The sequence below is a fragment of the Colossoma macropomum genome, unplaced genomic scaffold (assembly GCF_904425465.1).
Source record: "Colossoma macropomum unplaced genomic scaffold, Colossoma_macropomum, whole genome shotgun sequence".
Classification (NCBI taxonomy): Eukaryota; Metazoa; Chordata; class Actinopteri; order Characiformes; family Serrasalmidae; genus Colossoma; species Colossoma macropomum.
In genome coordinates, this window is record NW_023494795.1 from 33,309,179 (window position 1) to 33,453,357 (window position 144,179).

General features: G+C 38.2%; 1 protein-coding gene across 19 annotated transcripts; it reads right to left on the minus strand.

Annotated features, from left to right (window-relative positions):
* Window positions 1-16,730: 16,730 nt before the first annotated feature.
* LOC118815848 (alpha-1,6-mannosyl-glycoprotein 2-beta-N-acetylglucosaminyltransferase) lies at window positions 16,731-96,010 on the minus strand. Of its 19 annotated transcripts, XR_005007820.1 has the most exons (12): window positions 93,541-96,010; window positions 89,932-89,962; window positions 82,473-82,587; window positions 80,308-80,415; window positions 78,378-79,771; window positions 78,016-78,054; window positions 72,789-72,905; window positions 72,508-72,637; window positions 34,304-34,398; window positions 24,805-24,962; window positions 19,169-20,758; window positions 16,731-18,396 (listed from the first exon to the last, which is right to left on the minus strand). XR_005007820.1 is itself a non-coding variant. In XM_036582238.1 (4 exons), exons 2-4 carry the CDS (start codon window positions 24,847-24,849, stop codon window positions 18,318-18,320), a joined length of 546 nt encoding a protein of 181 aa, XP_036438131.1. In that variant the 5' UTR covers window positions 24,850-24,962; window positions 25,937-27,251; the 3' UTR covers window positions 16,731-18,317. The 19 variants fall into 19 exon arrangements, 2 of the variants coding, with proteins under 2 accessions (XP_036438131.1, XP_036438130.1); XR_005007822.1 differs by lacking the exons at window positions 82,473-82,587; window positions 89,932-89,962; window positions 93,541-96,010 and adding an exon at window positions 82,008-82,420 and having other exon boundaries at window positions 72,855-72,905; XR_005007819.1 differs by lacking the exons at window positions 82,473-82,587; window positions 89,932-89,962; window positions 93,541-96,010 and adding an exon at window positions 82,008-82,419.
* Window positions 96,011-144,179: the final 48,169 nt, after the last annotated feature.

Genomic DNA, 144,179 nt, shown 5'->3' on the forward strand with positions numbered 1-144,179 from the left:
AATTATTACTCATGATAATTGTAAGATGCCAGCAAAAGGACAATTTTTGCAGTTTTGGGACTTTGGGATGTCACAATATTATTTTATATAGCTTTAGTTCATTTATAAGGGGAAATTTCGACTTCATATTTCTAAATTTACTTTTGTGCACATATTTGCTAGAACAAAATGCATAATACATGGTCAACCTTTTCCATTTGATAATCAAGAAATCCAAACAATACATGTTTCAAAGTAAATGTAAAATCTGCACAAATGCTAGTTTTAATTGAGTATAGAAGATCAGAACAAAATTTCTTTTTGGCTGCAGTCCTAAAATAAATAAAGGGCCATTTCTGATGGACTTTCACAAAAAGTACAAAAATCTATGTAAAATCTATGAATTAACCTATAGAATTAATGTTGTCTCACTTCATTGGTCAAAAAATTATTTAAGGGCAAAGCCCAAACTTTTCTTCAAGATATATTTTATACAAACCTATTCCAATACCAAACACCTATCGCATTGTAACGGTATTCCTTTGAAGCAAGTTCCACAGCAACTGGACAAAGTTGTCCTCACAGAAATGCAACGACACCTGAATATATGGCGTCAAAGACTATGGCAGACTTTTTTGGAGCCATAGGTATTTTGTATTTTTCCAAAAATTCACTATAATTTATATATTATATAAAGCCATTTGTATTGAAAAGTTGACATATCAAGAGGATCTGTTTTTCTTTATCAAACATTTAGAAAATATTGATTTGTCTGTGTACAGAATGTCGTTATTCCAAACGACATTTCTGTGGAGAGAGGTTGTGCTTATAAAGCATACACCATTCTTTAAGCATCTGTTTATGAAGGCTTGATAACACAAAGATTTTATTAATGTCATAATTACACATCAAGAGAAAACCAATATCACTTTATTTGGTGAAAATAAGACGAGGGATGAAATTCCAAGTAGAATAGGACTTTTAAGAAATTGTTTTGAGCCAGTTTACTTTGAAAGTGCAGTTCAGTGTTGAGAAATCAGAAAATTTACGCCTTGTAACCTGTGTGTGTGTGTTCACCAAAACAATTTGTTAACATAATTTACTTTATTTTTTCAAATGAAAGTAAATAACAGTGCCACGGCTTCCTCCGGCTCCGCCTCCAGACTCCATTTCCCAGAACGCCCCGCCAAATCACATGACCCTAGACCTCCCTCACGTGACTCCCACCGCTCTGATTATTGATTCAGGTAACCTGTTTAACACACTACTTCAACTCCCTCAGTTTGTCAGTTCCTCGCTAAGTATTAGGTTTGTTGTGGGAGGAGGGTAGAAAAGAACCGGTAAGTCGGACAGTCGCCACCTGAAACCCACGGATGTGGCGGATCTCGCAGCGTTTGCATTCTTCGTAGCTGATGGCAATGCAGCATGGTCTCCCGTCAAGTCACTGACCAGGACCACCCTACCTCCCCAAGCCTAAGGGTTCCCAGCCCCACAGAGCCACCGTGTAATCATGTACTGGAGTTTAAGTAGAGATACCCAAGGTAAAATATTACTCCAGTGACAGTAGAAGTCCTCCCTTTAGACCTCCACTTGAGTAAAAGTACAGAAGTATGTGCCTTCAATTGTACTTAAGTATCGAAAGTAAAAGTACTAAAAGATTAATTATGACTCTAATGTCCTATTACCATTTTTGAAGACTCTTGCTTCATTAACTCATTTTAGGTGAAAACACTCTAGTGTCACTCTTGGTAAACCAATCTTTTAATAGAATGTTATTAATTAGTCTGTCACTGGTGTCTATTAAAATTATCATAAGAACAAAACACTGAAGGCAAACAATTTCCATTAGGTGGAACCAAGTGGCCATGAAATAACTTTTTGCAAACAAGCAAAGTTTCAGTTTAAGGTTTATTTGCAACTTAGTTAGGTTAAGTAACTTACTTAACTAAGTAACTCAGTTAAGTTTAAGTTTAATAAAAATGTGCTTTAAACACAGGTTCACAAATGAGTTTTCCTTTACTATACTGCATCTGTAGGTCTCTGTTCTTAAACATAAACTAGCAAAAACAAATTTACTATAAAATGAAAGTGTTTGTATAAATTCAGAAAAAAGAACTGCATATGTGTATATATTTCTATATTGTGGTCTATTTACACAAAGTTAGGTTAGTTCCATCATTTATGTAGGAATAGGCACTCCCAAAATTTTACACTGTTGCACTGTCCTTGAACTATATGCTTGCACTGGGTCGGTATGTCCAACAGGTCAAAACAAGGTCAAAACGAAGTGCGCGCTGTAACCTGATTGGTGTCCTTGCTTCGCGCTTCTTTCGTTTTGACATTATGTTTTTATACATACATAAGCCATAAGGAACGACAGATTTCGCATAATGTAGTGGAATAAACAGCAAGATATTTGACTTTGAAATGTAGTGGAGTGAAAGTAAAAAGTCGCCCAAAATGCGAATCCTTCAGTAAAGTACAGATACATGAAAAAAACTACTTAAGTATAGTAACGAATTACATTTACTTCGTTACTGTCCACCACTGCTGCTAAACTAATCTATCACACTATTAGAACACAACAAAGTTATTTTAATTTCAAAGCAAAGGCTAAGTCCAGAACCTGATTTCAAGTTTGATTGTGAGTTAGTTTTCAAAATAAGCCCTGACCAAGCCCCACACTGCTTAGTTTCTGACATGACACCAGACCAAGGGTTCTCATCCAAACTGGATTTCAACTTCTCCTGTGAGTTTATTTTCAATACAAGCCCTGACCAAGCTCCATCCTGCTTAGTTTCTGATATGAGACCAGACCAAGGGTTTTCATAGGTTTGTATACACTGGCTGAAGATGGTGGCCAATACAGTCCTTTTAAAGTAATTCAGTAGAATATATAACCAAGTACATGCAGAATTCCTATGTTCGGTCTTAAGTCTTCTGCTTAGCCCCACAATATAAACCTGCTGGCAATGCAGCATGGTCTCCCATCCAGTCACTGACCTGGACCTCCCTCCCTTAGATTCATAGCTCAGCCAACCCTAAGAGTACCCAGCCCCATAGAGCCACTGACTGTGGCTGGTTTCCAGTATTGGCCAATTAAAGTATTCCGTCACACTGTTAGAATTCAATGGAGGCTGACTTTTTAAAAATGATTCCGTTTGAATCAAAGTTAGTTTCTGACAAGAGACCAGACCAAGGGTTCTCACAGATTTGCATACGCTGGCTGAAGCTGGTAGTCAATATAGGCCTTCTAAAGTAATTGCATAGAATATATAACTGAGTACATGCAGAGTTCCTATGTTCTGTCATAAGTCTTCTGTTTAGCCCCACAATATAAACTACTATCGACCATGTCCAAAGGTCAGTTTAAAACTAAAAGTTTTGGTTGAAAAGCTTCAATCTGCTGGCAATACAGCATGGCTCCAGTCACTGACCAGAACTACCCTCCCTTCGCTTCATAGCTCAGCCAAGCCTAAGGGTTCCCAGCCCCACAGAGCCACAGGTTGTGGCTCTAAGTTTCGAACTAAGTTTCTGTAACATCTGTAAACACAAATGGTTTTATTCATCATCCATTTGTCTTGTAGATTGGTGAAAAAAAAGGTTTAACAAACTGTTATCCATGTTAATAAATAGCCTTAATATTTGTCAATAAGAATAAATTAATAGACTTAAACTAAGCAATCTGTTTTTCAAAACAGCCTATTCAATCATTTCACATGAAAAAGTGTGAATAAATAATTCCAAATGATTCAGTTTGTTCAAAGTAGAATGAGTGAATATAATAAACAGTGTTTTCAAAAATTTCTAGAAATAATTAAATGGAAATGATCAAGTGCACTCAGACCTTAATCATTAAGGTTGCATATATGGTAAATGGACTCCAATTATATTGTGTCGCAGTGGCTTTAAGCCCAAACTAAGTATTTTTTCTAAGGACTTGATGACATTTCCCCTTCTTTATGCTTGTTCAAAAAATACATTTTATTGAGGATATTGTCCCTCTCTATAGTCTCTCAGAATTTAGAGGTCATTTCAGACTCTCCAAAGGACAAGTAGAGGTGTATAGAGTATGTGGAAGCCACATAACTATCCAAATGGTTTTAATGTTGTTATAACCTTTTTTTTCTTTAGCTTACTATTTAGGATCTGATAAACACTCTTGGCCCTGTTTATATGAATCCACTGCAGACAAAATTGCCACTGACAAAGAGTGTCCCAGTCTGTCTATGGACACTGTCAAACCAGGAGTCATATGAGGTGGTTCAATGTCACAAAATCCACTCTTGCCAAACATCTCCATCAATTTTGTACTCTGGTAAATACACACGTCACACAACATTTCCTGGTCAGTAAGACAAACCCTGCATTATTCTGTGTTAGGTTTTCAAGCAGCTGGATTTCCAAACACTCTGTGCAGTAGATGGATGCCAGAGATGTAAGTAACAAATTACATTTACTCTTGTTACTGTAATTGAGCACAGTTTTCCCTGTAACTGTATTTTTGGAGTAAAATTAAACCATAATACTTTTACTTGAGTTAATTTTTAATGAAATACTTCTACTTCACTACTTTAACTTTCATAACGTTACAGAGTAAAAATAAATTATGAGCGTATCAGCTCAGAAACCAATAAGAACAATGCATGGTTAAATTTAAAAGATTCACCAATCAAAAAACAGCAGCTCCGGTGGAGAGGGAAAGAGGAGAACTGAACCAGCGCACACAAGGAACAGACCGCATACAAACGGTCATCCGTATTCATTTTCACATGAACTAAAGAAAACGGCATTATTATCAGGGTCCAAACACAAAACCTGCTGAGATCTCCGCTCTCACAACTTGACTCCAGCCTGAGGCAGCATTAGCCGAGCTAACTAATCCGAGCTAAACAGGTACCGTGTTTACAGTTTTTGTCTTTCTTTTTAAATGCTTCTGTTAATTAAACTTGAAATTTGTTGCATATATTACCAGTGCCTGTCAGCTGCTTTAGTTAACAGGTGTCGCCCACAGCCTACAGTTTACCCGTTTAAAATACAGCCTAGTTTAGTTGCTGTTTTGGAGATAAACAGTTGTAAACGGCTACAAGAAATCTAATACAGGTTCTTCAGCAACTCTGCACATATGGTGACATGTTATACAGATATGCACCTGTAACTACTTTGAAATCTCTAGACTCTGTATATCACGCTGCCTTAAGATTAATTACTGGTGACCCCTACAACACCCATTATTGTATACTATATAAAAAGTTTGGCTGGTCATCTCTGTCTGTACGTCGGGAGACACATTGGCTTTTTTTTATCTATAAAGTGCTTACTGGCCATATGCCATCGTACATCACAGAAATGCTCAGTGTAAATAATGCAGTTTATCAGACCCGTTCCAGTGACTGGATCACCATTCAGGTGCCGAGAGCTTTTACAGAGCTGGAAAAATCTGATTTTAGCTACAGTGCATCAGCGAGCTTGAATTCATTACAGGAAACTCTAAAACTTTGCTCTCTGGTGTCACATGAACATTTTAAACTTTTAGTCTCTAACCACCTCCGCACAGCCTGCAACTGCTTTATTTGATTTTACTTAACTTTTAACATGATTTTTGGTATGTTTTAGCTATGTCTTAGCTATTGTTTTTTGACAATTACAATAGGGTTCAAGCATGCAATGCATTGAACCCTATTGTAATTGTCAAGATTTTTCTTCATATTCTTTTTCTTCCCTGAAACAGAAGGCACAGCCCAAACCGTAAGTCCTAGAGACTTGAAACTTGGTCAATAGGTAGTAGTCCCTCCCGCTACTCAAGTGCAAGGAATCAGCCCAGTCGGCCACAAGGGGGCGCTACAGCGCTGGTCAACGCGTTTGGGTCTATAACTGCTAAACCAGATTTTTGCCAGACAAGCCATATTTTTTTCCTAGTTCCTTGGGTCCAACCAAACAACTTTGTCATTTGGACCATTTAGCTCCGCCCACTTAGATTTTGAGCTAATTTGCATAATATGCGAAACCTACTTTTGCAAACTAATCCTACAATTTTTGCCCGATCCTCATGTTTTTGGTGTCAAAAAATTCAGAAGAGCCTACAACTCAATAATTATCAAAAACATTTTGACTTTTCTAAACAACATGGCTGCCATATGCAAATGAACCCTTCTGGATAAATTCAAAATAATTCAGAATTAATTTAAAATTCTGTAATTCGACAACCCTTCAGCCAAAAAATTTCAAACTTGAAAGACACATTTGGGAGAAGATTGTGAGGTAGCTGTTCAATTTTTGTGTGCATATGTCATTAGGGGGCGGAGTTAATGTTACATGGCTGTTTCTCAGCAACCGTACATTCGATCAGGCTGAAACTTTGCAGATACCATCAGTTGGCCAGACTATAAGTGAATCCTTAAGGACAATTTGATTCACTGAAGTATATGGTCGCCATCGGCCAATCAGCATTTAGCAGGCTTTTGACAGGCTTACCATTGACCAATCATCATGAAACTTAAATGATCTCTACATATAGCCACTTTCTAACAAACAATCAAGTTTGAAAAAAATTGACCACTGGGGGGCGCTATTCATAAAAATTAACATATTATTACATATTATTACTATTTTATTGCAAGTTTGCTTAAGCATCCTTCTGTATTATATGTAGTATGTTATTCCAAACAATTTTGCAAATGCATATTTATTACAAAACTGCATAGTTTTTTTTGTAATCAGTAACTGTTTAAAAGGCCTAATTTTCGAACTAGTCCCTGGATTTTGATCCAATCTTTTCGAACTTGGTCTGGAAAAAGTCTTTGGCATGTGTAGGTAAATAATTATCAAAAACATGTTGACTTTTCTACTCAGGGTCGTGTGGATAAATCAATTAATTACTGCGACCACGGCATTGTTAGCTTGGTTAGCTATAACTCAACAGTCATTGGTCAGATCATGTCCAACCTTTAAGGAATTTTGCAAATTTAGACTGTAATGGTGTATGCCAATTTTGGTCCAGATTGGCCTTTAGGGTGCGCTTTAGCACTCAAAAACACTTAAAAATCAATTAAAATGCTATTACAGTGTTATTACAAGGTCGACAGATAAACAAATGGTGCCATACGACTCAGGTCACTCACATGAACAACTTTCTTAGTACATGTTCTGTCACAAATTGTACTGTTTGTCTGGTATTTTGGCTTATTCATTCGAACACTACATTATACGAAGGCTTATTATACAAAGGTCAAAAGGTCAATCTGACCAAAACTTGGTAAACATCTTTGGATGTGGTTCCTGATCAAGAATCGTACCATATTGTGGCCTTTTCACTAATTCTGACCCACTTTCACTGAGCTTATACTTTACTTTAGTCCTATGTTTCTATTTTTCATCTTTATTCATATTTTTGCCTGTAACTTTTGATCAGAGTGAGATAGAGACAAAATTCATTTTTCTGCTGATTCCTTGGGACTTGCTGAATAAGTGCATCTAGTCAATTTTTGTCCCACCCACTTAGTTTTTGAGCTAATTTGCATAATGTGAAAAACCTATTTTTGCGAACTAGTCTCTGGATTTTTTGCCAATTTTCATCAAATTAGTACCATACGATTCAGAAGACACTGATCCTCAATAATTATCAAAAACATATTTACTTTTCCACTCAGTGTATTGAGGATCAATCAATTAATTACTGCAAACATGGCATTGCTAGCTTGATTTGCTATAACTCAACAGTCATTGGTCAGATCATCTCCAAGCTTTAAGGATATTTACATATTTAGACTTCAATGGTGTATGCCAAGTTTGGTCCAGATTGGCCTTTGGGGGGTGCTTTAGCACTCCAAAACACTTAAAAATCAATAAAAATGCTATTACAATGTTATTACAAGGTCCACATATAAACAGTTGGGGCCAGGTGACTCAGTTCACTGACCTGAACAACTTTCTAATTACATATTATGTCAAAAATTGCACTGCTTGTCTTTTATTTTGGCTTATTCATTCAAAGATTTCACTGTACAAAGGCTTATTATACAAAGGTCAAAAGGTCATTCTGACCAAAACTTAATGAACGTCTTTGGATATGGTCCCTGATCAAGAATGATACCATAATGTGGCCTTTTCACTAATTTGACTCACTGAGCTCCTCACACCAATAGCGCCTCTTATGAGTGCATTGGGCCTCATTATGGCCTACATGAAATCAATGGCTTGAATATAGAACCAATCCACTGTGCAAGTGCAACTTCTTGGATGTTCTACAAAGCAGTGTAGATCAGTCCATATGAATGCAAACCTATAATGTATTTAAAACACCACTGCTTCTTGTTTATGGCGACTGAAGACCTTTTGATGAACTGACTTCCTATCAGTTCTATTCACTCTGCCTATGAATAAGACCCACAGCTTGAGGCCTTTTTAGGTCTAATGGGCTAAACGAAAAGCTTGAGGCCTTTTTAGGCCTAATGGGCTAAACCTGCAGGAGGGCCCATCCTGCTGTTGCATGCTTGAACCCGCTCATTGCCGCTTGCGGCTATATTTATTTTTATTTTTTTACTTTTATCTTTTTACTTTTTATCATTCTTTTTATTCTTTTTTCTTTTATTAGTATTCTTTTTATTTATTTTATTGTTGCCTCTATTTCTTTTATTTCATTAATCCATGTTTTTATTTATTTTATCCTTATCTGCTTTATTACTTGATAAGTTGTTATATTGTAATTTTAATCACTTATTGATTTAACAGTTTATTCGTTATTATGGTTTATTATTAAATTTTAATTTAATGATTTTTATTATTTAATTACAGCATTTGATTTATTTTTTTTACTGTACAACTTCTCAATCCCTGATTCCTGTATTACTTGGCTAAACTGTAAATGAGGGTCTCCCTCAATGTATTCCGAGTGTAAATAAAGGTTGATTGATTGATTGATTGATTGATTGATTAATTGATTGAAGTGATCAGCGTCACTAGTGATATATTATATAAAAATCACTGTAATATATTACAGTAAAAATCAAAGCTGGGTAAATTGCTGATGTTGCTGCTAATTTTATTGGTAGAAATGTTCTGAACATTTGAAGGCCTGTTAACGTAGAGTCCAGGGAGCTGATGGGCAGCAGGACTCTCACTAAAATCACATTATTAATTAAGCAATTTACTCATAATTTTGACTCAAATCTTTCAGGGATTCCAAAATACTTAATTGAAAACAGATAAACTAGGACATCTTATATAATCATCTAACCATGCAATGCATGCAGTTTAATGTAAACCTTGTTCCTTATGCAGTTCACAGAAAGTTGTGTAAATGTGCACTAGCAAAGCGTACTGTGATCAGTCTCAGCTCTCAGAACTTTTGCTTTCATGTTTTTCTGTACAGATTATTTCCAATGATGTAGCCGAGTCAGCTCAGAAATATGTTCAGGTTGTGACAGCGGAAATATGAAAAAGTAATTAAGTAACTCGGTACTTAAGTAGTAACTACTTACTCTTACTTGAGTTATTTTATTTACTAATACTTTTACTTGCCCTCTGGAACCCACTGGAAACTTTTTTGTTATAATGATTATAATCAGATATTGTACCTTATTGTGATTGTCACTCACTCACACAGACACACACACACACACACAAACTTTAAGCTGCTTATCCTTCCGGGTAGCAGGGGGAGCTGTAGACTATCCCAGCAGTCAGTGGGCGGAAGGCAGAATACACCCTGGACAGGTTGCCAGTCCATCACAGGGTATAACATGAAACAGTGGCCTTATATACCAAAAGGTATAATAGAGAAATAGTGCACACCTGTTCCAAATGTGTTATTCTTAATTTGTTACAGTATGCCAAATTGCCACTCAAAACACATCTTTCCATTGAGCAGTGATTGCCTTTTAGATTTTATGAGTTTGAACCCAGTTCAATTAGCAGTGAATGCCATTGTGTGTGCCTTTTAGGTTAATCATCCTACTTCTAAGTGGTGTGTATAAAACTGCAGCCTGTAAGTGTATATATTCAAAAATTATCAGCATCAGTGATGACATTAGTGTGATTAAATTGCTGGGAGAAAAAACTAACCTATCACAACTAATCACATAAAATGCAATACTGGATGTTATTTTATGGATATATTGTGTTACCGTATACTTTAGTACGCACACCAATGAATATGAGTCACTAATGAAAAATAGGGTTAATTGGTACATTATACGGTTGTGTAGAAGTCTGTGCTTCATCAGGCACAGAAAAAGCAATAATTCAGGCAATGAAGATGAGTCTCTTAACACAGTCATCTTCTGAACAACACATTAATTCGTTCTTATATTCCAGAACCGCTTACCTTCTGGCGTGGGTTCAACATAACGCCATGCTCATTCACACAGCTTTATTTGATCATAATCTTTTAAAACATTAACAAAGTGTAGAAAGAAAAATAAACCAAAGTGCAATAGTAATGTTGTGCTTTTAAAGAACAGTTAAGTAAATAAATCATAAAAGGAATTCAGAGTAATAAAATAAATATTCAAATAAAATAAGAAGACAAAGACCATTAGAAGTTCTAGAAAAATATCAAGATAAAAAGTTAATAAAAATGTTATATTAAGGAAATAAAGAAATATCAGGCACTCGAGTATGTTCATGACATGAAATGATAATTATGACATGAAATATGTTGAATATTGCACGAAAATAAACTGTTATACTACTAGGGATCATGATAGTATTAGCGTAAATATGGGGTCTTTAAGAGCTATAGCGGAGATTTACATTTTAGAATGAAAAGAAACAAACGTCATAGGTGTGAGCGGAGCTTCTAGCCAATGAGGATTACGCTCTGTCATCGTCAAGCCATTTCTCAGCTTGCGCAGCTCGTGGGAATCAACTGCAGCGACTGGCTCTGAAGCCTGCAGCTGCCTCGCGCTTATCTAAAGCCAATAGTGCCAAAACGTCTCAAGACTTTTCACCTACAGACGTCAATATCATCACTGTACAGACGTAAAAGAAATAACGAAAATAACGTGTGTACGCGCAACGTGTGTACGCGCAAAAAAAATCTGTGTGCATACGGCCTAGCATGAACGTATACAGACAAAAAATTTTGACACCTGTACATGTGATTTTTTATCATGTGCAGGAGAAATTTATTTACTTGTAATAGTGGCAGGATTTTATGTGTAACGTTTGTTACAGCTAACGCTGCAAATCAAAAAATTATCTACGCTATTTCCCAAAGTGTGCTGTGCCTAGTGGGCTACCAATGTATTACAACGCCACATAGACGATATAAGACCTCTTACACCGACATGCTCGCCGTCTTCTGAGATGGACTCTGGCAGATACGTGGAGCTTTCTCTCTTTTTAAGAATATTTTAATAGACTCTAAATAAAACTATGCTTTTGAAATTTAAGATACAAGATGTTCATTTTTCTGCATCTGTCTTTTCATTGATGAAAAGAAACCATTAAAGCGTTAGGATTAAAACCTGATGGTTTTGCTTTCCAATGGAAATTAACTTAAGGGTTACCATTAGAGACCACTAGTTTTCTGTAGGACACCTTTAGATCCCATTAGGAAACCATCAAATGCATCTGGAGTCAGTCCCTGAACACCTGTTAAACCAGTAGAGTCCTTGACACTGTGATGTCAACCCATCAGAAAAACACTAAATGAGATTATGTTATAACTGAAGTTTGGGGGGAGGAACATGGCTGAAACCCCTTGTGCTTGAAATCTAACACCCTATAAATTCAGATCCTCACCCTCCGCTCCTGTGACGAAGGGTTTGCAGTCCCCACCACCAACCGATCTCCTTCCTGTTCCTCAGTCCAACATCAGTCTTACTACAGCTATGAGGGGGCATCTGGCCTTGTAGCTACAGGCAGAAGCCTCACAGAACTCCAGCCCAAGTTCTCAGAGTTCTCCCCCTCCCTCAAACAATCTTCCCTCATACTACCACCACATGTTAAAGTCATGGTCTGAACTCAGAAAATACCATTAAAGACTATTGGACACCACCAGGTTGTTTTTCATGTATCTCATAGAAAACAGAAATAACACTTAAGCCAGAGTTCTCTTCTCTCCTTCATCTCTTCAAAACCAACACATGGTTGATTATTTTGATTGTTGAATGTGGGCAGCTGAAGTGGACTAAGCAGGACGCACTTTGTGGATAAAATGCGCAGTCAGGTACAGTACAGTATAGCCTAAAATCATGAGACAAAACCAAATGAGGTCAAATAAAGTACTACTATGACTGACAGGACCACTGTCAAAACAAAGCGTGATTCAAACTAAAATCTAAGAGTAGCCTACTACACAAGTCTCATTCCAAAACAAAATATATTTTATTGTAATGATTATGGATTTTATAATTATTAAATAAGTATTTCATGTTTATTTGTAGGCCTAAGTACATACGCAATAACTATTGTTTACACATTTTCTTGCATATTTAGGTGTACATTTAAACACAAAAATAAATAATAATAATGGATAGAATAATATCAGTACTCATAGTAATGGATTAACTAAAATTGTGGTATCAAAGAGTTTTGAAATTATGTGTGATTACAATATTTCATATGTTAATTATACCTATTATGAACAGAGGCAATGGCCACTTATTTTATTCACCCTCTTTACACTTTAGGAATCCATTATGCTGCTTAGACACTTACTATTTTAGTATGCTGCTGCATGTGAAAGACTCTCTGTATTACACACCAGCACATTTGTGCCTTGTTACGCACTGTTTGTTTATTGTGCTGTTACATGTTGCCCCAAGGCCTTGGAGAAAGCTATTTCATCCAACTGCACACCTGTATATGGCTGGAATGAGAAAGATTCATTTACCTGACCTGATATCCTAGAAACTCAATTCCAAAAAAGCTGGGAATTATATGAAATGTCATTAAAAACAGCAGTGATTGGTAAATTGTTTGGCCTGTATTAAAAATTGAAAACCAAAACATTATATTTGATGTTTTATCTCGCACTGTTTTTTATTTGTGTTTTTCGTCGTTATTTGCTCCTGTTCCAACATCTTTGGAACATGCTGCAGGCATTAATTCAGAAGGAACATATATTTACAAAAATAACGAAGTTGATAACATAAAATATTACATAGCTTGTCTTTTACTGTTTTTATTCAAATAAATCAAAGTAGATTTATAAATTGCTTTTTGTTTTATTTGCATTTCACATACTATCCCAACCCAATTTTTGGAATTAACAGATATAAATATGTATATAACGTATATATAAATACGATCATCCCAGGACAGCTACACAACAAACTACTCCAACTCAGCATGCCAACCCCCACCTGCCAGTGGATCACCAACTTCCTCACTGTCAGAGAGCAGCAGGTGAGGTTGGGAGAGTTCACCTCAAACACCCAGATCATCAGTACAGGCACTCCACAGGGTTGTGTACTCTCACCATTGCTCTTCTCACTGTACACAAATGACTGTACCTCCACGGACCCCTCAGTCAAAATCCTGAAGTACGCGAATGACACCACAGTCATTGGTCTCGTCCGAGACGGTGACGAGTCTGCTTACAGACGGGTGGTTGGAGCAGCCACAATAACCTGGTGCTGAACACAGCGAAAACAGTGGAGATGACAGTGGACTTCAGGAGGAGCCCTCCAGCCCTGTCAGCACTCACCATCCTGGACAGAACTGTGATGGCAGTGGAGTCCTGCAAGTTCCTAGGCACAACAATCACCAGGGACCTGAAGTGGGACAGCAACATCGGCTCCATCATCAAGAGAGCCCAGCAGACGATGTACTTCCTGCGTCAGCTGAGGAAGTTCAACCTGCCCCAGAAGCTGATGGTGCAGTTCTACACAGCCATCATAGAGCCTGTCATCACCACGTCCATCACAGTGTGGGGCAGTTCAGCCACCAAGCATGACCTCCACAGACTGCAGCGCATCATCAGGTCTGCAGAGAGGACTATTGGAGTTAAGCTGCCCACACTGCTGGAACTGCATGCCTCCAGAACCAGGAAGTGTGCAGAGAAGATCTCCACAGACCCCTCTCACCCCGGACACCACCTGTTCCAACTCCTTCCCTCAGGCCGGTGCTTCAGCCAGATGAAGATCAGGACATCCAGGCTACAAAAGAGCTTCTTCCCACAAGCCATCACTCTCTTGAACAGTTAAAATATTACACAAAAACAATATTCCAGCTTCTAAACTGCACTTCATAAATACTGGTATATAGTATCTGATTCAACTCTATCCTCTGGAACTGCCGCCTCAAACCAGTGTTTATTCTAGCATCTTACTTACCTGCCTTATTACCCCACTTATCGGACTGTTACCTCACTGATTCCTTTCTCTGCCACTATACACCCTTTTAACTGCTGCTGCACTCAGCACTTTAACTTTAGACCCATACTTTGCACAATGTAAGGTTTACAGGTATGATTGTGTGTTTGAGTGATGGTAGGAATGCATGTTTTATTTATTTTTTGTTATATTTTATATTTATTCTATTTTATTCATTACATATAAATGTCGGTCTGGTACTGTGCACGGTGAGCTCCTGTAACCAAAACCAAATTCCTTGTATGCGTAAGCATACCTGGCCAATAAAGCTTGATTCTGATATAAGATATAACAGATGTAACAGTAAACAGTATAACACTAAAACATTAAATTATATTTGTAAAAAACTACATAGCATTTTCTTCTTATTCTGAGCTTTTAAACATGAAATGCTGAGTGTGAGCTCATTGTGCTTTCTGCTTATTTAAGGCCCAGTGTAGTATTTCCCAATCCTTCTCCTGCAGTATCCAGGTCTGCACAGTTTAGTGTTTTCCCTGCTCTAACATATCCACATAAGGACGGGCTTGTTAATTAGTATATTTGAATCAGGTGTGTTGAGAGCACAAGAACCACAGCTCCATCTATCTTCTAAGCTGCTTATCCTCCTGGGTCATGGGGGGTGCTGGAGCCTATCCCAGGGGTCAATGGGTGGAAGGCAGGAAACACCCTGGACAGGTCACCAGGCCAGGTCACTAGGCCATCGCAGGGCAGACACACAGACAGACAGACACACATATAGGGGCAATTTAGCATGTCCATTTGGCCTGACTGCATGTCTTTGGACTGCAGGAGGAAACCGACGCACACAGGGAGAACATACAAACTCCACACAGAAAGGACCCTGGTCACCTAGCCAGGGAATTGAACCCAGGCCCTTTTTTGCTGTGAGGCGGCACTACCCACTGCACCATGTGCCGCCCAGAACCACAGCTCAATGTTATGAAACGTATTCATAAGTGTTTATATACACTGACCAGCCACTTCATTAAGTCCACCCACTTGTTTTTATTACACTCATTGTCTATTTTATCAGCTCCACTGACCACATAGGAGCACTACAATTAGAGTAGTTCTACACTTAGAGTGTAGTCCATCTGATTCTCTGCATACGTTGTTACCCTTTTCTTCAATGGTCAGGACCCCCACAGGGGGGTCTTGACCATTGACCACTCCAGTTGTGAGTATGGGCATTAGTCAGTCAGAAATCCGCTGTTTTTTCCATTCTGATATAAAATACGGTTTCAGTGCTCCAGACCTACATTTTCAAAATATTACTTTTCTTAAGGCTGAAAACTGTTCTTCCTAAGCACAACAGTTTAAGTAAAATCCTTTCTTCCAAAACATCAGAAACCCTTCGTTTTTTTGGTCTAATATAAACTAAAATTGCATCCATGCAGCATTGCTAAAATGCTTTTTTGGCTTAAGGCTCGAATCAAACAGATCAAGTCTGTAGTAAGCAATTGTATTTGTTAATTTGTAAATGTAGCAATTGATTAGCACGCTAATCAATAATGTAGCTTACAAGAATAGTGACAGTAACAGTACAGTCACACTTGTAGAAATGTACTGCTATGTGTTTAGTGTTGTGTTATATGTCATTATGTTCTGTGTTATGCGTGCCTGTACTCTGACCGTATTTTGAACATTCTGTTCCGCCTATTTTTGTTCATCCCTACATGGTCATGTCTGTCACACCTGTCACTTGTCATGTATAGGCTGGGCCTAATCTTGGCATCAGTCCAGCTATAAACTGCATCAGCCCATTTTCTTACGGGCTGGCTAGGTGTCTGGTACCTGCGCGCAAACAAATAAACTTCACTTCTCCAGACATACGGCTGGTCCCCCGGTACAGTTTGGATTCTTCAAGTGGTTCTGTTATCCAGACTGGACATCTCATCTCTATGCTGTAGGTGAGTGGCCATTTCAAAGCAAACCCTAAAGCCAGTAGTTTATCCTCCTCTTGTTGAAGGAACGGAGGAGAAGACCACGGTAGTGTGTTTAGGTATTGTGGCCTGTTGCCTTAAGCCCATGGCTAGAAAAAAGTCTACTGCACAGAGGTGTAGTAGGGATGCACCTGACTGGTCTGATAATGTTTTCATTGTCAGAATGGATGAACAGTTATGTAAACATATAGACTCATCTAGTTTGGACAAATACTATGAAAAAAAAATTGCCTGTTCCTTCAGATAAAATATGGTCCCTAGAAGAGAGACTACACCCGTCATTCTGGCAAACAAGTAGTGAGCAAACTCGCAGAGCATGCTATAATGCATGCTGCCTCCAAGGCAAAATAGGCCTGTGGAAGTATAAATGTAAGTGTGATAAAGCGTTTCCCTCGACCCAGCAGTATGCTGTAGTAGGGGGCACACTCTATGGGTAATGTCCGGCGATTGGTCTGAGGACCTGGAAAAAGTTAGGCTTTCACAAGAGTTCTTCTACTCCCCGTCACCTTTATTTACACACCAACATTAACAGCTATTTACATATTTACAAGCGCACACACTAAAAGCAAAAAACAAAACGAAAATAAGTCTCTACAACTAGAAGACATAGATCAATGACTGCAAAGTCATACAGATCACCAACATTCACTAACATTCAGTCAACTACTAAGCTGAAAGAATCCCCTTGTACCCCCAGTAATGCTGCTTATACATGGGTCGCTTCTCCCCTAGAATAAACCATTACTGGCCTGAGGTAATACAAGAGCTCTGAATATTTAAATATATTTACATGCAACAGTAATTATAATTCATATTCTCTACTTACTGTTCACATTCATGACATCATTAACATTCATTTGCAATTACAGTGTACACTTGTTAACAATTTCCTCTTATCAGGCTCTGTTCTTTCCTCATCTTCTACAGAGGATGGACTCACTCAGGTAAGTAAAACTCAGGTGAACCCACTCAGTTCTCTTTTTAGGCCTTAAAGGCAAGGGTGATCAGTCCACAGGTAAGTACAGGTAAGTATATAAAATCAGTCTTTACTTTGTGATGTGTACATCATCACAGTAAGGAAAAGTGTCATGCAAAGTTTAAAAACAAGTCTAGATCAACCCTGTCTGACACAGTGACTGGGACTATCTCCCTGGTAAACTGAGGGTTGAGTTTCAAATACAACTAAAGCTGTGTTTAAAAGCCCAAAGTAGCGCTGACCTCTGCCCTGTACTGGGGTCTGTGCAAGCTTTTATGGTTGTCCTGTGTTGTCATGGTGGCATTAGGTGTCATCAATCAGCTCATGGGGCAAGTTCGCATTGTTTTATTTTAAACACGTAATATTTAAAGATGGCTCCTTAGGCGTTTTGGCACTATTGGCTTTCTATATGCACTGGCGAGATTATAAAGCCATGTGTCATTGTGGCACGTCGATGGCGCCAACACAAGTCAGACAAAAAGAACTAACCATCATGCACCGTAGCAAAAGCCAGGTGGCGATCGGTCTGCACAGTATGGCATGATATTGGTGCCAAAATGCCTAATGACCAATCGAACCAGCCTGTACGCATCAAAATATCACGTGTCCAAACACAAAAAATTGCAAGTGTGCATGCAGCAGAACATTACATGTTTTCTTGAAAAACATTTTTCTCATTAAGTTTTATTACATATTGTACTTTTGTGTGGTCTTTTCTTTTTAGTTTTGGATAATGCCTCACAGAAATTATGAATCGGTGTTTTTCATACATTTCTAAATGCTTCTCTCAAACACTCAATAGTAAATTAACCAACAAAAGATATCTGGGTCAGACAGTAAGTCAAGTGGAAACTCTGTGCCTTGTTTAATGAGAGAGGAATGGGAAAGAGGCAGCTGTGGGGACAGGATGGGGGGGGCTTGCTCTTCTCAGTTACTGAACAAAATGGAAACAGTTCTGTGCTTTTTTTACTGGGAATGCGGCATTGAGAGACATACACTTGCAACTCGTCACTTTGTCTGTGAAGCCATCGATGAGAAGTGCAGCATGATTCTCACACCTTGCTGAAGTCCACAATCATCTCTTAAGTCTTTTCTACATTAAAAAACAGATTCTCTAGCACTGTCACTGTGGGAACACAGCATTGTATCTCCATTTTCGTAATTTTTGATGTCCCTGCTGGAAAAAAACATAGAACATAGAAGTGTTTCTGTTGGTTAGTGATAGCTTTGTCACAAACACACAAAATGCAAACACTGCTTGCCAGCATATTTGGCTATGGAACTGATTCCACCACAAGTAAAAGTCCAATTTTTAATTTCCATGAGTATGAAAAAAGAATGTTTCTTTTCTTCAAAAATAGAGAAAACATTTATATTGCAGAACCTTTGATAATAAGCATAATTCCATGTATTATCCACTTAGAATCACGTAAAGTTCAATCACACTTTCCCAGTTTGAGCATGAAGGCTCGCAAGACTTGCTCCTATCAGAAAATATCGCCATCTAGAGGAGACACATTGCCACTTCAGTTTTTTGAGGAGGACTCAAGTAAGAAACGTCAAATTTTGCAGTACTTCTGCACAAGTAAAAAGATTCCTTCTGTACACATGTAAACATAGAAATTACGTCTTTATTTGTCAGCACTTGCATATTTTACATGTGGACACGTGACATTTTTACGTGTGCAGACGATAATCTTCTTACGTGTACAGAAGTAGTGCCGTGAGGCATGCATTTGGTGCCAAAATGCCCAATGACCAAGCCAATAGTGTCAAAACTCCTATTGAGCAGTCGCTTGCACGAGTAAAAATATCACACATCCACACATAAAAAATGCAAGTGTGCAGGCGGTAAAAAATTACGTGTTTATACATTTTGACATCTTACATCCAATCAGTAAACTTATATATGAATATATCTGCATTATAATAAGGGAGCGTGACAAAACCTGAGGAGATGCAATGTATGGTATTCCATATTCATGAGGCGCTTATCTGTGTTATAACGTAGCGTCCATGGAGCATGACATATCCGTCTACGTGGTGATACATAATCTGCATGAAATATGTAGGAGTTTCGTAACCGAAATGTTATAGTCACGTGACTATGATTGTGCACCGCCTCTTTCACACTTGGTCAACGCATCATTGTCACATGACCAGAGGTCCGTGAAATGAGCAACAATAGGTGGAAAGTCATTTGACTTTTCCTTCAAAATAAAAGCCAACATAACAAAGATCACTGATTGTGGCAGCATAATACATACTCAAGGTTGAAAACGTTAGGTAAGATGCTGTAAAGTGGTACTGTACTGTTAGTCACTGTTCTTGTAAGCTACATTATTATTTTTTTGTTTTGCATGGTTTATATTAGACCAAAAAAAAAATTACTTAAACTGTTGTGCACTGTTGTGTAATGATCTTATTCAGACACACAGTTCTTTAGGAAAAGTAATATTTTGAAAAAGTAGGCCTTGGAGCACTGGCACCATATTTTATATCAGAATAGAATAAAAACATCGGATTTCTGACTGTTTGACTAATGCCCATACAACCCGTATGGCTGAAAAATACAGTTTTGCTGTTACTTTATTAATATAATCTTACTCAGGAAACATTAATCTATAAGAAAATTGGCATTATGAAGGAAAATAGGTCTTTGAACCACTAGCACTACATTTTGAACCAAGTAAATAGACAAAATCAGCACTAATATTGCTGAGTAAAACAGTTTTGCACTGGCACTTTATTGATATAATCATTCTATGGACACATGAAAAATTGTGGCATTATGAGGAAAAATTGTGGCATTATGAGAAAAAAGTGGCATTATGAGGAAAAATAGTCCAAAAGTCATAAAAAATAAGCCAAAAGTCATAAAAATTTTGTCAGTGCACAGTACAATTAACACATTTAGGCGTGACATTAAATTACATTTCGAAATACAGATCAATAGCCCACAAATGCAACTAAACATGACAAAACAAAAGCAGCATGTATGAATGAGCACATTATTTTCATTTTTCCCATAGCTTCATTTTCAAAGTAAGGTCATTCACTTTCTATGAGTACAGTCTGCTAGAGTAGCCAAAACTTTTACGTAAACAGAAAACTCACCAGTCCGTTAGGTATTTGAAGATAAAGTCCAACCTCCGCTCCTTTGCCAGAAAATTGTTGATGACTTTGTCAGAAAATGTCCCATTCCTTTTCAGTTCAATCAGCAAATGCTTCTCGATCGCGAGGAGTACCAGGGACGACAGTCTTACTGGTCCTGTTGTGTTTCTTGCGTAGCTTTTTATTCTCTTCAGAGCCGAGAAGCTCCGATCAACGGAGGCCGTTGACGCTGGGATTGTGACAACTAAGCATGCAAGAGAGTATAGTCTAGGGAGGCTGTCAGTAAGTCTGTTCGTTTGAAGAAAATGGAGGATGTCACTGGGATTCATTCCAGCAAAATCTTCCATGGAGTACAATACAGTCTTCTGCTGGGTCAGGTCTGCGGGCCTGGGAGGGACATAGGGACAGGGGGTGCACAGGTCGACCTGGAAAAAGAAAAACAAAACTGTTAATGATCTAATTGCTAATATTGAACATTGGCCATGAATGACATCTGTAGAAATACATACTTGAAGTAAATGCTGAATATGTCTGTATTGTGAACGGGAATGTGACTATTTTGTCTTATGAATACCTGAATGTAATTTTAGGGGACTGTCTAACTGCTGCAAGTAAGACAGCTTATCTCGCTGCTGACATGCACCCTGAGATAGAGAGGGAAAACAAGTGAGAATAGGAAGAGTAACAAAATGCCTGTCATGTATTTGAGTTTTATTGATTGATTTTTTTTTTTTGTAAATAGTTGTCTGCAAGTGCCAATGGTGAAGGTTCTTTTATGGTACTGTTTGTATTTTTATAATGTGTGTGGAATAAAGAAACGAGGAAAGAGAACCATTTAACCAGCCTTCTGCTCAGACTTCTTCTAAACATGCCAACAAGGTCCAGGCCACTTCGAGTCCACTCTACCACAACCATTAAAACTTTCCGTTGGTTCCTGGTGGTGTCCAATAGTGTCTAATGGTATTTTGTGAGTTCAGACAAGGAGTAACATGTGGTGGTAGTATGAGGGAAGATTGGTTGAAGGAGGGGGGAACTTGGGCTGGAATTCTGGGCATCTTCTGCCTGTGGCTAGATGGCCAGATCCCAGATCCCAGATAGCTTTAGTAAGACTGATGTTGGACTGAGGAACAGGAAGGAGATAGGTTGGCGGTGGGGACTGCAAACAGTCACAAGATTGGATGGAGAGGATGTGAATTTATAGGGTGTTAGATTGGAAGAAGGAGGGGTTTCAGTCTTGCTCCTCCCCCAACCTTCAGTTATAACATAACTACTTTTAGTGTTTTCCTGATGGATTGATACAGTGTCAAGGACTCTACTGGTTTAACAGGTGTTCAGGGACTGCATTTGATGGTTTCCTAATGGGATCTAAAGGTGTCCTACAGAAAACTAGTGGTCTCTAATGGTAACCTTTAAGATAATTCCCATTAGAAAGCAAAACCATCAGGTTTTATTCCTAATGGTTCTAATGGTCTCTTTTCATCAGTGAAGAGACAGATGCAGAAAAAAAGAACATCTGGTGTCTTAAATTTCAAAAGCATAGCTTTGTTTAGAGTCTATTAAAATAATAATAAAAAAATCACATGCACAGGTGTCAAAATTTTTTATCTGTGTACGATCATGCTTGATCGTACATGGAACTATTTTGCACATGGAAATATTTTGCGCGTGCACACGTTACAAGTATTTCTTTTATCGAAAGCCAATAGTGCCAAAACATCTCAAGACTTTTCACCTACAGACAGTGTACAGTGTATCGTCACTGTACAGACGGCAATATCATCACTGTACAGACGTAAAACAAATACTTGTAGTTCAATAAAATGTACAGTTCATATGTTATCTTAAAATCATCCATTTTATTAATTGCTCATTTTGTATAAGCACAAATACAAAACAACTAAGGTTCGTCTGCACAAAGCTTGTTACTTTGCCAACTCATCAGTGGAGTGATAACGTTACAGTTTTGGTGTAAAAAAAAGCCACGCTGTTATCACAAATATAAGAACAGTTAGAACGCTTCTCAACCAGACTGTAAGGTTGGGACAAACTGTTGTACAAGACATAATAAAGAATATGCATCAAAATAGTAATAAAACTTTCTTTTGATATTTATCACTTCTGTGTTGTCATCAAAGTCTTGGTCAATGCTGGACAGCTGCTGTTTTTTATTGGAATCCTTAGAAATTCATGTTAGTATTGATCATGTTCATAGAACAGCAATATTTATGACTTTAGAATACAGTAAAGTTAGCTAGCCAGATCCAGTATTCTTGTAATGACATCTAAGTTCACTACATCTACTTACTTTTTTTCCTCTAGCATGTTGCTGGTTTGTTTCTGTTGATCTTTGCTACCAGTGTAATCGTAATCACTCAAAGTAAATACGTCTGTCTTTGATTGATGTTTAAACTTTACCTAAATGTCACTACGAGTATGTCTTTGTTTTCCTCTCTTATGATTGATTATTCACTGGCTGTAAAAGCCATTGAGAAAGAACAGTTTTGTAACTTTTTAAAATGGGGGTGCATGCTTATATATGAAAACTCATTGACTTTTCGCGACATTCACCATTTTAAATAGTAAAATAGGCCATTCACATGAGTCGTGTGGATTGGATGAGGTTTTGTTAAGGGGTACTCAACAGAGCACACAGTGCATTTGGAAAAGTATTTCTGTTTCTTACCATTGAAAAATAAACATATTTGTTTGTTTATGAAGCTGAAGTTGGCTTTTATTCATAGGTCCTCAAATTGTGGAATGAAACATTGAGATTTAAGGTGATTTAAACTATGGAGAGCTGAGGTGAGCTTTAAGAACTGTTATATTTACAAGACATAACACAGTACATATGTATGACATTATTTTCTTAGAACTGTGCCAGATTATTGATTGCTCAGCTGTGTTCCCCTGTGCCGTCGGCTGCCAGCAGAGGGCGATGGCAGTGAGGCGCCACAAGTTCAGGGAACTCCAATTCCTAGAAGCCCTCAGGCTGATTAGGCCCAACCTGGCACAGCTGTGGACTCCTCTACTTAAGGCCGTGGCAAACGGCAGCCCTGTGTCACACCTTTGTAGAGGGGTGACCTGTACAGTACCTAGCCCTAGCAACTGCGATGTTGGAGACAGGAGCTTCTGGCCATGAAGCTCGCCCTTGAGGAATGGAGGCACTGGCTTGAGGGGTCTAAACATCCCTTTGTGGTCTGGACAGACCATGAGAACCTGGCTCCAACAGGCAAAGCGGCTCAACGCTTGCCAAACCCGATGGGCGCTGTCCTTTAGCCACTTTGACTTCCAGCTGTCTTATAGGCCAGGCTCCAAGAACACCAAACCAGATGCCCTGTCCAGACAGTGGGCGGCTCCGGGGCCTGACCACTCCTCTGAACCCGTAATTCCCGGTCCTTGGATCCTGGCTCCACTCCGTTGGGAGCTGGAGACCGCCATCAGGGAAGCCCTGCAGCAGGAGCCCGATCCCGGAGGTGGTCCCCCTGGAAAGCTGTACGTGTCTGCAGCTGTCCGGCAACGGATCCTGCTATGGGGGCACACCTCCCTATTTTCAGGTCACCCAGGGGTGACTAGGACCCTGGACTTTTTGCGCAAGGCGGTTTTGGTGGCCTGGTATGGAGAGAGACCTCCGTGCCTTTATTGCATCTTGTGAGACATGTGCACGCTGCAAGGCGCACAGGTCACAGCCCCAAGGTCTCCTCTACCCGCTGCCCATCCCTGTGCGTCCATGGTCTCATGTCTCCCTGGACTTTTTCACAGGCCTACCCCCTCCAAGGGCAAAATGGTCAACCCAGTCCTTGTAGACCGCTTCTCTAAGGCATGCAAGTTTGTGGCACTGCCCAAGTGTTTGTCTGCCAAGGAGACAGTGGAGCATCTATTACAGCACCTGGTCAGGATTCACGGGATACCTGGTGATCTGGTGTCTGACCAGTTAGCTAGCCGTTTTTGGAAGGCCTTCTGCCAGCTCATGGGAGCCTCTGTGAGTCTCTCCTCTGGCTTCCACCCGGAGTCCAATGGCCAGACTGAAGGAGTCAATCAAGACCTTGCCCAGACCTTGCGGTACTTGACCTCCACCAACCCCTCCTCTTGGGCAGAGTATCTACCCTGGGCAGAATATGCCAATAACACTCTCCAGCATTCATCCCTGGGAATGTCGCCCTTTGAATGCCAGTTTGGGTTTCCTCCGCCCATGTTTGCTGAAGAGGAGTACAAGGTTGGGGACACTGCTGCAGAGCAATTTGCGCAGCATTTCTAGAGGGCTTGGCGAAAGGCCCATGCTTCCCTCCTGACCACCACCGAGCCCAGGAAGCAGGTGGCAGACCGTAAGAGGCGCCCAGCACCCACCTTCCGGCTGGGCCAGCGGGTCTGGCTCTCGGCCAAGGATCTCCCACTCCATGTGGGGTCGAAGAAGCTGGCACCTAGATACATGGGGCCATTTAAGGTCGACCAATGAATTAACCCGGTCACCTACCAGTTGTGCCTTCCGCCCTCCATGTGGGTCCACCCCACATTTCATGTGTCGCGCCTCAGGCCGTTCCTCTGTGGAACACTGCGTCTCATTGCTGGCTCCCCGGGATACACAGTGCGTCGCCTCCTGGACTCCCGCTGTTTGTGGGGTAGCAAAGAGGGCTGGAAAAAACAAAAGAGAAAAACTGCCTCAAAACTACTTAAAAGGCCAAAAAGAAGGCTTAAACAAGGAACGGCTCCAAGCCATACACAAGTGTTTGCTCCACAAAGAGGCGAAACATAAAGCTGACCTTCTTCTCATAATCACAGAGGAAGTGTCTTTTTGATTATCTTTTATTTCACTTTTTCTAGCTCAGCCTTTGTTTGAGCACACTGCTTGATGTAGGCCCAGTACCCATACTTGGTATCAGATAGGTGGCTTTTGTAGTTTAACATCAATGGGAATAAGCAGAAATAATTCCACCTATATTTATATATACTATAAACATGGTGGTCTTAATTTCATCTTACTTTGTGATAGTAAGATTTTAAAAACCCTCTTAAAAGTTGTCCAACTTTTTACTTCACACATTTATATTTGGAATAATAAATTTATATGAAAAGAAATCCTTACTGTTTAGTCAGAGAGTTGATACTGAAAGTGGACTCTTGCATATCTACATACAAATACAGTATACTTCAAAAAGAAAACTCCAAAAGAATTTACTGTGCATGTGGAAGCAGTTACTTCTGGAATTAAAATACCCTTTCAAAAAGCAGTTCATGAAGGGGCATGTAGGATGGTTCTTCTTTATGCCGGAGGACACCATCTGAGCTAAGTAACACAAACTTTATTCGGTCAATATACAGTTTTTTTTTTAGATAACAGAACTGTTGCTCTTCTTTACATGACATATTCTGCAGGAAGTCTCTCTCACCTTGGCTATATTTTTAGTAATATTATCTGGGGCGCATGGACATGTAAGGTAAGTAGTGCTCACTATGCACAGCATTATAGTTTATTATGTTACATCCCCCTCTCTGTTGAGTTTTATATGTATTCATTAGCAAATATATGAAAACAAGAATTTAGGAGAGTAAATAAGGATTGCTAGATTCTACAACACAGACACAAAGTTCACAAATGCAAACCTAACCTGAGGATTTTCCTGGTAGACAGCTGGCTCACCTCCATAGCAGGTGAGGATTATTGTGCCTCATGTAGCAAGCTATGTGTTAACTACAAAGTCCTTAAACTTTTCAGGGAAACCAGTGACTCTGCCTCTGGAACTGATAAGCATCGCAAGATGGGTGTTGCTCAGTTTTCTTTTTTCTTTCTTATTTTGTTTCTGCTTCTCCTGATTCCAACACTTGAACAGGCTGGAAATCTGGGGAAGGTAGTGAACGAAGATAACACTTGTTCTGTCTGAGGATCCCCTTTTCCATCTCAAGCAGGTATGATCACAGACTTGGATGCTGTTGAACTACAGTTGCTGTCTTAGTCCAGCCTGTCTCTCCATCCAGTTTTACTGCAACCTCTTCCCCAGGTCTAAGAGCTGGAAGCAAGTGTACATTGTGTCATCTGTCAAACGCACGTTTATTGCGCCATTTTGATAACTCATCTGTTCTTCTGACCAGCGTGAAATCTGGCCATTTTGGGGTTAAAATTCTCTCCAACATAGGCACAGTGGTCTTGAACTGGCATCCAAGCAGAAGTTGTGCAGGGCTTGAACCTGTTGTCTGAAGGGGTGTTGCCCTGTAGCTCAGGGCATCAAAGCAAAAAATGGATCCTTCTATCTCAGGATTTTCTTGGCTGTCTGAACAGCACGCTCAGCCTTTCCGTTTGTCTGAGGGTAGTGTGGGCTACTAGCGATGTGGCAAAAATCATAATCCACAGCAAATTGTCTAAACTGACTCCCACTGAATTGAGGTCCGTTGTCTGTAACAGGCTCATCTGGACATCCCCATCTTGCAAGTTTTTTCAGACAACTAGTGCTCACTATGAACAGCATTATAGTTCAGTATGTTTGCAGGGCATATACTAGCTGGTTTTAAATCCAAAAGAAACTTCTGTTTGGAGAGATATGCTTCTCCCCCACTTTCAACAGGGATATTAACATATTGTTTCAGACGGATGCTGTCACCCTTGATGTCAGGGGTGTCCAAACTTTTTCTTAAAGAGGGGCAAATCAGACAACCGGAGGGCCAAAATATTATTCGTAATTGATTTAAAATACCAAGTTTTCAAATTACAACCATGTAGAGGAATTAATCTAATCAAGCATCTTACTTGTGATCCATTCTGAGAATTTGGAGATCACCCCTTAAACATGTATAAATCTGCATGTATGAGTTCTGCCAAAAACTTGTCCAGGACACTCACAGAGGAGTGTTGAGATGTTGAAAAACAGCATGTGTCCATATACATGAAGGATAATCCACGATGGAATGAATAAATATCATAAAAAAATTAGCCACTTGCCCTGGTTGATCAAGAATAATGAGTCACTGAATCCAGACTTGACCGAAGAGGCTGCTCAACATGGGATAGAGTCTCACACGGACATGATGTTGGATAATGACTGGAACTTAAAATGTGTACTGTCACTAGTTGTGACTAAGGACTTGCATGTTGACCATCAGGTGTTCACTGTGGACTGGCATGACCCTCCCTCAGGCAGAAAACAGAAACAAAGCAAAGGTTCAGATTGACGCAGTGCTTGAGCATGAAGCCTGCACAAAGATAAACACAGGGCTTAGAGTTCCAATGAAGTATTTATTGGAGAAACCAGCATTCTGGAATACAGTTTCACCAGTCACTTTTATAATTGATAGAGTATGGTTGTGAAAGGTAGAACAAAAACACATTTCAACGCTAAGCCATCATCAGCATTTGTTTCACTCTGTCAAATTGTAGCCTAAATGCACAGATGCCTCCAGTCAATCAGACATCCTAACTAGTACACCCTAATGATCACAAGGCACTATCTGGCAACAAACTAGTTTTACCTTAGCAACAACCTAGAAAAACCCCAGCAACCAAGTATACATAGTATACATCCTGAAACAGCCTAGCAGCCATCAAGTGCACCTTTGCAACCACATCTCTCTAAATCTAAGAGCAAGAGGAAGAAACTTTTGGAGGAACCAAGACTCAAAAGGGGAGCCCATCCTCTTCTGGTCAACACCGGATAGCAAATAGCGTTAGTATAAAATACAGAAACGGGGAAAAACAGGTGAAGCAATGATTATAATTAGATAGTTTGAGTCTGTGCAGCTGCAGCTGCAGTATTATCAGAAGGGTCAGTTCATGCAGGTGAGGTCTGCACAGTGTTATACAGCGAGAAGCTCCATGGTGATCAAACCGGTCCAGAAGGCTGACGAGCAGTGGGCACCAGTTTAAGGAAGAAGAAGCAACAGTGTCAGACTGCACAGGATGGGCAGCTGTTCAACTCGGCAAAGAAACAGAAAACACACAGAGTGATAGTGTAACAACTTGAACGATGGGTGGAGGAAAGACGCCGGGGGCAGGTGTGAAGACAGAGAGCTTTTTTTTACTATTATTTATACACAACGCAAAACACTCAGCTTTTCAGCCAACAAAGTAAGACAAGACGCTCGCTGGGACTTTTCAGTACTTTCTTTTCTTTCTTTCTGGTTTAGCTCAGCTCAGTTCAGCTCAGCTCTCACGCCTTCATACGTTTCCTTCTCTCTCTGGACTCTGCCACCTACTGAACGAAAAGATGGCTATAAGTAGGCTGGCAGAAACAAGGCCCAGATGAACATAATCAGCTACTTAGCCCGCTGGTTCAGCCAGACCAGCTTCTCCATCCCGCATTTGACGCTCGGCCACGCCCCCTTCTCCACAGATAGTTCTGTAAAGAGTGACTGATTACAGTTTGATTAAGTCAAGTCAAGAGGCTTTATTGTCATTCCACCTATGTACAAGTACACAGTGGAGTGAAATTATGTTTCTCCAAGGAACACGGTGCAACATGGAACAAAACAGACAGTACAAAGTAAGTGTACAAAAAAATTTAACTAGATACAATACAATAAATACGATAATAAAACAGACATTAGACACAGTAAACAGACAGGGCAGTGCAACACCGACACAGCACTCACTTCTGGGCATGAGGTAGTGAGAATAAGGTTCAAAGATATTTAACATGCTGTGATCTGTGAGTATACACAGTCAGATAACATACATAAGCACAGCAGTTCCTGAGGTAGGATGTACACAGTACTTAAGTAAACAAAGTGTAAACACAGTATTAGCAGCAATGATCCAGATGCAAATAGAGCATCAAAAGAGGAGCGCGCACGTGTGTGTGTGTATATATGAGTGTAGAGTATGTGTGTGAGGGGGGGTTTCAGTTCAGTCCTTGAAGCTATAGTCCGCTTAACATGATAGCATGTTGATGAACGTATATTACGACTAAAGCAAATTTCTTATGAGATCAAGTAATGATCTGATATTGCTGTGCTCTGGGGAGAAATGACCTATGTTTACACCAAAGGTCAAAATTAAGTCTAAAGTGTGGCTGCAATAATGAGTGGGCCCCTTATATTTTGAGTGAAACCTACAGAGTCTAAGATAGATATAAATGGCTTATGTAGTGGATCTTGTGGTTTATCAAAGTGGATATTAAATTCTCTGACAATTATTACTTTATTCAAAAACATTATTAAACTTCATAGAAAGCCTGAAAATTTCTGTAAGAACTAAGAATACATCCATGGTGACCTATAGATTGTAATTAGTTAAAAGGAATTCTTATTTGTTCCCCGATCACTTATGTTAAGAAAAAGAATTTCAAAAGAAGAGAATTTGTAGCCTACTTTCTGACTCATGGCTAAAGCTTTTGTATAGATGGTTGCTATACCTCCACCCTGGCCGCTTAAACGAGGGCTATGCACATAACTGTAGCCCGTGGGGGTGGCTTCATTTAGACCAAAGTATTGATCAGGTCTAATCCATGTTTCTGTGAGGCACAGAGCAACAGAATCATGATCAGTTATAATTTCATATACAACAACAGCCTTAGATGTAGGAGATCTTATGTTAAACAATCCTAGTTTCAGACCAAAGGTGCTGTCACTGCAAACTAGTATAAATGGTCTGATATTAATCAAATTACTAGAACAAAGGTTTTTTTTTGATGCTTTGTTTTATTCGGGGAACAGACACGGTCTCAATTGGGTGGAATCTATGTGGCGTCTCAAGGCAGTTAGCAGATGGTCGGTTTAGCGTGTTTGTCTGCTGCCTGGCCTTGGGCCCTGGTTTGTCAGCAAATGACTGTTCTACACTGACGGCTATCTGAGAGACTACGAGCTATGTTAAGTTAGTTAGTTAAGTGACTAACTTAACATTTTACACTGTAAAAAAAATCTTAATACCAGTTTCCCCTAGATTTATCTTGTTCGCTCAACTTCTGTAAATTACTAGTTATATTGACTTATATCACAAAAATAGTTAGTTTAGCTAACATAAGAATATTTATTGTACTAAGTACAACTAGTCTTAAGCAAAGAGGAGAACAAGTGCAACACAGGTGAACACAGCTGATCAATCAATAATCTGCCACCGTAATATATGCATTGTCATATATTAAGCCACTATATACAGCATCATGTCTTGAAAAGTTAACACTTCCTAAAGCTTACCTGCTCAGGTAAGCATACATTAATTGATTACACCAGAAATTCTTTAGAAACAATTGCATTAACTGTCTAAACAAAATATATATAACTTGAACACAATTCAAACAAATCGAGTGGAATAGCAGGTACTTAAATAAATAAAGTAAATAAACATATATATATATTACGGCAAGCCAAACAGGAAATATTTCATAAACATTGATATATATATATACACAATGAACTTTGATATATATGGAATGAACATTGATATATATTGAATGAAAGTCGCTGTTGAAGGGTTGAGGGTGGCCAACAAAAACTGCATCAATAAATGGGCATTAACAAACTCCAGGTGGAGCTTAAAGGAAGAGAATTCTGATAAAGTGACCAGTATGTGTACACAGTGATCCCTTGGACAGAGTGATCTGAGAGTGGCTGATATATGATGTGAAGCTACAGATGGGTGGATCTTCAATATGTACATAATTTGACATGGTGCAGAAGAAGAGTCAGATAAGGCCATGATTTCTGTTTGAAAAATGCTCTTTTATTGAGAGCAAGGGAAAACAATGCCACTTGAAAAGCAACTGAAAATTGAGATAGGTCACTCCTAGCCCTGCTCTTTCTTCAGCTGGACACAAAATAACACAAACACATACATTCGCTGTAACTGAAGAACAACAACACAACAGCATTAAATAACAACGTCTGTTTAGCAGGAGGGGGAGGGCCAAGGCTACAACAAACACAACCCCAAAAGTCCCTCTCTGTCTGAACAAAACATTTTATGAATTATATTATTCATTCATCTCAATGTTCGATCCATGTATATCAAGGTTCATTATATATATACCACAGTTCATTCAATATATATCAATGTTAATTCCATATATATTAAAGTTCATATATATATATATATATATATATATATATATATATATATATATTTTGAATGAACTGTGATATACAAATATACAATGAACATATACATACATATATATACATACATATATATATATATATATATATATATATATATATATATATATGGGATGCAACGATTATTCGACTTAGTCGACTAAAATCGACGACCAAATTAGTTGCCAACTAATTTAGTAGTCGATTAGTAGGTGGCGTCACTACGCGTCTTTCTCGCGCTCTCTAGAAACATTGACATTACCGCTTACTGGAGACTTAACAACAGCGCGATGGCAGCCTCAAGAACAAAATCCTAAAAAGTTCGGGAGCTAAACTTAGAAAAAATGTTGTCAGTTGTTCTATTTGTAAAGCCGACCTTAGCTGGCACGGGAGCACACCCTCCATGCTGGAGCATCTGAAGAGGAAACTTGTCGGCTCACTGGACGAAGAAGATTCATCTCGGTAAGATACGCCCCGTCCCAAACCGCATAATAGCACACTAAATAGTGTGTAAAAATAGCGCATATACCATTAAAAGTGCACTCATTGGTGTAGTGTGTGGTTTGGGACGCGGCGATAGTTGTGATAGCGAGCTAGTTAGCTAATGTTAAATTCCGTCCTACTTCATGTTTTGAGCTGAGCTGTAACATTTGTATTTCGAAATGCGTGTTCTCTGGAATCGTTAACGGAGTTGGAACAGAGAAGCAAGTAAGTGTTATTCACAGCGACCCTGTTCACTTTCCAGATAATGTTTACCCTTTTCACAGCTGGGATAGGCTCCAGCACCCCCTGCGACCCATAAGAAGAAGCGGCTTAGATGATGTGTGTGTGTGTGTGTGTGTGTGTGTGTGTGTTTACACTTTTAAACACTGCATCGTCGTCTTAACGTCGAGGCCACCGGTGCGTTTAAATTCGGCGAACACAGGAGAGCGTTTCCTAACAGTTTTCTGTTCTCCGCGAACCTTTAGCTCCACTCGCCAAGTTTAAGGAGTTAGTTCTCCGTGAACACACAGGGTAGCTGGACAAGGGGTTACCGTTGAAATGAAGCGTTTACAGAAAATCGTTCACATTTAACTATTTATAGAGAAGTTTGCCACAAACGTTCGACACTTTCCCATCCGCTCCATTAGAGCGCGTCTTCTCTGCAGCGGGGAGTATCTGCTCTCAGAGGAGAGCGAGAATCTCACAGGAGCACAGAGAGATGCTGACTTTCCTCTGTTTCAATAAAGACCTGTGAATGTAAAATTTAGTTGCAGCAAAGTGTAGACAGACAGCAGAACGCACCGAGCACAGACTGCACTGTTTAAATTTAACATTTAAATTTAGATTTTTTTTTTTATTTACTTGATTAAAGAAAAAATGATTTAGTTTTGTTTTATTGCTGCTACTTTGCACATCCTTGGTTATAAATTTTGACAGGAAAAATACATTGGAGTTTTATTTTTTTATCTTTTGTATTAGCAGGAAAGTTCATCTACATTGTCTGCATTGTTAGTTAGCAAATGCATAAAACAACCTCAAGCTAAATTTAAAAGCTACATAAAAGTTATTTGGTAATGTAGTGATTCATAATCCGAATAATCGATTATTCGTTTCAGTATTTGATAGATTATTCGACTATCAAATTAGTCGTTTGTTGCAGCCCTAAATATATATATATATATATATATATATATATATATATATACATATATATATATATATGAACAATATAATTCATAAAATGTTTTGTTCAGACAGAGAGGGACAACTGTGTTGTAGCCTTGGCCCTCCCCCACCTGCTAAACAGACTGATGTTGTTATTTAATGTTGTTGTGTTGTTGTTCTTCAGTTACAGTGTGTGTATGTGTTTACTGTGTTATTTTGTGTCCAGCTCAGAGTTGGTGAGAGTGCGTTTGTGTTTGGTGACCACCAGAAGAAAGAGTAGGGCTAGGAGTTATCTATCTCAATTTTCAGTTGCTTTTCAAGTGGCATTGTTTTCCCTTGCTCTCAATAAAAGAGCATTTTTCAAACAGAAATCATGGCCTCATCTGACTCTTCTTCTGCACCATGTCAAATTATGTACATACTGAAGATCCACCCATCTGTAGCTTCACATCATATATCAGCCACTCTCAGATCACTCTGTCCAAGGGATCACTGTGTACACATACTGGTCACCTTATCAGAATTCCCTTCCTTTAAGCTCCACCTGGAGTTTGTTAATGCCAATTATTGATGCAGTTTTTGTTGGCCATCCTTAACCCTTCAACAGTGACTTTCATTCAATATATATCAATGTTCATTCCATATATATCAAAGTTCATTAAATATTATAGCTGATCTTTTTCTCTGCATACTTTGTTAGCCCCCTTTCACCTCATTCATCAAAGATCAAGACTCGCCAAGACCACTACAAAGTAGGTATTATTAGTTATTATTGTCTCAGCACTGCAGTGACATTAACATAGTGTCAGGGTGCTAGTACTAGTGTATCAGACACAGCAATGTTTTAATCACCTCAGTGTCACTGCTGGACTGAGAATAGTCCACCAACTACTGCTGAAGGACTAGAGGATGGCCAAAACAAACTGTGCAGCAGCAGATGTGCTATCATCTCTGACCTTACATCTACAAGGTGGACCAACAAGGTAGGAGTGTTTAATAGAATGGATAGTGGGTGGACACAATGTTTGAAAAGCTCCAGCAGCACTGCTGTGTCTGATCCACTCGTACCAGCACAACAAACATTAACCCACCACCACCACCACCACATAAGTGTCACTGCATTGTTGCGAATGATCCATTAATAATATCTGCTCTGTGGTGGTCCCTGTGGTAAAAATGGAAAAAGGGGTGGGGGTAACAATGTATACAGAGAAACAGATGGACTATAGTCTGTAAGTTAGGAATGCCAGAAAAATGGCCAGTGAGCTTATATGGGAGAGACAGCAAGTGAATAAACATCTGAATCCTACCTCCTAAATATACTCAGCTCTTAACAGATGTGGAGGTCACTGGTCGATTTTTTTGTCATTTGCAGTTTGTGAAGATGGATTCCTCATGACTGCATCTAAAATGAAGAAAAAAGTAAGCAAAATTAGTAACAAACACTTACCATACAAAACATAAGGATAAAGAATCCTGAACAAATAGCAGACAGTATCAAAAATAATTCTACAAAGTAACAAGAAAAAGCAAAGGTATAGGCAAAACAATACAAGAAAGAGAATGTTATTGTGAATAACAGTGTACTGTGTCTTTCACAATAGCACACAAGCTTCAAAGTCCTACTGCTTTCATGAAACAGTTTTGCAAAGGAAGGAAAAAAGCAAAGCAGGTGAGCCAAATACATGTTAAAATACATCATATTAGCAATGTCTTTAGCACAATATCTTGTGCTGAAATATTGGCAATGTCTTGTGCTAAAAGTTGTAGTGTAATACGTACTAATATTACAAAGAGCAATACCATAAAGATACTATAAATGAAAGGACCTGGGACAATTTCTGGTCTGTTGAGAACCAGAGGCAGCAGATGGATGGCTGTAACAAGATGAAACATTTGGTAGAGGTTTAAAAGACTAGCTTCAACAACTGAAACAGATAAAGGCACATTTAAGATAAGAAAACTTTATTGTCCATTAAATTTGCATGAAATGGAAATTTGTCTTTGGCAATCTGCCACATAAATACATAGACACATACTTAAAACACTTAAAAACACTTACAGCAACAATGCACATGAACTATGTAGGTGGGTTATTTATTTTGTCCTTATTCAGAATGCTCACAGCAGAGGGCACAAATAATTTTTTGTACCCATTCGTTCTGTGTGTAGTGGGATCTTAAATCTCCTGCCTGATGGCAGCAACTGGAATGATGAATGAAAGAGGTGCGTAGGGTCCTTGTAGACCTGGGTTGCCTTTTTGGTTATGGATCGGATGTGTAAGTTCTGGAGTGACAGTTGTTTATCTCCAGTGATCTTACTGGCCTGGTTGACCACACAGGCCAGCTTGTTTCTATGCTTAATTGAGAGTTCCTGTACCAGGACACAATGTTGAAACTGAGAACACTCAATGAGTGACCTGGAGACCAGGATCAGAGTATGTTTGCTGGTGTTAAAACTCCTCAGCTTCCGGAGAAGAGAGAGCCTCTGCCTTGCCTTTTTGTAGACATAATCTACATTGGTCTGAAAAGTAAGTCTATTGTCAATAATTGTTTCCAGGTATTTAAAGTGATTGACTTGTTCCACTTCCTGCCATTTCATGGTGACTGGTTTAAAGACAGACCCTACACTGCTTGCTGACACCCTCCCTCCGAAACATAGCTCCTTGGTCTCGTTAACATTAACATCAAGGAAGCTACCATCAAACCAAGTGGCTAGATGGTTGATGCACTGAGAGTGCGAGGGGCTGGTAACATCTTGCAAGCAGGTAACAAGGTCTATATCATCAGCATTTTTATAAGAGAAATGTCTTCACTGTTATATTTTACCTCATTTGTGTATATGGAAAATAAAATGGGAGATAAAACACACCCCTGTGGAACACCACTGTTCAAGGCAATGCAGTTGGAAAAAGTGTGGTTAATACAGACACGTTGGGGCCTCTCTTTTAGAATCTCACTGATCCACAAGACAAGAATACTACTGACATTCAGATCACATAAGCGTTGAAGTAGGAGATTGTGTTGAGCTGTATTAAAAGCAGAAGAAAAATCCATAAAAAGTACCTGGACATATTTATTGGTCCAAGTGACCAAAAAACTTTATCATAAAAAAAATAAATAAAACAGTGTGGCATCTTCCACTCCTCAACCAGCTTGATAGGCAAACTGCATGGGGTCCATGAGCTTAGCTGTTTGTGATATAGGCTTCCTGCTCATTAGGAGCTCCATGCATTTGCCTAGTAATGATGTAAGGTCATAGAGCAATAAGCGATCTTATGTGGGCTGTTTTTGGCACGGGGATGATTGTTGCCATTTTCCAGGCCTGGGGGACAAAACTGGTATTAAGGAACATCTAGAATAGCTGGGTAAGGACAGTTGGATGGCACATTCCTTCAAGACCCTTCCCTTGAGCCCATCTGGCACATTAGCTTTATGGGGGTTGACTCGTTTGCGGACTGAGATGACTTCTTCTGCTTTAAGTGTCATGGGAGCAGGTGTCATTCCTGCACAGTCAGAATCACATTCATCACTAAAATCGTGTCTATCAAGTCTAGAATAGAACATATTCAGGTTGTTTGAGAGGTGAATAGGATCCTCACACTGAGGGGCTACTCTGTGTTTCCTTCCCATCATTGTGTTTAATACTCTCCTAGCATCTTTTGCATTTCCATTCCTCAGTTTATGCTCAACCTTGTCTTTATAGTCCATTTTTGCTTTTTAGACCATGCTTCTTATTTCTTTCTTCAAATCTCTCACTTTTTGCTGGTCTTCAAAAAAGCTATATCCTTCTGATTTAAATGATATTTTGCTTTATTGATTCATGGCTTATTGTTTGGGTAGATTCTGACATTTGTTGTTTTAATGACAGCATCAACAAAGAAGTTTACATAACTGCTAATAGCGTAATTTATCAACTCTGGATTGTTCCCGGAGACCTGGTCATTGAAGAAATAAGTCCCATTGAGTGGCATCAAAGCAACATTTCAGCTCTTCAGCTGAGTCATTTGTCCAGGCCTGGATATTTTTTACAATTGGTTTTTCTCTTTTTAGCTTCTGGCAATAATTTGGCAAAAGATAAATGACATTATGATCAGACAAACCTAGTGGTATACTGCACCTAGACACATAGGCACCCCCCACAAAGCACTGATCTAGAGTTTTATTAATTCTTGTTGGACACAATACATATTGGTCCAAGTTTGCCAGGTGGGTGGAGATAATACATCTGTTAAAATCACCCAATAACAAGATTGGACCATCAACAGAATTACATTGCACTTTATTATAGCTATCAGCTATGCGCTCAGCTGCTAGTGCATAATCTGGGCCAGGCACGTATACCAGAATGACTGTGATTTGCCTAAATTTGCAGGGAAGGTAATGTGGTCTAAAAGAAACAGTCATGATCTCAAGTGGGTAGAACAGTCAGTTTCACATACTGTGAAGTTAGTTGCCCAGCTAGTATTGATGAACTTGTATAATCCACCTCCGATACTCTTCACTGTTTGTCTGGGGTCTCCAATTCGATGTTGGTTACGTCTTCTGACAGCCAGTCAACATTTTGGACAAACAGATCTGAACTGTAGTTGACGGAACGCTATGGAGTTTATTTGCTTAGTTAATTATGATACTGTGCGCCAGCCAGTAGTAGCAGGTCGCTACAATAGCTTATTTTTCCAGTTTGTCAAATTTATCAGCTGATGCTAGCTGTGTACACTGCTAAATTAGCTGAAACTCGAAATAAGCATGCTAGATGCTGTTTTGCAAGTTTCAGCTAGGTAGCCATATATATTTCATAATTTTATTTTTAACCAAATTTGGGTAGGTAGGTTTGACTTGGCATGGGTTAACTTAGCTAGCTAGCTAACCAGCTAACATTGATTGCACTTGGCTTGCTGTTTGGTTAAGTAGTGTGTTTTATCTCAAGAAAGATTTACTTTTAACAGTTGATTAATATTAAACATTGGCTTCAAGACAAAGCTATCCAGCATACAATACAAACTTTTTATTTTTATGTATGTATGCATGCATGCATGTATGTATGCATCTGTCTACCTATCTATTGTTATAATTATACATACATATGCTGTCCATGGCAGATCACTATTACTGTATTTCCAGAATTTGTATTAATGCATTTATTACTGTATGCCTATTTCTTTCTTTTTGCACTGATGCGCTCTTCAATCTGGCTTTGAATATCGAATTCACAGATGTCATCAAAACTGCAGACCAGAAGGACACTATCGCTACCCTCTATGCTCAAAAACTATGTTGAGGAGGGATAATATGGAAAGCCATTTACAGGTGTGTCAAGAAACGTCATGTGTGGCTCACATCCTGACGCCTGCAAAAGTACCTTGCACATCTGCTACGTCCACATCACATTCCTTAAAGGAAGCTCCAACTCATTTAGAGTCTACCTTGCCCCTAGCACCTTCTTTAACAGTTGGCCCATCTCATGTTTCATCATCTGCGCCTGCACTTTCCTCTACGTTCTCCAGTCTTCTGCCAAGTTCTTCACTTGATTCTCACACAGACGTTCAAACGACATCACCTAAAAGAGTAAAGTTTCATCACTGCACCACAATTGTATGTGAAAAGAATTTGCCTGGTCACATTTCCAGAAAACATTCAGAAGCAAAAGCTACCAATGAGATATGTGCTGTTCAGAGAAGCTGATTTTCTGTACCTGTTCACGTACAGAGAAAGACATGGGCAAAAAACACTTCACTGGCTGTGAATTAGACGACTGTCACCAATACCAGCTTCTATCATTACAGAGTGGATGTGTTTTCAGCCACCGTGAACACATTCCTTCACTTGACTATTGTTCTCACACTGCAAGTGAAGAGTTCCTTAAAGAAGGAGTTCTTGATGAAATGGTACATCATAAGATATTTGATGACCAAAGAAGAGTCTGTGCTTAAAAAGACAGAAAGCAGCCATGTCAGCTCATGTACCTCTGTCTGTAGACGTAATACTCAGTGGCTCCTCCCAAACAAAATGCCTATCCATTTATGAGCCAGTGAAGAAGCTTCATCTTTCATCTTGGAAGAATTATGGTGACCTACAAGCCAAAGACTAACTCATGCCATTGTCCTTGTGCTAAGCCTAGAATGTCTTGTGTGCATAGAAGCATTGCAAAATGGCACTTATTTCAAACTCAGACACACTTATTCGAGACAAAAGCAGATCACCTGCTGCAGTGACAGATCAACCCACTATACAGCCCAGGTATCCAGTAACAGACCACTCAGAGTAAAAAAGTTCCATCCAAACATCCAGCAGAAGTGACAGATCCCACAGGACCATTTAATTACCCAACAAAGCTACTTCCAACAGAGATCACATGCACTTTCTGTTCAGGACATTCTGCCTTGGAAAACCCAGTGATGATAACAAACAAAGCCTGGATTGTGGGTATAGGTGCATTATTGACAGTAAGTTTAAGTCTTTGTTTAATAAGTTTGGCAACTTTTCATTTAATCACACTGTTACTTTGTATTCTGTCTTTAGATGTGTCAACTTACTTCAGGCAATGCACACTGTGCCAGATGCTGTACCATTATCAAGAGTGGAAAGCAGGACTCCATAACTTTGATGATCATATTGTGCTTACGTTCGAACTGTGCATGTTTCTGAGACAGAAACTACAGGTAAAATAAAATACTTCATGGCATACTTCATATTGTTGTTAAATATTTAAATGTTATAATTTGTTAACAAAAATGCCATGTTGCCTACAGAACCATACTGCTGTGTCCAGGACCATAAATTCACTAGAGGGACTATAATTACTCATGCATTAATTGTGGCTACTATCCTGCAGTTGTCATTATGGATCTCAACAAAAAAGGACTCTTCAGCATGGCTTGTAAGTTCCTCCTTTTATAGTATCTCATCCCATACCTCTTCTCTGAGTCCTCTTAGCTAGCCCACCTCTTCCCTGTGTCGTCTTTGCCTCTTTGCTAGCCCACCTCATCCCTGAGTCCTCAGTTATTGTACAAATAACTGTAATTATTTTACAGTGAAAGTGATCAGGTGTCTGTGTTACAAATTTATTGCTTTAAGGGTTAGTTTCCCAGACAGGGATTGAGTTCTGTACTATGTTTTTCTTTTAATGGGGACTCTCCTTTTGGAATGCGGTATAGTCAAAGACTATGCTTAATCCTAAATGTGCTTGTTGTTTGACAGAGATTGACATAAAAGTGCCTCCTAAAAACTTCAATGGACAGGTCAACAGTGAAGAGTTTTGAAACTCTATCAGTGTTGAAATGATTGCTCGCGGCTTTGTCCCCAGTAAGTTTATGATTTGATACTTTGACATTTGGTTATAATACTTATGTGCAGCGTCTTATGTCATTATTATTTTTGTTATGGGTGTTTATTTTTTTAAGGTTGTGCAAAACAATCCCTGGGCTTTTAATCCATCTAACGAGTATTAGGCACCGTGGATTGGCAGACACACTAGGAAAGGAGACTGCGTGCCTAATACTGAGTATGAAAAAGTCTTGGCTGCTCAAACAAGTCCAGAGGCATAACTGTTTATGAAGACAGAGGAATGTCTTATGGATGAACTGAAAAAACAAAAGGTAAAACCAAAACATTGTGTCAATGTAAGATGAAGTGTGATGAATGCATGAATACACACACATATGTATAAATATATACAACTATATATCTTGTTGCTTTTAATAACAAAAGCATTGAAGCATATACATGTGCGAGTGTATACGTGCTTGCATGTGTGTGTTTCTCTAGGTAGGCACAGTGCACAAACTATGCAAGGCATGTCACATAGATCCAAGGGAATCCGGGATGACCTAACTGTAAGACTGCAACAGGAAATGAAAAACAGGCACACCTATGTCAAGGTCTTTCAGAAAATCTGGGGTGCTTCTGGTAAGCATATATTTCAGAAATTTTATTTTGTCTGTCGACCTTCTCCTTTGCTTTATCATTTCTGTTCTCCACTTCTTTTTCTTCTTCATTTTTTAACAGGTGGATGGTGCATCATTGCATGTCCACGTGGTAGGGTGTATAGTTTGAAATGCAACCTACGGGCACAAAGTTGTGGAGACTTTACATTTTACATATAATATACAAAAAATGTGTGCACATATCAATTAAAAGATTTAACGAATATCTTAATGCACTGATCTCTGCTTTCTGTTCAAACTATATAAGCTTCTACACATGCACAACAGTCAGGTGGAATTTCAATGAAGCAAGAATCCCCAGAACCCTAGCAGCCCCACACAGTTGTGTCATCATGCTATGCTGTTAGAATATTTTTGCCTTTAATAATAAAAGCATTCAAGCATTGTCCATAATGTTTTACGTTTTGTTTTCACGTTGCTTTTTATGTCACTTTTATGTCATATGAAACCTGTGGGACTCAGTGTGAAGTTCACGCAAAGTTGCAGAATGTCAAAGCTTGTTGGGCTTTTTGGTCTTTGAATTTTCATTCTGACCAGGAGAAGCTGATATGTGGAAACTTGTACTCCAAAAGAGAACATGCATTTAAGGAAAAAAATGTGCCATGCAAATTGTTTGTGGCATACAATGTATGATTAATATGACACGTATTTTTCAGCTTACCTATGTTCTAGATGAAGAAAGGCCAGGACAAAAGCCCATTGTCAAAACAGGAAAAATTTGCCTTGTATGGGAGGATTTTTGGACTTTGGGCTTGCCCCAAAAATGGAGGCAACAACGAGTAAACATTTTGTAAACAATAAAACATATTGTATAATTGAACATATAGGTTTAATGTATCTGAATCAGGCTATAGGCTATGTGTCGGCATATATACACCGACCAGCCACTGTAACAAGGACACCTCCTTGCAAGGAGGTGAACTTAATGAAGTGGCTGGTCGGTGTATAGTTATTATATACCTGTTGTTTGGTGTTTGTTTGTTTGTTTATATGTGGGAAATGCCTGCCTTAATATCATTGAAGGAATTGCCAGAGCAAGGGTAATAATTAAACAAGTAATAACTTGCTTAGTGATTTTGCTGATTGTGTCAGTTTGTATGTATTCATTAAAATACTTTATAGGGAAGGAACATTGTCATTGCCAATCTCTATGTTGTGCTGAAGTGGCTACCCCCTTGTAATGCTGATCCACTTCACCACCTCCCAGTAAGTGTTTACACCCTAACCATACTCTACCAATATTCAGTGTCTTCACTTAATAATTCTGTGCATAATATATCTTTCTTAGTATGATGCTCAACTGAAAGAAGCCCTTGTCATCCCACTGTGGACATCAGGACGCTACATATTATCTGTAAGTTTTAGCACGCGTTTAAATTATATAGTGAACAAGATTTCATCGTTTGGACTGTATTGTTCTGTGGTATTGTTCTGTATTGGACTGTGGTATTGAAATGTTATAGGGGGTTTTACTTTGCTAACTGTATCTGTGATATGGAATGTAGTGAGCATTGTTGTGCTAATATATGTAACATGTTTACTGAGATTACATATCCACTCTTAGGTTTTGAGACCAGCCAAGAGGGAAATTCTTTTTTATCTCTTTTAGACTTTATCATCTTAGTTGTTCTACACTCAGAGTGAAATACAGTTAGACCTTACAATTTAGCACTGGGGAAATGACTATGGCATCTTCATGCTAATGGTGAGACTAATTTTGTAACCTAACTGTGTAATATTGGAATTGTCAAGATTTTTCTTATTAGGGTCCAAGCACGCAGTGCGTAGGACCCTATTGTTTTTGTTAAGAGTTTTTCTTCTTCTTCCTCTTATTAGGGTCCAAGCACGCAGTGCGTACGACCCTACTGTTTTTGCTCAGATTTTTAGGTTCCAAGCACACAGTGCATAGGACCCTATTGTTTTTGCTCGGATTTTTCTACTTCTTCTTGTTCTTCTTATTAGGGTCCAAGCACGCAAGTGCGTAGGACCCTATTGTTTTTGCTCGGATTTTTCTTCTTCTTGTTCTTCTTCTTCTTCCTTATTGTTTTTCTGTAAATCATCAGAGTTTGAAAACTGATGTTTTCATACTGCTTGCTGAAATGTTTTTGCAACATCTCAAACTTGGTCTCTAAACAACCGTCAAAGTCTCAAGATCAATAATTATTTTAAAAATCTTGCCTTTTATGCACAATATTATTGCAAATTATGGATCAGTCAGTTCGGTCCAGCCTGTTCGGAAACAAGGGACCACAAATCTGTCACTCATGCTCTGACTCTGACCAAAAATGATATATACTTTGACAGTAATCAGCTGAGGAAACGTATGACATTAGGCTTGAATTGGCTTAAGTTGGCTCTTACAATGCTCAATGTACTGCCAACAATCTAAAATATAATTATTCCTGTCTAAGATTAAAATAAAGACATGACAGTTGTTTCAAATTATGCATCTTAATGAGAATTAGCACTTTGCAAATATGTGTAGGTTGCTTAACTGTATAAGAAATCATATAATTTGATTTCAACAAATTTTAATCAGCGTGGAAGGTTTTTTATATTTCTCTGGCCACCAGAGGGAGTCAAATCAGTAACTGCACGTCAATGTTAAACTAATTAACAAAAAATATACAATTAGTGGAAAGCTTTACTGTATGTCTTTAGGTCAAGACAATTTCTGTATTTTATGCTTTCCACTGTGCCTGACAATTTTGCAAATACAAGTCTTTTAAAAAACTCTTGTTTTTCTGTTTTTCTTGCATTGTCTCAAACTTGGTTTCAAAACAACCGGTGAAGTCTCAAGATCAATAATTGTTTAAAAAATCTTGCCTATTAAGCAAAATGTTATTGCAAGTTATGGAATAATCAGTTCGGTCCAGCCTATTCGGAAACAAGGGACCACAAATCTGTCACTTATGCTCTGATTGTGACCAAAATTGATTTGTATATTTATAATAATCAGTTGAGGAAATGTATCACATTTGGCTTGATTCTGCATGCGTTAGCTGTTACAATGTTCAATTTACTGCCAACAATCTAAAATGTAATTATTCCTGTCTATAAAAACAATAAAAACATGACAATTGTTTCAAATTATGCATCTTAATGAGAATTGTCACTTTGCAAATATGTGTACGTTGTACTGTACAGGAAATCCTATTATTTGATTTCAGCAAATTTTTGTTCAGAGCGACAGTTTTTCTCTGGCCACCAGATGGAGCCAAATCAGTAACTGCACATCATTGTTGACATATACATGGAAAGCTTTACTGTATGTCTTTAAGCGAAGAACATTTCTGAATGTTATATTTTCCACTAAGCCTAACAATTTTGCAAATACAAGTTTTAAAAAACTTTCAGTAATATCTCGGTTGAAAAAAGATGGAGAATAGACATTTCTTACTAATTCTTGAGTTTAAATCAAATTTAAAATAATCATATTGAAAATATCATGACTTAAGCACAGTGTGGCTGCAGATTTGAATAAATTGGTGTGAATTGGCTTATTCTGCTAAAAATACACCAATAATTGTCTGAATATAACCAAATTTGACATAAATATAAAAAATGACAAATTAAGAGTATTAAGTGTATTACGATGATTTCATTTGGAATTGTATTTCTCAGTAGTCACAGTAATTGCAAGGTGTGAACCAATTCCCAAAATGGTGCTTGGTTCCTTATTGCTCCGTACCAATAAATTCTCTCAAAAAAAAAAAAAAAACAGGTCTGCTGTGCGTGTCTTGTACCTCACTATGAAAACATCTGCTTTGAAGATTACGGTCGTGGGTTTGATTCCCTGTCACATGTTGGATGGTGCTGTAGCAGTTGTTGTGAACACATGCTTAAATGATCTTAATCTTAATGAAGGGTCTTTCTTAAAAATCCAAAGATTTGCTGCCTTCTATGTCCAGAGACATAAAATTTATTTATGCTGCTACTTTGTCCTAAAATGGTGCGTTGTTCCTTGTTGCTTCCAGGAAGCACCAGGAAGACATTTCAGTTCTATTCACTCTGCTTATAAATAAGACCCACAGCTTGAGGCCTTTTTATGCCCAGTGGGCTAAACGAGAAGCTTAAGGCCTTTATAGGCCTAATGGGCTAAACCAAAAGCTTGAGGCCTTTTTAGGCCTAATGGTCCAAACCTGCAGAAGGGCCCATACTGCTATTGCATGCTTGAACCCGCTCGTTGCCGCTTGCGGGGTTCAAGCACGCAGTGCGTAGAACCCTATTGGAATTGTCAAGATTTTTCTTATTCTTTTTTCGCCCTGAAACGGAACGCACAGCCCAAACCGTAAGTCCTAGAGACACCAAACTTGGTCAATAGGTAGTAGTCCCTCTCGATACTCAGGCGCAAGGAATCAGCCCAGTCGACCACAAGGGGGCGCTACAGCGCAGGAAAATCAGTTTTGCCTCATAACTCCTAAACCAGATTTTTGCCAGACAAGGCATATTTTTTTCCTGGTTCCTTGGGTCCAAACAAACAACTTTGCCATTTGGACCATTTAGTTCCGCCCACTTAGATTTTTCGCAATATTGCCAAATATGCGAAACCTACTTTTGCGAACTACTTCTACAATTTTCGCCCAATCAAAAACATTTTGTGTTTTCCATACAGCATACCCAAAACTTGGTATACTGCCTTGTATATGGTCCCTAATCGAGACTGATACCATATTGTGGCCTTTTCACTAATTCTGACCCACTTTCACTGAGCTCCTCACACCATTACTGCCCCTTATGAGTGCATTGGGCCTCACTGTGGCCTACATCAAATCAAAGGGTAAATATAGAACCAATCCACTGTGCAAGTGCTACTATGTGACAAATGCTGCCATTAGTCATGTAGTTTTGACATCTATGTTGACAACCTCTTGGATGTTCTACAAACCAGTGTAGATCAGTACAAATGAATTTAAACCTATAATCTGTTTAAAGACCTCTGCTCACTGTTTATGGCAGGTGACGGCCTTTTGATGAACTGACCTTCCTTTCAGTTCTATTCAATCTGCCCACAGTTTGAGGCCTTTTTATGCCTAATGGGCTAAACGAGAAGCTTGAGGCCTTTATAGGCCTAATGGGCTAAACCAAAAGCTTGAGGCCTTTTTAGGCCTAACGGGCCAAACCTGCAGAAGGGCCCATACTGCTATTGCATGCTCGAACCCGCTCATTGCCGCTTGCGGCTATATTTCTTCTTCTTATTATTATTTTTCCTCCCTGAAACGGAACGCACAGCCCAAACCGTAAGTCCTAGAGACACCAAACTTGGTCAATAGGTAGTAGTCTCTCCCACTACTCAGGCGCAAGGAATCAGCCCAGTCGGTCACAAGGGGGCTCTACAGCACAGGAAAATCAGTTTTGCCTCATAACTCCTAAACCAGATTTTTGCCAGACAAGGCATATTTTTTTCCTGGTTCCTTGGGTCCAAACAAACAACTTTGCCATTTAAACCATTTAGTTCCGCCCACTCAGATTTTACGCAATATTGCGAAATATGCGAAACCTACTTTTAGTCTCTGGATTTTGATCCATTTTTTCGAAACTGGTCTAGAACAATTCTTTGGCCTCTGTAAGTAAATAATTATTAAGAACATTTTGAGTTTTTTACTCAGGTTTGTGTGGATCCATCAATTAATTGCTGTGGCCACTGCATTGCAAAATTGACTTCCTATAACTCAACATTCATTGGTCAGATCATCTCCATTCTTTGAGGATTTATGCAATTTAAGATTAAAATGGAGCATGCCAATTTTGGTCCAGGTTGGCCTTTAAGGGGCGCTTCAGCACTCAAAAACACTTAAAAATCAATCAAATTGCTATTACAATGTTATTACAAGGTCGGCAGATAAATAATTGGTGCCATGTGACTCAGTTCACTGACCTGAACAACTGAGTTCAGGTCAGAAGAGCCTGAAGGTCAATAATTATCAAAAACATTTTAGGTTTTCCATACAACATGGCTGCCATATGCAAATGAACCCTTCTGGATAAATTCAAAATAATTCAGAACTAACTGAAAAATCTGTAACTCAAGAATCCTTAAGCCAAAAAATTTCAAACTTCACATGACTAGTCAGTAGCCCATTCTGAGGTAGCCATTCGATGTTTGTGCTCATACGTAATTAGGGGGCGGAGCAACAGAAACATGGCATTTTCTCTGCATCTGTTCATCCGATCAAGCTGAAGCTTTGCACACAGCATCCTCTGACGAGTCTACAAGTGCCACTATAAGGACAATTGGATATGTTGAAATTTGTGGTCGGCCAATAAGCATTCAGCAGGCCTTTTGACAGGCTTATCATTGACCAATCATGATGAAACTTTAATTGTGTCTACAAGTACCAACTTCCTAACAACCAGTCAAGTTTCAAAAGATTTGACCACTGGGGAGCGCTATTCATAAAAACTAACCTATTATTACATGTCATTACTATATTATTAGAGCTTGGATGAAACATCCATATGAATCCATTGTAGTACATTATGCCAAACAATTTTGCAAATACATGTTTATCACAAAACTGTACAGTTTTTTGTGATCATTAACTGTTTGAAAACCCTCCTTTTCAAACTAGTCTCTGGATTTTGTAGCAAACTTTTCGAAATTGGTCTAGAACAGAGTTTTTTTACTCAGCATGGTGTGCAACAATCAATTAATTGCTGTGGCCATTGCATTGCTAGCTTGATTTGCTATAACTCAACAATCATTGGTCAGATCATCTCCATTCTTTGTTGACTTATGCAACTTAAGATTAAAATGGAGCATGCCAAGTTTGGTCCAGATTGGCCTTTAGGGGGCGCTTTAGCACTCCAAAACACTTAAAAATCAATAAAAATGCTATTACAATGTTATTACAAGGTCTACAAACAAATAATTGGGGCCATTTGACTCAGTTCACCGACCTGAACAACTTTGTAATTACATGTTATTTGAAAAATTATACTGCTTGTCTTTTGTTTAGGTTTATTCATTCATACTGGGCCCATACTGCTGTTGCATGCTTGAACCCGCTCACTGCTGCTTGCGGCTATATTTATTATTTTTCTTCCCTGAAACGGAATGCACAGCCCAAACCGTAAGTCCCAGAGACACCAAACTTGGTCAATAGGTAGTAGTCCCTCCAGCTACTCAGGCGCAAGAAATCAGCCCAGTCAGCCACAAGGGGGCGCTATAGCGCAGGCCAACGCGTTTGGGTCTATATCTCCTAAACCAGATTTTGCCAGACAAGCCATATTTTTTTCCTAGTTCCTTGGGTCCAAATAAACCATTTGGCTATTTTGATTATTTAGCTTGGCCCACTTAGATTTTTCGCAATACTGCAAAATATGCGAAACCTACTTTTTTTGCGAACTAATCCTACAATTTTTGACTGATCCTCATCAATTTGGTGTCAAAAAATTCAGAAGAGTCTGAAGGTCAATAATCATTAAAAACATTTTAAGTTTTCCATACAGCATGGCTGCCATATGCAAATGAACCCTTCTGGATAAATTCAAATTAATTCAGAATTAATTTAAAATCTATAACTCAAGAGTCCTTAAGCCAAAAAATTTCAAACTTCACCGGTCATGTCAGTAGCACATTCTGAGGTAGCCATTAGGGGGCGGAGCAACAAAAACAGGGCATTTTCTCTGTATCTGTACATCCGATCAAGCTCAAATTTTGCATGCAGCATCATTTGGCCAGTCTACAAGTGGGGATTTAAGGACATTTGGATACATCCAAATTTGTGGTTGCCATCGGCCAATAAGCATTCAGCAGGCCTTTTGACAGGCTTAACATTGACCATCATGACGAAACTTGAATGGTGTCTATAAGTAGCCACTTTCTAACAACCAGTTGAGTTTCAAAAGATTTGACCACTGGGTGGCGATTTCAAAAATGTACATTATTACATGTTATTACAATATTATTACAATTTTCACAAAGAGTCTATTGCATTACAGTGTGACAAACAATTTTGCAAATACATGTTTATTACAAAAGTGCATAGTTTTTTTGTAATCGATAACTGTTTGAAAACCCTCCTTTTCAAACTAGTCTCTGGATTTTGATCCAATCTTTTTGAAATTGGTCTAGAACAATTCTTTGGTATCTGTAGGTAAATAATTATCAAAAACATTTTGAGTTTTCTACTCAGGGTCGTGTGGATCAATCAATAAATTGCTGCAAACATGGCACTGCTAGCTTGATTTGCTATAACTCATCAGTCATTGGTCAGATCATCTCCAAACTTTCAATATTTATACAAATTGAGACTCTAATGGTATATGCCAATTTTGGTCCAGATTGGCCTTTGGGGGCGCTTCAGCATTCAAAAAAACTTAAAAATCAATAAAAATGCTATTACAATGTTATTACAAGGTCCACATATAAACAATTGGTGCCATGTGACTCAGTCCACTAAGATGAACAACTTTCTAATTACATATGTCAAAAATTGCACTGCTTGTCTTTTATTTTGGCTTATTCATTCAAAGATTTCACTGTACAAAGGCTTGTTATACAAAGGCTTGAGGCCTTTTTAGGCCTAATATAATAAAAGGCTTGAGGCCTTTTTAGGCCTAATGGGCTAAACAAAAAGCTTGAGGCCTTTTTAGGCCTAATGGGCTAAACGAGAAGCTTAAGCCTTTTTAAACCTAATGGGCTAAACCAAAAGCTTGAGGCCTTTTTAGGCCTAAAGGGCTAAACCTGCAGAAGGGCCCTACTGCTGTTGCATGCTTGAACCCGCTCATTGCCGCTTGTATATTTTTTATATTTTTATTTTATTTATGTATTTAGCTTTTTGCTGTTTCCTGATCTGTCTCCCGATCTCTTTTTTTAGTATGGTATGCTCTTAATGTTTTACTGGATGCCCTATTTGCCTCATTGTTATGAGTGGACATTGATGAAAAATATTTTTTGAATTGCTTATAAAAATATATTACTAATTTTTATATATATTATTATTTAAGTTAAATATGACTTTTGACTGATTTGCGCACTGGACAGATGATACAAGAGCCCTTTTGAATGGATATAGACAACCTGTCTTCAGGCTTGGAGAACACGTTTGCAGCCAGGTTAGGTTTCAAGAGGAGACTGATATTAAACAGCGACGCAAATTTACCAATTCATTCAAATTTCTGAACCTCTAGTATCTGCTCATTTCAGTTCCTGACTGGATATATTTATTTATTGGTTGAGATCATCCGCATGTGTGTTATAGGTCTCATTTCTTAAAATGTTTACAAAAATAAAAACATTGCTAGGAATTCATAGAATGCTACCCATACTTTTCACTCCATTGACAAAAATGAAAAAAAATATCAATAGGAACTTGCACCATCAGTATAGAGGTAACGAGAAAAAATCTACACACCACCATTGTGAATTGTTAACACCACAGGACATATACGCATGTGTTTACCAAAGGATATGAAACAAGTAATAAAAAAATTCATTTGCATAAACAATTGACCAATTCAGGCATGAAATGTATGTAAGTAAAATGTGGTGTTATTGTATTTATAGATTAATGTATCCAGAAGTGCAGTCAGTCAAGTGGGTCTAGTGTCAGTATTGCGGCAGTAAGCAACACTGTGACTGTGCTTGAGTGGAAACATCGAAAGAAGACTTGCCATTTAGCTGTGGCTGTCACCACCCAGAGCCCTATCCATACAAAAGGTTTAATATATTACGTGAACACACATTAAATACAGACTTTCTTAGATTACTTATTAAATATATTAAATATATGTATTAAATAAATAAATAAGATTTCTGGAAGGCAAGGCTCAAGTGTTTTAAATGTTCCACTGAATTAATCATATTTTTGTTCCTTTTTTATTTACCATGTTTTATGTATATGCATATTTTCTTAGAGAAAGCTAATTTTCCTTGTGTGCTTTCAAAATAATTATTAATGTCTTCTGTTTGTAGACTCTACTAAGACAGCTACATTGAGGTCCAACAGAATGTTTCTACGTGAGAACCCCACGTTTGACCCAAAGATAAAACAGCTCTGAGATGGAAGAATTTCCGTTTTTGATGAAGAACAGGTAAATATATTTGTATCAAAACAAGAGATGGATTGTTAATAAATAGTAGGCTATATGTATCTAACAGTTTGAAACCAGTGGTTCCCATTCCTGGTCCAGGAGTACCCCCTACTCTATGCATTCTAGGATTTTCCTGCTCTTGTAGCCATAATAATACTGATTTTGACTACTTTTTCTATATTTTTATTTTATTTGAATATTATTTTGCTGTTATTGTGAACTTCACTAAAGCTTTACTAAAAGTTATTGTGGAGTGATAAGTGAATATTACTGTGAAATATCTGAGTTTTCAAATAATTTCAATGTGTATGGTTCTTACGGGGTTCCCCCCTTGTTGGTTGTAGGTGGGGCATTAATTAGTGCAACACAATGTCTGCATACTGAGTGTTTTCCCGGGAAATCTCCAAAAGCATTTTGAATGCTGAACGGGCGAGAGAGAGAGAGCGAGAGAGAGAGAGAAAAAGCGCATCTGCGCATGTGCACTAATCCTGCCCCATGTCTCATGTGTTCAGTATTCAGGAATAAACTACACAGAGCTCCATATCCGTGTGTGTGGTGTGGCTGTTTGAACTATCCTGATCTGCTTTTCCTGCCTTGTTGATGTCTGCTACATAAAACTGGTGCTGTGTTCAGACCTGGATCTCTCTGGTTAGCTGCCGCCGATCGTCGGGGTCAAGCAGTGAGTTTGTGACACCAGAGGTATTGTTCCCAAGATCAGAAGATTCAAGCAGCATTAGAGTAACAGTTGATGGACAGTTTCTCATTTAGCTCCACATTTTATTGAGAACCTATTGTGTGTGTTTCTGTCATCAGCTTTATTTCATGTATGATTTGATTCTGTCACAACTATGGCTGGAAGAGGGCAGGAGACATTTGATGTGTTCAGTCCATTAATTGGAAGGGGTAGAGCACTACGTAGAGTAGACGGGTTTGGGGGCCAAATCAAAAATGCCTTTGTTATTTCAAGAAAGCTCCTTAGGCCCAGAAAATACCCCTCATAATGTGCCAGTGAAGTCTGTGTGTTCAACCCCTGCAGAGGGTGGTGACATCACACAGCAGTTACGAGAGTTGATAGGGGAACTTGGAAGCCAGATCGGTGAGACTATTGCGAGCCGAATACTATCCGGTCAAAGCTCAGTTGCACCTACATCTATAGAATCATCCAGTAAGGATGGCACTGAAACTCCCAAAACAACTCTTGACCTTTCTAAAGTCAGTGTAATAGGTAGGTCAGATATTGAAAGAGCCACCCATGTTCAGGGGAGATGAGAATGACAAGTATACTGTCCAGGAGTGGATAAATGTTATGGAGCTATACTTACAGAAAAGAAGCTGCCCTGACACAGAAAAGGCAAATACAATTCTAAGTCACTTGTTGGGTAGAGCTAAGGGCATAGTGAAAGTGGGACTGAAGAGTGGTTCTTCCTTTAACACCATTGCGAGCCCTGAGAAAATCTATGATGTGCTGAGGCGTTACTTCAGCGACAGCCCTGTATCATGTCTGCCACTAGCTGATTTCTATGCCACGCAGCCTAAGGACAAAGAAAGTCCAGTCAACTAATGGGTTCACTTGAATTCTGCAGCAGAGCGAGCTAATAGTCATTTATGACATAATGGGGGCGGAATGGAAAATATGGATGCTGAGATAGCAGTGATGTTCATTCGGAACTGCCCCAGCTCCGATCTGTCCAGCGTGTTCAAGTGTAAGCCCATGACTAAGTGGTCATTTGAAGAAGTTCAAGAGGCCATAGATGAACATCAAAGGGAAAGTCAGTCACAAAGCTCCTTGAATGTTGAGACCCCATATGCTCCAGGTTGCCACGGCTGCTGCAGCTGTTAACCCTGAAAAAACCACCGAGGTAGGACGCACAACTGTTAATGCAGCTCCGTACATTTCCAATAATATCTCAAAAGCTAATGAAAATGTTGCAAGTGGTTCAAATGCACTGGAGCGTGTTCTCAGTATGTTAGAAAGGGTGTTGGAGCGAACCAGCCAGCCTGTCCGCAATCCTGCTTGGCCACATGTGACATCATGGGCTCGTGGTGCAGCCTGTCGTGTTGGCAGTGACACATCACATTCCACCCGCTCTCACTGCATGAGGGAGAAATGATGCCTGATATGTTTTGATTTAGGACACTAGCGCAGGGACTGCCCTCGTACAGCTTCGCCTATTCCCCAGCCAAATACCACGCCTCACAACCAGGGAAACTAGCTCACTCACATTCGGGAGGGGACAGTGTGAGTGATAAAGTTCAAACCCTCTGTAATGAAGGTAGTGCATCACTCTATGAAGAGTGCTGTAAAGTTGCATCTGACAAAAGTGAGGTTCTGTTTCAAAATGTGATGAAGCTAGAAAAAGCTGACAGTTTATTTTACACTGATGTTTGGATAAAAGGGGTCCGTCTGCGAGCCTTGTTAGATAGCGGGTCCATGGCGTGTATCATGAATGAAGAAGCAGAGCAAAAGCTCAAGAGCTTGCGTGGTGGATTTGAATTCAGCGACACATGTTCTGACATCACAATTGTAGGCTGTGGTGGAGTTCAAGTTCAGCCAAAATGCATCTACCAAATAGAGATGGAAGTGTACGGCCATACAGTCAGTGTGCCTATGTTAGTCATTCCTGGGCAGCATGATCAGGTTATTCTGGGCACCAATGTTATTAAGTACATCCTCAGCCAGCTTAAGAAGGTTCCCACTTACTGGCGTCTCCTCAACCAGGCTGAAAGTTCAGGAGAGCCAGAAATTGAACTTTGAGTTTTTAAACAGTTTTTTAAACTGGCCTGCATAGGTGGAAGGGCAAAGAGATTCCCAGTATGGTTGGAACTGCAAAACTTACTCAGGCCATCACACTTTTACCCCAGCGGGAACACACTGTGTGGGCCAAGCTACCCGTAACAACACCAGTTTGAGAGGGGAGTGCCGTCCTTGTCGAGCCACCCAGAGCACAAACACACAAAAACAGCATATTGGTTGGAAGGGTAGTAACATCAATGAATGCTGATAGATGCTGATTAAACCCATGTGATAAGCCAGTTACCCTAAGGAGAAATTCAAAAGTGGCTGATGTGTTCCTGTGTTTGGCTCTTGAGGATCTTGATGTTAAGCCTCAGCAATTGTAACAAAGTAACAGTTTCGAGCCAGAGAGTGAATGGTTCCACAGTTGACAATACACATCCTGCTCCTAGTTTTTGTGACAGATTGACCCAGCTTGGCCTAGGTGACCTTGATGTTGACTCATGTGAGGTATCAGCATATTGGAAAGAACAGCTAGTGCAACTGATATGCAAGCATGAAAGTGTATTTTCAAAAAACAAATTAGATTGCGGTAATGCCAAAAACTTTTTCCATAGCATACACTTGTCAGATGATCGGCCATTCAGGCTCCCGTATCGTCGTGTGCCACCTGGGCATTACCACAAGCTCAGACAGGTTCTGTCAGAAATGGAGGAACGTGAAATAATCCGCAAATCTTCCAGTGAATGGGCCTCACCACTAGTGCTTGTGTGGAAGAAAAGCTGGGACCTACACATGTGTGTAGATTACCGGTGGCTGAACGCTCACACCACAAAAGACGCCCATCCTCTACCGCACCAAGCAGACTGTTTAGCTGCTCTGGGAGGCAACGCAATATTCAGTGCCATGGATCTTACTTCTGGGTTCTATAACATTGAGATGGCTGAGGAAAATAAGCTCACTGCCTTCACGACTCCCATGGGGCTCTACAAGTTTAACAGATTGCCACAAAGATTGTGTAACATCCTGGCAAGCTTCATGCGCCTCATGATGGGAGTATCAAAACTTCCTCACCCTTCTCTGTTATTTGGACGATCTGCTCGTGCTTGCGCCCAATGAAGATGAAGCCTTGAAGAGGCTTGAGCTGGTTTTCACTAGGTTAAGTGCCCATGGATTAAAGTTAGCTCCCAAGAAGTGTCATTTGTTGCGGCAGAGTGTAAGGTTCCTAGGGCATATTGTCAACGACAACGGAGTGGCAACTGATCCTGACAAGGTCAGAGCTATTACTGCTATGACAGAGGCTGACCTTATGATGGAAGACCAAGAGGCGTTCTTTGGCATGATAATGTATTATCAGCGGTTCATACCAAATTCCTCTGGCATAGCTAAACCCCTATTCAGTCTCACTGCCATGCTGAAGGGAAAGAAAAATCAGCGGAAAGGGATCTGCTGCCTTCAGGAAGTTGAGTCCTGGTGACTGGAGGACAGAGCGCTGACTTTCGTCTGCCATTCATCCTGTCCCAGAGGGTGAGACAAAGACTCGGCCCATTGCCTTTGCTAGCAAAGCCCTCACTCACTCCCAAAGCAACTACCCTGCTCATTGTTTAGATTTTTTGGCTCTGAAGTGGTCCGTCTGTGACAAGTTCAGCCACTGGCTGAAAGGGCACTCTTTCGCTGTTTGGACCGACAACAACCCTTTAACCTATATCTTAACAAAGCCAAAACTCGATGCATGTGAGCAGAGGTGTGTTGTTAAGTTGGCTCACAACTTCAGCATCCAGTATATTCCTGGCAGCAAGAACGTGGTGGCAGATGCCTTGAGTAGGCAACTTCATCTGTGGCTGTGTCAGTCAGAGGCTGGTGTCCGAGCCTTACGAAGCTTTGTTGGAAGAGGCACAGCACTTCAAAGAGCATGTGGTCTAGCACACTTTTCGTGTCAGTGCACAATACCAGATGGTAGACTCCTTGTCTCCCTATCAAGAGCTGACATGTTGCTCGTTTTCTTGTGATGAGGTGTCAGCCATCTTGGATGGTCAAACAGAGTGGAACACAGGGCTTAAGGACAGAGTAGGGTTGTGGCTGTCCCAGGATGTGCACAACTTGTTACCACCTGGTTAAAGTACATTGCCAGCTTTGTCACTGGAGGAGCTTCAGGATAAACAGCAGGAGGATCCTGTTTTGTCTCGAGTTCTTTCCTATGTCATGCGTGGCAAGAGGCCATCAAGATGAGAGAGGGCAAAAGAGACCTTCAGGACGCTGAAAACTCAGTGGGACAAATTAAAGATGTTAGATGGGTTACTGTATCATGTTTGTAAAGACCGTTTATTGGGTAAGAAACGTTACCAGTATGTTGTCCCAGCCTCTCTCCTCAAGCAGGTTTTGCAGGGTGTCCATGATGATGCTGGTCACCAAGGGCAGAGCAGAACACTATCTGGCCAGGAGATTTTTTTGGGTTGACATGGAACAAGACATATGGGGGCATGTTAAGCACTGCAAGCGATGGGTAGTGAGTAAGACTCCTGAACCAGAGGGGTGAGCTCCACTTGAAAGTGTGAAAACCACATGACCTTTAGAACTAGTCTGTATAGACTTTCGGTCTGCCGAAGATTCACACGGTAAAAGTATTGACGTGCTCGTGGTCACAGACCATTTTACTAAGATGGCCCATGCATTTCCTTGCCATGACCAGTCTGCCAGACAAGTAGCTCGTCAACAATGGGACAGGGTCTTCTGCTTGTACGGTTTCCCGGAACGGATCCATGCGGACCAAGGCGCAAACTTCAAACTTTAAAGTCATTTAATCCAAGAGTTACTACAGATTGCTGGCGTGACAAAATCAAGGACAACGGTGTATCATCCTATGGGTAACAGCCATGCTGAGCGATTTAATCGCACGCTGGGCACTATGATCAGGGCCTTACCCCCAAAAGCTAAACAGAAGTGGCCACAAATGCTACAGACTCTGACCTTTGTGTATAATTGCACAGTTCATGAATCAACTGGCTATGCGTCATTTTATCTAATGTTTGGCAGAATCCCTCGCCTGCCAGTGGACGTGATGTTTTATAATGTTGGGAGAGACAACAACATCACTAACTACCACAGCTATGTCAGGAATATGTGGACTGACCTCAGGGAAGCAGCAGCACTTGCTCAAGTCAATGCCAACATAAGCCAACAGCGCCAAAGAGAACTTTACAATAAAAGGACAAAAGGCTGTGACATTGAAGAAGGTGACCACGTATTACTTGCCAACAAGGGCAAACGAGGACATCGAAAACTAGCGGACAAGTGGGAGTCCACACCTTACATAGTGGTCTCAAGAGATCCCAGATGCCACATCTATTGTGTGAGAAACATCAGCACTGGCCAAGAAAAGGTGGTTCACAGAAACTTGATGTTACAAGTCAACTTTCTGCCTCTTTACATGGACACCGAAACAGAATCATTTTTCAGCAACTCAGACTCTAACCACAAACAAGCAGAGGGGTCTTCTGGACAGCCCGTAGCATCAGGAAGTGATCCTGACAAGGAAGAGTGGACTGCCTGTTGGGTGGTGACATTAGCTGGCACTAGCACTTCTCCAGAGAGCTTGAGCGCTCCTGAGTGTGAAGAGATGGAGCAGCAACCCAAGAGCATGGACTTTGAGTCCACTTCTGGTTACTCTCAGGTCAGTAAAGATGACACCCAAGGTGCAGGCTCTGCTGATGTTGTAACATCCAGCATTAAGGAGGAACTAGAAAGAATCAGCACAGTGTCCATAGGTAATGCAGCTCCACCTGCTACTAAGATAGTGACTCAGGTTAGGACACGGGCTGGCAGGCTAGTAAGACCTGTAAATAGGCTGATTCAAAACATGACACAGAAAGCAGCGCACAGTTCAGCCAGAAATTTTGCAAAATCTTTATTGTCGTAGAGGGCTTAGGAATAGAAGCATTAATACCCCCTTTGGTACTGAAGAAAAACAGTCATCCAGGTTATACCAGTGAATGGTGTATAAGGCACCCCCTTAGCAAGAAGGCATTAACGAGCCTGATCAACTCTTTTTTTGCCTCTTTCCCTTATTGGGTAACATATGTTGCATGGTGTTATGTCTGGAAGTGGGTGGCTTCCCTCGCTTATTCTTTCTGTATTATGTCTGATGTTCCGTTCAGTCTATTGTAGGACAAGCTTTGTGAAGTTCAGGGGATTTGTAGCTATAATAATACTGATTTTGACTACTTTTTCTTTTTTTTTATTTTATTTGAATATTATTCTGCACAGTTGTTGTGAACTTCACTAAAGCTTTACTAAGAGTCTTTGTGGAGTGATAAGTGAATATTACTGTGAACTATCTGAGTTTGCAACTAATTTCAATGTGTATGGTTCTTACAGGGTGCCCCCCTTGTTGGTTGTAGGTGGGGCATTAATTAGTGCAACATAATGCCTGCGTACTGAGTGTTTTCCCGGTAAATCGCCAAAAGCATTTTGAATGCTGAACGAGAGAGAGAGAGAGAGAGAGAGAGAGAGAGAGAGAGAGAGAGAGAGAGAGAGAGAGAGAGAGAGAGAGAGCGCATCTGCGCATGTGCACTAATCCTGCCCCATGTCTCATGTGTTCAGTATTCAGGAATAAACTACACAGAGCTCCATATCCCTGTGTGTGGTGTGGCTGTTTGAACTATCCTGATCTGCTTTTCCTGCCTTGTTGATGTCTGCTACACTCTGATACACCTGATCAAACTAACTGTCTAATTTGGGGTCACCACTAAGGTCGGTATAGCCACAGGTTTTCATTAAAACTAAGCAGGAGCACACCTTATCAATTACTTGAAGATTGAAACCAGCTAATTGTACTTGTTTAATCAGGTGAAATTCTGCTTGATTGGAAGAAAAACCTGCAGCCACACTGGACCTTTTTGATAAGACTGATGACCACTGGTGGGTGTATTACAGCAGGAAATATTAAACTGTGCAGGCAGCGGGACTCAGGTCCAGGGTTGGGAACCAGTGTCTTAATGAAATAACCTGACCTTTTGTAAGTCTTCTAGGGCTGTAGGGCTGCTCAGGTGACAAGTCTTGATTATAAATCAAACAATTTTGTCTTCACAAGCTTAATTTTACTATCTGTTCATGTTTACATCTAATAGTGTATAAATAAGAGCAGCGTTTTATTTCTTATAGACTGAGGCCATCATAGAGAGGACTTTTGCGGTCCTAAGATGTGACAGAGCAAGTTTAAGGAGTAAGTCCTTTGTTTTAGAAGTAATGACCCCAGATGTAAGATAAAAAATATATTTAAAATTTATTTTATTAACATTTTAACATTGGACTGTCCCATCTGACCAGTAATTTATCCCACTCCAAGATCACCATCCTTCTGCTGAGGAAGCTGGAAGGCTTCAACAGACAGGAAGCTGAACAAGTTTTTTTCACCACATATAACTTTTGAATAATTCAAAAAACTGATTGCTTTGTTTTTCATTCTGCAGTTTTATGAATGATTTAAGAATCAATGCTTGCTTTTGTTACAATGTTTTGCTCTGTTCAGATTTGTTTTTCAAATTCTGTTTTTAGGAATACTTATTCACGTTGTGTAGTTTTATTAATGAAGTATATAGAGCTGGTACATGGTAGATTTCATCCCTCCCTATACTAACCATTTTGGTTTAGCCCACTAGAGGGTGGAAAAGGGCTATACTGTGTGGGCTGTGGCTGTAGAGAAAGCTCACTGTTTGTATTTCTAAATACTCTAAGTAAAAGGAGGACTCAAAGCTGACTCTTGCCTAGACATTACAAGGACAACACGATAATTAATAATTAAAACTAAACGCTTGCTTTTATTACATTTTTCTCTATTTAGATTTGAATGCTTTGGTGTCAAAACGCCTAATGACCAATAGTCTGCACATGTACAAATATCACATGTCCACACAAAAAAAGCATGCGTTGACAGATAAAGATGTAATTTCTTTGCATGTCCAGAAGTAAAATCTGTTGCCGTCTGAAGACCATGAAGATAAGCCAATAGTGCCAAAAGCCTAATGAGCGATCGCTTGCATGAGTAAAAATATCACGCATTCACACGTAAAAAATGCAGTAAAGGCAGTAAAAAAAAATGTGTTTACACGTTTTGACATCTTACATCCAATTAGTAAAGCTCTATAGGAATACATCTGCATTTTAATGAGGGAGCGTGACAACACCAGAGGAGATGCAATGTATGGTATTCCATATTCATGAGGTTGTGTTACAAGGTAGCGTCCTAGTATGGAAAGCCAATAGTGCCAAAACGTCTAAAGACTTTTCACCTACAGACGGCAATATCATCACTGTACAAACGTAGAAGAAATACTTGTACAGATAGAAATAACGTGTGCACTTGCGAAATATTTGTGTGCGCAGATGACAAACATGATTGTATACAGACGAAAAATTGACACCTGTACATGTGTATTTTTTTTATCATGCTCAGGAGAAATGTATTTACTTGTAATAGGCAGAAACATACATGTCTCAACCAAAGAATTTGTAGAGATGAGAATTATCACTCTGCAATGTCTTCCGGTTTTCTCAAACGCTAGAGGGCGCTCCCGAGTGAGTCCAAAATGAATGGGTTGACATGGAGCATTCGAGCAAAATCATAATTTATAAATGCTTAAACATTTTTAATGCGAAAGAATGCAATCATTTCCTGAACACAGAACAGCATAAAACATTTTAACAATGCTGTTATATTTAAGAGCTTTTAAACTCGAGTTATAGGAGTTTAAAACGGCACCTCATGTATGTTCATGACGTCTGTGAGCGCAAACAGCCAATGAGCTGCTCCGCTCCTCAATCAATCATCATGCTCTAGCACTAATGCCCGCCTTCTGCTGCCCAAAACCCGTTTGCTGCAGAAAAAAGGAAATATATAGGTAAGATTTCTTTGTTTTTTAGTGAAATACATCCTTCTACTTTCTAAAATTAAAGAAACATTCTGAGCAAGTGATTAGAAACTATTTTAACTTTTCGTTTTTAGCCGCTGAGCGCCATTTACTCCCGTTCATTAAGGACTCACTCGCGGGCGCCCTCTGATGTTTAGCAGTCCTGTTTTTGATATAACGGGGGAATAGGAAGTGGCCAGGCTCCTCATAAACCGGCTCTGTCTCAACACCTTTTGAAAGCTGCAAGTCTAAAAATTGTCTACACTATGTCCCAACGTGTGCTGTTGACCCCCAGTGGGCCACCAATGTATTATAACTCCACATAGAGGATATAAGACCTCTTACACTGACACGATCATCGTCTTCTGAGATGGCCTCTGGCAGATAAGTTTTACAAAAAAGTCCCGTTTTTCATATTACAGTATTCTTATTTTTGCTTTTATTTTCTTTGTGTATTGGTTTAAATAAATAATTGTATTAGTAGTATTATAAAGAAAGTCAACTATTTTCAGTAGCCTAATGCAGAAGACAAACCTTGTAATCGATGGAATAAAAATGGCTCTCATGCTGCACATACAATAAATATTTAAATGACAGGCATCAATTAAAATTTTTACACTCCAGATTGTTAAAATAGCATAGACACACAAACATGCACATACAAATGCTACATTTATTGCAGTTTCTCTCTTTAAGAATATTCTAATAGACTCTAAACATATGGAGGACCAGATTTGCCAAATTGAAAAATAAATAAAATTAAAAAATAAATGGCTCAGTAAATTAATCAATAAATAATAAAACTAAATAAAGTATATATTGCTTATTGTGATTGTAATTATACACATATTTCCTTTTTCTGCAGTTATATATTTCTCAATTCATTTATTTCTGTATTATTTATTGTTTTATTAATGCCATTTTTATATATTTTTTCCATATCCATATTTTTAACAATTGTCCACTTTATTCATTGATTCATGTATTCATTTATTTATTTTTTTCCTTAAATTTATTTATTTTTTCATTAATTCATTTATTTATTTCTGTATTTCGTTGTGCATATGATAATGAGGGGGCGTGTTTTTCACGTTCAGGCTTAGCAATCAAGACCAGGAGGGGAAGAGCTGATTAATCTGTTCTTTCACTCCATAAAGAGCTGCAGTGTCACGGACAGACAAACCTGCCGATAAATAACTTTCACTGGCTTCCACAGGCCGTATGTGAGAAGGGCGTCCAAATGTCTGAGTGATCTGAATTTTACAGAAAAAGACGATGAACCACCTCCTCCAAAGTTCTGAACACTACGGGTATCAGCAGAGGCAGCAAAATGGATCAAACTGTCCGCCACAGCCTCCACACGAACAAGTAAACAACCCAGACCAGCATTTTCAGCCAGATCAGCTGAGACTCTCAGATCTCTGACTGTCTGCTGCTGTAAACAGCCATCACGGCACTGTCTTGTCCTTAGTTACCGCTGAGAGAGCAAGACATGTACAATCGATCTATAGAAACTGACATCGATCAACCAATAGGAATATTAAGACGCTGTGACATCATTGACTGACAGCCCCTTTATTAGCATAAGGACAAGGAAATACATAAATAAATAGAGAAATAAATAAATATAGAAATTAATAGTTATGGAAATAAATTAATAAAATAAATTAATAGAAAAACAAAAAATGTTAACAAAGAAACATAAATAAAAAAAATAAATACAAAAATTAGTGAGAAGGGGAAATTATGAAATAGACATAAATAAATGCAGACATTAATTTATGTAAGATTTTATTTACTAATATATTATGTATATTTATTTTTAGATTTATCATTATTATTCTTTGCAATTCTACTTCATATATTAATTTACTGAGCCATTTATTTTAATTTTATTTATTTTTCAATTTGGCAAATCTGGTCCTCCATATAAACAAAGCTATGCTTTTTAAGTTAATTTAAGATACCAGACGTTAATCTTAGTTTTCAAAAGAAGTTTCTGCATGTGTTTCTTCCTAGATGAAAAAGGACCATTCGAACAATTAGGATTAAAACCTGATCGTTTTGCTTTCTAATGGGAATTGGCTTAATGGTTACCATTATAGACCACTAGGTTCCTTTTGGACAGGTTAGATCCCATTAGGAAACCATCAAATGCCTCTAAAATCAGTCCCTGGACACCTGTTAAACTTTCAGAATCCTTTACACTGTGATATCAACCCATCAGGAAAACACTGAATACCATTAATGGCTATCGGACACCTCCAGGAACCAACAGAATAGGCTATGTGATGTTTTCATCAGAGTTGACCATTCAATTCCTGTTTCCTGAATTCTTGTTAACACAAACTGTCCTAAAAGTGGTAAACATGAGTAAAACCAGCAGTTAAAACATTCTTTATTGCTTATCCTTTATTTGAAGTACAGCAACTGAAATAAAAAATTTAATCATGAAACAAATATTTTCTAAAATCTATGTGACACAATTGTTGGCCCCTAGAAATTCTTAAGAGTGAAATCTAATTAAAGTATTTTCCCATTCATATTTTATGTTTTAAAGTTCATCTAAGCGATTAGGAACACTTAAATGGTCAGCCATGACTTGTTTCAGTGGGGTATAAATATTAGGGGACACACACCCAGATTCCCTCAGTCACCCATTGTTATGAGAAAGACCAAAAATACAACAGTGACGTATGACAAAAGGTTGTTGAGCTGTACAAATCAGGAAATGTCTACAAGAAAAGAGCTAAACGGTTTTAAATGCCCATTTCCACTATCAGAGCAATAAGTAAGACGTTTAAAGCAACTTAGTTAGGTTGTGGGGTCTGAACATCTCCCAAACTACAAGTGGTACACTTAGGGATGCCAACTATTGTGGCACACATAGATTTTAGAAAAATATGAATATGTATTTTTCATAGAAAAGTTGGACTTTGGTTAATATTTTAAATGAAAGATAAAAGGATAAGTTTTTTACAGCCTGTTTTGCTTATGTTTACTGGGTTGCCAATATTTGTGGAAGACACTGTACAAGTGAGATGGCTTAATGAATTAAATCTGATATATAGTTCTATGCGGTAGTTTGCAGTAGTTTAAATGCAACGTTTTCTGCACAATTTTTGTTTATTTGTTTATGGTCTGTTTGTTTGCTGTATTGTATATTTATAAAAATGTTGCAAATTCAATTGATAAACACACACACACACACACACTCTCTAAGCCGCTTATCCTCCTGGGTCACGGGGGGAGCTGGAACCTATCCCAGTGTTCATTGGGCAGAAGGCAGGATACACCCTGGACATGTCGCCAGTCCATCGCAGGGCAGACAGACAGATATACATTTACACATGAATATGTATATGACTGCATGTCTTTGGACTGAGGTGTGGTCGTACAAGATGGTGACCGGCAGAGACGTGTTTTGAGTTCTGTCCGACACGCTCGTCTTAATTCCTCTATTACCTTAACTACACTTCGTTATTTTCCCCGCAACTCAATGTAGGAACGTTAGGGCTTCTTTATAGCAGTTCCTGTTTAAACAAATTTCTAGCTGTTAAAAGAGAAACGCAAAGTTCAGCTAATCACTCTGGCTTGTGTAGCTTGCTAACTAGCGGTGTGGAGAAAATGAGTAAAACAGTGAGCAAAAGAAAGAAGAATACTACAGACTCTCTCTCAGACCACTCATACTCAACCGAACTTATGAATATTGACAACATGCAAGCTGACAACTTAGAGACTGACACAGACCAGCAGAATACTCCCACCTACAGATACTCCCACGAAGAGTCCTGCGCCCAAAAAGAATTAAGGGGAACCATCCCTTCGTGAGCTCCAAATGAATATCATCACTGCACTAACAACAAAAAACAATGAAAGGTCAGACAATCTTGAACGAATGATTACGAAATTGGAGAAATTAAAACCCCACTAAATTTTGCTTTCGACGAAATTCAAGAGCTCAAAAAAGACAAGACTACTTTGAAAGAAACATGCAAAAAAACTGGAACAAATTGTCTCCACAATGGAGGAAAGGCTCTCAGAGGCAGAACGTTACAAGAGAAAGTGGTGTCTGTGGCTATATGGCTTACCTGAGCAGGAAAGTGAGGATATCAAAAGCAACGTGGCAGATACCTGCATGCAGCTGGCTCCGGAACTGGGAGACAGCGGTAAGATTGCCATTGATGTAACCCACAGACTGGGCCGCCGTGAAGGTAACCGAGAACGAGCTGTGATCATTCTCTTTGCATTTCGCTGGATGAGGGATCTGATCTGAAGGCCAAAAACAGCGCCTACCTGAAGGAACGTAAACTGTGCTTTGGGGAGGATCTTACAAAGATAGAGAAGCAGATGAGATCTCTACTTTGGCCACGAGGTCGAACAAGCCCGCAAAGACGGTAAAAGAGCCTTTTTCCATGGCGTGCAGGCTTTTATAGACGGACGGGAGATCATGTGCGTTGGACATTGAACTGAATAGCTATTGAACCCCCTGTTAGGAATCGGACTTCATATCTTGATAGTTCATAAAAATCGCAGCCACTGATACACTGTTTGCTTATTTTGTGGGGCAATTCCTGTTGAGAGTGACGGGCGATGTTCAAGTAAACTCAGTGCACTGAGTAACTTAGAGTTTCTTTTTGTTTCAGTGAATACCAGAGGGTTACGGAATTCCTTAAAAAACAAAAGCCATTTTTTTATTATGTAAAGCAAGCAAAGCTGATTTTATTTTTTTTTCCAAGAATCTCATTCATCTCCTACTGATGTATGTTTTTGGAAAGCGAAATTTGTTTTTCCTCACGGATCTAATTAGGCGGGGTTGCTGTTCTTCGGGGTGGGGGGGCGGGATAGGGGGCAAGTGTTACATTCGCAGTGTGATTTAAATGGTCATTTATTTGATAAGAAGACTGAAGATAAAGGAAACAATTTGTGCTGATATAAATGAAGTATCTGGCTTTGTCGTTAATTTCTATAGAAATCTATATAAAGCAATTAATCACCCTGATAGTTTACAATTATTGAAATCACTTAGGGACCCCATAATTGCTGATGAGGATTTTAAAACAATTTGCTCAAGGAAAATAACTTTGGAGGAAGTTAAAAAAAGTATTTTGAGCCTAAAGAATAATAAATCGCCAGGGATTGATGGGTTGACCTCCGAATTCTTTAAGCTCTTCATTGATAAAATCTCTGTCTTTGTTCTTACAGTTTATGAGGAATCTTTTGTTAAGGAAGAGTTACCTCCTAGTTTGAAACAACAGATTATTACTCTAATTCCAAAACCTAATAAGGACTCTCTGATAATTGATAATTGGCGTCCTATAACTCTGCTTAATAATGATTACAAAATCATTGCATATGTTCTGGCTACCATGTTCTCCCCGTGTCTGCGTGGGTTTCCTCCGGGTACTCCGGTTTCCTCCCACAGTCCAAAAACATGCAGTCAGGCCAGTTGGACGTGCTAAAATTGCCCCTAGGTGTGAGTGTGTGTGTGAATGTGTATGTTTGTCTGTCTGCCCTGCGATGGACTGGCGACCTGTCCAGGGTGTATCCTGCCTTCCGCCCAATGACAGCTGGGATAGGCTCCAGCACCCCACCGCGACCCAGAAGGATAAGCGGTTTAGATGATGGATGGATGGATGTTCTGGCTACACGTCTTAAATCGGGTTTAGACACGATTATTAGTCAAAATCAATCTGGATTTATTAAAGATCGCCATATCTCAAACAATGTCCGTTTGATACTGGACCTCATTAATTATCGTGAAATCTTAGAAGGTAACCCTTTTATTTTATTTCTTGATTTTCACAAGGCATTTGACACGATCAGCCACAAATTTATTTTTGATACTTTGTTGTTTTTAATCTTGGTCACTCTTTTGTTAACATGGTTAAAACTTTATATAATGGTATAAATAGCTCAGTAAAACTTGCTTATGGGATGTCAACTAGATTTTGTGTAAACAGAGGTATACGTCAGGGGTGTCCGATTAGTCCTTTACTTTTCCTCCTCTCCTCTCAAATCCTTTGCCTGCTAACAGAACAAAGTTCTTTATATCAGTATTGGTGATATGGAAATCAAAATCTCACAATTAGCTGATGACCCAGCCTTATTTCTTAAGGATAAAGTTGAAGTTTCTAAAGCCCTTAAAGTAGTTCACTCATTTTCAAACTTCTCGGGTTTAAATCTTAACCTCAAAAAATGTGAGCTCCTTCCTTTAAACAAATGTGACTTTAACTGCATATGTAATACTCCAGTCAAAAATGTTCTCTTACCTCAGTATTAAAATTACTAAAGATGTTAAAAGTATGAATGATTTAAATTACACTCCCATAATTAACAGCATACAGAAGAGAAATAATATTTGGCTGACCAGAGAGTTGTCCATTCAAGGTCGTGTTTTACTGAGCAAAGCAGAGGGGCTCTCCAGAGCTGCTTATGTGTTTTCTGCCTTAGACACACTGAAATTAGCTATTACACAATTAGACAAAATATTGTTCAATTTCATTTGGAGAAATAAATCTCACAAAGTAAGAAAGGATGTATTAAAAAGTAGAATAGCAAATGGTGGAATTAATGTTCTGGACACACTCAACCAAACTATTAAAATTAGCTGGATTAGTAGACTCCTCAAAAGTCCTGCAAGTACATGGACTTGCATACCTAACTTTCTCTTCAAAAAACTTGGTGGATTAAAATTTTTGCTTATGTGCCCTTACAATATTAATAAATTACCAATGAAGCCATCAGACTTTCACAAACAAGCTTTGTTAAATTGGTTATTAATTTACAAACAATTTTTCGCCTCATCAGTCTTTACTCTCGAACAACGAACACATTATCTATAAGGGAAGGTCACTGTTTTCACATCTGTGGTTTAATAATGACATTTTGCTGATTAACCAATTACTTGATGATAATCATCATTTTATTTTCCTACTTTCCGACTTTTGCAATAAATTTGGTACTATCAGTTCAAATTAGGGCTGCAACAAATGATTATTCGGATTATAAATAACTACACTATCAAATAACTTTTATGCAGCTATTGGCTTTTAAATTTAGAAGACAATAAAGATGAATACCATTCAAGAATTGACTGTTTTAATTAACTTTCCTGCTAATACAAAAGATAAAAAAATAAAACTCCAATGTATTTTTCCTGTCAAAATTTATATCCAAGGATGTGCAAAGTAGCAGTAATAAAACTAAATCAGTTTTTCTTTAATTAAGTAAATAAAAAAAATCAATCTAAATTTAAATGTTAAATTTAAACAGTGCAGTCTGTGCTCTGTACATTCTGCTGTCTGTCTAAATGCAACTAAATTCTACAATCACAGGTGTTTACTGAAACGGTGGAAAGTCAGCATCTCTCCGTGCTCCTGTGTCTCGCTCTCCTCTGAGAGCAGATACACCCCTCAACAGAGAAGTTCCGCTCGGATAGAGCGGATGATAACGTGGCGAATGTTTGTGGCAAACTTCTCTATGAACAGTTAAATTTGAACGATTTTGTGCAAACGCTTCATTTCAACGGTAACCCTTTAACCAGCTACCTAAACTGTTAGCAAGTGGTGCCAAGCGTTTATGGAAAACAGAAAACTTTGCAAACGCTCTCCTGCGTTCGCCGAATTTGAACGCAACAGTGGCCTCGGCGTTAAGACGACCATGCAGTGTTTAAAACTGTAAACGTTATCAGGAAAGTGAACAGAGTTTCAGTGAATAATAGTTACTTGCTTCTCTGTTCCAACTCCACTAAAGATACCAGGGAACCTGCATTTCAAAATACAAATATTACCGCTCGGTTCACAACATGAAGTAGGACGCCTTTTAGCATTAACATTAGCTAACTAACTCACTAGCACGACTATCGCCGCGTCCCGAACCACACACTTCTATACTTAACACACTACACTAATGAGTGCACTTCTAATGGTATATGCACTATTTTTACACACTATTTACTGAGCTAGTATGTGATTTGGGACGTGGTGTATCTTACCGAGATGAATCTTCATACAGTGAGCCGACAAGTTTCCTCTTCAGATGCTCCATCATGGAGGATTTGCTCCCGTAGCCAGTTAAGGTCGGCTTTACAAATAGCACAACTGACAACCTTTTTTCTGAGTTTAGCTCCCACATTTTGAAGGTTTTTTTTTGTTCTTGAGGCAGCTATCACGCTGTTGTTAGTTCTCCAGTGAGCGGTAATGTCAATGTTTCTAGAGAGCGCGAGAAAAACGTATAATGACGTCACCAACTAATCGACTACTAAATTAGTTGTCAACTAATTTCGTCGTCAATTTTAGTCGACTAAGTCGAATATTCGTTGCACCCCTAGTTCAAATACAGAATTTAATATGGATATGTGACTCTATCCCTGATGGTCTTCTCTGTTTAATTAAAAGTAATCAAAAGGTTATAGAGGATTTCCTCTACAGAACTATATCATTTCTATTAATGGGGTTGATATAATAGATAAGAAGTGTAACAATTTTATAAGCCAGCTTTTATTTCGTAAATCTATTCCATTAGCAACATTACAGTGGCCAACTCAACAAAGGCAGAACAGCCGCACAATTTGGACTGTCCCCTATAAATATGTTCTTAATAACAAGATAAAAGAACTGCTTTATAAAATATTGCATAGATGCTACCCTGTCAATGGTATGTACATTTTTCGACATGAGTGATGCATGTACTTTTTGTAAAGGGGCTACAGAATCCATTGAACACTTATTTTTAATTGTGTATTTTCTTACTCATTCTGGGTTGATCTCTTTTTTGACCTGAAGAGAAAGACTGGTAAAGAAATCCCCCTCAAAAGCCACTACGTTTTATATCTTTTTGATGACTTTTTTTATAATAAACCTCATCATAACAATAGCCAAATTTTACATACATAAGGTGAAATTTGCCAGAAAAATACCTTCATACATCACGTTTGTATGCACAGATCTGTGTAATTACATTTCTACATTAGTGAATTGGCACCAGCAGCAAAATAAGAAATATTGTAAATCTGTTGCTATGTTAAAGTTTTTCAATTTTATTTAAATCCAAATGGTATTCTTTTTGTTTCTGTTTTTCTTTGTTCTTGAATCTTTATTTTGTTTATTCTGGGATGTGAAGGCTGTAAGGCATCCTATTGTTATACCTCTTTGTATATATATGGTTATATGCTGGAAATTCACCAAAAGTCTTTGGACTGTGGGAGGAAACAGCGCCCAGAGGAAACCCACACAGAGACGGGGAGAACATACAAACTCCCATTTTTTTATTATTATTAATCTGAAATGAAGAACTGTTGATTTGCACTGCATAGGATACGTGATGTGACTTTCTGTTGATCATGCATGAAGGGGGTAGGTGAGCCATGTTTTTTTGTATTTGTCGGAGACGCTTAGGATCTTTAGGTTTGGGGACTTACTGTACACTTAAAATAGCTGTTAATTATTTGATTTATGCTTCAACTTCATAAATTATTTATTGGGTTGTTTTGTAATGTATTGCTTTACATTTGAAACTGACAGAGGGACACTAGGCGACACTAAAACTGAATCACCCCAACTTACTTTACCATTCGCTAGATGTTTACTTTGAGTGCCATGGCAGCAAGAAGACGACTTCAGGCTCTTCAGGCCAACTTTAACAGACTTATTGGTCTCAGAGAGAGGAAAATGCAGATGTGGGTAACATGCCAAGTCGACAAAGCTGGGTAGACCGGTAAGATATTTTGATCTTACCGATGGAACGTTATCTTGAATTTCGAGCTAACTGCGTTAGGTTAATGCTAGTTAGCGGAAACCAATAATCGTCCATGTGATCAATCAGCGTAGTTCTAGCTAGCAAACAGGGAGACAAATTGCAGGGATGTAAGTTATTATTCAATTTACATTTTTAATGCTGATCATTCAGAAATGATAAATAACTTTTGCGCTGTTTAAAAGAGCTAAGTTTCATCCTTACAACTTCTGGAACAATGCTCTGGAAGAGAATTTACTGCAACTAACTTAACGCTTATCTCGTTTAGGCTATTTTAATTTAATAATGTTACAAAGACAAGAATATGGACATAGTAAGCAAAATATCAAATTCATCATTTTAAATGTAATATCTTTTTGCACTTAATCCTCCAACTAATCAGAAATGCTAAACGTTAGGGCATTAAATAGTTTCACTCAGATCGAAGGTTTGGTTTTTATGTAATGAAAGGCTCTAAAGGTCTTAAGTCTCGAGTCCGAGTAGAGTCACAAGTCAAGATGCGGTCTATGGGTCTATCTCTGTGTGAACTAATTGGGAAGCTCATCATCCGAGCTATAGAAAGGGCAGAGAGACAGCTTAGGTTGGAGGGACGACTGAAGAATGACAACAGCGTGTTTTTATTGGATTTTTTTGGGTCCTTTTTTTGGGGGTCTTTATGCTCTAGTTAAATATACTCAATTTAGTAAAGTATCAGTACCCTTATCGGCTGACTTTGAATTGTAGTGTGGTTGTTGCTATCCTCTTCCTCTTCTCAGCCAACTTTTTTTTTTTTATCACATATGATACAGCATAAAAGCTTTATCTAATAGCGCTAACTAACCTTCACATTGTACCTGTAGACTTAAGGTGTTTCGGAGGGAAGCAGACAGCAGCACTTCTCATTCAGCAAGATGCCGCTCTGAGAGGATGTGCACTGTAAGGCTTGCCTTACTTCAAGACCCACATGAGGAAATTCTTATTCCAAGATGTAAGTATATACATGGCATTGATTACTGCATGGCAACATAAGTCACTTGAGGTAATTCCACCAACAAAACAAAACGTTACGTCTTTTTTAGTAAGTAATCAATGTATTTACATATCTTTTTTTTATCATTCATTAATTTAATTTGAGAAACATAATATATCACTGCTGTTTAAAGAAAACCGTGTATCTCCATTTTTGTCATTTTTCAGTTTTTGACATAATTTGAAAATGCCTGTTGCCCTTTACATTGTGTGCAAATTTAATGATGAATGGACCAAAAGAAACGGCCCAAAATGACCTGGAAAAAAGTCTGGTTCCATTGACTTACATTAAAAGTAAAGTAGGTTTTTTTCCTTTTCCTGAAAGTTATCATTTTGTAGATACAAGGTCTTGTTCTGACAACAGCGATATATTGTTAGAAAACCCCAGAACCCCTTGTGAATACCCCTGGCTGACACTGACTAAGTAGTCACCCTATTCAGTTGGGTTGATAGGAATCCTTACACAGACATCTACCCAGTCAGATTTCAGATTTCGTCACAATATGTCAGTAACAAAGGTAAAACATAGGAAATGATGCTAGCCTTAGGAGTTAATCAGTGAATATTCTGAGCAATGCTGCTAAGTGATGATTCTTGATGACGATTATGTCCCTAGATCACATCTTATGAATATTAGGAAACTGTAAAATACTCCAAGTCTTCACAAATCCAAGGACTTATGTTACCAACATGATCAACTGTAAAACCTGGTAGACTACCAAAACTTTCATCATTAGATGTTTTGAAGTCTTGTTTCTTTACCCTTTTTGTCTGAACCTATATTCTGCTTTGCTTTCTCTCTCCAACAGATACTTCTGCAATTAAAAAGATTGTTGTGCCATATGCCAAGACAAAGAGAGATTTCCAGCAGAGAGTTAGAGAGACATTTCCTGAACTAGAGGATAAGGCTTTTGAAATATGCAGGGTTGACCAGCGGCGGAGAATCCAGAGAGCTGAACCCAGTGCTCAGTGTCCGGCTGTTATTAAGGCATGCCCAGAGTTCTCTCGTTCAGCAGTTTACATTCACTTTAACGTATAACCTAGAATGCATTGTTTTATACAACTGCTTATTATTGTAATTTCAATAGCTAACATTTTTTCAGGTAAGTTAGCTAAGCATTCACTCACCCTTTTACTTGTCTTGACCGATAGCTGCAACAGAAGAGAGCAGTGATCCAGTAACCATTTTTTCAAGGTTTAGTCCATCCCCACTGTTGCCATTTTCTGAATTCATCTTCTTCCCCCCACACAGGACATGCTGTCAAATGAGGAACAAACAGAAAATCACTTGGTACTATTTAGAAACGTTTACAATTCACCATCACCTTGTTTTTTTTTTTTAATTCGGTCACTATGGGACTCATAGAAAATGCATTTAGATGAAGTTGTCAGTAGTTTTTTAAATTTACTTTTGTGCTGGGTGCAACGTGATAGAATGACTCAGACGCAGATAAAAAGGGGAAAAGAGGCTTTACTGCTAGAGTCGTGATCCAAAATCGTAGTCAGTAAACAGGCACAGGTCAAATCTAAAAGACAACACATACAAAAACACAAACATAACACCAGGCAAACAGGCCAAAATGGTTCAAGCAAAAAAAGCAAAGTCAAAATACAGAAAATCAGTCAGAACCAGGACATCACAACAAAGAAATGAAACACTCAGTAGCTCCTGGAAAGAAGCAACACCTCACAGACAGGTGAACTAAAAGCCCAGGCTTTATACTAACACTAACTAGGGTACAACAGGTGAAATAAATCAGTATTTGGGAGACAGAGAGTAGTGATTGGAGCGTGATAGAGTGTCAAGAGTCACGTGATCCCCCAGAGGGTTCTGGGAGATGGGAGTCCATGGAGGCCTCTGAGCCAGAGGGATGCATGATACTTTTTTTCCATAATAGTTTATGAAAAAACAAAACTACTATTTATAACCACTATTAATTAAAATCACCATTAATTAAATTGCATCCACTATTTATTAAATTTTAAAGTGTAAATTTTATTTCAATTCATCTCATGGCTCTGATTTTTAGATAGATATGTTGTAAACCATTGTCGTAACACTGTCTTTCTCTTAACCTAGCATGAATCTAATGTCCCTGAGTCTGCACATGGAAAGTCAAATGAAAGTGTAAGTAATAATTTTCTGTTTCACTCAAATTCAACATGAAGTAGGGTAAGGATGCATAATTGTAAATGGCTAAAGCATATGTAGCTGACGAAATTTGGTACTTGTTCACTTGGATGATGAAGGTGAAGAGCTGATGAGAGAGAGAAAACAGTACTTGTTATGAGATCTTACAATATCACTATTAGATAGAGAGTACTTAACATTCTTTGTTAAATGTTGGATATTAAAAACTGTTTGATGGATTTAAGTCTGGACTTCAAATGGACATTCAAGGACATTTAATAATTTGCCTTGAAGCTAATGCAGTGTTGTTAGTGTCCCTGTCCCTGCTGCTGAGAATCACCTCCATAGCATCGTGTTTCATGGTGCATGAGTATGGACCTGCATCAGTAGGGATGGTATAAGCCAAATGATGTACAGTGCCTGTTTTTGCCAGGCATAGTGCTTGCTGTTCTGCCCAAAGAACTTCCATCTCATCAGACCAGAGAATCTGTTCTTCAACCACCACAGAACCCCCACAGGGCAGGTATTATTTGGGTGGTGGGTCAATTCTCAGCACTGCAGTGACACTGATGTGGTGGTGTGTTAGTGTGTGTTGCACTGGTCTGAGTGGATCAGACACAGCGGTACTGCTGGAATTTTTAAACACTGTGTCCACTCACTGTCCACTCTCTTAGACACACCTACCTTGACCCGTAGATGTAAAGTCAGAGACGATAGCTCAGTGGTCACAGGACACTACCCGTAGGACGCTGTTGGCTGGACATCTTTGATTAGTGGACTATTGTCAGTCCAGGAGCGACAGTGAGGTGTTTAAAAACTCCTGCAGCACTGCTGTGTCTGATCCACTCGTACCAGTGTAACACACACTAACACACCACCACTCAATGCAGTGCTGAGAATGACCCACCACCCAAATAATACCTGCCTGTGGTGGTCCTGTGGGGGTCCTGACGATTAAAGAACAGGACAAAAGGAGGTTAACAAGTAGCAGGTTAACTACAGTTTGTAATTGTATCCTGAAAAAATGGACAAAGACTGCAAAAATAAGAAAATGCACATAATGAAGTTGCTAATCAGTGTGTTAACACACACACACACGAATAAAAAATGCATGTTGATTGTGCACTTCAGTGCACTTTAGTAATTTTATAGCAAACTCATACATTCTTATTTCTCTGTGATATTGAAAGGACTTGGTGGCACAAAGTGTCCTGATAGAAGAGCAAGATAATGAGTTTAACTGCTCCTTTGAAATAGACAGAACAAGGGTAAGACTATTTAGTATTCAGACTTTCTGAATGTTGTGAAATTCTGTTACTATGATTTATTAATTACTTGGAAAGACAAGACTGTAACATTTCTATGTAAGCAGTATTATGTTTGAATATTGCTATTGGTTTGATTTATCTCATGCTTTCAGAATGTTTTGGTACATCATACATATTATGAAGGATATGTATATATTGTTGCTGCTCAGACATTTACTTTACATTGCACCTTTTACATTTTAATAATAGGACATGAGACGAAGACAGATATTGGAGTTGGAGAGACAGCAGTGAATAGAAGGAAACATATTGGCAATATATCTGAACCAGCAGAAGGTTTTTTAATACAGCTGAAATATCCAGAACCGGAGAGTTCAGATCTAACACACCTGGCTTTAATATTTGGATGTCTTTAACCGCTTTCATTACCTCAATCAGGTGTGTTAGATTAGTGTTAAAGCTAAACTCAGGGTCCAGGGTGATAGGTCTCCAGGATCAGAATTGGGCACCCCTGTGTTAAAATGTTTCACTGCTCAACTCTACAATTTGCACTATTTTAATGTTCTGTTGTTTTGCAGGAAATGCTGGCCCAAACACAGAACACAGAATGTTGTGCTTTTAATAGTACCACCACCTCCAGTCAACCTTCTACAATAGTCATAATGTGAGCTCCTTTCACTCATGTGTCCCTGCTTGCTTCTGGCATTTCCTCCCCACTGGCTTTATCCCCTCCTGCTCGTAGAATTTCTCCATCCCCTGGCAGTTTGTCCCCTCCTGCACGTAGAATCTCTCCATCCCCCGGCAGTTTGTCCCCTCCTGCACGTAGAATCTCTCCATCCCCTGGCAGTTTGTCCCCTACCACTCGCAGAATCTCTATATCCCCTGGCAGTTTGTCCCCGGAGTGGGGTAATAAGTATACAGCACATCAACCAGTTCTCATTAAGTTTAAATCAGACATTGATATTAACTTAATAAAATTACACAGCTAACATCCCTATCCATAAAATGTTATTTCTAATAAAGTGGAGTGACGCATTAAAAAAAAGTACTGAACACAATTCATATTTAATTATTGGTAGAGAAGACTTTGTTTGCAATGACAGCTTCAAAACCTTTTTAATACAAATATCTGGTACAAAGTTGTTGAATGTTAATGTGAACAGCTGCATAGGAAATATATTTAATGACAAATTTGGTGATGTGTTGAATACTTATTTCCCCCACTGTATGTCTGTGTTTAATAAATTAGATACAAAATGCATCAACAATTGAAGAGGCAAGAGATGCTATCTTTGAGGCATCCAAAAGCCTATCCATACTTGGCACAATGCGCCATATCAAGGACCTTTTTCAAAGGGACAGTCTGGTCCAGGAGGCTGCCCAGGATTACTTTGAAGGAGGAGTCAAATTAGGATTTGAACAGTAAGAATAGTAATTCTGAAAAACAAAGAGTGCTTTGTAAAGATGGCACCAAGTGTAAAAAATTGATTTATTTATTTATTTTTGTTTTGTTTCATTTTATTTAAGATTCTTGAAAGGATTGCAGACTCTCGGGTTGGCAGAAGCTGTTTGATGTCATTCCTCAAAATTTCAAGAGCTATTTCTGAAAAGTGACGGATCCCTGAAAGCTAGGGACCTCATAACACTATTCAAGCCAGTTTGGTCACTCACTGGAAGCAAAAAAAGGTGGGCAGAGAATCAAGTGATGTTCTTCTGGAGGGACTGTATTTTACTCATCAATTAAAAGAAACCACTGTAGGACCACTGCTGACTAGACATTAAGTGGCAGATCATTCTTGACACACTGAGACTTCAGTTCAAAATTAGGTTTCTGTAAAATTTTGCTTGCAACACAGACATAACAACAAACAAATGTTCCATAAAGTAAAAAAATTAAATACCATGTGCAATAGAGGTGCAACACTCACTTTCATGTTACCAGTTAATTTCACATAAGCTGTGGCTCTTAATCATCTTTGTTTGTTTCATTTTTTCCTACTTTTAAGTTTATAATCAGAAACAGAATTTGCACAGGCATACACAATATACTTTACAGTATAGTGGTGTTCTCTTGTTTATTTTTAATCATAGACCTTTGTATTTTCTGTTAAGATACACAAGCTTGAAGTGCCAAAATTACATTTCTGTGCAACAATTTGGAGAATAAATCTTCACAACATGATAGATAGAAAAAAGTTCCATTTACTTTCTGGAGATCTGATTTACTTTTTTTCTCCTGATGTAAACGTAAATATGAAGAAAAAAAAAAGGAGATCATTTACAATTTTCACAAGTGCTGTGTCTGTACTATGATGTGGTCTAAAACCAGACTGAAATTTTTCATGTATTTGATTCCTACGCAAATGGAACTTAATTGTTCTGCCACAACTTTTTCCAAGACCTTCGATATAAAGGGGAGGTTCAAGATCTATAATTTGATAGGTCTATAAATTGATAGCTTGCAGGGATTAAGATTAGCTTTCTTAATCAGAGGTCTAATTACTGCTAGTTTAAGAGTTTTTGGGATATAGACAAGGCTAAGAAAGGAGTTTATTATTGACAGAAGAGGCTTGGTTATTTCTGGCAAAATTTCTTTGAGTAAGCCTGTAGTAATTGGATCTAATATGCAGAGATTCCAAGTAATACTATTCACAGAAACCTAGGTCGGGGGTTCCCAACCTTGGTCCCTAAGCCTCTCTGCCCAGTGAATTTTAGTGTCTTCCATGCTCCAAACACACTTGATCTAATTAATCAGAATGCATCCTGAGTTGATCGGGGTTCATGAGGGGCATCAGGTGTATGGGGCAGACAAAAGTTGCAATTTTGCAAGACAGCAGGCACCCAAGACTGGAGTTCAGAACTACCCATCCAGATCATACACTTTACAATTTTGAGAAAAAAATTATACACACACACACACACACACACACACACACACACACACACACATTAGCATTATTCTAAGACATACTGAAGAAGCCAAACTATTTTTACAATACACCATTTATGCATACTACGCTGGGCTTCAATCGTGTTGCAAAAACTAGCAGTCCATGTGCATGTTGCCTTATGAATTCACTAATATGGCAGACAATAAAAGTAAGACTAAAAACGTCAAGACTTCATAAAAGTGAAAAGAAATTGATAGGTGTTTTTCATAAAATACATGGACCCAATGGTGTCAAGTTATGTTAAACATTAATTTGATCAAATTAATTTGAAAAAGATAATTCATACCTTGTTCATCAGCTAACGTTTGCATCTCTGCAAGGAACGCTGAAAAATAAATAAGGGGTAGATTAATTCCACTCTGGCAATGTCTGTTAAAACATTATCCGTCCATCAAAATAACAACGTATAACGCATGTGCACTCCATTAATATGGAAATAGATTTCTGCTCGTTCAATATTAGCAAAGTAGAAGCGGCTCGTGTAACCTTCGAGTAATAAATGTATGTAAACAGTACATGAAACATAAGTTACCTCAGTATTATAGTCTCTGTTTGAACGTTATCAGACAAAGCCAAACGTGTACATTCTGTAAAAACCCTACTACAGTTTAAAAGAAAATTTCGAAGAGCCATTGTTTTATGCCTCACCAATGTCTTGGCCACCGATATCCTGCGTCTCCAAAACCACTTTGACACTCAGCGCGTCGCAATTACGTGATGACACGTAGTTACGCGCAGTTCACGCAGGGCTCACGTAAGCGCCTCATTGATGTAGAATGCCAAGAGCCGTACAGAAAGAGTAGCGTCAACGTAAGTTCAAAATGCTTGATGGTCACGTGATTCACGTAGACTTCGGATAGTTCCAGGAAGTTCTTTGCGGGCAATTTAAACCCATAAACACAGAGCGACAGAACTGCGTCTTTTGGTACTTTAAAGTCAATAAATGCACCGATTTACAATATTTATATAGAAAAACCAACGTGTGTGTGTAGTTACAACAATGATAACTATATTTTAAAGTCAAACTCGCTACTATTTGAGGATTAAACAGCTATCGTTACCTGGCTTGTTGACATGTTGGGTTAATGTGAACATCGTTTCAGAGTGTGTTTTCATTGTTTCATTGCTTTGACTTTTCAGTATTATAGATATTATGTTCTGAAACTTGTATGGTAGTTAAGATCAGTCATATCCTCATGTTGATATACTTAGAGGGAGGGGAAGAGAAGGAATGTTTCAAAATTGAGATCAGATTAATTTTCAACATAAATATAATTAACAAATACATCTTTAATTAATGGTTGTTTCAGTAATCCCAAGGCCTAGATAATTTTAATGACTTGATGACTACTGTAAACTCTATGACTTTCCGAAAAGGACAGAAGGAGAAGGAGCCAAAGAAATCTGTTCAGCATGTATATGCAAAAATCTGCTATTAAAAAGCGTACATTGAAACATCACATCCAGACCGAACAGGACATAAACACATCCATTTATATTTGTGTGTACACAAACATTTTATATATCTTGTCTTTTTACTATGCACATATTTACTGCGATGGATTCATTAAATAAAGCTATAACGAACTCAAACATGAATAGCCTGGCAGGCAGTTTGTCTGTGCCCTTTGCTCCATGTTGTCCTTGCATATAGTCCCCAGGATGGTTTGCTCTGCTGCATGGAGATGCTGCAATCGCTCGGAGAAAGGAGTAAAAATGTTTGATTTCCTCCACTGACACAGAGAAGAAAAAACTGCTGGCTCAAGTCAGCAAGAGCAATTACTAAATTACTTACCATCACTAAATATTACAACAACAACAACAACAACAACAACAACAACAACAGACACGGCATACGTTTCACAAACAAAAGCCACACCACTGGGAAGCTTAATGTTTTATTTATTAAAAATAAGGAACAGGTAAAGAATTCCAAGACCCAGGGAGCTGAGACTCAGGGTGCAGGGTAGGGGGTGCTGTCTCATTGTAGGGAGTCTCTAGGCTGAGTTGTGGTTCTTGCCATTAATCCAAAGTCAACTAAACTGCAACATAATGTACAGATAACAGTCAACAGAATCACAAAGCCTGCAAACACTCAATCCATAAGTCTCATTTGTTTACTCTTTAAAGTCTCCAATAAATCCACATCAGTAGTGACGTATCACGAAAATAGCTCTTTTTATTGTGTAACTTACATTAGCTCGTACGCCTAAATGGATAACGATATTTTCATTTTATCTCCTCCACCTCCACTCTACAAGCTCATGCTCCAGTGTTATATTTAACTAATATTTATCTCCCACCCACCCCATGAAAAATCATGTTTAGAAGCCTTTAAGATTTAACAACAGTGGATGAAAATATTAAGAGCAGGGATTTTACAATTACTAGGCTGTTTATGGTTAACATTATGGGTTCCTAACTTTACTCAGTACCCTAGCCTAATCGGTTGTTATCTGTTAATGTTCCTTAAATCTACTAATTTAGTCAGGGATAATCCACTGACATGCTTTAATATACATGTTAATTTCATTCAGATATGCTTATTATGTACAAACTGATTCTTTAAATGTCTTACCCTTTAAAAGAGCATCACATCCGGTCTATTCTGCTGCAACTCGGCAGCGCTGCTAGTATTTGCTGCTAACTTCCGGGAACTATTGAGAGGCTCCACGATCCGCCATTGCTGTGTTAAAAAAAAATAATTAAAAAAAAAGAAAAATAAATAAAAGTCCATTGGCGTGAACGGAGTTGACGCGACTCTCTCTATACGGCTCTGGGAATGCCATACGTTACATATCGTCAGGTGTTGTCACGCCCCCTTATTAAAATGCAGATGTATTCATATACAGCTTTACTGATTGGATGTAATGTCAAGACGTGTAAACGCCTAATTTTTTACTGCCTGCACACTTGCATAGAAAAAGAGAAGCGAACGGCGGCTGACAAGTATAATATAAGTATTAGGTTTAAACTGAGGCGCATGGCTTTTTTTTAAACCTCAGTAACCGGCGGTAAAGCATGTCCAGCTCTAATACATGAAAAAATGAAGGAAAAAAACAAAAAAAAAAAAAACTTAAAAAGTTTCTGGCTCCATCTTTAAAGAACTTTAAAAGAACTTGACGAGAGCGGGGTTTGGTCAGAGAACTTGTAAAGAGGAGAATTACCACTCTGCAATGTCTTCCGGTTTTCTCAAACGCTAGAGGGAGCTCCCAAGTGAGTCCAAAATCAATGGGTTGATATGAAGCATTTGAGCAAAATCATAGTTTGTGGCAGCCCCGTTATTGTATAACAGACTACGCCACCCCTTGGTTTATACCTAGAGCAAAGGGGAGCTCTGACCGTAGTAAATTCACAAATGCAGGTTCAGAAAAATACAAAAAATACAAATCTTTATTAAAGAAAGCTGAGGTCATACACTGTCAGTTCAGTTCATAAAACAAGAATAAATAAATAAAAACAACCAGTACTAAAAAAAAATTCACAGTACTCGAGCCTTGGCCCGTTGGGACACTAACGGAAAATTATTCTCTCAGTGACACGCGTGAAGAGATTCAAAAAGAAAAACGGAAAACACCATTCCAGCAATACATGCTAATCATTCCAAATGCACTGCACTGCAAATTTCTACCATTCTAGTGAACACAGCAATCCATCCCCAAACATTCCTCAGTCCCAAACTCCCTGGACTAAACTTAACCCCACGTAGACTGGAATACAACTAAAGGAAAATAATAGTAATAAAAATAACTAAAAGAAGTTGCAATCCCTCTAGCCAGTGGCTCACAAGTCACCAAATACCCGTTTACACACACACACACACACACACACACACACACACACACACAATATGGCCACATGCAGCTTAGGCAATAAAAAATTTTAAAGAAAGTTAGAGCAGCAACTCAATTAAAACTCAATTAAAAAAACCCACAATAAAAGTAGCAAGAGAACAGCAACTGGCACAGGATATACGATGTAATTAATCTAGTAAAATACAAGAAAAAGACAGGGCATTTTTGACTTTGTCCCTCGTAAGGCACATACAGATGAACAAATTAGTATAAATTAGTAAATTAGAATAACTTGATAGCCTGGCTCAGAAACATGGACTGAAGTCAAACATAGATGATTACTCTGCAAAACACATCTATTAGCAGCAGCAATAATGCAACAGCTAGAAGCTACACTCAAATGCTTCTTAAAACAGCCATGTTACTGAGCCAAATGCTAATAACAAAAGCAGAACATTCTGCACGATACAAAATCAAAACATACCTGGGGTACTAAGGCCAACGATGTAAACTGGACGCTACAGTTGGTGCTGACTTTGCTCCAGATTTACCAGCAGAAGCAAAGTAAGCAACATACAACTCAACATACCCTGACATAGTAGAGACTGAACCCGCGGTTCCAACAAGGAATGCTAACATCAACACGCCCGCCGACTGAGCCTAACAGCAATGAACCAAAAACTGCTACCAGGACCCCAGTGTTGGTATATATGCCTGCCCCAAAGACCCCATGTGGCTCTGCTCTCATCCTAATTACTGATGTCGCACACAAAGAAAAACACAAACAGAAGGCGTTCCACTACACAGGCTACATTTATAAATGCTTAAACATTTTTAATGTAAAAGAATGCAATCATTTCCTGAATATTGAATAGCATAAAACATTTTAACACCGCTGTTATATTTTTAAGAGCTTTTAAACTCGAGCTATAAGAGTTTAAAACGGCACCTCATGGATGTCCATGACGTCTGTGAGCGCGAACAGCCAATGAGCTGCTCCGCTCCTCAATCAATCATCACGCTCTAGCAGTAATGCCCGCCTTCTGCTGCCCAAAACCCGTTTGCTGTAGAAAAAAGAAAACATATAGGTAAGATTTCTTTGTTTTTAGTGAAATACATCTTTCTACTTTCTAAAATTAAAGAAACATTCTGGGCAAGTGATTAGAAACTATTTTAACTTTTCGTTTTTGGCCGTTGAGCTCCATTTGCTCCCATTCATTGAGGACTCACTCGCGAGCGCCCTCTGCTGTTTAGCAGTCCTGTTTTTGATATAACGTGGGGGGGAATAGGAAGTGGCCAGGCTCTTCATAAACAGAGCCGGTTTGGTGGAGCAACAGTAAGGGCGGGAACTGCGGTGCTGTGACGCAAATCCGCCGTAGGGCAGAACGTCTCATTTCGGTTCAGCCCTCACGGGTCTAAGCAGCCTTTAAAGGACACGTTTCAGTAGACCGCGTCCTTCGAAGGATCCAGCCCCTGAATTGGGACACACTATCTGCACGTGACAATACGTAGGAGTTTCGTAACCGCAATGTTATATCACGAGACTATGATTGTGCCCCTCCTATTTCACACGTGGTCAACGCATCATTGTCACATGACCAAAACTCCGTGAAATGAGCTACATTTACAAATTGATTTACAATTGCAAACTGCAGACTTGATTTGTTTGGTTCGAGCCAAAAGCCAAAAAAACTTGTTAAAGAATGAAAGCATTTTTTTTTTTTGCATGGATGCAATTTTGGTTTATATTAGACCAAAAAAACGAAAGGTTTCTGACGATTTGGAAGTTGGAAATTTTACATAAACTGTTGTGCTTAGCAAATACACTTTTCAGCCTTCATTAAAATGATCTTATTCAGAAGGTTCTTTAAGAAAAGTAATATTTTGAAAATGTATTCCATAGAGCACTGGCACCATATTTTATATCAGAATAGAAAGAAAAAACAGCAGATTTCTGATTGTTTGACTAATGCCCATACTCACAAGTGGTGTGGCTGAGACATACTGTTTTGCTGTTACTTTATTAACATAATCTTACTCAGGAAACATTAATCTATAAGAAAATTAAGAAAGTGGCATTATGAGGAAAAATATAGGTCTGCAGGAGAAGGGTTGGGAAACACTACACTTAGCATTAAATAAGCAGAACTCAGAATGAGTTCACACTCAGCATTTCATGTTTAAAAGCTCAGAATAAAAAGAAAATGCCATGTTATTTTTTATAAATATAATTCCATGTTTTTATTGTTCTGTTATATCTATTTAAATACAAATCCCATTCCAAAAATTGGGTTGGGACAGCAGGTGAAATGCAAATAAAACAAAAAGCAATTTATAGATCTAATTTGATTTATTTGAATAAAAACAATACAATGACTTTTCAGTTTTTAATACAGGCTAAACAAATTTATCAATCACTGCTGTTTTAATAACATTTCACGTACTGTCCCAGCTTTTTTGGAATTGAGTTTGTAGGATATCAGGTCAGGTAAATTAATCTTTATTGTCATTCCAGCCATATACAGGTGTGCAGTTAGATGAAATAACTTTCTCTAGGGCCTTGGGGTAACATGTAACAGCACAGTAAGCAAACAGTGCACAACTGTGCTGTTGTGTATTACAGAGAGTCTTTCACATGCAGCAGCATATTAAAATAGTAAGTGTCTAAGCAGCATAATGGATTCCTGGAGTGTAAAGAGGGTGAATAAAATAAATGGCCATAGCCTGTGTTCATAATGGGTATACTTAACATATGTTAATATAAATTTCAAAACTCTTTGATACCACAATTTTAGTCAATCCATTACTGATATTATTCTATCCATTAACATTATTTATTTTGTGTTTAAATGTATACCTAAATATGTAGGAAAATGTGTAAACAATAGTTATTGTGTATATACTTAGGCCTACACATAAATCTGATCCACAAAGTGCACCCTGCTGTATTAGTCCACTTTAGCTGCCCACACTCACCAAACAAAATAATCAACCATGTGTTGGTTTTGAAGAGATGAAGGAGAGAAGAGAATTTTTTTTCTCATTTTCGATTCATTAAAATCTAGATTTAGGACACATCCAAGATAAGTGAAACATGGAAAGTGCAAAGCTAAAGACTGAAAAGAAAAAACAAAGAAATCACAGAAACCATTAAAACTTTCTCTTGGTTTATGGTGGTGTCCAATAGTCTCAGTATTTTGTGAATTCAGACCATGACTTCAATATGTGGTGGTAGTATGAGGGAAGATTGGTTGAAGGAGGGGGGAACTTGGGCTGGAATTCTGGGCAGCTTCTGCCTGGGGCTAGAAGGCCTGACCCCCTCATAGCTGTAGTAGGACTGATGTTGGACTGAGGAACTGTGAGATGGGGTGGCAGTTGGGATTGCGAACACTTTGTCACGGGAACAGAGGTAAGGATGTGAATTTACGGAGTGTTAGATTTCAAGAACAAGGGTTTTCAGCCATGTTCCTCCCCCCAAACTTATTACATAATCACATAACTACATTTAGTGTTTTTCTGATGAGTTGATATCACGGTGTCAAGGACTCTACTGGTTTAACAGGTGTTCAGGGACTGACTCCAGATGCATTTGAAGGTTTCCTGATGGGATCTAAAGGTGTCCTACAGAAAACTAGTGGTCTCTAATGGTAACCATTAAGCTAATTCCCATTAGCAAGCAAAAACCATCAGGTTTTAATCCTAATGGTTGCAATAGTCTCTTTTCGTCGGTGAAGAGACAGATGCAGAAAAAATAACATCTGGTACCTTAAATTTCAAAAGCATAGCTTTGTTTAGAGTTATTAAAATATACTTAAAAAGAGAGAAAACTCCACTTATCTGCCAGAGGCCATCTCAGAAGACGGTGAGCGTGTCAGTGTAAGAGGTCTTATATCCTCTATGTGAAGTTATATTTTGGCGGCCCACTAGGGGGCATCAGCACACTTTGGGAAATAGCGTAGATAATTTTTAGATTGGCAGCTTTAAAATGGCATTGAGACACGTAAAATCCTGCCACTATTAAAAGTAAATAAATTTCTCCTGCACATGATAAAAAAATCACATGTACAGGTTTCATAATGTTTCGTCTGTATATGATCATGCTTGGCCGTCTGCACACAGAAATATTTTGCGCGTGAGCACATTATTTCCGTCTGTACAAGTATTTCTTTTACGTCTGTACAGTGTATCTAAAAAACCCTTACACTTACCTAATAAACCCTGGCAGCCACAAGGGATTGCTAGCATTGCTGCACAGCAATCGCATGAACTGCTTCAAGAAATGCATCTTTCTAGTTGTTTTAGTGTGCCATTGCAAATAGCACATTAAAAGGTAATATAAACATTTACGTATAAACATTTACAAAGACACTGCATAAAATGACGGTAAAGTACGGTATATTTAAACATATATATTTTACCTTGAAATAAACATCATTTAACAAACATATTTTGACATCTTGTTTCTGTAGAAACGATGGTATGATTTTGCTGAATAGTGAAGGGTTTTATACTGTTAATGTAAAAGCAAAATCTGTAATTTAAACAAAATTACAGCGTTAATTTTAAGGTAATCACTTGCTTATTACATTATGGTATTTTCCCATTAATTTTACCAAAATTTTATATTTTTGTAGTCAAATTGTGTATTTTCTGCACAATATGACAATAAAAATTAAAGTTATTTACTGTCTCTTGATTTAAGGCAATTTAAGGTGATTCAAATCTATTTCAGTGAAATACTGTTTGATTTTATAGTCTTTTACTGTTGCCATTTGATACTTTTTACTGTAATTTCTACAAAATTGTGCAAACTGCACCTTTTTGATGCATTCATTTCACTCAAAATAAACCATAAATTCTGTTTTACATGGGTATTGGTCTTTTAAAAAAATGTGGTATATAAAATATATATATATACCTCTGTCCAGCTTTGTTCAGGGAGAAACCATGGTTGATAACATGGTCAGTTTAGAGTAGCTTTCATCAGAAGTTTGGGATAGGCTCCAGTACCCCCCACGACCCAGAAGGATAAGCGTGTGTGTGTGCATGTTATTGAAAAGTAGAAAGGCAGCTTTACTATTACTGCAGTCATCCTCTCTCTGATGTAGCAGTACTTGAGTACTGGAGTATTTGTTCAGACTTACTCTAGTATTTTACAAAACAGATTTAAAGTGCTGCTTCTAGTCTATAAATCATTGAATGGTTTTGACCCAGATTAGATTGCTGATATGTTTAAAGAATATAAACCAAGTAGGTCTCTTAGATACAGGTCAGTGAGTAGTGCCTAGAGTCCAGACTAAACATGGTGAAACAACTTTTCGCTGTTTTGCTACATATAACTGGAATCAACACCAAACAAAGATTTTACATATGCCCCAAGTGCAAATCAAGGTTAAAAATATTTCTTCTTCTCATACAGTGAAGACTTGCACTTAATTTCTGGTGTACTTTATTTTTAGCATTGCACTTTCAATTTGTATTCACTTATTTTTAGTTGTCTAATTTCTGTTCATTTTCATTTTTAATAAACCTTTAATTTAAATAACACTTAAGTACTTTGCCTTTTACCCTCTAAATGGCCAGGGCCCACAAGCAGGCTCAAAGTTTTATTACACACTTCTATAACCTAAGAATAGCTCAATCAGTTTGCATTTAAGTCCCTACTGAATGATAAGCCTTAGTATGTTATAAGCCTGGGTTTTGAGGGGTTAATTTATTTTTTTATGTTTTTATTTTGCTTCGAAGTTTGTAAAGCACTGTGAATTGCCCATGTATACAAGGTGCTATCTAAATAAGCTTGCTTGTCTTGCCTAGACTTCTCACCTCTTGTTCTGATCTTATTTGATTCTATTCTTCTCTTCCTCTTCTCCACTCTTGCCTCTTATACTTCTCTTACTAATATCTGCACTCTATCTCTCTCTCTTCCTCTCATTATCCTCGCTGCTCTCCTATTCCTTCCCCAACAGCTCTACTTCTTGTAACTCTTACATGGTTTCTTCATTCTCCAAGCTCCTCCATTCTTTAAAATATGCCAGCTCCAGAACTTTCACATGTGACCTCTTTTATATATATATAGCAATTGCTGACACTTGTGTGGTCAGTTTAGTAAACTGGACTTGTTTTATTGTGTGCTGTTTTGAAAAATGGACACTTGATTTGTTAAGTTATGTATAGAGTATTTAGAGAAAATGATGCATATAATTTGGAATTTGTGTGAAATAAATGAAAATGAACAGTGAGTTTTGCAACGTTATGAGGGATTAGATGGCTATGTTACTTGTTTTGAGAGCACTGACTTTGGATAGGAGAAAAGTGTCATATTGATTGAGAAAAACTCTATAGTCAAAAGCAGTCAACCTGTTGCCTGTTTCATCTGCTAGTGGTGTGAGTCTAAGGTTAAGTTCAAAACTGGAGTTGGGTTTTGATGAATTCCCATATGGATTGCTAAAAAGATGGACCAAAGTGAAAATGTGAGAAATCTGACTTGTTTTTTGTTTAAAAGCCAACGTGGGATTTTATCCTCTACATCCTCCACTACATCTACAGCATGGGTCTGTAGTAAATGAGTCTGGGTGCTAAACTGGCCTGCCTGCAGTCCCGACCTATTGCCTATCAAAAATATTTGCCGCATTATGAATAAAAATATGACAAAGGAGTCCCTGAACTGTTAAAGAGATGAAATCCTATATCAAGCAAGAATGGGAAAACATTTCACTTTCAACAGTTTATCAACTGGTCTCCTCAGTCCCTAAATGCTTACAGAGTTTTGTTAAAAGAAAAGATGATGCAAACATTATGTAAACATGCCCCTGTCCGAACTTTTTTTAAATGTGTTGCTGGCAATCAACTTTTTTGGAAACGGGATTGTAACAGGATTTAATTCCTTAAAAATAATTTTTTCCTTAAATAATTTTGGACTATTTCTGTTGGTCTGTTCATGATGGAATTTCAGCTCAATGCAAAGGGTAACTAAAATTTTCAAATTATGCGAAAAAGTAAAAAATGACAAAGAGGCTTCTGCAAGAACGCGGCAATATACACCGATCAGGCATAACATTATGACCACCTTGTTTCTATGCTCATTGTCCATTTTATCAGCTCCACTTACTATATAGGTGCACTTTGTAGTTCTACAATTACAGACTGTAGTCCATCTGTTTCTCTGCATACTTTGTTAGCCCCCTTTTACCCTGTTCTTCAGTGGTCAGGACCCCCATGGACCCTCACAGAGCAGGTACTGTTTGGGTGGTGGATCATTCTCAGCACTGCATTAACACTGATGTGGTGGTGGTGTGTTAGTGTGTGTTGCGCTGGTACGAGTGGATCAGACACAGCAGTGCTGCTGGAGTTTTTAAACACCTCAATGTCACTGCTGGACTAAGAATAGTCCACCAACCAAAAATATCCAGCCAACAGTGTCCATTGGGCAGTGTCCTGTGACCACTGATAAAGGACTAGAGGATGACCAAAACAAACTGTGCAGCAGCAGATGAGCTATCGTCTCTGACTTTACATCTACAAGGTGGACTGACAAGGTAGGAGTGTCTAATAGAGTGGACAGTGAGTGGACACAGTGTTTAAAACTCCAGCAGCACTGCTGTGTCACTATAGTAAGTGGAGCTGATAAAATGGACAATGAGCGTAGAAACAAGGAGGTGGTCATAATGTTATGCCTGATCGGTGTATAAATGTTTTGTTGATTTTCTAAGTGAAAATAAGTGAATACATCCTTTACAGCCCATGTGTGAAACACAAGGCCTGGCACAATCCTATATGGCCTGCAAAATTATACTGATTTTCTATTAAAATTAGCACTACAATCCCCAGCATGCACTGCAACATCATGTGAACTCCTACCCACACCAGTCATATCATCAAACATACTAGCATAAACCAACATAAACACTATAAACACTCAGCAGGTCAGAAACTGATCACAAGAATGAAGCAAAGAAAAAGAGGCCAAGAACATATGTCTGGTGTCTAGATTAAGCACATAGACAGGCAGGATATATTATATATATATATATGTATAAAACAAAAACATGCAGGTTATAACAAAATGTTATATCATAAACATAGGTGTTCTCTGGCCCACAGATTTGTTCAGACTTTTTAACATATCTCTTTTGCTCTAGACGGAACTTAAATATGTAATTTTCTGCAATTTTATATGCAACATTCCTGTTTATCTGCTGAGTTTATCATGTTGGAAAACAAATATACATATATATGTAACTGTGCAAATATGAGCTGTTGTCTCTGACTTTTTATCTACAAACTGGACCAACAAGAGTGGACAGTAAATGTACGCACTGTATCTGATCCACTCATACCATCACAAGACACACTAACATGCCACCCCCATGTCAGTGTAACTGCAGTGCTAAGAATAATCCATTACCTACCCACATAAAACTTGCTCTGGTGGTGGCTGTTCTGTGGGGGGAGAGAAATGCAATCATTAAAATCAGATGATTCAAAATAAATTCTTTAACATTGTACTGACACTATCATATGTTTAAACTATGACAAGATGTCTAAAAACACTTCACACTCAAATTTTTACCGTATTACCTGGCAGCACGAATGATTTGTATGAAATTGAAGTGCAGTACATGTCGAGAGAATCAATACATTTTAGTCTATGAACACGAGAAGTGTGGAACCAGTAGGTCATAACTCAGTACACACTCCTAGGTAACTTTTTGTCTATTGCATATATCACATTTATTACAACTGAGGCCTATGCCATGTAAGCTTAAATATCTTCGTTTATTTCTCATTTAGGAAGTAGCTGTTTAATTTATACTTCCCAGAATTTGTGGTGTAGAGCTACATGGAGCAAAACCATTCCAAAAAACACTGCAGATTACTTTAACTGAAAAATTTAATCAAAATTAATTTTGGTAAACAAGAGGCTGCAACATTATTGAAAAAGTTCACCAGGTTATTAAATTATTTAGTTACATTACAATAACAAATGTGACACTGCCTCAAAGTGAACAAAAATCATATAAAATTGCACAATGTCAAAAGGTTAACAGCACAAAAGATAATCAATCTTTTGAATATGGCTTTTAATGATCATTTTTTACGCATCATACCCGTAATAAAGAAAATCACCTGAATCAAGACATACATAAACACAAATACACAAGTCTCTGATACAATGTACTTGACTGCTCCTCTGAACAGTACAGTTGCTTCACATAAGTTGTCTGGAAACATGGTAAAAGAGAGGAAACACTTCCTTTCCTGCAGCGCAAAGATCCAGAAAAAAGCAAAATGTCTACTTTTGTAACACAACACTTCCCTTTCATGAACCAACAGAAAATTTCTCCTACAGGACTGAAAGATTGTAAAGATAACAGTGTACACGCACAATAAGTCACATACTCAGAATCCTCCTATCCACACAAGAGGTGGAAATCTTCACTTACCAAAGAAGAAAACTGTTCTATTACTGTATTGTAATCATTCCACCATTTAATGTCATGAGCTGAGTGATATGTATGGAATTGTTCACATGAGAAAACATCTGGAAAATAAATTCCATTTTTATCACCACTTTAGCCTAATTAGCGTGTGACCTCAATATTTTCTGAGTAAAAATGCAACCTTTGATATTTGGTTAAAAAAGTCTGAGTGGTTACTGATCGCTAGATTTTCTCACCACAGCAGCATTTTGCAGTTATATTTTCCAATGTGCCTAAAACAAAAAGAAAAATATTCTACCTCTGCTACAGTAGGACAGTGCATGGCCACTTCTGTGCCTCCTACAAAAGAACGGTACATCTGAAAACTGTATGGCTAGGAACATGCATGGCTGAGCCCTATTACTTTGCATAAATTCCAAAATAGTGATTTATTTGGATACATAAACAATAAAAAGAGGCACACAAAAATGTACTACTGTACTGTTAAATGCACTATGGTAAAATCATAAAAGTGGAATCTTTCCTTTAAAAGCAGATGGACAATGCATTAGAACCATGACACACAAGACAAAAAGTCTAGCCAATGCATTTGTACTAATAGAAAACATAATTACAACAGCAATAGTTCAGTGTCATTAGCAGAATTTCATGACATGTTCTTTTCATATACCTGTTTGGGCAGTATATTCTGAAACAAACAACATTATGTTTAAGGCAAGAACATGATTTTCTCCTTTAAAGGCAGGTGAATAATGTATTACATGAAAAACATGAGAAATATGGCCATATGAAATTACTATTGCAATTACAATGTTTAAGCTTTCAAAGTAGGATTAACCTAGGTGAAGCAAATATTGATGGATTTTATGTCTTCCTTTTTTGCCTTGATGTTTAAACTTTGGATGGCATGTGCTGGCTAAATACAACAATTAAAACATTTGTTTCAGAGTCGTGCAGCGTAGTTGATGCACAGGGTGTGGTCGCGTACATCCCCCCACCCTCCATTTTTCATATGGGGTTTGTGCTCCACTGGTCCATGGCCAGTCAGGGTTAGAGTCTGTGGGAATAAGGCAGGTGTTATCTCCCTTAGGTCTGTCTCTACTTTGTGTTGGGCCAAATCTGGATGACAAGCCTCCTTGTGATGCAGGCCACAGTCGCCTGTGTGGAGAACACGGGTTCCACGGGCAACGAGAACTTTCAGGGGTTTTTTTATACAAGTGCCAGAAAGGTTCTGTAGTGTCCAGTCCCAGTTGTAATCATCATAGGTGCAGAACTCACTATTACACCCCATTAACTTGTAGTAAACCTCCCTGGAGATGCCCACACCTATGTTGTGCTTGGTGGACATCCACCCTGAAGTTTCAGTTTTGGCAGACAGTTCTACAAAATGAGACACACCATCATGATTGCCAAGCGCAAGGACATCACAGTCTTCACAGTGGCTATTTCTAAGCTTGGTCATGGATTTGAAGAACTGATAGAAGTCAGGGAGTATGTAGTTGTCTTCTTCAATGAAGACTGCAAAGTCTTTGTATCCCTGAAGCAACTTCACTCGTTCAAACACAAAATGCAGCTTCCACCACCAGTGATGTTTGGTTTGTGTGATGGAGGCCTCCCTATAATGGCCATAAGTGTCAGGATGTTCTGCATTGACGCATCCTATCTTTTTGGCATTCTCCTTTGATATATCTCTAGGACAGTCTTGTGGATCCTGCCCAGGAAATTCGTTAGGATAAAGTTGCTTGCTGTAGGGGAAATGTATCTGAAGTACCTTGCAGAATGTTATCCCTTTTACAAGATCACCAATTTCCTCTGAGAAATAATCATGACTGAAAACCACAAAGAACCTGTGTATTTCAGCTGCTTTTTCCAAAGACTGTATTAGCATTTGTAGGTAAGCAGGTCTGTTATGAACCTGTACAATAATCACAACTTCTGGCTCGTCTGGAAACTTATCCCCGTTCTGAACGAACTGCCTGTAGTTGCTGTCGTACACTGACTTCCTCATATTTAAGACAGTCCCGTACTGAAACTTATTTATGGAAACAGCTTGCGTCCCTTCGGGGGAAAAATTCTCCCCAACAACCCTCTCATTTGTTATCACAAGTTTCGAATAAAAAAATATAAACAGAATTACTGAGATCACTAGAAACATAGCAGCCACATTTTTCTTCAAAAGTCGCAGTCTCATTTTGCTTAGGTGAGAATAGCGCTGGGCTGCAGTAGGTGTTTACTGTAGCCTATAAAATGCCGACTCTATGTGGTATAATGTCTCCGTCAAACTGGTCGTGGGGAACTGTAGACTGGATTCATCTTAAATTGCGGCCTTTACACAGTCGTCATGTATTATTTCTACTGCAGTTCAGGCAGGGCGCTCGACAAGTGTTTTGCTGACACTCAAATCTGTCAAGGCAACTTGCTTTTCAGTGTACATGTGTTTCGAATGACACCTGAGAGCGAGAAAACAAAAGGGACAAATTATCTCACAAGACCAGTAGTTAGCAATAAGCACCAGTAGTTAGCGCAGCAGGCCTGCCTTTACGACAAATTAGTAATTTACCAAAAATGACTACTTACCTCTACAAAAGAGCCATGTGCAGCAAACATAAAACCAGGAAGAGGAAAACGATAGTATATCAAGTAGGTTGACCTGACGTGCAACTTGGCTGCTGACGTGTACTTCTCAACCAACAGGAACAGACAGTGCTCACACTTTAACGAATCAGTTTAGGCTAGTACCTGTTGCAGTCTGAGAACGTAGTTTAGTTTAGATTCATGTGCTGCCGTTTTATGACGGATTTGAAGCTGGTGGAAGAAAGGCACAATGAGATGACGGAATTGGTCATAACTGTGTGGGTGTGCAGATTGGCAGTGCCACTAAAATAAGTAATAGGGTTCTGTTCTTCAGATTATCATACTCTTAAGTAAAGTCTTGTTGGAAGGATAAACGAATGTTTGTCTTTATCATACAGAGACAGCGTACATTTGATAATATTGGAGTTTTATAACAGTATAAGTAACCCATAGCTGCATACCTTTTCCCTGTTTTTATCACGTGCCATAGTTTATCAGAAAACGTTATATATATATATATATGGAAACTTTTTATGTATTAACCTCTACACTTAAATTAAAAGACTCCTTAACCCACTTTAAACGTGGTGGCAACATCACTTGTCTTACTTGTTCTGTACCCATCAACCTCTCATTCAGTGCTCAAGTACAGGATCAATTAGAGGAAACGCTAAGAAAAAGAGCAATTAATTACTACTCAGCTGATTTAATTGACCATGTAACATTAGATACAAACATGATATGATGTATAATAATAATAATAATAATAATAATAATAATAATAATGTGGCATCTTGGCAAATAAGGAGACATGGGAGAGGTCATGATTTCAGTTAGGAGAAGTGCTCTTTATTAACACCAGTAGAAATAAAGCACATACAAAGTAACTAGAATAACAGGCAGGTCATTCCTAGCCATTTGCTACCACTTTATGGTTAAGACACAACCCACAGTAACTTTCCCTCAGCTCAACACAATCACACCTTACACCCACAAATAACAACACCAACAGCAACAACTGTCCCTTCAAGTAGGGCGAGGCATACCACACTTCTACAGCCCCTTCTGTGAACTAGAGCAAATGGCAGCCACCACATAGCCTCTCACTCAGGCCAGGCCAGAATGGCTTATTTTGTTCTTACCACTTCCCTCATCCCATCCTTCCTGCCAACACTTTCCTCAGATGCAAAGAACAGGATAGTTCAGGTTACATGTAGAAATGACTGTCCTAAATGACACATAATTTACATACATAGTGTGTAAAGTCAAATACAATGCAACAAGATACATACAACTATAGTAACATTTATCTTCATACATAGCAATTGCAATGTATGACACAAAATCAAAGAGTAAACAGATGAGACATAAATGTTAGTAACTGGGAATTGGCAGGTAAGTTACCAATAAATTCAGTAAGGGTGTCACGTTTCTCTAAATCCTTGATTCGAATTGACTTTCATGTTAAACATTTTTTTCAGCACTGACAGCCATGGCATTCTTAGACTATTTGTAAAGATCAACAGAGCATTGGTTTTACGCTCTGACAACTCATTTACATTTTCTTTAAATAGATGCTATAATACCAACCACAATATATTTTTCATGGACAACACTAAGGTCAAGTGGTTAAAATAACAAATAAATTAGTAATTAAAATTAAAATGTAACAACAAAAACATTTCACCAGTCAATTGGGAACAACCTTAAACACAAACTTAAACAAAAAGAGCTACTGGATGGTAGAAGGGTACTTTACAACAGCAGCTAATGTTTCCTCACTTGCAAAATGCCATTAATCTAAAACTAATGTGAGTATGCCCAGATTTACTGAAGAGAGGGCGGCTCTTTGAGCTGTCACAATGATCCCTGCCATCTCTTACTTTCAATACATTTTCTTTAAAATCTTTCTTTTTTAATGTAAATCTGTTAACTGCTCATGCACTATTTTTTTTTTTATCAGGTTACAGCATAGAACCATGATCCACTAATTGAGGAATGAGTGCTGTCACAAAGTTCCCTGCCACTAAAAGCACTCTCTTACTTGCCATATCTGTTGCCTGTATAGCAAGACGACATTTGGAGAGCTTGGACAAATGTGTGCTGTTGTAATCGTGACATATAGGTTCAGATTCAAGACATACATCAGTTCCATCAGCAGTATGCTAGCCTTTGCTGTTATCTCACTGCCTTCGACAATGATGGCAACAAGGATCAAGCCCGCCGGACAAGCCCGCTGGTCAATACTGCATGCTCATGATCTTCGGACCCTCGGGCGGCACTGCATTAAAAACAGGTAAGATTCTGTACTGGAAGTCACTGCATGGGCTCATGAACACTTCTAGAAATCACGGTCTGTGAACACAGTTTGCCATGCAATCCACAAATGCAAGTTAAAGCTGTGTCAAGCAAAGAAGAAGCCATATGTCAACACGATCCAGAAACGCTGCCATCCTCTCTGGGCCCAAGCTCATTTAAAATGGACTGAGGCAAAAGGAAAAACTGTTATGTGGACAGATGAATCAAAATTGAATCTTTTTGGAAACCACGGACGCTGTGTCCTGCGGACTCAAGGGGAAAAGGACCATCCAGCTTATTATCAGCACACAGTTCAAAAGCCTGCATCATTGATGGTATGGGGTTGCATTAGTGCCTATGGTGTGGGCAGCTTACACATCTGGAAAGGCACTATCAATGCTGAACAATATATAGACGTTTTAGAACAGCATATGCTCTCATCCAGACAACATCTCTTTCAGGGAAGACCTTGCATATTTTAGCAAGACAATGCTAAACCACATAGTGCATCCATCACAACAGTCATATCACAGCAAAAGAGTCTGGGTGCTGAACTGGACTGCCTGCAGTCCAGACCTTTCACCAATAGAAAACATTTGGCATATCATGAAACAAAAAAAAGTCTGGCAAAGAAGACCCAGGACTGTTGAGCAGCTAGAATCCTACATCAGACAAGAATGGGACAACATTCCTCTCCCAAAACTCCAGCAACTGGTCTCCTCACTTCCAAGATGTTTACAGACTGTTGTTAACAGAAGCGGGGATGCTACACAAAGGTAGACATGACCCTGTCCCAACTTTTTTGAGATGCGTTGCTGCCATAGTTCTGAATGAGTTAATATTTTTCATGAAATGGTAAAAGTTCTCATTTTCAACATCTGATATGTGCTCTATGTTCTACTGTGAATAAAATATGGGTCTATTAGATTTGCAAATCATTGCATTCTGTTTTTATTTATATTTATTTACATTTTACACAGCATCCCAACTTTTTTGGAACTGGGGTTGTAGATATAGAAAGACTATACACGTTCTGTTCCCATTTTAATGTTTTGTTCAAATATCTATTTTTTTAATGCCAATCAAATGCCAGAGAATAAGATTTCACCATTAGTATAAAACATTAAAAAACAGAAAAGGGGAAAAGCAGGTGAAGCAATGGCTATGATTAAATAGTTTGTGCTCATGCATGCACACTCATTAACAACAAAACTTTTAAGATGGCAGCATTATCAGGCTACAGAATAGAACTATGAGCCACAAATGGAGGAATGAAGTGGATGCAGTGTGGAACTGCAAAATAATCTACAATGCAAGCTATGGGTAACTGCATTGAAGATTTTCCCGGCATGTTTGACTTTATTTGATTATTTTGGTCTACCCTGAAACACATTTTTTGTTCATTAATCACTTAACTTTCTGGTAGAACACTGAGATTTTCTGCAGTAAATTACCTAAGAAGAGCATGTGAGTATTTGAAATTAGGGAATTTGTGTAATTTTGTAAAATAATAAAAGTATATGTTTGTGTGATAATTTGACACTTCAGCTTTAACTATATTAACACCAAATCTCACGAACTTAACAACAAATGAAACCACACAAATATATAAATAAATAATAAGGCATTCAATTAAAAGGAAATACATAAATAACAATAAGGCATTAAATAAAGAGCCAGAGCTGCACTTGGTTTCAGACAGGGAGTTATATGATACAGACCACCCCAACTTAAACTCTAACTGTATTTCTCCTTCTATACACACACACACACACACAGAGAGAGAGAGACACACAGCATTGACTTCATGCAACATCACTTTTTCTAAAATCTGTGCACTTTCATCTTCTTTCTTACGCTTAGCTCTTATGTATTATTTTAATGCTATACTGAGATAAAAAGGCGGCTACACAGTTGTGAAATGAAAACTGACAAATGTTTTAAGATGTGACAGTCATTACAGTCAATATGCTATAAACGATGCTAATGTTAGGTAGCTACGTAACTTCGCCAATTTCGTAGACTTTCCTGCCAACATTTCCGCCCAGCTGCTCGGATATCCCATCCTCCTTAACTAGCTTTTTTTTATTCTTTTTTTTTTTTGTTTATGCTGTCTATCTTCACGTAATTCACGTATGAAAATTGTGGAAACAGTAATAAACTCTGTAGAGCAGTCACTGTCTGTTGTGTTAGCCAGCAACCAGCGCTTTGATACCCAGCAAACACACAACTTTGTGACAACCTTGTCTACTTTCTTACAACGATGCTACAATGTTGTCAAACGGGGGTGCTGTTTAAGTTGTCTGAGCAAGGTTATCACCACGCCGTCACAACCTTATTATTCAGTAATGTTTCCGTATTGGTATTATGACTATCTGTTGGCAACTTTGCAAAATTCCGTAGAGTTCCATGCACAACATAATGGAACTGATTAGGATTCTAGGAGATTGTAACAACGTACTGATAACGTTGCCACTACGTTGTCACAATGTTGTCAGATGACGTTGTCACAACTTTCTGTGGAATTACATTTCAACGTTGTGACAACATTGTGGGCATCAAACCAGTAGGTTGTCACAACGTAACTGTTTTTGCAGGGCATTGTTGGCAACGCTGTCAGTATGTTGTCACAACCTCCTAGAATCCTCGTAAGTTCATTGTTCAGAAAACGTAGACGGCAAAACCTGTTGACAACGTTGTGACAATGTTGTGTGTTTGCTGGGTAACATCAGCCTTTCTGTTGGAATTTCCTTTCCACCTTAAATAGTGCAGAAGTTACTATCTAGTGCCCCAACAGGCGCCTGTAAGTACTACATCATTTAAGATGGAACGGGAAATGAGAATAAAAAGATAACTTCAGCTTCATCTAATCTCTAGCCACTGTGCGAGTTAATGTTACAACCAGCAAACCTTGGCTACACAGCTTGAGGTGGGGGCCGCTGGTTTCACATTTTAGCTAAGGCGATACACACTTGGTTGTTATATTTATAGTTTGAGTTTTCTTGTGCTTTTATGCACAAGACTAAAGTCAATCAAATTAGCCTTACTGACGTTTGGCAGAGAGCTTTTGACAGAAACTTATTAGAAAAACGTGCATAACGTTAACGTCTATACTACATGTAAAGACAAGTATACACAGGCATAACGTTAAACTGAAATACTTACAGAACGTGATGTTCTCCCGGAAATCTTCTTCTGTGATTTTTACAGCAGTTGGCAGCCATATGTTGCATTACTGCCACCTTCAGGTGTTATTCTCCCTGTTTATTCATTTTTGGAATTTTAAGTCCAGTCGTCCTCAAAAATTATTATTAAAACTATTTCCTCCCTTTAACACTGTCTGCACATTCTAACCTTGTGCTCTACCCGCTCTAATTTTCGTTATCATTTCTTGTCTTTCATGTCTTGTCTTGCATCTCAATTGGCTAAAATTTTAGAATGTTGACATACATACTACCTAATTGTATGGTATTTACATGTTACAGTGCTGATTCTGTTCATTTAATAATTCCATCAGTTTCCAGACAGTTAAGATTATCAGCCCGAGTCTTTTATTTCTAGATGTGGGCCACATACGTCATGCCGAACGTGGCCCATGACGTCACCAAATCATAAAACTCGACTCCTCCGATTCCTCCTGGTTCACCCCTCTAATGGTTTAAGTTTACTGGCTCCTCCTTAAAGGGGATGTTACTCTTGCGTCACTTCCCCTGTCTGATGATGTAGGCTTAGTTTAGCCACAGGTAAGCGCTCAGCTCACTATGAATAATCCAAATGAAATGAAGGGGCTACGTACACATAGGCTTTTAGTTTTGTTGTTTAGTTGTAATGTGTAAAGTAATTCTCATTATGAATATGCATGTATGTGGGGATTTGAGGCAGTCCATTGGCAGAGACCTTAAAAAACATGTAAACATGTTTTTATTGTTACGTTATCATGACTAAATTTTACGCGTTAACGCGCAAAATTTTATTAACGTGTTAACGTGCATGTTTAAACATGTTTTGAGCCCAAAGGCCTTCCATACAGGCCATACCTGATAGTCTGCTGCTATCTGTGAAGTCACTGGGGCGAGCAAAGTCTCAGCCTGGACAAGCCGTGGGGTGCTCGCTCCTTGGGTGCCCTTTCCACCGGCACGCCGGAGGCGAGAGTCAAGAGAACTCTGTGTCCTCTTCCTGAGCACAGCAGCACTCTGCCTTCTTCACCATCAACGGTGCCAAGGGTACCGCTTGTGTGCGCTGGAGCCCTGACTCTTTGCCTCAAAGTCAGCATATTCAATGTTACTGGCTACAGTGTTTTAAAGGCTCCCCAGCACTGGGCTGTTAGCAGTGGAATTTTGTTTTTGGAATGATGCAGCACCCTGTAATAACTTTGGGATGAGTTAGAGTGGCATTTGTGAACCAGACCTGATCATCCAACATCAGTACTTGATCTCTAATACTTATGCTGCTGAATGCAATCAGATCCTCACAGGAATAGTCCAACATTTAGTAAGCCTTTTTAGGAAAGTAGAGAGCATTACAGCAGCAAAGGGTGGCGGGGGGGACAACAAGTCCTTATTACTTCCCTTGATTAGGCATAAAATGACATTCTGGAATAGGTTTTTTCTGCAGAATTTGTGTATTTATGTATTGTGGTAATAAGGTAGAAAAAAACGTAATTAGTGTTTTTAAAGTCTGTCATAATTATTTTTAATAGTCTAAAACAGGGCCACGCAACTCCAGTCTTGGGGGTCGGCGTCCAGCATCAGTTTTGAGGTTTCTCCACTTAAACACACTCACGAAACCTGGAAATTAACAGATAAGTCTAATCAGGTGTATTTGAGCAAATCACCAAACTGCGCTGGACCCCTCCAGGACTGGAGTTGTGCACGGCAGGTCTAAAATGTGCTAGTCAATTATGAAAATCAGGTTTTCATATTATATGAACAAAAGGAACTGCACAAAATAATACACATACTAATTCCTCAGAATGATCTTATGATTGCTCTGAACGGTTTTTTGGACAGGTCGAGGCCACGCCCCTCGACCAACCACGCCCCCACATGACCACCAACACCCGCCCATCAACCAATCAGAAGCGTGTATTTGCCGGAAGTCCCACCCCCGACCTTCCCCCACCCCACCCACATCTACCGTTTTTCCTGGAAACCCCACCCTTTTGTTGATCAACCGTTTTCCTGGAAACCGCAAGCCTTCAACGTTTTTAACCAGCCGTTTTGAACAGATAACAACTACTGACTCAACCGCACCCTCAGCAGTTTTTTTAATCTAGAAACAGCAAACCTTTAACATTTTTTTAATCTAAAAACCGCAAACCTTAAACAGTTTTTAAATCTGGAAACCGCACCCTTTCGTTGGTCAACCCTTTTTCCTGGAAACCGCAAGCCTTCAAACCGTTTTTAAACAGCAATTTTGAACAGATAACAACTGACTCAACTGCACCCTCAACAGTTTTTTGATCTAGAAACCACAAACCCTCAACAGTTTTTTAATCTCAAAACCGCAAACCTTCTATGGTTGTTCTAATCTAGAAAACCGCACCCCTTCTTTGGTCAACCCTTTTTCGTGGAAACTGCAAGCCTTCAACCTCAGTCATGTCCATATGATGCAACTGGTGTATCAGACTACACTGAAAATCACCCCAAAAATTCTAGCATGATTTTACAATTAATTTAAAATGACACGTTACATGTTTATATATTTTGCATACAATTTAGGAAAAAGAATGAATTACATATTCATACATGATATCATCAAACAACAAAACAACATATTACATATAAGACAAAATGTGAAATTCCTGTGAAATTCCCATTTCAATTTTGTTAATGGAATTTTGCACAATAAATTTGTCTTTGGCTTCACCATTAAATACTGTGTCTTTGCATTACATCTGTTGCAACACATAGTTTGGTCATAAACCTGAGTGTACCTTAGCGTAGTTCAAGAAGGAGGAATAAGGGAAAGGGGTCCCTTTTAAGTGGTACGTTGTCCAGCATTGTTTTATGGAAGCCTGAGTGAGTTAGGCCATTATTGCACCTGTAGAAAATAATTCAGAGCATTTCTACGCATGTTGGATGCTGTTTTGTATATGTGAGATGGGAAATAAGCAACATCTTCTGAATTACAGCATTTAAATCTTGTAGGGGAGTTGACTCTTCCTTGGTTTAGGGCATGGGTCTCTTTCTGCTGCCAAGATCGCAGAAGCTCTTTATGGGCAGAATCCTTAGAAAGCTGAGCAGACTTTAGTTTTAGAAGACATCTCTGCACAGACAATAAAAATTAATGGGTTTGCGATGGCTGTGTGTGTCTATGCTGCTCACAGCTTAAACAGTACAGGTGGAGTAAATGTGATGTGGAAAGAATCAGTTGCTGCTTTTGAAAAACAGATATGTGGATGCTACTGGAAAGAGGTTTCTAGCACCTGCACCCAATAACTGGTCATTGATATTTCTCCTCTCCTGCTATGCCCCTGTCACCAGCAGGTGAAGACCAGTGAGATGAAATGAAGAGGACAATGCAGGTTGTAGATTCATACAACACGCAGCAAGCACCTGAAACAGCATAAGAGACAAAAGAAAGATATTTGATCGTAGTACAGCAAAAATATACAGTAGATGTCACAATCCATCAAATGGATAAAGAACTGTCTGTCAGCATTGTCTCTTGGGCAGGCACTTAACACACCAGCGGTAAAACATCATGAACCCTCAGAGAGAGAGTGTTCATAAGATGTCTTCATCCTTCAGCAACCATCTACCATGTGAGAATCAGTTGCATCCTGACTCTTACTGGTCTACTACCCATAACTATCACAAAAAGTATACATATATGCTATTTTCAGATGAAATAATCTACACATGATCAAAAGTGTCTGGACACCCAAATATTCCACCTATATGTGTTTGTTGAATCTCATTCTAAAAACATTCATATTGGCATTAATATGGCATTGGTCCCTACTTTGCGGCTGTAACTGCCTATGTGCTCACACTACATGTTTCAGCACTCTGTGGTCTTGTTCTATAAGCCTGTGTTACCCATTGCTCCACTACTAAGCTTTTGTTACTCCTTGGCACATCCACATCACCATAACTTAGATTTTACTAGGGCAGCTCTACCGGGTCAAGAATTTGACAAACTTTACAGAAAAGGGGGCATCATATGACAGTGCCAAATCGAAAGGCAATGAGTTTGTCAATATGACAAAATACTGCTGGTCCTGGAGAGATCAGATCCGACACTTGGCTTTAATATTCAGATATCCCTGAAAAACTTCAATACCTGGATTAGGTGTATTGGATTAAGGATGGTGCTAAACTCTACAGTATTAAATCTCCAGGATCAGGATGGGTTATCTCTGGTCTATGACATGGCTTTGTGCTTGATTTCAGGCACCTGTTTTTATAGCCAAAGCTGATAATTAGAAGGAGTGTCCACATAATATTGGAAATATGGTGCATTTTTAATTACATGTTATGTTTATAGAAGCAGTAAGTTCACATATGACCATGAATTCTTATAGCTAGCAATACCACTTGTATCTTCATGATCTGTGCATGCTGTAAATATATATATTACTCATAAGTTCAGAGTGAACTTGCTCTGTTCTCTCTTTTGTGTACAAGGAATGTGCTAGGTTGTAACAAATCAGCTACTCCTCAGGCCTTGGTTTTACCTTTGTTTCCTCAACTGAATTATTATACCTATATGTTAACATTCTATTGTTTACTCATATCACAGTTATGTGCACCCAATGTTTTGCACACACACACACACACACACACACACACACACACACACACACACAGAGAGAGAGAGAGAGAGTCTATGGTTCTGTCACTGAAGTGTTGAATCAATAGATAATCAAAGGCACATTTAAGGATATCCTAAGTTTTAGTTTTGAACATTACAATATATAAATAATGTTACTGCACAGTAATGCTGACAATTGTAAATCAAATCTAATAATCCTAAAATAAAAATACGGAAAAATGAATAAAGATACATACTGATTTAACCGCTATACCTCTACATTTACTTGATCTCAAATACGTTTCATCAAAAGGTAAACATTTAATTTTGAATGATAGTCTGTTTCAAAAAGATTAAAAAACAGAGTAGTACAAGTCTGTTCTTACCTGCTTAAAGACGATTCATGTTGTTGAAAAGGTTAGAGCTGTGTTTGGCAAGAATCCAGGATTACCGTCTGTCTGTCTTTTCAGTGACCAATCCTATATATGCTTAGGAACTGTCCAGTCAGTTGTGTTATCTGATTGTTTCTCAGGCCCTGAGAACTCATTTAGACTTAACACGCCACATCAGTAGGGGGTGAGCAGTGGGTGCCAGGAAAAACTACATGGTGACAGTCTGTTAAAAGCAATAAAACAGTTTATTTACCGAATGTATACTCAGCTAAACTTCTAAACTTCAGCAGTAAAATATAGGCACTTGCAGTAGACCTTGAAATATTACATGAATACTTGCAATATTCAAAATTCAAATGTCCCTGGGAGCTCGGCCTTTTAAACCTACCTATTTGCTTAAACTAGACACCTGGCATCTTTTCTTTGCTGCAAGTTTATTAATGCTCGGGCTCAATTTCCGAGCTGCTACACTGACATTAAGTGTTTATACTGGCTAAACTGCAGCTGAAATGCAGCTGGTGTGTTTTGTGATATGACTGGTGCGTGGTGTAGAGTTGTGTAGAATTAAGGTGTAACCGCTGTCCCATAGATTGTTGTTGGGGTAGGAGAGTCAGAGCGCAAATTACGTTGCAGTGCATGCTGGAGACTGTAGTGCAGCGCATTGTGAAACGGGCTAATCTTAAAAGAAAATTAAAACACTTCTATGTCGTGTGCCTGATCTGGCCCGCAGGCCTTGTGTTTGACACATGGGAGCTAATGCATCAAAAAAGAAAACTGTGAATAAACTGCAACTTTATCTAATGATGAATTTAGTTTTCATTTATATTGAATGCAATTACAAATATTTAATTTACAAATGTGTAAATATTTGTAAAAAAAATGAATGTAGGCTACACTTATTGTTTCATCATAGTGAACAATTTGTCAATTTTAACAAAGTGTTTTCCATTCATCTTTTGATTCATCTTTTTCTTTAGTTTCTTATTCAAATGCGAAGCACCTTAGAATGTAAATCACATTAAGACACATCAAATACTCTTTCGCTCCTTTTTGGACAGAGACTGAAAGTACGCAAAGATTTGCCTGTAGGTTTCCATGTTAAATTGTATACCTCATCATAAGGGGGATCACATTCTGTACGTGTGTAGATCACATAAGAATTAAGCATGGCACAGTGTCTCTTGAAACCATTCCAATCATTCCGATGCAGGGTAAATCGATCTGACACATCCATTAAATTCTCTGTCGGACTGCTGAAGAGGGTAACGGTGTAATTTTGTTCATCAAAAATGAACCCATAGTAGCTCCCATTTGATAGTCGTCATACATAAAACTTGTCCAACTCAGTGAGTCGTAAAGTCGATCTAGACAAAGCTTTCACTGGCTTTTTTGGTGCATCCAGGATGTTCACCATTGCTTCTTAGCTTCTTAGCTTCATCTACATGTCTTGAAACATTAACTCTTAAATACCCTTACCCACAGTGTCATGGATAAAGGGGAGGAGTTTGATCCTACATGTAGTTAAGAATGCAACAACCTGATTGGTCTACATCTTTTAAATTTTAGCGGGAAAATGTAAATAGATATTAGCATTATAGCATCTCAAAATGGCTGAACAAAAACGCATGAGGGGTGGGGATTTCTAGATTAAAAAAACAAGTTGAGAGTAAGTTGTTATCTGTTCAAAATGGCTGTTTAGAAACTGTTGAAGGTTTGAGGTTTTTAGATTAAAAAAACTGTTGAAGGTTTGTGGTTTCTAGATTAAAAAAACTGGTGAGGGTGCAGTTGAGTCAGTTGTTATCTGTTCAAAATGGCTGTTTAAAAATGGTTGAAGGCTTGCAGTTTCCAAGAAAAAGGGTTGACCAATGAAAGGGTGCGGTTTCTAGATTAAAAAGCTGTTGAAGGTTTGCAGTTTTTAGATTAAAAACTATTGAAGGTTTGCAGTTTCTAGGATAAAAAAAACTGTTGAGGGTGCAGTTGAGTCAGTAGTTGTTATCTGTTCAAAACTGCAGGTTAAAAACATTTACAATTTTATTTTAAATTGGCTTGCGATTTCCAGGAAAACGGTTGATCAACAAAAGGGTGGGGTTTCCAGGAAAAACGGTAGAGGGGGTGGGGTGGGGGAAGGCGGGACCTCCAGGGGCAGAAGGTCTGGGGTGGGATTTCCGGCAAATACATGCTTCTGATTCATCAAGGGGCGGGTGTTGGTGGACATGTGGGGACATGGCACATTATCATTGGTCGAGGGGCGGGGCTTCAACATGTCAAAATTTGACATGCAAAAAGCACCTCATATATTTCTCTCTGGCAACACTGCCAGCTAGATCTCCAAAATGAGAACTGCTAAGCTAACTTACTGAAATATTACTGCCAGAAGTGTGCTAATGTTACGGCAAGTTGAAAATTATCACTGCCCGTAGGTTAAATTAGATCATTTTTTTTTCGACTTGATTACTGGTTATTTGCATATTTCACTCCAAGCACCTGGTTGATTGTTTGATTTAAATAACACACATCATTCACGTTGTCATGCCTCCCTCCGCCCAAGTATGTTTCACTGCGACCTGTAGGAAGGTGCAGTTAGACATCCAACCCGGCTCACCGTACGTCACCTCACCAGCCTGTCAATCATGCTGTGCGTTCAAGAGCTTGATCTAGGCATATAACTCTGACATTTTCAAGAAGCACTTTGTGGCAACCATTTCTATAAAGAATCCTATATCTCCCTTGATCTGACACTGTATGTACTTAATAATGCATAATAAATAAATTAATAAATGATTGATTTATTCAAATGTTTATTTGTTCAAATAAAAAGTTTTAATTGTATCCAGTGTCTTTGGTTTAGGTAATTTTACACTGTTGGAAGACTGCATACTAGACAAGTACCTGTTGCACAGTATTGTTAAAAGATTGTGGAAATTTGATTTTGTAAATGCATTTTAAATTTGCTAATGTAATAAAAAAGAGATTAATTGTAAATTTTGAGTGTTTGGTGAACTACTCATAATTCTGCTGCTTTAATTTTCATTTATTTTATTTTTTTTAAACAGTTTATGCTGTTTCTGGTATATAAATACAAATATTCTATCTAATCTTACTTATTTCATTTGATGAATCTGTTTTTACACTATCCTTCAGAATCATTGACAACTTATGTAAAAAGAGCAAGTATTCCATGAAACAAGGACAAAAATTATCTCAAGTCTTCTGTATTTATTTTTTTCACTCCAATACAAACACATCCCAGATTTTGGCACCCTTGCATTTCATGACACTGAATTTTGTTTTACCTATTATTAAATTACTCAAAAGGATAGATGTTTGATCTCTCTGCAAACCCGGCATTAATTCTGTAGATGTCCAGCTCTCATCTTGTTTTTTTGGTCAGACCTCATGTCCTTTTTTGCACTTTATATTTATTATTTATTATTAAACTGTATCTGTAAATAGAAACACTCCAATTCACATGTGCAATACCCTCATGTGCAATACCACAGCTGCTACATTCTTTTATATCCACCCTTTTTATTTTACTTTTTTATAATTTTATTTTAAATAATTTTATAGTTTAATTTTCTATTTTTACTTTTTTTTATTTTAAATAATATGGTCTTTTCTTTTAATATCTTGTATTTTATATTTTACATTAGCCTATATTTTCGCTTTATTTCTTGTTTAATCTTTTTTTTTGTTGTTTATGCACCATTAGGATTGCTCCCCAATTTCATTGTACCCTTTGAAATGACAAAGAATCTTGAATCTTTTAATCTATCTATCCACACTATATTGCCAAAAGTATTCACTCACCCATCCAAATCATTGAATTCAGGTGTTCCAATCACTTCCCTGGCCACAGGTGTATAAAACGAAGCGCCTAGGCATGCAGACTGCTTCTACAAACAATGGGAAAGAATGGGTCGCTCTCAGGAGCTCAGTGAATTCCAGCGTGGTACCGTGATAGGATGCCACCTGTTCAACAAGTCCAGTCATGAAATTTCCTTGCTACTAACAGTTACTGACAGTCAACTGTCAGTGGTATTGTAACAAAGTGGAAGCAATTGGAAACGACAGCAACTCAGCCACGAAGTGGTAGGCCACAAGAAATTACAGAGCAGGGTCATCGGATGCTGAGGCCCATAGTGCGCAGAGGTCGCCAACTTTCTGCATAGTCAATCGCTACAGACCTCCAAACTTCATGTGGCCTTCAGATTAGCTCAAGAACAGCGTAGAGAGCTTCATGGAATGGGTTTCATGGCCGAGCAGCAATGCAAAGCGTCGAATGCAGTGGTGTAAAGCACGCTGTCACTGGACTCTAGAGCAGTGGAGACGTGTTCTCTGGAGTGATGAATCACGCTTCTCCATCTGGCAATCCGATGGACAAGTCTGGGTTTGGCGGTTGCCAGAAGAACAGTACTTGTCTGACTGCATTGTGCCACGTGTAAAGTTTGGTGGAGGGGGGATTATGGTGCGGGGTTGTTTTTCAGGAGTTGGGCTCGGCCCCTTAGTTCCAGTGAAAGGAACTCTTAATGCTTCAACAGACCAAGAGATTTTGGACAATTTCATGCTCCCAACTTTGTGGGAACAGTTTGGGGATGGCCCCTTCCTCTTCCAACATGACTGCGTACCAGTGCGCAAACAAGGTCCATAAAGACATGGATGAGCGAGTTTGATGTGGAAGAACTTGACTGGCCTGCACAGAGTCCTGACCTCAACCTGATAGAACACCTTTGGGATGAGTTAGAGTGGAGACTGCGAGCCAGGCCTTCTCGTCCAACATCAGTGTCTGACCTCAGAAATGCGCTTCTGGAAGAATGGTCAAAAATTCCCATAAACACACTCCTAAACCTTGTGGGAAGCCTTCCCAGAAGAGTTGAAGCTGTTATGGCTGCAAAGGGTGGGCCCACATCATATTAAACCCTATGGATTAAGAATGGGATGTCACTCAAGTTCATATGCGTATGAAGGCAGATGAGCGAATACTTTTGGCAATATAGTGTATCTATCTAACTATCTATCTATCTATCTATCTATCTATCTATCTATCTATCTATCTATCTATCAAGCAATCAAGCAAGCAAGCAATCAATATCTAAAGAGATGTTCCCACCATACCTCCATGCTCTACTGCATGTCTGAAGTGGTTCTGAATATGACTGGTGAATTTAAATTGTTACTCAGTGCCATAACTGCAGCAGGGGCATCTGAAAACACCATCCTGGCAAAACCTTGCTGCCTCATGATTGGCCTGAAAATGCGTTGGATGCTGTAAAACATAAAACAATAAAATATAATGTGAGCTTAATGTTACGTTCAGGGTGGATGCATAGGATGCATGCAGAAGCAACAGACATTCAGGTTCTAAGGTTATCAGGCGTGATATAACAATATTTGGACGGTACCTTGCCTCCATGAAGTTGGAAGCGCACACAAAGCATGTTGAAACGTCGTTTGAGCACGCACAACAAAATGTGATGATGCACCAATTCTTTAAGTCATCAAGTTTTAAGTCTTGTTACACTCGTGGAGGCTATTATCAGAAAACCCTTTTTTACCTAGATTATAGTTAGGTAGTTGGTTGGCTAGACGGTTAGCTAACTAGCTAACTAACTAGATAACGTTAGACAGAAACGTTTGACTAGCAGCAAAACAACCATACATACAACACGTTTGCCACAGTACAATCTTCATGTATTATTGAGGGACATTTGTGTATCTAACAAAACACTGACAACAATATCACAAACAGCTTTTTGTAATTATACAAGAGATACAAACCAAATATTCTTTACATACCGACATAACAGGTGATATACTTCTTCCGTTTGCTTCGGTAAATTTCTGCTTCAGTGAAGTTTCGTATATTTCATGGGAGTGATGACTTATTGGCGATAGGTGCGTGGCCTCTGGTGTAACGAGAGGGCCGGGTTGGATGTGGGCTGGGCTGGATGTCCAAGTCGTCTTCCTCAGGTCGCAGCAAGAGACTACAGCCGGCTTGGCCGCCTCAAACTGCATTTCCCAGAAGCCATCGCTCCCTCACATGACTCAGGACTCACCAAGGTCCACCTATCACCGTTCAGCTCACAAAACGAGCCTCGTCTGCGAGCGTCTGGTTCAGTTTGAAAATGTTACTGTATACTTCACACATTGATATACATACCTAGATGCCGCGTTTGGTCCAGCCAGGTATGCCAATGGCGCTGCCATTTTGGCGCGGTCAACGCCGCTGCTGGACTGCATTCAGTACCATTACAGGGTGGCAGTTTAAGAAGGACACTTTTCAAAAGTATACTATTTCAAGAATATTGCATTCAGAAATCAGGATAGGATTATATAACGGAGGGAACACAATGATCCACGCTTATATTTGTGTGATGCGTATGTCATGTTTATGTATAGATGTGGCCGTGTGGTTGATGTTGCACAAAGAACCTGTTGATGTTTTTCCCCTGGTTTTATATCAAGCTTATTTCATTTAATAGTCTATTCAGGGGATCTTAACTTTATGTAGTAGTTATTTATTTACAATGACGGTTAATTCTTTGTAGCTAGGTAAGTTATAGCATTCCTTAATCAGTGTAGATATTCATAATAGAATAAGTTAATGTTAGCACCTTCTTACACAAACCTGAAGTTAGCTTCTTATTTGCTGTCTTCTTGTTCTAAGTTTTTCGTTCCACCTTAAATGGGGCATCAGCCAGCTTCTTGTTCGAATTCTCTCGTTCCACCTTCAATGGTGCAGCTTCAAAAAGTAACTGCTGCACCATTTAAGATGGAAAAGGAAAATTTGAACAAGAAGCTGGCGAATAGGAAGTCAACTTTAGCTTCATCCTTCTTACTGTGTTTTGGGGGGTTAGTTTTATTTTTATGTGTATTAAGATTAGAAGTGATTCACACATTGATGGATTTGCTGATATGTGTGAGATTGTGTTTCTACCGAAGCTCATGCCAAACTCAGTTTTAACGTCAGGTGCAGACTGATTACTTTTCTGCTGGTCTAGATGGCTAATTAGCTCCATAAGTTATTAAAGAAATAAAAGCTACTAACAGCAGTCCATGCAATCTAGATTAATCTACGTGTGAAGATTATAACAAAACAAATTTGTTGAAAATCGGTTGCATAATAAGGAGGTTGTGGCCAGTTTAATCCTGAGAACTCATCATCTCTCAATACAAGTGAATTTGTTCACAAGCGGATCTTGACTGCTTCAACATGGCGGACGCGCAGACGTATCGCCTCAGATAGAGAACAACACGCAGACGGCAGACACTGACAGAAGTAACTGTTCACTGCCAACAATCCTCTCTTGTCGTTTCAACAATCCTCTCTTGTCGTTTCAGTTTCTGATCGACTCAGGAGCCAAGGAAAATTTCCTGCATTCTGATGTGGTGGCTCAACTTTAGATCCCTGTGGAGTCTCTTCAGACACCCCTTAAAGTTGCTGTGCTGGATGGAGGACCTGTTGGCATGGATCCCATCACCTTTGTCAGCAAACCAGTTCAGTTGGAGGCCAGCTTTCTTCATAAAGAACAGCTTTCATTTCTAGTTAATGACTCATCTGAATTTTCTGTCATATTGGGACTGCCTTGGCTAAAAAACATAGCCTAACCAAGAGATCATAGCATGTTCAGAATTTTGTTTTACACATTGTCTCACTACCCTAGTACTTAATGTCAGATCCATCCATGTGGAAAGCCCAGAACTCAAACACAACACAGAAATTCCCTCTGAAACATCTGATTTGCTTGAAGCGTTTAGCAAAAAGAATGCCACCAAACCTACTCCTCATCACCCATATGATCGTTCAATTGATATCATCTCTTGACTCGAGAGGAGCAGAAAGCTATGGGGGAATACATTGATGAAGCTTAGCTCAAGGCTTTATTCACCCCTCAACTTCCCCGGTTGCATCCATATTTTTCTTTGTGAAAAAGAAGGACGGCAGTCTTAAGCTTGTATTAATTACAGAGCTCTCAGTAACATCACTAAGAAATTTGCCTACCCACTGCCTCTCATCCCTGTAGCCTTGGAACAACTTTGTGGGGCAAGGTTTTTCACTAATTTAGATCTCCAAATTGCCTACTGTTTAGTCCACATCAAGGAGGGGGACGAGTGGAAGACAGCTTTCATCACCACTAGTGGGCACTATGAATACCAGGTAATGCTGTCTGGCCTGTTCATAGCTCCTTCTGTCTTTCAGTTGTTCATCAGCGATGTACTCCGTGACATGATTGGCCAGTTCGTGATCGCTTACATAGATGATACACTGATCAGGCATAACATTATGACCACCTCCTTGTTTCTATGATAATTGTCCATTTTATCAGCTCCACTTACTATATAGGTGCACTTTGTAGTTCTACAATTACAGACTGTAGTCCATCTGTTTCTCTGCATACTTTGTTAGCCCCCTTTTACCCTGTTCTTCAGTGGTCAGGACCCCCATGGACCCTCACAGAGCAGGTACTATTTGGGTGGTGGATCTTTCTCAGCACTGCAGTAACACTGACATGGTGGTGGTGTGTTAGTGTGTGTTGTGCTGGTATGAGTGGATCAGACACAGCAGTGCTGCTGTCCACTCACTGTCCACTCTATTAGACACTTTTAGACTACCTTGTCAGTCCACCTTGTACATGTAAAGTCAGAGACGATAGCTCATCTGCTGCTGCACAGTTTGTGTTGGTCATCCTCTAGTCCTTCATCAGTGGTCACAGGACGCTGCCCACAGGACTCTGTTGGCTGGATATTTTTGCTTGGTGGACTATTCTCAGTCCAGCAGTGACACTGAGGTGTTTAAAAACTCCAACAGCACTGCTGTGTCTGATCCACTCAGACCAGTGCAACACACACTAACAAACCACCACCACCACGTCAGTGTTAATGCAGTGCTGAGAATGATCCCCCACCCAAATAGTACCTGCTCTGTGAGGGGTCCATGGGGGGTCCTGACCATGGAACAACAGGGTAAAAGGGGGCTAACAAAGTATGCAGAGAAACAGATGGACTACAGTCTGTAATTGTAGAACTACAAAGTGCACCTGTATAGTAAGTGGAGCTGATAAAATGGACAATGAGCTTAGAAACAAGGAGGTGGTCATAATGTTATGCCTGATCGGTGAATATTGATATATTCCCCTGCTTTTGACACTTGTGCATTTTCTTCCGCTCCCATTCTTAAACACCCTGATCATATCTTGCTGTTTGTGGTAGAAGTTGATGCCTTGGAGACTCAAGTGGGTGCGGTCCTTTCCCAGTGTAGCGGCAAAAGAGAAAAACCTCACCCAGTAGCTTTCTAGTCCCACAAATTTACCAAAGCTGAGAGAAACTATGGTGTTGGAGACCACAAATTACTAGCAGTTAAACTTGAAGAAATTAAGACATTGGTTGGAGGGAGCAGCTCATCACTTCCTAGTATTGATCATAAGAACCTCAAATACCTCCATTCCAGTGAATTTTGTGACCGCTTTGTCACATGGGCTCACTCATCTCTCACATCTGGTCATCCAGGGGAATTCCGCACTCAGCAGCTTTTGGCTAATTGCTAATGGTGGGAGACCCTTAAACAATATGTACACAAGTTTGTCTCGTAATGTTCTGTATGTGCACAAGGTAAAACATCAAAAACTCTCTCAGCCAGTAAGCTAATGCCTCTCCCTGTATCAGCACGTCCATGGTCTTATATTGCTGTTGATTTTGTCACAGATTTGCCTCCATCTGAGGGTTTAACCACAATTATGACTATTGTTGACCGTTTTTCAAGAGACGTTAGGTGCCCATTGCGTTTGACACTGCCTGAACCCTGCACACACACATTTTCCGTAACTTTGGAATACCTGAAGATATTGTTTCCGATAGAAGCTCTTAATTTACTTCTAGGGTTTGGTCTGGATTTTGTGAACATATTGGTATTAATGTCAGTCTCACCTCTGGTTACCACTCACAGTCCAACGGTCAATGTCTGCAAGTGTTTTGTCATAATAACTCTGCTGATTGGTCTCAGTTTTTGATTTGGGCTGAAATTGCACAGAAATGGGTCAAACAACTAAAGTAACACTATGGAAATTGAAATGAGAATCACGTTTGTGAACAGTGAAATTAGTTTCATTTCTTCAATAACTTTCAAACAGTTGGCAATATATTGTTGATATCTCTAGACAGTCATACATGCAACCAGTGGCTGGACAGAAATGATGATGTAGTAATGTGAAGTGTTAGCATTCACTGTACACACCTAATAAGCGAATGATTAGGGATTTTTGAGTTCCTCCCACTGCTCTTTCCTCAGTCCAGTTGAAGAATTCTTTTTAGCATAGTAATGGAAGGTATATTATCACTGTATTTTAACTATGTATTTGCTAGATGCATAGGTGGATGCTTTTGAGGATATCATAGCAGATACATGTGGGGGGTGGCTGTTTCATGCTAAAAATATTTTCCCACTTTTTATAGCAATGCAGAACATCAGGTGTATCAAACATGTTGAACACCTAGAGAGAAGTGAATGGATGTGCACTGAGAAGATAGAGAAAAATGTACAGTAATGTTCTTTTTTCTGCATTAGCATCTAATTTTACAATAGATTTTGTATGGACTTTATTTTCTGATTTTCATAAAATAGTATATAAATGGTTTTGTTGAAATTGGTACAATGAAAAAAGGGGGCTTTTTCCATTATATTTGCATGGAATTACATTTGATAGTGCTACAATTGTAATCATTTTATCCGGTGGGTAACTGGTTCAGTGAGAACTGAGGTAAAGAAACCTTTTCAAGGTCATACTGACACTCTTCTTTGATATTTTAACAGTCTTGGTTTAAGCAATAATAAAGGGCCATTATGGTGATATAGGTGGGTCTTTGGTGATACTGACTTAAAACACTAAGTGAGATTTCATTCTCAATACTCGTAAGTCCAGTTCTCAAAAACAGAAAAAAACATTTATCCCAACACTGTATCACCTGTGCAAAGGAACCTAAACACTCACAACATCAGCAATATACATCACAACACAGTCAATCATTACAGTGCTGTCACCAAAGCATTCACCAAAGCATTCTTTTATCATTGTGTAAACACTGACAAAATAAATGCTAAATATTTGCATCAAATCGAAAACTGATTAATGTTGCAGCCAGCAACAAAAGATTGTACCATACACACGACATAATAATTCCATAGATATAAACGGAAACAAAAGCAGGCCTTGTAACAGTAAGGAAAATAAAATTATGCACAGCCTTTTCAAAAATATTGTTCATAATCCATAATTACAGTGAAGAATGAAGCAGGTGTATAAATTGTTGGGCTAATTACGGTGCATCCTTTCTGCTAGACCTCAACACTTCATCAGTGTCACATTCAGTCAGAAGTCACATTGCCAATTGCAGTCTGGACTGTTTGGGCTGTTTCTGTTTCTATCTATCTTTTATGAGTTACAAGAAGTCACTTAGGAACTATGTGGTCAATCATGGATTTCCATAAAAAAATCAATTTAAGTCATGCGTAACTGAAAAGAGCTGAAATTTTAACCGGGTATAAATACAACCCTAAGAGTTATATTTGTTTTAAATTGTGTACTTTTTATACCAGATTTTTATGAAATATTTCATCTTTGAAATCTGATCTTTAAGTGAGTTTTTAAAATGTAGGGTTTATTTAGTATTTCTAGCAAAATTATGAATGACTAATTTCAATCCAACTGGTATCATGTCTTGCTAGCCAAAGTTCAGATGAGATCTTGCCTCTGTCAGTTCCACGTTGGATTCGGACTCGATCTCCTAGACTCCTCTTGGAGTCTTGGAGTCGTGCTTATGTTTCTGCAGATATGGTTTAGGGATTTGGTACATAATTTACAGGTTTCACTGATTGTGTCTCAAGTTCCAGTTTTATTATGTAAACCATTGTGGGAAAAACTGCAATATTTGAAATGTTATTTACTCTGAAGAGAACTGCAATATTTACCAATAGTATCTCAGAAAAAAAAATGCACATATGCAATTTACAGATGCAGCAAGCAACACAAAAAGTATAAACAAACAAACAAACAAACAAACAAACAAATAAATAAAACATGATGCAGCTGACCAACATCTGCAGCTGTTTAGTGTGGAGGTTGTGTTTGTTTTTCAGTTATTTATCCAGTGTTAGAAGTTGCCAAAAAAAGTGTGGTCTATGGCATACTTCCAACTAGGGCTAACACATGCTTCCTCTGAGACATATGAAGCCAACCAGCAAATCTTTTCCTGTCACTGCCCTTGAATTGTCAGAGGCTTGCTGACCACACTTGAAGGAAATCCCTGATGCCCTATTTGCATATCAGCCACCTACTAAATATCCAAGAACAGCACTGCTGTAGAATGATTAGGAAGAAGTAATCATCCGCCCCACCCACATATCAGAGAAGAGTCAGTTGTGCTCTGGACTCCTGTCCAGAGATAACTAAGACACAACTCTCTCGACCAGCTGTACCACTCAGACAAAACAAAGAATAAGTTTAAAGCCAGAAAGTAAATAATAAATGCCTACTTTTGTTTTATTACATATGTATTACATATGTTTTTGTTAAATATTATTCAATACAGTATAATAATAATCACACTACGAATTATCCTTATATTATTAATTTATCTGTTTCTATTCTACAGCAGTCTGAGCAACATCAATTAACTTTCAACATACTTTGTAAATAAAATATACACTGTATAAAAGGTCCTAATTTTACAGGAAATAACCCTTAATTTTTACAGTAATTTGCTGTTTTTTTTAATTGTATACAAAACGCTGTAAAATTACAGACAACATCTGTAAATTAACAGCCCAACTGTTATTTTAAGGATTCTGCCAATAATGACAAATTACATTTATTTATTTTTTTACAGAAAAATTACTGTATTATTTATACAGTATTTTTCTGTTTTTTAAAATTCCAAATTTCTGGCAAAAGACAATAATTATCTGTAATTAAATAAGTAACACATTATATAAAGGTTTAGGTCCTTACTAACAATTTAAAATATTTTTAGTACTTTTAAGGTATATCTTATTAGTTCTAAATTTTTGTATAATTTTACATTTTTTGCCAATTAATCTGAAAAAAGTAAAACGAGTAAAGCCAAAGTTAGAAAAACAAGGCATTGCAATAGTCCGGGCAGGAAGTAGTAGAAGCAGAAATGATAAGCTCTAAGTCCTTTAGAGCAGCAACATACTAGAAAGTTTCAACCTCAAGACAGCAGTGAACTTTTTGCCATATGTGATTTAGTGTGAACTTATTATCAGTTCCTCCTTGTTGATGGTAAAACATGATTACTAGTGAGCACATTGCTGAAAGAGTTAAATGTTAAAATGTATAAAAGAGTGGGTTCATTTTTATAAATTCTAATATATCTTAAAAATAATGTCTATTCATTGTGTTACATTAAACTGGAATAGGCCTCTTTCTGCTGTTCAAAAAAATTGAAAATGACAATGCTATGATTTCAACATTCCCAAAATTGTGAGTAAAAAATATTATTAATACTTTGCTGCTATTTTGCCTTAGTGAAGTTAAGTCATCTTATTTCACCAATTAGTTAAATATAAACTAAATACAAATATTTATTTTCTTAATTTTTCTTTCTTTTCCAAAGCATATTTTCCTACAGTTGCTATGCTACCACGCTGTAACAATTGCCATTGGCTGTCTCACCACGTTTCCTTGAGCATGATTGGCAAATCCGACTGTCAGAAAACTGGCCAATCATAGCTGAGCGCGCCCTTCACCCGGTCAAATTTGAAAATCCGTCCGTCAGAGCGGGTGAGTTGCTGTTACTGCTTTCGCCACTTGGTCGGTCCACTATCAGTGGCTGTTACCTGTATTATTTTACATCTGCCTGTCAGTTTATTTTGGGCGAATTTGAGTTGTGGGATGTCAACAGAGAGCCAAAAACTGGAATATGGACAGAGAAGAAGGTCAAACGGGATCTGTGGCAGTATTAGGTAAGAAAACATGCTCCCTGTTATTCTCCGTAGCAGCCCAACGTAGCGTTAGCTGTGTTTTGTGTTCATGTCCGTGATTTATGCAGCCCAGTCTAAAAGTGAAGTTAACCACTAACGTTACGTGAATCACGAACGAGTGACGTTCATCGCCCTCAGTGAGCTTAACTTGCGGGCTGTTCGCGTTTTCTGATATAAACAGTGTCTCTTTGGTTTCTTTTTAGTTTTCGTCTGTTCAGTGTGTTTTTGTTGAGCGCAGTGTGAAAGCGATATACTGTTAATATTTGTCCTGAACCGAAAAGCGCCAGGTCACGTAGCTAGCGGCTAATTGAAGTAGCTAGCTAGGTGTCTAGTCTAGTGCTGGAATCTTCAGAAGCAGATTCTCAACATGCCGAACCAGCACAGCACGGCGGATCGTTAAACTAGTGAACATCCATTCCAAAACCACCGCAGCTCGGTCGGAACACAGCAGTCTGAAACTCGCTAACGTTACTCCTTTGCACCACAGCGGTTTTACTGCTGTTTTTAATGTAATTTACGGTGAATAAACCCCTAAACGCAGAAGAACAGTAAAGTAGGTTAGCTAACTTGTGCAGATAAAGTGGAACTTACTGAATCAGGAACGAGCGCGAAAATGAAGCTTTTATGAAACCAATGAAAAGTAAAATTGACTAAAACACATGTCAGTCTAGGCCACAGCATTGAGATTGGTTTAGATCCGTTTAATTTCAATAAATTTATATATTAGTATTCAGAAAGACTGACATCAGTAGGGACTGCATCCTAGAAAAGCCTGGTCATGAATTTGAACGAAGACCAGAGTCTTTTTTTAAAGCAATATTTGGTACGTTTATTGTAATACAATTTACATGTACAAGTGTTTATTATGTTACAATTTACATGTACAATATGTGTCAAAATATAAGGCATAAGTAGATGTTCAGGATATCTCAAGATACCAGTGATTACACCATGAAAATTACACCATGTGTTTTTTACAAATTAATGGTAATATGCACTTTCACTAAATCTGTGCAATCACAGTGAAAGCAATAGTTTTATGAAGGTGTTGCTGTACAAACTTTAGAACTGACAAAATGATGTCATGATTCCAATCTAATGATTCAGCACTTATTCACAGATGTAATTGCCATGTTTAGATATAACCAAGATGAGTCTTTGGTCTATTGATTTGATTAGACTCTGATTTCTGCAGGTAGAATACATAGTGCTGATGCTGAAATAGCATCTCAGAGTTCATCCTTGGAAGAAAACTGATGTCTAGAACCATAAATATGTAGCATAATGATGATCTGTGGGTTTTCAGGGGGACTCAGACAAGGTTAACATGTCAGGACTTGATGAAAGTGTGCTTTAAAATTTTAAATTGTCTGATGGAGTGGCTGCATGTTCACCTTATCTAGGTTCCATTGGAATTTGAGATGCTACTTCAACATCAGCAGTATGAATTCTACCTGCAGTTTATTCAGAATCTAAATCTATCTAAAGATGGATCATTTTAGGATCATTTTTGGCAATTACATCAGTAAATTAGCACTTTAATATTCCTAATATTATTGGTACAAAATCAGCAGCAGCTAACATTTGATTTTGATTGAATTTGAGCAGATGATGGTGATTATGTGTTTGTATTTATGTTCAGGTCTGTCATTGGTGATGCAGAGAAGGACATGTGAGTGAACAATGGGAATTTACACAATTTGAAGAGATGGTAATGAGGACAGTGCTGAGCTATTGGACATTGCTATTGTAACAGAGGTTAACAATCTTGGAAATGCATTCATCGTGGTATTTGGGCTCCTTTATGCCCTTGTTTTCAGCTTTCTGACAACTTGAGTTTGTCCAGAAGATCTTGATGAATTTGGATGGACACAAGCTAAATAGAAAAATGTTCATAAGTGGTGGAAAGTAAGTTTCTTTGAATGTTCCAGCGTTACAGCTCAGGTTAAATGTTTACCAAATGAACTGCATTGAGTCTTTATGCTCATGTTGGTTTTTGAAATTGTAGTTATCTTCATGCTGACATTTGAAATGGCATTTTAAAGGAGTTGGTTTTACACTGTAAATTCTTTACTACACTTAGGGTGGGATGTTAGTGTTAAGATGTTAAACCCCTCAACATGACTGAGGTAGGAAAACACCACCATGTATATATTGCCTAATTCTCCCGTGTCATGTAGGGCTGAGAGCACTTTGATTTGGATTTGAGCTAATGGTGGTAAATAACTAAGCTACAGTTTTGTTTTTCGGTAATGCCCAAACTTTTCTAGACACTATTTTTTATATAAACTGAATCTGTTGAATCAGTCGATATTTGGTAAAATTTGCATTCCTTGTCTTACATCATTAGAATGACATAATTTAATATATTGTCTGCTTAATTTGAATAATTGACAGGCTGGTCCAGTGTGTCTGATCTACTTCTAAAGTGCTTTATTATTTATTTTTTTTTAACTTTTTTTTGAGTGGGTAAAATAGATGTGAAACTTTGTCACTGCCTGAATTATTGTTGATGTCAATAAATGTACCTGAAGCAGATTTTCTCACTTGTGTCTATAAATAAGTAGAACAAAGGAAATTTATTGACATGATAGTTTCTGTCTCTGTCCAGTCAGTCTTTGCAAAATGGCAAAAGCGACCAAAAAACTGTAAAATAAGTGTTTCCCTGCAGAACTTTTAGTGCCTTTACTTTGTTAAAGGTGTTTGATCGCAGTAATTTAAAAAACATCTGTTAAAGAACTTTTTGTGCTATCACTTTATTGAAGGTTTTTGATCACAATAAAGGAAAAATCTGTGAAATTACAGTTTTTATCTGCAGAACCTTTTGTGTTATCTATTTATTGAAGGTGTTTGATCATAATAATTTGGTAAAACTCTGTAAAATAACGGTTTTGGTCTGCAGAACATTTTGTGTTATTATTTTATTGAAAGGTTTTTGATCATAATATTTTAGTAAAAATCTGTAAAATAACAGTTTTTTTTTCTGCAAAACCTTTATTGAAAATTTCCGTAAAATTATTGTTTTTGTACTTTTTTTGAATTAGGATATTTTACTTTAATTTTATGTTTTTTGTTTGGCAGCTGCTGCTGCCAGTCATTTGACCATTTTTTACAGTGTACTTACTTTACAATGGTATCCAGGGAGGTTAGTGTTTTTCTCTTTGAGGATCCAAATATAATTCAGGGCTGTACTTCAGTGAAGTAAACCCTGACATCAGATTTTCTGTATTGGTAGCCATACTGCTACTGTGTTTTACTAGACTATAATAGAGGCAGGTAGCAGTGTAGTGGCAAGCTGGCTGGCAAGATAAGTTCACCAACCAAAGTTAGCAGATAGCCAGCATCATATATTCAAGCTCTCTGTACTAACCTATACAACTACATATGTTAACCATAAACAAAGGTCTAATTAAATTACAAGACTATGCTAGCTAGGTAATTACACTTTAAAATTGTATATATATATATATATATATATATATATATATATATGTATATGTACACATGTGGGTCATTCTTTGGCAGCTCACCTTGAGTCTGTCCAGTGGCACGATCGATTTCTGTGAAAAAAAAAAAAATGCAAGCATGCAAAACTTTTTCCCATGTTGCATCTTAAATATTGAGTTATCTTACAGAATAAGATAATCTGAAATATTAACTAGCTATAAGAATAATATTTCAATTTAAATCAATTGGTTTCATTTTAATAAATGGTGACAATAAATGAATTCATTGTAGTATATACTTAAAGTCAGATTGCCCAATATTTCCTGTTTGAAATCTTCCAGTAAATATTCAACATTATTTTTGCAGTATTCCTAAATTTTTACAATGTCTATGAATTCCTAAAACTTCTGGATGCAATATGTAAGGCTACTTCATGAGTCCCTTATTTGATCCTATGATCCTCATTAAATCAATTTAACCAACTGATTTAAAGTGAGATATTATTCTTATTCTTATTTCAGCTCAGTTCAGTCATTCTGTAAGCAGTTAAACTGCATGCAATTTAGAACCTGAGGCAAACTTTTAAAAAATCAATAAACAATGCAGCTTTGAAATTCTGCATTGTAAATGAATTAAATTGTTGTTGCTAATATTTTTATGGACATCTATTATATGACCTGAGAGGTCCTCGGTGAGTTTATGTGTAATGACTAGGGCTGCAACTAATGATTATTTTGGTAGTCGACTAATCTGTCGATTATTTTTTCCGATTAGTCGATTAGTCAACGATTATTTTTTGTTATGTCCTCCATCTCTGCTTGACCGCTTCATTAAATGTATTTGTAACATCAATACATGTAATTATAATAGAAGTGAAATAAACAAATTTAATAATACAAATTACAAGAAGTACAATACAAAAATACAAGAAGGCTTTCAAATGAAGATAATGTGTACAAACGTAACTCAAAATAGCAGCCTCTGCCCCAGCATAGGGAGCTGTTAAGTTGCAGAAGTTATAACTCTACAAGTCAAAAACAAACTATATAATAAGTTTGCTTAAAGTGACAATTAAGTATGCAAAAGTAAAAAAAAAAAATAGTCCATCCTATATAAAATTTTGCTGGGTCTGGAAGTCCAAAGGTTCAAAAAAGGCTTCAAATAAAAAAGTTAGCAATAGTAACTATTAGCAATAGTTTTCAAAAGGTTAAAATTGTAGTACAGGAACATGAGCATGTTGACGTGCTCTGGAGCGAGGCTGGCTCTTTTCTTTGAGGTGATGTTCCCACTTGTTAGCTAAAACTTCCTCACACTCTCTCCGCCACGCCATCATTCAATATGCTCTTCATTAGTACAGAATGCAGTCGTGCCAAAGAAAGCGATACTAATAAAAGTAATCAATATAAGCACGTCCCATAGGGCGTTACAAATTAATGACGCGTCCACAATGAAATTCTAAGTCGACAAATTTTTATAATGGACGTTGTCGATTTATGTTGACTAATTGTTGCAGCCCTAGTAATGACCTATGTGTCTTTTTGATACAGCCTGGGAATAATATTTTAGCATTCATCATTAAAATTATTATTTAATTAAAGTCTTTACCTAAGTCCCCAAACATTCCAGTAATTTGCACCTCCTTTTAGCTTAAAATTGTAGTGCAGGAACATGAGCATGTTGACGTGCTCTGGAGCGAGGCTGGCTCTTTTCTTTGAGGTGATGTTCCCGTTAGTTAACATAACTGGCTGATATGTGGCTGATATTAGTGTCAGTAAAAATAAATTCTAAAACATAAATAAAATCCTTATAATGTACACAAAAGGTAACAAGTTGCTAATTGTTGCCAAGACATAACACTAAGTAAGTGATTGTATGCATAACTGGAAACACTTGGTTTTAATATGCATGAAAGAATTGAGAAAGCAGAACAGGGCCAGTCAGAAAGCAGAACAGGGTCATTGAGGGCTAATAACGTTACCCTCTAATCACCAGGATTTTACTAAAAAGGGATTAAAGAGTGATTAAAGAGAGGGAGAAAGTATTAAATGCAAAAAGTTGTTAGTCACTTATCACCAGTTACACAGTAAAAAAATAAATAAAAATCATGATCTCTCTGAACTTCTAATGAACCACTCTGTCATTTGGTGTCTCTGGAGGCACTTTTGTTATCACAAACAATAGCTTGGCAGAGCAAAGAGCACAAATGCTGTAAACTAACTGCAGAACAATGTCCACAGCTGTCATCACTTCATAGAATGTAGTATCTCTGGAGAGTCGAGTCACATAATAAAAACTCTTCAATTACTTGGAAAAGTCTGCTTCATTAGGAACAGGCCAATTTCCTAGCATTTCATCCTAGGTGTATCAAGAGATTAAGTGAAACATTGCCTGAATATTCTAGCCAGGATCAGCATCCTGCTTTTCATTTTCTTTGGATCACCCTCCCCCATTCGGGAAACCTGTGCTATGATAAATTGAGTATTGAACCTAACTCTAACCTTAAGCCCACATTAAAGTTAACTGGACTGTAAGGGAGTAACAAATATATTACTTTCCATGATTAAGACATTGTTACTTTCTTGATAATGGGATAATCTTAATCTAAATTCTATTTATATAATTTTGATTTATGTTCTCTTCAGGAATTACTTCTGATTTACATTTTTAAGCTATTTCTGTCATTATTTCAAGCTGCCCCTTCTGTCTGTTTTACTGTAGAGGGTCACAACCTAATACAGATTGAAATATAATATGTAGTGAATATGTAGTTGAAAAAATACATTCAATTAAAATCATCTTTTGATCACTTTCTCACTGTAGAGGGACATGACCTAATACAAGTTGAAACGTAGCCCATCTGGCCCTGCAGTCTTTCTTGATGGCATAGACTTAAAAGCAAGCAATGCTTACACTTTCGTAATTGAAGTATTTAACTGAAGGTTTTGTGCCTCTGTAGCTTTTAATTAATTACATGCTTAAGACCTAGGGCACTGTCAGGCTGTTTCTGCTTAAAGAGATTAGAATGAAATGATGCTAATTGTTTATTGATAATTTTGGTATCAAATGATCTGATACCATTGGAGTCTTTAATTGAGACAATTGTTTGACAGTTTGCTCTCTTTTTGACAAGATTAGCAAGACATCCGCCAGGTTTGTCCCCAAACTCATACAATTTCTGTTTGGTGAATTTAAGGGTGTGCTCTTTGAGTGTGGCTATCTGCTAAGCCACACCTCCAAAGTCTCTCGGTGCCAGCACCAGCCAGTAGCAAAACTCTACAATACCTATAGTACATGAGGAAATTAGAAAAATCTTTGATAAAGGAATAAAAAAGGTAATCAATTCTAGTGTAAATTTAATGTGGAGTAGAAAAAATTAAGCTGAATCAGTGAATCATCTAAATAACCCTAACCCTAACCATGCCATGACCAGAGGTGGGTAGTAACACGCAACATTTACTCCACTACATTTATCATTTTTTGTCAAGTCGTTTTTTGAACAAATTATTCCTTTAAAAATTTCAAACGAGGGTACTTTATACTCTTATTTGAGTACATTTGTAAGGTCAAATGTGTTCTTTTACTCCATTACATCCATCTACTTTCCTCACTTTACACATTAAATTTACACATTTTAAAACATTTTCATTCTACACACATTTTGTGTGTGCTTGATTCAAATTTAGATAGCTCTGTTCACCAATGAAAAGCATCTTACTTGACTTTGTTTGACAAATCAAAAACAGCTTACATTACTTCGTTTGACCCATCAATCCCCGCATACAGACTGCTCATCAGACGCTCCAAACCAGACCAGAAGCAGGTGAACACCTGGCCAGCAGGAGCCATCTCTGCTCTTCAAGACTGCTTTGAGCAGACTGCATGGGATGTGTTTAGGGAGGCTGCCACTGACAGTGATTTTATTAAATTGGAAGAGTATAAAGCATCAGTGATTGGCTATATCTGCAAGTGCATTGATAATGTTACTGTCTCCAAGACCATCACCACAAGCAAAAATCAGAAGCCGTGGATGATGGCTGAGGTGCACGCGCTGCTGAAGGTCTATAACTCAGCCTTCAGAGTGGGTGACAAAGTGGCCCTAAGAACAGAGAGGGCTGAACTGTCACGAGCTATCAGAGATGCGAAACGCGCGCAAGCTCAGAGAATTCACACACAGTTCCAAAATACCAGCAACACGCGACGTATGTGGCAGGACATTCAGACCCTCAGTAACTACAAGAAAAACATCACCCTTCTGTGACAGTGATGCCTCCCTTCCAGATGCACTGAATGACTTTTACACATGGTTCAAAGCACAGAACAACGTGGCAATGAGAAAGACCACCCCTCCTCCCAGTGATCAGGTACTTGTGCCTGTCCACGGCTGACGTGAGAAAAACTCAACGCAGAGTCAACCCACGGAAGGCTGATGGACCAGACAGCATTCCTGGCCGAGTCCTCAGAGAATGTACAGACCAGCTAGCGGATGTTCTTACAGACATCTTTAACATTTCGCTAAGCAGCACCATTGTTCCTGCATGCTTCAAGGCCACTACCATTGTCCCTGTGCCTAAGAAATCTCCAGTGTCTTGCTTCAATGGCTATAGTCCCATCGCACTCACACCCATTATCATGAAGCACTTTGAGAGGCTCGTAATAAGGCACATTAAGACGCAGCTGTCTCTTTCAAAGGCAGTTCGCATATTGCTCCAACCTCTCTACAGATGATGCCATAGCTACCACTCTTCATCTGGCCCTTACTCATCTTGAGAAAAAAGGATACCTATGTTAGGATGCTGTTCATAGACCTCAGTTCAGCATTCAATACAATCATTTTTCAGCGCCTTGTTGGAAAGCTGAGCCTGCTGTGTCTGAACACTTCCCTCTGCAATTAGATCCTAGACTCTCTAACTAAGAGACCTCAGTCAGTCTGGATTGGGAGCAGCATCTCACCATCAAAGGCACTAAGCACTGGAGCCCCCCATCATAAAGTTTGCTGATGACACTACTGTGGTTGGTCTCATCAGCAAGAACAATGAGTTAGCATACAGAGAGGAGGTGCAGTGACTGACAGACTGATGCAAAGTTAACAACCTATATCTGAATGTGGACAAGACAAAGAAGATGGTTGTCGACTTCAGGAAAGTGCAGAGTGACCACTTTCTGCTCACCATCAACAGCTCACCTGTGGAAATCGTTGTGAGCACCAAGTTGAGTGTTCATCTAGCAGAGAACTTCACCTTGACCCTGAACACTGGCTTCATAGCCAAGAAAGCCTAGCAGTGTCTCTGTTTCCTGAGGAAGTTAGGAAAAGCTCATCTCCCACCCACCATCCTTACCATCTTCTACAGAGGCATTATTGTCATTTCAGCTATATACAAGTACACAGGGAAATGCAACAACATTCCTCCTGGATCGTGGTGCAACACACGAACACAAGTGCGAGACAATACAATATACACAGTGCAGACAATACAGTACAATAAATAAATATGAAAAACTTACAATAAATACACAAAAACTTAAGACAGGTAGTACACAGTACTGTGAGTATGACAGTAAGGACAGCTGAAAAGATCATCCAGATTACAGTCTGTGACACTGTACTTAAATATAATTATTACATTTTACTGAAATACTTAACTTGATATCACTTATATATCTGACTACTTAGATTTTGCACATTTTACTTATTTAATAATATTGGCTGCTAGAATACTGCATCAACCAAATACTGATTCCATTGCTGTTCTGGCTGCTACCTCAGTGACTGCTATGCTCACATATCTAAGCTATCTGCTAAAATGTCATAGTATGTTACATCATCCTTTCACATATCCATCATCCATTCCACATATTCTTCAGTATTGTGTCCTGCCTGTTTTATGTTTTGTATTTATTTCAAGTTTTTATTCATATTTATCGCACTGTATTGTCTACACTGTGTATATTGTATTGTTTTGCACTTGTGTTCCTGTGTTGCACCATGGTTCTGGAGGAATGTTGTTTCGTTTCACTGTGTACTTGTATATATCTGAAATGACAATAAAGCCTCTTGAATCTTGAATCATATGTATACTGTAAACTACAGGCATGATGCTAAGGTTAAAAGTTGTTTTAGTTTAGCTACAATACATTATTAATGTTAATAGTGATCACAGAGCAAGAATTAATCTTACAATTAGCGGTTTGTAATGTTCATATCTTGAGCTACATTTGCTCGCCAGTCAAAGTCTTTTCTACCTGGCTAGGTTTTTTTGTGTGTTTTTGAATGTGGGTACTTGTGTGGAATTATTATTTTAAAGTGAGAATACTATTACTTAAGTTCAGTTTTTACCTATTTTACCCACCTCTGGTCATGATATGAAGAAATGAGCATCTTGGCTAACCTAAATCTGTCCCACCCACTTTGTAATCTGACAATGTCATTGTCCTCCAAGTGGATCTCTTGGAGAAAGGCAATGGTAAAATCCTCTTTTTTCAGAAATGTCAAGGACTAAGTATAATGGAGTTTAAATCAGATGTGACCATGAGACATTGTCACAATTATATTGACAAAATGACCAGCCCAGACCCCTTGTACCACCCCAATTTCTTCAGTTTGTACATAATATAACCCATATTATCAGAAACTAAGACCAGTAAAACTCAGAGGTAATGGAAAATGCTTGACTGGTATGCAACTCAGACCTTAGACATGTATATCTGGAGCAAGACAAAAAAAACTAAACTAAACAAGCATAACAACTATATAAAAAATATGTTATTTAATATTATATTATGTTATAAAAAACAAAAACAATTTTCTTCAAATAATCAGGCACTGATCACCATACTGATAACTCTCAAACGCACAACAAACCTGACCAACGTAGGATAGAAAAGTAATGCCTAAGTTTCGAGCAGTCATGCTACTTGATCAGAAAATGTTCACAGAACGGTATCTAGACAACTAGGCAAGTCCAATCAACATAAATGGAACTGCAAGCAGAACTGTAGAAAGAAAAGGGAAAAGATGTTAGAAGATGAGAAAACCTGTGTATTTAGTCTGTGCCCTGGAAATTATGATCCAGACAGAGGACCTAGGTAGTCATGTACCTGCTCCGGAGTGTTGGACCTCGCTCCCGTAACCGCTGTTTCACCTCATCATATGCATTGCATTTCTTCATCACTGCAGCAGAGAAGTCGCTGTAGAATGACAGCCTGGATCTGTCGTATATTAAGGCATCATCTTGACTGGCACAACAAGCTGCTGCCATCACCCACTGCTGGCCAAAGGTTCTCTAAGGACGTAGCACATTATGCACATACTAAAAGTGGCTACCAACTCATGTTTTTTGTCAGGATAAACAGAAAATTATACAGAGATATAGCTTAGCTTGCTGCCATCACAAGCCCCAAAGTAAGACACTCTTAATAAGGACAATATTTCAGCAAAAAGAACAAACACTACTATAACAAATCTGTATCACCGGTGACAGCATGTAGCACCAGTGAATGAACTTTAAAAATTGACAAAAAAATGTGAGAAACGTTCATGTTAGCTATGGACTTTCTAAAAAGATCAAATTTGATCAAAAAGAGAAAAGTGTGTCATCAAATTACTTACAAAAACAATTGTGTTACTGAAAGTCATGACATTTTCTCTTAACAAATGCACAGATTAATAAATGTAACACAAAAATACCCTTACATGCTTACGCTTACATGTGTGAGGACACACACAGACATGGACACATGCTCTTTTGTTCTGTGTACATTAGAAACATTTAAACACAATGTATGATGGTAAGATCATATTTTAATAATACCATGTGTTAATATGAATTACAATCATAAATTGAAATAAGAAATTACAAGATAACTTAATAAGATAAAATAATATAAGACAATCCTTTCTCAGTGCTACAGACGCAAAGGGATAGCAAGGCAATCAAAAAAAAAAAGAAGTAACAAGAAGAGATTTAAACAAACAAGGTAATTAACATTGATAATTACTTACCAGCTTACAGTTTGACCCTCTAATCCTCATTGAATCAATTTAATAACTTGGTTTCAAGTCTAAGCAACCCCCCCCCTCCACACACACACACACCCCCACTCCAGAGTGCAATTTTTCCAAACTCTCTAGTAATTTGCACCCTGGTTGTAATCCTTCAGGGTATCCCCATTTTTGAGAATTTTAAAATGGTACAAGACTCCTTAACTGAAAAGATTTGGTTTTATATGCATAAAAGGAGATTGACAGAATTCAGAGAATGTTTTCATACAGTTGTAAATGCCCTCAGAAAGCAGAACAGAGCCAGTCATTGAGTACTGATATCTTACATCATCTTGTAACCACCAAGATTTCACTATATCTAAAAACCTATCAAGGAATTAAAGACAGGGAGAAAGTACTACATACGCAAAATGTTAGTCACTTGTCACAAGATTCACAGTAAAAAAAAAAAAATCATGAACTCTCTGAACTTCTAATGAACCACTTTCTTATTTGGTGTCTCTAGAGGCATTTTTGTTATCACAAACAATAGATTGGCAAAGCAAAGTGCACAAATGATGTAAACTACACTAAATACAGAACAATGGCTATGGCTGTCATCACCTCATAGACTGTACCAGCTCTGGAGAGTCGAGTCACATAATAGAAACTTTAATTACTTGGAAAAGTCTGCTTCATTAGGAAAAGCCAATTTCCTAGCATTTTCATTTTCTTTGGATCACTCTCCGCTATACAGCAAAACTGTGCTATAACAAATCGAATACTAAAGCATAGTCCATATTAGTCCTCATTAATATGAACTAGACTTCATGAGAATAACCAACATATTATTTAGAAAATAACAACCCAAATCTATATATCTATGTATGCCACAATTGACAGCTTACCTAGAAATTCTTTTGGTGAAATCTAATTGAATTATATTCCCATTTATAATTTATGTTTTAAGTTTACTTGCGTGATAAGGAACACTTAAGTGGTCAGCCATGACTCCTTGTTTCACACAGGCCAAATTCCCTCCCCCCTTCATTATGAAAAAAACAGAGAATACTAAATGGATTAAAATGCCCATTTCCACTATCAGGTCAATAATTAAGAAGTTTACCAGAGATGAGTTTGGCCTGGACACCAAGATAGCCATGCAGACAAGTACCTCATCCCTAATGTGAAGTATGGTGGTAGATCTGTGATACTGTGGGGATGTTTTTCTTCCAAAGGCCCTGGACAATTTATTCAGATAAATGCTATCAGAGACTTGATCAAAACCAGCAGAAGTAAAATCATAACCTGACTACCTCAGCCAGAAAGCTTAAACTGGGCCGTAATTGGAATCTTCCAGCAGCATAATGATCCAAGGCACGCCTCAAAATCAACACAAAAATGGTTCACCAACCACTGAATTAAGGTTTTGCTATGGCCAATCCAGTCCCCTAACCTAAACCCCATAGAAAACATGTGTGATAACCAGACGTGGAGAGTCCACCATGTGGACTTTAGAATCTGAAGGATCTGGAGAGGTTCGATACAGAGGAATGGTTTCAGATCACTTGCCATGTGTTCTCCAGTCTCATTAAGTGTTACAGGAGAAGACTCACAGCTGCTAACTTTGCAAAGGGAGGTCACACACAGTACTAAATGAAGGGGTGCCAACAATTCTGGCACACAGATTTGAGAAAAAAAAATCCTGTTAACATTTAGATTTTGTTTTCAACCATTGTAACCATAAAGTAACCATATAGCCATAAAGGTTATATTTTTGTTAATATTTAAAGGAAAGATTAAAAGAACAAGCAATAAAGAAAGAAAGAAGGGCATTGTATGTAGTTAAATATATTCAGGTTGGTTACTTTCTCATTTTTTCTCTTCAAATTTTGACAGGTATTTGACATTTTACAATATTTACCCTGAAGATTGTCTTTGCACCATGCAGATACATTCTTTATCAAAAATGTCATTTGATTAATGAGTTATGTGTGTACATCACATTATTCACATCTGTTATATAGTTTATGTTAATGCATACATTTTATATATACAACCCCATTTCCAAAAAAATTGGGATGCTGCGCAAAATGTAAATAAAAACAAAATACAATGATGTGCAAATCATTTAAACCCTATATTTCATGGAAAATAGTACAAAGACAACATATCAAATGTTGAAACTGAGAAATTTTATTGTTTTTTTGAAAAATATATGCTAGTAAAGTTGTGTAATGCTAAAAAAAACACCAGGTGGTTAACTGGCAACAGGTCAGTAACATGATTGGGTATAATAAAGCATCCCAGAGAGGCTCAGTCTTTCAGATGTAAAGATCAGGAGGGGTTCACCATTCTGTGAAAGACTACACGATCAAATAGTGCAACAATTCAAGAATAACATTTCTCAACGTAAAATAGCAAAGAACTTTTGCTTTTCATCATAATGTAATAGACTTACATTACAAAACTCCTCAAAATATCATCAGAAGGGGCAAGCAGGCACATACATAGGCGCAAACCCTTGAACCCATTTTAATGATCAGTTTTGATTGGTTAGTACTACTCTTGGACAAATATGCGTCGTATAGCAACCAGGAGAACACGAAGTAGCGTTTCGAAGTTTTGGTTTTATTTTATTCATAAAATATATATGTACATATTTTTTCCATCCACCTTTTTGTTACCCCTTCTCTGAAGGGTTAGAAGGGCCTGACTGCACACCACTGATATATACACATATATATATATATATACATATGTTGTGATGTCAGTGATCAGAACATATCACCAAGACTGTTAAGACATTACACATCATAAGAAAAAGACATTGCAAGAGTGTAGTTGCTGTAGCTGCCTCGAGTTAAATCACGAACACAAGGCGTTCTTTGAGTTACAAGCATTTAATTTGCACATCCGTGCCGTCAAAATGCGGTGAGAACTAGATAAATAAATTCACAAATCATAAAATGAGTCTTGTGCAATACAGCAACATTTGCATAGAAAATAATCATTAAAAACAGATCTTACATTCTAACACAAATATAGCTCACAGAATCCATTAAACCAAAGGCTATGTGGCCTTAAACTTATGAATAATTAGCTTGTTGAACATTCATGAAAACGTAGATATACCATTACGTTACTATATGAACTACGTTAGCATTTCTATGCCAACGGCTATCTATAAATATAACATGGAAACATACATAAAACCTTGCCCTCATTGGCCGCATTAACTCAAAAAGGGAAAGGTAGGAAGCTTCAAGCTTTACAAGTCTTCACTTAAGTCCAATCTTCATGAACTGTAATATACAGCAACATAACTTAAAATACCCTCTTAAGGCTTCAGATGTGCTTTGCTTCTTATCGTTATGCATAAAGTGCACCAACTTAAAGAGTCCAACCCAAATCTATGATACAAAAATATTGGTTCTGCTAAGGCTTATACAAGTGCCTTTACACAAATGTTATGTACTTATATTTATGTCAACCAACAGAATTAAATTATGAACTGAAATTGCACAACTGACTTTGACAGAAGTTACAAAGAGATTAATAAATGTGTACAATTACTGTGATTCCATGAAAATGGTAGCACAGGTGCATCTGTCCTCTTATAGAAGCTGGGTGATGTTGCAGCTATCCTGTAGAGGGGAAGCAAAGCTGAAGTAAAAAACCTGTAGAGAGAAAAGAGAGTTAATTAAATCTAGCTCAATGTGAACGTGAATGTACTTACTGGTATAGAAATGAGAAATGGCCATGCAAAGATTGTTGATGTTGCATATGCATATGTTATTGGTTAATGGAAAGCCAATGGTGTACTGTCACCCCTGTAATCTGTATTGGTGTGTTCCAGCCTCAATTAGGGGCCTAGACTATAAAGCCAGACTACAGCCGTTACTTTGGGAAGTGATGGAGTAATGCTCAAGGGAGTCAAAGTGTGTAGTCTTTTTGGCCTTGCGGTCTCCACGAGTGACTGCCAGATATTAGCTTAGGAGCTATTGGAGTCACCTTAAGAACCAGTCTCGTTTTTAAACCTTGAACACTGCTGTAAATATGTAAATATCTTCTTTTCTGGATGATTGACACTTAATAAATGACTGAGAACACTTGAACTTACCTGGACGTGTGGGCAACATTACTTGTACGAGAATCCAAGGCTTCTTTTCTGCTTGTAGCCTCACACTACTGATGACACTGTGTCCCACTACATGTGGTTACAACGATGTACTGCAACATGTATGTTTAGAATGAAAAAACTCTTTTGATTTAAACAACGCAGAATTGTATTGAATGAATTTTTTTTACGTCAATTTACCAGAATTTTTTATATGAAAAAAATATTAGAATTTTATTTATAAACACCCAAGGATGCTGTACACAGTATATTAAGATAAAGGCATGAAAAGGAAATAATTAAATGAAAAAGTATATACGATAATAAGAATAAATAATTGGGTGGAGCTAAAATAAAATTACATTTGAGTTGCCAGAAAAAGTAGATCACAGACTAAGTATGGGAGAAAGCCATCTGAAAGAGGTTTTCAACTGTTTTTCTTTTGTTTTTTAATAAGGAAAGGGAGGTATAAGCACTGAGATATAAAGGGGTAGTGTTCAGAGAGTTTTGGGTCTGCAACAATAAAAGCCCCAAAACTTATTATTATTCTCTGCTCAAAATATTTCTTGTCCTGCAGTTTTCGAGCCACAAGTGATGTGAACAATATGTATCTCTAACACACAGTACACACAGACTCACAAGCTTACAGCCTAATGCGCAGCAATTACAGCATAAACAATGGATTTAAGGTGGCAGTGAATTTAAGGTAACAATGGCTTCAAGGGAGCAGTGAATTCAGGGTAACAGTGGCTTTAAGGGAGCAGTGGGTTAAGGTAGCAGTGTATTTAAGGTAGCAGAAAATTTAAGGTGGCAGTGGATTTAAGGTAGCAATGAATTTAAGGTGGCAGTGGATGTAAGGTAGCAGTGAATTTAAGGTTTCAGTAAATTTAAGGTGGCAGTGGATTTGATGTAGGAGTAAATTTAAGGCGGCAGTGGATTTAAGTTAACAGTGACTTTACAGGAACAGTGTTTTAAATGTAGCAGTGAATTTAAGGTAGCAGTGGCTTTAAGGGAGTAGTGGTTTTAAGGTAGCAGTATATTTAAGATAGCAACAAATTTAATGCACCAGAAGATGTAATGTGGCAGTGGATTTAAGGTACTAGTGTAATTACTTGCATAGCCACCACCTAGCAACACCTTAAAACAACCTGGGACACCATAGCAACCACCAAGTGACATTAAAACTTTAGCAAACATCAACAGTCTTCCACCATTTTAACCTTTTCCATAATTACCTGGCTCTTTCAAGCCAATTTTAAGGTTAATCACAAACTTTCCCATTTTAGTTTTTTTTGAACTCTTTTTTTTCCATTCGACTTTCAAACTCATCCTGTTGCACCTCTATTTCAGGATGATGCACTGTTACAATTATTATAAATTATGGCTTAATTAAGAAATTTAAAATGTTACATTTATACCTACACACTTTAAAATAATGATTCTTCCAGGGTTCTTTAGTAAAGAAAATGGTTCTGTATAGAACCATAAATATTCAAAGAACCCTTAGCATGATAAAAGGCGAACGAACCATCATTTTTAGGTGTTTATGATAAGGTGCAGTGTAATACTTTCTAGTTTTTAAAGAAAAGCATTCTTTTAATTACTATGTAACATGTATATATATGAGACCATCACTGTAAGTACACATTAGAATTTATTCTCTGATGTGTGTTTGAGTGTGATGTGTATATATATATATATATATATATATATATATATATATATATATATATATATATATATATATACATACACACATATACATACACATGAGTGTGTATGTACATATATCATGACAGTCTCACACATTTTTTTTTTATCTTTGCGCTTTGTGATTTCTAGGTAACATTTTTTCAAAACATGGTTTTGTGCATTACTGCATTGCTAAAAGCAACCATTGTACTCATCACTTGAGACATTACTCGTAGTGCACATGCATGCTTACTCACACTTACTCAGGCCCAGAAGGACAGCATCACAATGACGTGGGGCAGAAAAGCCACAGGTCACTGACGTTGATTATGACACACATAGGGAATTTGTCAATTCTTGGCATCATGACAGTAAGAATTCCAAGTGCAAGTTCCAAGTGCTATTTTCACTATTTATGATCTCTGAAAAGAACTGAAGAGTCTCTTAATTGAAAACACATTGTTAGATATAATTTTATGCAATTGTTTTGGCAGTTCTGAATGAATATTAACTCTCATGTTTTGTTAATACTGGCTTTACTTCTTTGTTATCTTCTAGGATCTCAGAGATATTTTAGGTAAAATCTGTAAATGGCCATTACACACACACACACACACACACACACAAACACACACACACACACAGTATATAAATTGTATATCTTAGTTGCTGAAAGAGCATCTGTGATTGTATGTGTGTGAGTGTTGTGTTGAGAATGTGTATTAGAGTATAAGAAAGAGAAAGGAGGAAATGTCATTAAATATCATAAAATAAATGTTAAGTAATTTTAATGAAATAATACAGGGTCTGGGGTCTACTGGACTACAAACATAACACAAGGGTTAAACTGAAATCAGATGACAACTTCTATATTAAATACTAAAACATGATTTGATTTCTCTGGAAATACAAATGTTTGGACACTGTAGTTCAGGGGTGCCCAGTCCTGTTCCTGGACAATTTAGAGATTGCTGAGATTTAGATACCTGTGGTAGAGAAAGAACAATGTTAAATATAAGTAAATGAGAACATACTTACTGGTAAATGAATGAATGGCCAAAAGACATATCAGCAAAATGATGTCTGCATTAATATATTTAGATTGTTCTACTATCCTTTTTTATCCCACTTACTTCTAGCATGAGGCCTGTTTGCAAAGTTAAAAATCTAATCAGCCTTGCAGCCTCAGACTTCCTCAGATGTGTCAGTCATAATTGATAATTGAATGGTAGCGACCAAGCTTCAAACTAGACAGGAAAATGTGGTTAATGAAACCAAGGCCTGCTAAAAGAATTGCCTTACTGTGAGGTACTAAAAAGCAAGAAAACAAAAAGAGAAAAAATGCAAGACAAGGTTAAAGCCACAGCTGTGGAGGTGCAATTAAAACACCCAGAAGTAGGAAGTGAAGTGTTACACAGTGCAGCTGCAACAAGATGAGTCACTCAAACCACTATTTCTAAAATGTATAAAGGATGATATAACAGACAGGCATGAAAATCAGTTTGTTTAAAGGAGAACATTTTATACAGGGTTAAAGGGAAGTGTGAACAAACGCTTAAGACAGGAAGTGCTGCAGCTAGGTCATTCTGAGTGATGGGCAGGTCACCTAGGTCATGTTAAAACCTAAAGCAGAATAGCAAGCCAGTTTTACTGGCCTCAGCAACACCTATATGTAATAGAGTTCTGTAAAGCATGCTCAAAGTGCCAGTTAACAGCGCCACAGAGAAAGTCAGAGTGCCCATGATAACTCTACCTATTGTAGATGTGCCATTCTCATGGATGTATGGATGTAGTGGGGCCCTTACCAAGCCGCTATATCCTGGTAATTTATGATTATGAGACACAATACCCAAAGGCATTTACCCTGAGAAAAGTCAAGACATGTCAGCTTGGAAATGCCTTAATAGAGATAATTTCCAGGGTGGGGATACGTAGGGAAATACTGACAGACCATGATTTAATCTTCACATCCAAGCAGTTTAAGGAGATTCTTGGCTTATTAGGCATAAAAGATATCAGGACCACTCCATACTATACTCAAACAGATGAGTTATTCAAGCACTTCAACAAAACCCTAAAATACATGCTTTGCAAATTAGTTTTAGAGGCTGGTGCTGAGTGGGACACATGGCTCCCATATCTGCTTTTTTGTGTATCGAGAGGTGCCCCAAGCATGGGAAGGACATAATCCAGATCAGAGACTGAACGACCTGTCTCATATGCTAAAGATAAGAGAAAAGATGACAAAGTTGATGAAGATGGTTTGTGAGAACATGGAGAAGGCCCAACATCACCAGAAAGAGTGGTATGGGGTGAAGAGATTCATTCTGCCAAACGTCTTAAGAGAAGAGCCAGGTAGAGCAAGTATCTTGCAGCGGATCCCATCAGACATCTCTGATCTGAAGAAGGAAATGGAGATGATGCTGGAGCTGGGTGTGATGAACCATCAAAGAGTGAGTAGTGTAGCGCTGTGGTCCCCAAGAAAGATGGGGTCTGCGGTTCTGTGTGGACTTCTCCAAACTAAACTCAGTGTCAGTTTTCAACCCCTACCCAATGCCGAGAGCTGATGTGTTAACCAAAAGGCTGGGGAAAACAAGGTTTCTCACACCCACTAGACCTATGCAAAGGGAACTGACAGGACTCATTAAACCAACCAGCCAGAGAGCTGACAGCCTTCTGCATGCCCAGTGGTCTTTACCATTTCTCAGTCATGCCTATCAGGCTGCATGTTGCAGCAGCGATTGTTCAGAGGTTGATGAATGAGGTGTTTAAGAGTACTGAAGACTTTGCAACTGCTTACATTGTCATCTATAGGGCAACCTGGGAATTCAGCATGTGGGGACTGTCCTACAAAAAATTGCCAACACAAGGCTAATGGCCAACCCAGCCAAATGCAACCTGGCAAGGGGCTCAGTCTCTTACTTGGGCTACGTCCTGGGAGGGAGAGTTATACAACCCAATGTTGACAAGGTGGAAACAGTAGATGGTCTCCTGCTCCAGTGACAAAAAGGAGGGTGCAATCCTTCTTGGGCCTCATTGGGTCATATTGTCGGTTCATTCCGAATTTCTGAAGCAGAGCAGTGATGTTGACAGATTGGTCAAAAAAGACAGGCCCCAACAGGTGAAATGAACTGAGGAATGTGAAGCAGCATTCAAAGATCTCAAGACATGTTTGTGCTCAGAAACTGTTCTGCGTAATCCAGACTATGAGAAGCCTTTTGTGGTGCAGACAGATTCATCAGGATGTGTACTGGGAGCAGTGATGCTTCAAGAAGATGCAGAGAACAGTAGGCCCACCCCACTAAGACCTTATTCTGGGACACTTTGTGTGGACTTTAAAACAAAAACATATTTGTGGAGTTAAAAGTCTAAATGGCCTTGCAGCCTCAGACTTCATCCGGTATTGAAATTGAGTCAGGAAAACCTCTTTTATTGGACTGATATTTGTGGACTAGAACAAGTCAAGTAAAGTCCATATGTCTAGAAACTGCTTTTAATTTGTTCATTTTCCTTTTTGCAGTTTTTCTTTTTCTTTCATGTGAACACTAATAAATATGGACATTTTTTTGAACTACCTTGAGTTAATTGGTAGTTCCTGCACCTTGCACTCAATGACATGTAAAACCGTTTCACACCTAGATCAGGTGTGTTAGATTAGGGTCGAAGCTAAACTCTGCAGAGTGGTAGATCTCCAGGAACAGGACTGGGCACCCCTGCTGTAAAAAGCTATTACTAATTGGCAGGTTAAAACTTTAAAAAATTTCTTAAAAAAAAGCACATGATGTCAAAAAATGTCATGTTGATTTTACGGTGCACATGCACAATGTTTACTTATATTTAGTGAAATAAGGAGTCTAAACTACTACTTGAAAAGGAACAATCCCCAATTATAGCATACAGTGCCTCTAGTTGCTCATAGTGCACATACTCCACATACTTGTCCACAAGCCAAATCATTCTTTGCAAGTAGCTAATCTAAGTGTAACCCCTCTGTTTCGGTCTATGACCACTATGTGCAAGTAACGATTCTTCACCAAAGCTTTGGGTTCAGGTGTAATGCCGAGTTTATTAGCTGACAAACACAAGAATATAACAGTTGGGGTCATTAAAAGGCACACTTACCTTTCTACTTACCGTCTCGCTATACACATAACACAGTGACCATTATAAAAGAGTGATCATATAGATTAGATACCATAAAAATAAGAAATTATATCAGTTTGTTTTGATTTGATATGACCCACTATGCAGCTGACTGACAAGAACCCATTTTCTGTTATGTTACTATGGCAACAATAATAGACTGTTACATTCAGACATTCAAACAATGATTACTAAAACAACAGAAATACATAGAAAGACATTAATAAAGTGAGAATAATGAAATAAACATACCTGACAAACACAAGATTAAAACGTTGGGGTCATTAATAGGCATAGGCTACAGCTCTCAGCTCCTATACAACAAAATGTAAACCACAGTAAAACACTTTGTTTACCGTTAGGAAGTGGACTACTCTGTATCCAGCAGCTTTCTGATCACTCGCTAATATTAGCATACTAAACAAATAAGAGCTGTTGTTTACAAAATGTAATCCACATATATTAACAAGTTATTTCACAGACTTACAACTTATTTTATGACCAATTTTTTACACTTTATATTATTTTTAGGAGCAGATCTCATCCTTTCTACTTACCGTCTCGCTATACACATAACACAGTGACCATTATAGCGATGACATCACAGATAATGTGACCCCAAACATTCCATTCATAAGAGATAATGTACAATACCTAATACTTTAAGTTAACATTAAATGTAATATTTTGATTAAATTCATACACATTAAAACTGCTTCTGCTACATTAGGCATAGGCTTTCCTTGGTTTAAAAAATACGAAAGAATAAATGTGAAGTTGTCCTTTCATACCTATGTTGATTACATTCAATATCTCCATAAAAAGATTTCCAAACAGGATGTTCATGACTTAATTTCAGTGCAATATTTATGTTATAGCAAGCAGTGCTGGCTCTGCATGATAAGCGACATACGCAGCTGTTTAGGGCCCCACGGTTGCCAGGTCATAGTCCCCTAAAGTGCATGAGTGAGGGGAAAAAAGCAATGGTAACACTTTATTTTAAGGTTTAATAAATTACTAATATTTACTAAATTATTTTATCAAGTATCAAGTCTATTAGCAAGTGATTAATAATGCCCTAGTCAACAGAAACATAAGCAAACCATTTGTAAGCAAATGGATGCCAATACATTACTCTAATTATTCTAATTAATGTGCAGAATGTAAATAAAAATAGGATGCAATGATATGCAAATCATGTAAATCATATTTTTGAAGGAAAATACTACAAAGACAACATATCAATTGTTGAAACTGAGAAATTTTACTGTTTTTTTGAAAAATATATGCCCATTTTGAATTTGATGTGAGCAACATGTTCCAAAAAAAGTTGGGACGGGGACATGTTTTATGACAATATAATGAGTCAAGTCAAAAATGTAATAAAATTTGGTACCCTGCCATTAGAGCAGAAATTAGAGATTAAACCTTTGAGACCACACCATAATGAGTCAAGTCAAAAATGTAATAAAATTTGGTACCCTGCCATTAGAGCAGAAATTAGAGATTAAACCTTTGAGACCACACCAGCCAGTCTGAAAAGAACAAAAAAACGCTCCTTCAATCCAGAGAGGTTCAAGAGAAAAACATGGCTAACTGCGATTGTAGCTAAAACACTCTTCTGCCTTCCCTGCCTGCCCTTGCTATGCCATCACTTGAATTCATCCATGGATTGGTGGAATTTTACATTTTTACAAGGCATGTTATTCCTAATGCCCGGAAAGCAATGTGTTTTCCTGCTCTGATGTGTTGTTTTGGACATGTAGTTGCAGATCACAATGATTATATACTGCTTTAATTTGATTTCTTTGATGGTGTGCATTTGTTTGGATCAGGTTTGTGTGTAGTTTCATTGACAAGTCAGCTGCTGCCCTAGTTAGTTCATTGTGCACCACCAAGCTTTCTGTGCCAGAGATGCCACTGCTACTACTTCTGAAATTCAGCAATGTGCAAGTAATGAAAGTATCTGTCACTAATAATGAAGTTTCATTTTGTGTTTCAAAGTCATCATTCTGTGTATTGTTAAATCTATAGATAAAGAGATTGTGTAATCACTACATTCACAATATTGTCCTGTCTGTTTTTTTTCTGGACATTGTAAATTTTTGTTTACATGTTATACATGTTTAGTTTTATTGCTGTTTTGTGGTGTTAGTTGAAAATTTCTTTTTTATCTATTGCATTATCATGATCAGCAGCATCATCATCATCATCATTATTATTATTATTAATAATAATAATAATAATAAGAAGAAGAAGAAGAAGAAGAAGAATAGTAATAATAATAATGTTTGTTTGTTGTTATTATTATTATTATTGTTTACTTAAGCTACTGTTAAGACAAAGGGACATCTTACTTGGCTAATAAAACCAGTTCTGATTCTAATTCTGATAACAGCCGGTAAGTATATGGGAATGTGTCTGTTTTCCAAAAGGTTATTCTGCTTGAAAGGCTGATTTGAACTAATTTAGAACACTTCCACAACACTCATGTTATAAAAGCAGCACTGACCATGGATATAAAACAAACGTTTACTATTCTCAAAGCCTGCCTTACAGTCAAATGCATAAAATTAAGAATGAATGAATGAACGAACAAACAAACAGGTCCATACAAATTCCAATCACACTAATATTCCTAAAGACAATCTTTCAAAGTGACTCATAAAGAGTTGGATGTGTTTTATTACAAATTTGTTCAAACAGTGAATGTGACAATTAACCCTTAAAATATTTTTTTCTATAATTTAGGGTCTCTTGAAAATCTGTTTATGAGGTGTTGCAATGCAATAATTTGTCTAACAGCCAAAGTTTAAATGCATTAACAGCACACTGAAAAAATAAGATTACATATCAGACACCTACACTGTTTTCCATGAAAATTAAACAAAGACTTGTCATTGAGTTGCAATAATATTTTGATAGGTTGGGGTTTCAGAGACCCCTTTAATGTCTTTGTTCATAAATTTCCTTCACTGATATTTTTCTCTTGACTGTTTGGTTTTACAACCACATTTATTCCTTAGCCAGGAGGAAGGGTGGTTCTGATGGTTAAGGGGGTCAGAACACAACAGCCAAAATAAGTTGTGGGGGGGTGAATCAGGGAGAGATGAAGAATGGAAAAAGAAAGAGCATTTATATTTCTGTCATATTTTCTGACAGGGTCAGCATGAGCTATTATACTTTTCTTTGCAAAGGCGTAGGTGTTGTTAGTTTTGACAAGATAAACACTGCTGAACTGTTCCTGCTCTCTGAGTCTCTGAGGTTAAAATAAATAAGTTAAAATAAATTGATATCTTATGACACCAACCTTTAATTCTAAATAATTTTAGGTTATTTCTTTGGATTTATTCATCATGAAATATTAACACATGTAAAAGGGAGCTGAATGATCAAATGGTGTTAAAAATAAAAACAAACAAAGAAGTTACATGAAAAAACAGGGAAAATAGTGCTGACCATGGACAATAATTATGATTAATTTATTTTAAAGTAGAAATATCTGTCAGTTGACTAGTACATGCAGAGGACGGAAACAGTCTTGATAATCAGGTTTGTAAACGTGTTTATACACAGATATTTTCTTTAGTATAAGATTTTAGTTTGTTTGGGTTTCTCTGATTATAATGTGGCATCTCTATGCCTAGTTCTATTAGTCTAGCAATGTTTGTTAGCTTCTGCAGAGACTTTGATTTTGAAGGGCGGGGCTAGGTTCTACTGTGTGTTATTGTGGCAGTAATGAGTAGTGATGAGTTGCGATGAGCTAGCCTGAGGCAGAGTGCCATTTTTCCCTCTGTATCCCATTTGCCGTGCTGAGAGTCCAGTAAAGCTAAGTTATGGACCAAAATTTTCTGACATCACTCTGCTACAATAACATAATAAAAGTTGGTGTTGTTTTGAACATATAAGCATGGACAGAAGGAAAAGAGGCAAGTGAGGTGGTATTAAGATCAGAAACATCAGTGGGCCTTTGGTGCCTAGGAGCATCTTTGGGGTGAGGGCTACTTTAGGGTATGTCTAAACATTGTGTACATACAATATAATGTAATGCGCTGTGCATGTCATATCTGCTTTTTCACACTCTTGTTAGCTCACACTTTATATCGACTTTAAAGGTGGATTACCTCAGTGCATTAGGATGAATGTGCAGCAGCTGTTTTCCTTGCATTGACACTGTTGTTGGAATTTATTCTGTATGAAAAACAGTTTTAAAGAGTCTGCCATTTTATACTCGACTTGGCCCCAAATATCACAAATAAATGTGACTACTAGTTTATGTATCATTTCATTTCACTCACTGTTCTCCACCTTAAGGAACCTGCATTATATCTATACATATAGTAAAAAACTGCTTATAATTTTGCACAAAATGCACCCAGAAAAAAGGGATTGTACACAGTCAACTAAGCTGGCTACTATGAACTGCCTTCAGGTATTCAGCACAGATTTTCTCCTGTAACAGCCCCTCTTCCTCTGCCTCTCAGCCAGAACCTGTCTGTTTCTGTCTCATTAGTCCCTGAGAACAAAAATAAATAAATAAATAAATAAACTAGCAGCAGCATCTCAGAGTATAGAATCAAATCAATAAATTATTTACTGACGAAAAGTGCTACTAAAGAGTAAACAGCATAAAATATCCTTTTCTCTTTCTTGTACTGAAGGGTAAGGTGACTAGATTTCTGAAATAAAAACCTGGCACATAACCTTTTCAGCAGTCAATATTTCATAAAAATATCTAGTGTTTTTATTCATTAACATAAAATATGAGGGGACAGCTCCAGCATCATATATTTTGACAGTGGTAACTCTTTTACTGTAATA

What these genes read in the sequence shown, in the direction of transcription:
- LOC118815848 (XM_036582237.1), bottom strand. Translation starts at nt 93,154, where the DNA reads ATGAGACTGCGACTTTTGAAGAAAAATGTGGCTGCTATGTTTCTAGTG.